At 36.7% G+C, this 144,179-nt stretch overlaps 1 protein-coding gene across 1 annotated transcript; it reads left to right on the top strand.

Annotated features, from left to right (window-relative positions):
• The first annotated feature begins 70,855 nt into the window (after positions 1–70,855).
• LOC148170678 (uncharacterized) lies at positions 70,856–123,330 on the top strand. Its single transcript, XM_088042222.1, has 2 exons — positions 70,856–70,860; positions 122,751–123,330. The coding sequence occupies exons 1-2, from the start codon at positions 70,856–70,858 to the stop codon at positions 123,328–123,330; spliced, it is 585 nt and encodes a 194-aa protein (XP_087898348.1).
• The last annotated feature ends 20,849 nt before the right edge of the window (positions 123,331–144,179 follow it).

The following is a 144,179-nucleotide window of genomic DNA, read 5'->3' as shown; positions in this document are numbered from 1 at the left end:
ATCGAAATATGCGGTTTTCTGTAAGAATTTTGATGATTTCGTGCAGAATTCTGCTGTTTTCTTGCAATTCAGCCGTCGAATCTTGGTAAAAAGTCATGATTTTGTAGATTTCGTGCTCTTCTTTGCGAATTCAAGCCAGAAAACAACGAAAATCGGCGAGAAATCATCGTTTTGCATCGAAATTTACGGTTTTCTGTAAGAATTTTGATGATTTCGTGCAGAATTCTGCTGTTTTCTTGCAATTCAGCCGTTGAATCTTGGTAAAAAGTGATGATTTTGTAGATTTCGTGCTCTTCTTTGCGAATTCAAGCCAGAAAACAACGAAAATCGGCGAGAAATCGTCGTTTTGCATCGAAATATGCGGTTTTCTCTAAGAATTTTGACGATTTCGTGCAGATTTCTGCTGTTTTCTTGCAATTCAGCCGTTGAATCTTGGTAAAATGTCATGATTTTGTAGATTTCGTGCTCTTCTTTGCGAATTCAAGATAGAAAACAACGAAAATCGGCGAGAAATCGTTGTTTTGCATCGAAATATGCGGTTTTCTCTAAGAATTTTGATGATTTCGTGCAGAATTCTGCTGTTTTCTTGCAATTCAGCCGTTGAATCTTGGTAAAAAGTGATGATTTTGTAGATTTCGTGCTCTTCTTTGCGAATTCAAGCCAGAAAACAACGAAAATCGGCGAGAAATCGTCGTTTTGCATCGAAATATGCGGTTTTCTCTAAGAATTTTGATGATTTCGTGCAGAATTCTGCTGTTTTCTTGCAATTCAGCCGTTGAATCTTGATAAAATGTCGTGATTTTGTAGATTTCGTGCTCTTCTTTGCGAATTCAAGCCAGAAAACAACGAAAATCGGCGGAAAATCGTCGTTTTGCATCGAAATATGCGGTTTTCTCTAAGAATTTTGACGATTTCGTGAAGAATTCTGCTGTTTTTTTGCAATTCAGCCGTTGAATCTTGGTAAAAAGTCATGATTTTGTAGATTTCGTGCTCTTCTTTGCGAATTCAAGCCAGAAAACAACGAAAATCGGCAAGAAATCGTCGTTTTGCATCGAAATATGCGGTTTTCTCTAAGAATTTTGACGATATCGTGCAGAATTCTGCTGTTTTCTTGCAATTCAACCGTTGAATCTTGGTAAAAAGTCATGATTTTGTAGATTTCGTGCTCTTCTTTGCGAATTCAAGAGAGAAAACAACGAAAATCAGCGAGAAATCGTCGTTTTGCATCGAAATATGCGGTTTTCTCTAAGAATTTTGATGATTTCGTGCAGAATTCTGCTGTTTTCTTGCAATTCAGCCGTTGAATCTTGGTAAAATGTCATGATTTTGTAGATTTCGTGCTCTTCTTTGGGAATTCAAGCCAGAAAACAACGAAAATCGGCGAGAAATCGTCGTTTTGCATCGAAATATGCGGTTTTCTGTAAAAATTTTGATGATTTCGTGCAGAATTCTGCTGTTTTCTTGCAATTCAGCCGTTGAATCTTGGTAAAAAGTCATGATTTTGTTGATTTCGTGCTCTTCTTGGCGAATTCAAGATAGAAAACAACGAAAATCGGCGAGAAATCGTTGTTTTGCATCGAAATATGCGGTTTTCTCTAAGATTTTTGACGATTTCGTGCAGAACTCTGCTGTTTTCTTGCAATTCAGCCGTTGAATCTTGGTAAAAAGTGATGATTTAGTAGATTTCGTGCTCTTCTTTGCGAATTCAAGCCAGAAAACAACGAAAATCAGCGAAAAATCGTCGTTAGGCATCGAAATATGCGGTTTTCTCTAAGAATTTTGACGATTTCGTGCAGAATTCTGCTGTTTTCTTGCAATTCAGCCGTTGAATCTTGGTTAAAAGTGATTATTTAGTAGATGTTGTGCTCTATTTTGCGAATTCAAGCCAGAAAACAACGAAAATCGGCGAGAAATCGTTGTTTTGCATCGAAATATGCGGTTTTCTGTAAGAGTTTTGATGGTTTCGTGCAGAATTCTGCTGTTTTCTTGAAATTCAGCCGTTGAATCTTGGTAAAAAGTCATGATTTTGTAGATTTCGTGCTCTTCTTTGCGAATTCAAGCCAGAAAACAACGAAAATCGGCGAGAAATCATCGTTTTGCATCGAAATTTGCGGTTTTCTGTAAGAATTTTGATGATTTCGTGCAGAATTCTGCTGTTTTCTTGCAATTCAGCCGTTGAATCTTGGTAAAAAGTCATGATTTTGTAGATTTCGTGCTCTTCTTGGCGAATTCATGCCAGAAAACAACGAAAATCGGCGAGAAATCGTGGTTTCGCATCGAAAAATGCGGTTTTCTGTAAGAATTTTGATGATTTCGTGCAGAATCCTGGTGTTTTCTTGCAATTCAGCCGTTGAATCTTGGTAAAAAGTTATGATTTTGTAGATTTCGTGCTCTTCTTTGCGAATTCAAGCCAGAAAACAACGAAAATCGGCGAGAAATCGTCGTTTTGCATCGAAAAATGCGGTTTTCTGTAAGAATTTTGATGATTTCGTGCAGAATTCTGCTGTTTTCTTGCAATTCAGCCGTTGAATCTTAGTAAAAAGTCATGATTTTGTAGATTTCGTGCTCTTCTTTGCGAATTCAAGCCAGAAAACAACGAAAATCGGCGATAAATCATCGTTTTGCATCGAAATTTACGGTTTTCTGTAAGAATCTTGATGATTTCGTGCAGAATTCTGCTGTTTTCTTGCAATTCAGCCGTTGAATCTTGGTAAAAAGTGATGATTTTGTAGATTTCGTGCTCTTCTTTGCGAATTAAAGCCAGAAAACAACGAAAATCGGCGAGAAATCGTCGTTTTGCATCGAAATATGCGGTTTTCTCTAAGAATTTTGACGATTTCGTGCAGATTTCTGCTGTTTTCTTGCAATTCAGCCGTTGAATCTTGGTAAAATGTCATGATTTTGTAGATTTCGTGCTCTTCTTTGCGAATTCAAGATAGAAAACAACGAAAAACAGCGAGAAATCGTCGTTTTGCATCGAAATATGCGGTTTTCTCTAAGAATTTTGATGATTTCGTGCAGAATTCTGCTGTTTTCTTGCAATTCAGCCGTTGAATCTTGGTAAAAAGTCATGATTTTGTAGATTTCGTGCTCTTCTTGGCGAATTCAAGATAGAAAACAAGGAAAATCGGCGAGAAATCGTCGTTTTGCATCGAAATATGCGGTTTTCTCTAAGAATTTTGACGATTTCGTGCAGATTTCTGCTGTTTTCTTGCAATTCAGCCGTTGAATCTTGGTAAATTGTCATGATTTTGTAGATTTCGTGCTCTTCTTTGCGAATTCAAGATAGAAAACAACGAAAAACAGCGAGAAATCGTCGTTTTGCATCGAAATATGCGGTTTTCTCTAAGAATTTTTGACGATTTCGTGCAGAACTCTGCTGTTTTCTTGCAATTCAGCCGTTGAATCTTGGTAAAAAGTGATGATTTAGTAGATTTCGTGCTCTTCTTTGCGAATTCAAGCCAGAAAACAACGAAAATCGGCGAGAAATCGTTGTTTTGCATCGAAATATGCGGTATTCTGTAAGAGTTTTGATGGTTTCGTGCAGAATTCTGCTGTTTTCTTGAAATTCAGCCGTTGAATCTTGGTAAAAAGTCATGATTTTGTAGATTTCGTGCTCTTCTTTGCAAATTCAAGCCAGAAAACAACGAAAATCGGCGAGAAATCATCGTTTTGCATCGAAATTTGCGGTTTTCTGTAAGAATTTTGATGATTTCGTGCTGAATTCTGCTGTTTTCTTGCAATTCAGCCGTTGAATCTTGGTAAAAAGTCATGATTTTGTAGATTTCGTGCTCTTCTTGGCGAATTCAAGCCAGAAAACAACGAAAATCGGCGAGAAATCGTGGTTTCGCATCGAAAAATGCGGTTTTCTGTAAGAATTTTGATGATTTCGTGCAGAATCCTGCTGTTTTCTTGCAATTCAGCCGTTGAATCTTGGTAAAAAGTCATGATTTTGTTGATTTCGTGCTCTTCTTTGCAAACTCAAGCCAGAAAACAACGAAAATCGGCGAGAAATCGTCGTTTTGCATCGAAATATGCGGTTTTCTGTAAGAATTTTGATGATTTCGTGCAGAATTCTGCTGTTTTCTTGCAATTCAGCTGTTGAATCTTGGTAAAAAGTCATGATTTTGTAGATTTCGTGCTCTTCTTTGCGAATTCAAGCCAGAAAACAACGAAAATCGGCGAGAAATCATCGTTTTGCATCGAAATTTACGGTTTTCTGTAAGAATTTTGATGATTTCGTGCAGAATTCTGCTGTTTTCTTGCAATTCAGCCGTTGAATCTTGGTAAAAAGTGATGATTTTGTAGATTTCGTGCTTTTCTTTGCGAATTCAAGCCAGAAAACAACGAAAATCGGCGAGAAATCATCGTTTTGCATCGAAATTTACGGTTTTCTGTGAGAATTTTGATGATTTCGTGCAGAATTCTGCTGTTTTCTTGCAATTCAGCCGTTGAATCTTGGTATAATGTCATGATTTTGTAGATTTCGTGCTCTTCTTTGCGAATTCAAGATAGAAAACAACGAAAATCGGCGAGAAATCGTTGTTTTGCATCGAAATATGCGGTTTTCTCTAAGAATTTTGATGATTTCGTGCAGAATTCTGCTGTTTTCTTGCAATTCAGCCGTTGAATCTTGGTAAAAAGTGATGATTTTGTAGATTTCGTGCTCTTCTTTTTCGAATTCAAGCCAGAAAACAACGAAAATCGGCGAGAAATCGTCGTTTTGCATCGAAATATGCGGTTTTCTCTAAGAATTTTGATGATTTCGTGCAGAATTCTGCTGTTTTCTTGCAATTCAGCCGTTGAATCTTGGTAAAAAGTGATGATTTTGAAGATTTCGTGCTCTTCTTTGCGAATTCAAGCCAGAAAACAACGAAAATCGACGAGAAATCGTCGTTTTGCATCGAAATATGCGGTTTTCTCTAAGAATTTTGATGATTTCGTGCAGAATTCTGCTGTTTTCTTGCAATTCAGCCGTTGAATCTTGGTAAAAAGTCATGATTTTGTAGATTTCGTGCTCTTCTTTGCGAATTCAAGCCAGAAAACAACGAAAATCGGCAAGAAATCGTCGTTTTGCATCGAAATATGCGGTTTTCTCTAAGAATTTTGACGATATCGTGCAGAATTCTGCTGTTTTCTTGCAATTCAACCGTTGAATCTTGGTAAAAAGTCATGATTTTGTAGATTTCGTGCTCTTCTTTGCGAATTCAAGAGAGAAAACAACGAAAATCAGCGAGAAATCGTCGTTTTGCATCGAAATATGCGGTTTTCTCTAAGAATTTTGATGATTTCATGCAGAATTCTGCTGTTTTCTTGCAATTCAGCCGTTGAATCTTGGTAAAATGTCATGATTTTGTAGATTTCGTGCTCTTCTTTGCGAATTCAAGCCAGAAAACAACGAAAATCGGCGAGAAATCGTCGTTTTGCATCGAAATATGCGGTTTTCTGTAAGAGTTTTGATGATTTCATGCAGAATTCTGCTGTTTTCTTGCAATTCAGCCGTTGAATCTTGGTAAAATGTCATGATTTTGTAGATTTCGTGCTCTTCTTTGCGAATTCAAGCCAGAAAACAACGAAAATCGGCGAGAAATCGTCGTTTTGCATCGAAATATGCGGTTTTCTGTAAGAGTTTTGATGATTTCGTGCAGAATTCTGCTGTTTTCTTGCAATTCAGCTGTTGAATCTTGGTAAAAAGTCATGATTTTGTAGATTTCGTGCTCTTTTTTGCGAATTCAAGCCAGAAAACAACGAAAATCGGCGAGAAATCATCGTTTTGCATCGAAATTTGCGGTTTTCTGTAAGAATTTTGATGATTTCGTGCAGAATTCGACTGTTTTCTTGCAATTCAGCCGTTGGATCTTGGTAAAAAGTTATGATTTTGTGGATTTCGTGCTCTTCTTTGCGAATTCAAGCCAGAAAACAACGAAAATCAGCGAAAAATCGTCGTTTTGCATCGAAATATGCGGTTTTCTCTAAGAATTTTGATGATTTCGTGCAGAATTCTGCTGTTTTCTTGCAATGCAGCCGTTGAATCTTAGTAAAAGGTTATGATTTTGTAGATTTTGTGCTCTTCTTTGCGAATTTAAGCCAGAAAACCACGAAAATCGGCGAGAAACCGTCGTTTTGCATCGAAATATGCGGTTTTCTCTAAGAATTTTGACGATTTCGTGCAGAATTCTGCTGTTTTCTTGCAATTCAGCCGTTGAATCTTGGTAAAAAGTCATGATTTTGTAGATTTCGTGCTCTTCTTTGCGAATTCAATATAGAAAACAACGAAAATCAGCGAGAAATCGTCGTTTTGCATCGAAATATGCGGTTTTCTCTAAGAATTTTGATGATTTCGTGCAGATTTCTGCTGTTTTCTTGCAATTCAGCCGTCGAATCTTGGTAAAAAGTGATGATTTTGTAGATTTCGTGCTCTTCTTTGCGAATTCAACCCCGAAAACAACGAAAATCGGCGAGAAATCGTCGTTTTGCATCGAAATATGCGGTTTTCTGTAAGAATTTTGATGATTTTGTGCAGAATTCTGCTGTTTTCTTGCAATTCAGCCGTTGAATCTTGGTAAAAAGTCATGATTTTGTAGATTTCGTGCTCTTCTTTGCGAATTCAAGATAGAAAACAACGAAAATCAGCGAGAAATCGTCGTTTTGCATCGAAATATGCGGTTTTCTCTAAGAATTTTGATGATTTCGTGCAGAATTCTGCTGTTTTCTTGCAATTCAGCCGTTGAATCTTGGTAAAAAGTCATGATTTTGTGGTTTTCGTGCTCTTCTTTGCGAATTGATGCCAGAAAACAACGAAAATCGGCGGAAATCGTCGTTTTGTATCGAAATATGCGGTTTTCTGTAAGAATTTTGATGATTTCGTGCAGAATTCTGCTGTTTTCTTGCAACTCAGCCGTTGAATCTTGGTAAAAAGTCATGATTTTGTAGATTTCGTGCTCTTCTTTGCGAATTCAAGCCAGAAAACAACGAAAATCGGCGAGAAATCGTCGTTTTACATCGAAATATGCGGTTTTCTGTAAGAATTTTGATGATTTCGTGCAGAATTCTGCTGTTTTCTTGCAATTCAGCCGTCGAATCTTGGTAAAAAGTCATGATTTTGTAGATTTCGTGCTCTTCTTTGCGAATTCAAGCCAGAAAACAACGAAAATCGGCGAGAAATCGTCGTTTTACATCGAAATATGCGGTTTTCTGTAAGAATTTTGATGATTTCGTGCAGAATTCTGCTGTTTTCTTGCAATTCAGCCGTTGAATCTTGGTAAAAAGTGATGATTTTGTAGATTTCGTGCTCTTCTTTGCGAATTCAAGAGAGAAAACAACGAAAATCAGCGAGAAATCGTCGTTTTGCATCGAAATATGCGGTTTTCTCTAAGAATTTTGATGATTTCATGCAGAATTCTGCTGTTTTCTTGCAATTCAGCCGTTGAATCTTGGTAAAATGTCATGATTTTGTAGATTTCGTGCTCTTCTTTGCGAATTCAAGCCAGAAAACAACGAAAATCGGCGAGAAATCGTCGTTTGACATCGAAATATGCGGTTTTCTGTAAGAATTTTGACGATTTCGTGCAGATTTCTGCTGTTTTCTTGCAATTCAGCCGTTGAATCTTGGTAAAATGTCATGATTTTGTAGATTTCGTGCTCTTCTTTGCGAATTCAAGATAGAAAACAACGAAAATCAGCGAGAAATCGTCGTTTTGCATCGAAATATGCGGTTTTCTCTAAGAATTTTGACGATTTCGTGCAGATTTCTGCTGTTTTCTTGCAATTCAGCCGTTGAATCTTGGTAAAATGTCATGATTTTGTACATTTCGTGCTCTTCTTTGCGAATTCAAGATAGAAAACAACGAAAATCGGCGAGAAATCGTTGTTTTGCATCGAAATATGCGGTTTTCTCTAAGAATTTTGATGATTTCGTGCAGAATTCTGCTGTTTTCTTGCAATTCAGCCGTTGAATCTTGGTAAAAAGTGATGATTTTGTAGATTTCGTGCTCTTCTTTGCGAATTCAAGCCAGAAAACAACGAAAATCGGCGAGAAATCGTCGTTTTGCATCGAAATATGCGGTTTTCTCTAAGAATTTTGATGATTTCGTGCAGAATTCTGCTGTTTTCTTGCAATTCAGCCGTTGAATCTTGATAAAATGTTGTGATTTTGTAGATTTCGTGCTCTTCTTTGCGAATTCAAGCCAGAAAACAACGAAAATCGGCGGAAAATCGTCGTTTTGCATCGAAATATGCGGTTTTCTCTAAGAATTTTGACGATTTCGTGAAGAATTCTGCTGTTTTTTTGCAATTCAGCCGTTGAATCTTGGTAAAAAGTCATGATTTTGTAGATTTCGTGCTCTTCTTTGCGAATTCAAGCCAGAAAACAACGAAAATCGGCAAGAAATCGTCGTTTTGCATCGAAATATGCGGTTTTCTCTAAGAATTTTGACGATATCGTGCAGAATTCTGCTGTTTTCTTGCAATTCAACCGTTGAATCTTGGTAAAAAGTCATGATTTTGTAGATTTCGTGCTCTTCTTTGCGAATTCAAGAGAGAAAACAACGAAAATCAGCGAGAAATCGTCGTTTTGCATCGAAATATGCGGTTTTCTCTAAGAATTTTGATGATTTCGTGCAGAATTCTGCTGTTTTCTTGCAATTCAGCCGTTGAATCTTGGTAAAATGTCATGATTTTGTAGATTTCGTGCTCTTCTTTGGGAATTCAAGCCAGAAAACAACGAAAATCGGCGAGAAATCGTCGTTTTGCATCGAAATATGCGGTTTTCTGTAAGAATTTTGATGATTTCGTGCAGAATTCTGCTGTTTTCTTGCAATTCAGCCGTTGAATCTTGGTAAAAAGTCATGATTTTGTTGATTTCGTGCTCTTCTTGGCGAATTCAAGATGGAAAACAACGAAAATCGGCGAGAAATCGTTGTTTTGCATCGAAATATGCGGTTTTCTCTAAGATTTTTGACGATTTCGTGCAGAACTCTGCTGTTTTCTTGCAATTCAGCCGTTGAATCTTGGTAAAAAGTGATGATTTAGTAGATTTCGTGCTCTTCTTTGCGAATTCAAGCCAGAAAACAACGAAAATCAGCGAAAAATCGTCGTTAGGCATCGAAATATGCGCTTTTCTCTAAGAATTTTGACGATTTCGTGCAGAATTCTGCTGTTTTCTTGCAATTCAGCCGTTGAATCTTGGTTAAAAGTGATTATTTAGTAGATGTTGTGCTCTATTTTGCGAATTCAAGCCAGAAAACAACGAAAATCGGCGAGAAATCGTTGTTTTGCATCGAAATATGCGGTTTTCTGTAAGAGTTTTGATGGTTTCGTGCAGAATTCTGCTGTTTTCTTGAAATTCAGCCGTTGAATCTTGGTAAAAAGTCATGATTTTGTAGATTTCGTGCTCTTCTTTGCGAATTCAAGCCAGAAAACAACGAAAATCGGCGAGAAATCATCGTTTTGCATCGATATTTGCGGTTTTCTGTAAGAATTTTGATGATTTCGTGCAGAATTCTGCTGTTTTCTTGCAATTCAGCCGTTGAATCTTGGTAAAAAGTCATGATTTTGTAGATTTCGTGCTCTTCTTGGCGAATTCATGCCAGAAAACAACGAAAATCGGCGAGAAATCGTGGTTTCGCATCGAAAAATGCGGTTTTCTGTAAGAATTTTGATGATTTCGTGCAGAATCCTGGTGTTTTCTTGCAATTCAGCCGTTGAATCTTGGTAAAAAGTTATGATTTTGTAGATTTCGTGCTCTTCTTTGCGAATTCAAGCCAGAAAACAACGAAAATCGGCGAGAAATCGTCGTTTTGCATCGAAAAATGCGGTTTTCTGTAAGAATTTTGATGATTTCGTGCAGAATTCTGCTGTTTTCTTGCAATTCAGCCGTTGAATCTTAGTAAAAAGTCATGATTTTGTAGATTTCGTGCTCTTCTTTGCGAATTCAAGCCAGAAAACAACGAAAATCGGCGAGAAATCGTCGTTTTGCATCGAAATATGCGGTTTTCTCTAAGAATTTTGACGATTTCGTGCAGATTTCTGCTGTTTTCTTGCAATTCAGCCGTTGAATCTTGGTAAAATGTCATGATTTTGTAGATTTCGTGCTCTTCTTTGCGAATTCAAGATAGAAAACAACGAAAAACAGCGAGAAATCGTCGTTTTGCATCGAAATATGCGGTTTTCTCTAAGAATTTTGATGATTTCGTGCAGAATTCTGCTGTTTTCTTGCAATTCAGCCGTTGAATCTTGGTAAAAAGTCATGATTTTGTAGATTTCGTGCTCTTCTTGGCGAATTCAAGATAGAAAACAAGGAAAATCGGCGAGAAATCGTCGTTTTGCATCGAAATATGCGGTTTTCTCTAAGAATTTTGACGATTTCGTGCAGATTTCTGCTGTTTTCTTGCAATTCAGCCGTTGAATCTTGGTAAATTGTCATGATTTTGTAGATTTCGTGCTCTTCTTTGCGAATTCAAGATAGAAAACAACGAAAAACAGCGAGAAATCGTCGTTTTGCATCGAAATATGCGGTTTTCTCTAAGAATTTTTGACGATTTCGTGCAGAACTCTGCTGTTTTCTTGCAATTCACCCGTTGAATCTTGGTAAAAAGTGATGATTTAGTAGATTTCGTGCTCTTCTTTGCGAATTCAAGCCAGAAAACAACGAAAATCAGCGAAAAATCGTCGTTAGGCATCGAAATATGCGGTTTTCTCTAAGAATTTTGACGATTTCGTGCAGAATTCTGCTCTTTTCTTGCAATTCAGCCGTTGAATCTTGGTTAAAAGTGATTATTTAGTAGATGTCGTGCTCTTTTTTGCGAATTCAAGCCAGAAAACAACGAAAATCGGCGAGAAATCGTTGTTTTGCATCGAAATATGCGGTATTCTGTAAGAGTTTTGATGGTTTCGTGCAGAATTCTGCTGTTTTCTTGAAATTCAGCCGTTGAATCTTGGTAAAAAGTCATGATTTTGTAGATTTCGTGCTCTTCTTTGCAAATTCAAGCCAGAAAACAACGAAAATCGGCGAGAAATCATCGTTTTGCATCGAAATTTGCGGTTTTCTGTAAGAATTTTGATGATTTCGTGCTGAATTCTGCTGTTTTCTTGCAATTCAGCCGTTGAATCTTGGTAAAAAGTCATGATTTTGTAGATTTCGTGCTCTTCTTGGCGAATTCAAGCCAGAAAACAACGAAAATCGGCGAGAAATCGTGGTTTCGCATCGAAAAATGCGGTTTTCTGTAAGAATTTTGATGATTTCGTGCAGAATCCTGCTGTTTTCTTGCAATTCAGCCGTTGAATCTTGGTAAAAAGTCATGATTTTGTAGATTTCGTGCTCTTCTTTGCAAACTCAAGCCAGAAAACAACGAAAATCGGCGAGAAATCGTCGTTTTGCATCGAAATATGCGGTTTTCTGTAAGAATTTTGATGATTTCGTGCAGAATTCTGCTGTTTTCTTGCAATTCAGCTGTTGAATCTTGGTAAAAAGTCATGATTTTGTAGATTTCGTGCTCTTCTTTGCGAATTCAAGCCAGAAAACAACGAAAATCGGCGAGAAATCATCGTTTTGCATCGAAATTTACGGTTTTCTGTAAGAATTTTGATGATTTCGTGCAGAATTCTGCTGTTTTCTTGCAATTCAGCCGTTGAATCTTGGTAAAAAGTGATGATTTTGTAGATTTCGTGCTTTTCTTTGCGAATTCAAGCCAGAAAACAACGAAAATCGGCGAGAAATCATCGTTTTGCATCGAAATTTACGGTTTTCTGTAAGAATTTTGATGATTTCGTGCAGAATTCTGCTGTTTTCTTGCAATTCAGCCGTTGAATCTTGGTATAATGTCATGATTTTGTAGATTTCGTGCTCTTCTTTGCGAATTCAAGATAGAAAACAACGAAAATCGGCGAGAAATCGTTGTTTTGCATCGAAATATGCGGTTTTCTCTAAGAATTTTGATGATTTCGTGCAGAATTCTGCTGTTTTCTTGCAATTCAGCCGTTGAATCTTGGTAAAAAGTGATGATTTTGTAGATTTCGTGCTCTTCTTTTTCGAATTCAAGCCAGAAAACAACGAAAATCGGCGAGAAATCGTCGTTTTGCATCGAAATATGCGGTTTTCTCTAAGAATTTTGATGATTTCGTGCAGAATTCTGCTGTTTTCTTGCAATTCAGCCGTTGAATCTTGGTAAAAAGTGATGATTTTGAAGATTTCGTGCTCTTCTTTGCGAATTCAAGCCAGAAAACAACGAAAATCGACGAGAAATCGTCGTTTTGCATCGAAATATGCGGTTTTCTCTAAGAATTTTGATGATTTCGTGCAGAATTCTGCTGTTTTCTTGCAATTCAGCCGTTGAATCTTGGTAAAAAGTCATGATTTTGTAGATTTCGTGCTCTTCTTTGCGAATTCAAGCCAGAAAACAACGAAAATCGGCAAGAAATCGTCGTTTTGCATCGAAATATGCGGTTTTCTCTAAGAATTTTGACGATATCGTGCAGAATTCTGCTGTTTTCTTGCAATTCAACCGTTGAATCTTGGTAAAAAGTCATGATTTTGTAGATTTCGTGCTCTTCTTTGCGAATTCAAGAGAGAAAACAACGAAAATCAGCGAGAAATCGTCGTTTTGCATCGAAATATGCGGTTTTCTCTAAGAATTTTGATGATTTCATGCAGAATTCTGCTGTTTTCTTGCAATTCAGCCGTTGAATCTTGGTAAAATGTCATGATTTTGTAGATTTCGTGCTCTTCTTTGCGAATTCAAGCCAGAAAACAACGAAAATCGGCGAGAAATCGTCGTTTTGCATCGAAATATGCGGTTTTCTGTAAGAATTTTGATGATTTCGTGCAGAATTCTGCTGTTTTCTTGCAATTCAGCCGTCGAACCTTGGTAAAAAGTCATGATTTTGTAGATTTCGTGCTCTTCTTTGCGAATTCAAGCCAGAAAACAACGAAAATCGGCGAGAAATCATCGTTTTGCATCGAAATTTACGGTTTTCTGTAAGAATTTTGATGATTTCGTGCAGAATTCTGCTGTTTTCTTGCAATTCAGCCGTTGAATCTTGGTAAAAAGTGATGATTTTGTAGATTTCGTGCTCTTCTTTGCGAATTCAAGCCAGAAAACAACGAAAATCGGCGAGAAATCGTCGTTTTGCATCGAAATATGCGGTTTTCTCTAAGAATTTTGACGATTTCGTGCAGATTTCTGCTGTTTTCTTGCAATTCAGCCGTTGAATCTTGGTAAAATGTCATGATTTTGTAGATTTCGTGCTCTTCTTTGCGAATTCAAGATAGAAAACAACGAAAATCAGCGAGAAATCGTCGTTTTGCATCGAAATATGCGGTTTTCTCTAAGAATTTTGACGATTTCGTGCAGATTTCTGCTGTTTTCTTGCAATTCAGCCGTTGAATCTTGGTAAAATGTCATGATTTTGTAGATTTCGTGCTCTTCTTTGCGAATTCAAGATAGAAAACAACGAAAATCGGCGAGAAATCGTTGTTTTGCATCGAAATATGCAGTTTTCTCTAAGAATTTTGATGATTTCGTGCAGAATTCTGCTGTTTTCTTGCAATTCAGCCGTTGAATCTTGGTAAAAAGTGATGATTTTGTAGATTTCGTGCTCTTCTTTGCGAATTCAAGCCAGAAAACAACGAAAATCGGCGAGAAATCGTCGTTTTGCATCGAAATATGCGGTTTTCTCTAAGAATTTTGATGATTTCGTGCAGAATTCTGCTGTTTTCTTGCAATTCAGCCGTTGAATCTTGATAAAAAGTCATGATTTTGTAGATTTCGTGCTCTTCTTTGCGAATTCAAGCCAGAAAACAACGAAAATCGGCGGAAAATCGTCGTTTTGCATCGAAATATGCGGTTTTCTCTAAGAATTTTGACGATTTCGTGAAGAATTCTGCTGTTTTCTTGCAATTCAGCCGTTGAATCTTGGTAAAAAGTCATGATTTTGTAGATTTCGTGCTCTTCTTTGCGAATTCAAGCCAGAAAACAACGAAAATCGGCAAGAAATCGTCGTTTTGCATCGAAATATGCGGTTCTCTCTAAGAATTTTGACGATATCGTGCAGAATTCTGCTGTTTTCTTGCAATTCAACCGTTGAATCTTGGTAAAAAGTCATGATTTTGTAGATTTCGTGCTCTTCTTTGCGAATTCAAGAGAGAAAACAACGAAAATCAGCGAGAAATCGTCGTTTTGTATCGAAATATGCGGTTTTCTCTAAGAATTTTGATGATTTCGTGCAGAATTCTGCTGTTTTCTTGCAATTCAGCCGTTGAATCTTGGTAAAATGTCATGATTTTGTAGATTTCGTGCTCTTCTTTGCGAAATCAAGCCAGAAAACAACGAAAATCGGCGAGAAATCGTCGTTTTCATCGAAATATGCGGTTTTCTGTAAGAATTTTGATGATTTCGTGCAGAATTCTGCTGTTTTCTTGCAATTCAGCCGTCGAATCTTGGTAAAAAGTCATGATTTTGTAGATTTCGTGCTCTTCTTTGCGAATTCAAGCCAGAAAACAACGAAAATCGGCGAGAAATCGTGGTTTCGCATCGAAAAATGCGGTTTTCTGTAAGAATTTTGATGATTTCGTGCAGAATCCTGCTGTTTTCTTGCAATTCAGCCGTTGAATCTTGGTAAAAAGTCATGATTTTGTAGATTTCGTGCTCTTCTTTGCAAACTCAAGCCAGAAAACAACGAAAATCGGCGAGAAATCGTCGTTTTGCATCGAAATATGCGGTTTTCTGTAAGAATTTTGATGATTTCGTGCAGAATTCTGCTGTTTTCTTGCAATTCAGCTGTTGAATCTTGGTAAAAAGTCATGATTTTGTAGATTTCGTGCTCTTCTTTGCGAATTCAAGCCAGAAAACAACGAAAATCGGCGAGAAATCATCGTTTTGCATCGAAATTTACGGTTTTCTGTGAGAATTTTGATGATTTCGTGCAGAATTCTGCTGTTTTCTTGCAATTCAGCCGTTGAATCTTGGTAAAAAGTGATGATTTTGTAGATTTCGTGCTTTTCTTTGCGAATTCAAGCCAGAAAACAACGAAAATCGGCGAGAAATCATCGTTTTGCATCGAAATTTACGGTTTTCTGTAAGAATATTGATGATTTCGTGCAGAATTCTGCTGTTTTCTTGCAATTCAGCCGTTGAATCTTGGTATAATGTCATGATTTTGTAGATTTCGTGCTCTTCTTTGCGAATTCACGATAGAAAACAACGAAAATCGGCGAGAAATCGTTGTTTTGCATCGAAATATGCGGTTTTCTCTAAGAATTTTGATGATTTCGTGCAGAATTCTGCTGTTTTCTTGCAATTCAGCCGTTGAATCTTGGTAAAAAGTGATGATTTTGTAGATTTCGTGCTCTTCTTTTTCGAATTCAAGCCAGAAAACAACGAAAATCGGCGAGAAATCGTCGTTTTGCATCGAAATATGCGGTTTTCTCTAAGAATTTTGATGATTTCGTGCAGAATTCTGCTGTTTTCTTGCAATTCAGCCGTTGAATCTTGGTAAAAAGTGATGATTTTGTAGATTTCGTGCTCTTCTTTTTCGAATTCAAGCCAGAAAACAACGAAAATCGGCGAGAAATCGTCGTTTTGCATCGAAATATGCGGTTTTCTCTAAGAATTTTGACGATATCGTGCAGAATTCTGCTGTTTTCTTGCAATTCAACCGTTGAATCTTGGTAAAAAGTCATGATTTTGTAGATTTCGTGCTCTTCTTTGCGAATTCAAGAGAGAAAACAACGAAAATCAGCGAGAAATCGTCGTTTTGCATCGAAATATGCGGTTTTCTCTAAGAATTTTGATGATTTCATGCAGAATTCTGCTGTTTTCTTGCAATTCAGCCGTTGAATCTTGGTAAAATGTCATGATTTTGTAGATTTCGTGCTCTTCTTTGCGAATTCAAGCCAGAAAACAACGAAAATCGGCGAGAAATCGTCGTTTTGCATCGAAATATGCGGTTTTCTGTAAGAATTTTGATGATTTCGTGCAGAATTCTGCTGTTTTCTTGCAATTCAGCCGTCGAATCTTGGTAAAAAGTCATGATTTTGTAGATTTCGTGCTCTTCTTTGCGAATTCAAGCCAGAAAACAACGAAAATCGGCGAGAAATCATCGTTTTGCATCGAAATTTACGGTTTTCTGTAAGAATTTTGATGATTTCGTGCAGAATTCTGCTGTTTTCTTGCAATTCAGCCGTTGAATCTTGGTAAAAAGTGATGATTTTGTAGATTTCGTGCTCTTCTTTGCGAATTCAAGCCAGAAAACAACGAAAATTGGCGAGAAATCGTCGTTTTGCATCGAAATATGCGGTTTTCTCTAAGAATTTTGACGATTTCGTGCAGATTTCTGCTGTTTTCTTGCAATTCAGCCGTTGAATCTTGGTAAAATGTCATGATTTTGTAGATTTCGTGCTCTTCTTTGCGAATTCAAGATAGAAAACAACGAAAATCAGCGAGAAATCGTCGTTTTGCATCGAAATATGCGGTTTTCTCTAAGAATTTTGACGATTTCGTGCAGATTTCTGCTGTTTTCTTGCAATTCAGCCGTTGAATCTTGGTAAAATGTCATGATTTTGTAGATTTCGTGCTCTTCTTTGCGAATTCAAGATAGAAAACAACGAAAATCGGCGAGAAATCGTTGTTTTGCATCGAAATATGCAGTTTTCTCTAAGAATTTTGATGATTTCGTGCAGAATTCTGCTGTTTTCTTGCAATTCAGCCGTTGAATCTTGGTAAAAAGTGATGATTTTGTAGATTTCGTACTCTTCTTTGCGAATTCAAGCCAGAAAACAACGAAAATCGGCGAGAAATCGTCGTTTTGCATCGAAATATGCGGTTTTCTCTAAGAATTTTGATGATTTCGTGCAGAATTCTGCTGTTTTCTTGCAATTCAGCCGTTGAATCTTGATAAAAAGTCGTGATTTTGTAGATTTCGTGCTCTTCTTTGCGAATTCAAGCCAGAAAACAACGAAAATCGGCGGAAAATCGTCGTTTTGCATCGAAATATGCGGTTTTCTCTAAGAATTTTGACGATTTCGTGAAGAATTCTGCTGTTTTCTTGCAATTCAGCCGTTGAATCTTGGTAAAAAGTCATGATTTTGTAGATTTCGTGCTCTTCTTTGCGAATTCAAGCCAGAAAACAACGAAAATCGGCAAGAAATCGTCGTTTTGCATCGAAATATGCGGTTCTCTCTAAGAATTTTGACGATATCGTGCAGAATTCTGCTGTTTTCTTGCAATTCAACCGTTGAATCTTGGTAAAAAGTCATGATTTTGTAGATTTCGTGCTCTTCTTTGCGAATTCAAGAGAGAAAACAACGAAAATCAGCGAGAAATCGTCGTTTTGCATCGAAATATGCGGTTTTCTCTAAGAATTTTGATGATTTCGTGCAGAATTCTGCTGTTTTCTTGCAATTCAGCCGTTGAATCTTGGTAAAATGTCATGATTTTGTAGATTTCGTGCTCTTCTTTGCGAAATCAAGCCAGAAAACAACGAAAATCGGCGAGAAATCGTCGTTTTCATCGAAATATGCGGTTTTCTGTAAGAATTTTGATGATTTCGTGCAGAATTCTGCTGTTTTCTTGCAATTCAGCCGTCGAATCTTGGTAAAAAGTCATGATTTTGTAGATTTCGTGCTCTTCTTTGCGAATTCAAGCCAGAAAACAACGAAAATCGGCGAGAAATCATCGTTTTGCATCGAAATTTACGGTTTTCTGTAAGAATTTTGATGATTTCGTGCAGAATTCTGCTGTTTTCTTGCAATTCAGCCGTTGAATCTTGGTAAAAAGTGATGATTTTGTAGATTTCGTGCTCTTCTTTGCGAATTCAAGCCAGAAAACAACGAAAATCGGCGAGAAATCGTCGTTTTGCATCGAAATATGCGGTTTTCTGTAAGAATTTTGATGATTTCGTGCAGAATTCTGCTGTTTTCTTGCAATTCAGCCGTCGAATCTTGGTAAAAAGTCATGATTTTGTAGATTTCGTGCTCTTCTTTGCGAATTCGAGCCAGAAAACAACGAAAATCGGCGAGAAATCATCGTTTTGCATCGAAATTTACGGTTTTCTGTAAGAATTTTGATGATTTCGTGCAGAATTCTGCTGTTTTCTTGCAATTCAGCCGTTGAATCTTGGTAAAAAGTGATGATTTTGTAGATTTCGTGCTCTTCTTTGCGAATTCAAGCCAGAAAACAACGAAAATCGGCGAGAAATCGTCGTTTTGCATCGAAATATGCGGTTTTCTCTAAGAATTTTGACGATTTCGTGCAGATTTCTGCTGTTTTCTTGCAATTAAGCCGTTGAATCTTGGTAAAATGTCATGATTTTGTAGATTTCGTGCTCTTCTTTGCGAATTCAAGATAGAAAACAACGAAAATCAGCGAGAAATCGTCGTTTTGCATCGAAATATGCGGTTTTCTCTAAGAATTTTGACGATTTCGTGCAGATTTCTGCTGTTTTCTTGCAATTCAGCCGTTGAATCTTGGTAAAATGTCATGATTTTGTAGATTTCGTGCTCTTCTTTGCGAATTCAAGATAGAAAACAACGAAAATCGGCGAGAAATCGTTGTTTTGCATCGAAATATGCGGTTTTCTCTAAGAATTTTGATGATTTCGTGCAGAATTCTGCTGTTTTCTTGCAATTCAGCCGTTGAATCTTGGTAAAAAGTGATGATTTTGTAGATTTTGTGCTCTTCTTTGCGAATTCAAGCCAGAAAACAACGAAAATCGGCGAGAAATCGTCGTTTTGCATCGAAATATGCGGTTTTCTCTAAGAATTTTGACGATTTCGTGCAGATTTCTGCTGTTTTCTTGCAATTCAGCCGTTGAATCTTGGTAAAATGTCATGATTTTGTAGATTTCGTGCTCTTCTTTGCAAATTCAAGATAGAAAACAACGAAAATCAGCGAGAAATCGTCGTTTTGCATCGAAATATGCGGTTTTCTCTAAGAATTTTGACGATTTCGTGCAGATTTCTGCTGTTTTCTTGCAATTCAGCCGTTGAATCTTGGTAAAATGTCATGATTTTGTAGATTTCGTGCTCTTCTTTGCGAATTCAAGATAGAAAACAACGAAAATCGGCGAGAAATCGTTGTTTTGCATCGAAATATGCGGTTTCCTCTAAGAATTTTGATGATTTCGTGCAGAATTCTGCTGTTTTCTTGCAATTCAGCCGTTGAATCTTGGTAAAAAGTCGTGATTTTGTAGATTTCGTGCTCTTCTTTGCGAATTCAAGCCAGAAAACAACGAAAATCGGCGGAAAATCGTCGTTTTGCATCGAAATATGCGGTTTTCTCTAAGAATTTTGACGATTTCGTGAAGAATTCTGCTGTTTTCTTGCAATTCAGCCGTTGAATCTTGGTAAAAAGTCATGATTTTGTAGATTTCGTGCCCTTCTTTGCGAATTCAAGAGAGAAAACAACGAAAATCAGCGAGAAATCGTCGTTTTGCATCGAAATATGCGGTTTTCTCTAAGAATTTTGATGATTTCGTGCAGAATTCTGCTGTTTTCTTGCTATTCAGCCGTTGAATCTTGGTAAAAAGTGATGATTTTGTAGATTTCGTGCTCTTCTTTGCGAATTCAAGCCAGAAAACAACGAAAATCGGCGAGAAATCGTCGTTTTGCATCGAAATATGCGGTTTTCTCTAAGAATTTTGATGATTTCGTGCAGAATTCTGCTGTTTTCTTGCAATTCAGCCGTTGAATCTTGGTAAAAAGTGATGATTTTGAAGATTTCGTGCTCTTCTTTGCGAATTCAAGCCAGAAAACAACGAAAATCGACGAGAAATCGTCGTTTTGCATCGAAATATGCGGTTTTCTCTAAGAATTTTGATGATTTCGTGCAGAATTCTGCTGTTTTCTTGCAATTCAGCTGTTGAATCTTGGTAAAAAGTCATGATTTTGTAGATTTCGTGCTCTTCTTTGCGAATTCAAGCCAGAAAACAACGAAAATCGGCAAGAAATCGTCGTTTTGCATCGAAATATGCGGTTTTCTCTAAGAATTTTGACGATTTCGTGCAGAATTCTGCTGTTTTCTTGCAATTCAGCCGTTGAATCTTGGTAAAAAGTCATCATTTTGTAGATTTCGTGCTCTTCTTTGCAAATTCAAGATAGAAAACAACGAAAATCAGCGAGAAATCGTCGTTTTGCATCGAAATATGCGGTTTTCTCTAAGAATTTTGATGATTTCGTGCAGAATTCTGCTGCTTTCTTGCAATTCAGCCGTTGAATCTTGCTAAAAAGTCATGATTTTGTAGATTTCGTGCTCTTCTATGCAAATTCATGCCAGAAAACAACGAAAATCGGCGAGAAATCGTCGTTTTGCATCGAAATATGCGGTTTTCTGTAAGAATTTTGATGATTTCGTGCAGAATTCTGCTGTTTTCTTGCAATTCAGCCGTCGAATCTTGGTAAAAAGTCATGATTTTGTAGATTTCGTGCTCTTCTTCGCGAATTCAAGCCAGAAAACAACGAAAATCGCCGAGAAATCATCGTTTTGCATCGAAATTTACGGTTTTCTGTAAGAATTTTGATGATTTCGTGCAGAATTCTGCTGTTTTCTTGCAATTCAGCCGTTGAATCTTGGTAAAAAGTGATGATTTTGTAGATTTCGTGCTCTTCTTTGCGAATTCAAGCCAGAAAACAACGAAAATCGGCGAGAAATCGTCGTTTTGCATCGAAATATGCGGTTTTCTCTAAGAATTTTGACGATTTCGTGCAGATTTCTGCTGTTTTCTTGCAATTCAGCCGTTGAATCTTGGTAAAATGTCATGATTTTGTAGATTTCGTGCTCTTCTTTGCGAATTCAAGATAGAAAACAACGAAAATCAGCGAGAAATCGTCGTTTTGCATCGAAATATGCGGTTTTCTCTTAGAATTTTGACGATTTCGTGCAGATTTCTGCTGTTTTCTTGCAATTCAGCCGTTGAATCTTGGTAAAATGTCATGATTTTGTAGATTTCGTGCTCTTCTTTGCTAATTCAAGATAGAAAACAACGAAAATCGGCGAGAAATCGTTGTTTTGCATCGAAATATGCGGTTTTCTCTAAGAATTTTGATGATTTCGTGCAGAATTCTGCTGTTTTCTTGCAATTCAGCCGTTGAATCTTGGTAAAAAGTCGTGATTTTGTAGATTTCGTGCTCTTCTTTGCGAATTCAAGCCAGAAAACAACGAAAATCGGCGGAAAATCGTCGTTTTGCATCGAAATATGCGGTTTTCTCTAAGAATTTTGACGATTTCGTGAAGAATTCTGCTGTTTTCTTGCAATTCAGCCGTTGAATCTTGGTAAAAAGTCATGATTTTGTAGATTTCGTGCTCTTCTTTGCGAATTCAAGAGAGAAAACAACGAAAATCAGCGAGAAATCGTCGTTTTGCATCGAAATATGCGGTTTTCTCTAAGAATTTTGATGATTTCGTGCAGAATTCTGCTGTTTTCTTGCAATTCAGCTGTTGAATCTTGGTAAAAAGTGATGATTTTGTAGATTTCGTGCTCTTCTTTGCGAATTCAAGCCAGAAAACAACGAAAATCGGCGAGAAATCGTCGTTTTGCATCGAAATATGCGGTTTTCTCTAAGAATTTTGACGATTTCGTGCAGATTTCTGCTGTTTTCTTGCAATTCAGCCGTTGAATCTTGGTAAAATGTCGTGATTTTGTAGATTTCGTGCTCTTCTCTGCGAATTCAAGATAGAAAACAACGAAAATCGGCGAGAAATCGTTGTTTTGCATCGAAATATGCGGTTTTCTCTAAGAATTTTGACGATTTCGTGAAGAATTCTGCTGTTTTCTTGCAATTCAGCCGTTGAATCTTGGTAAAAAGTCATGATTTTGTAGATTTCGTGCTCTTTTTTGCGAATTCAAGAGAGAAAACAACGAAAATCAGCGAGAAATCGTCGTTTTGCATCGAAATATGCGGTTTTCTCTAAGAATTTTGATGATTTCGTGCAGAATTCTGCTGTTTTCTTGCAATTCAGCCGTTGAATCTTGGTAAAAAGTGATGATTTTGTAGATTTCGTGCTCTTCTTTGCGAATTCAAGCCAGAAAACAACGAAAATCGGCGAGAAATCGTCGTTTTGCATCGAAATATGCGGTTTTCTCTAAGAATTTTGATGATTTCGTGCAGAATTCTGCTGTTTTCTTGCAATTCAGCCGTTGAATCTTGGTAAAAAGTGATGATTTTGAAGATTTCGTGCTCTTCTTTGCGAATTCAAGCCAGAAAGCAACGAAAATGGGCGAGAAATCGTCGTTTTGCATCGAAATATGCGGTTTTCTCTAAGAATTTTGATGATTTCGTGCAGAATTCTGCTGTTTTCTTGCAATTCAGCCGTTGAATCTTGGTAAAAAGTCATGATTTTGTAGATTTCGTGCTTTTCTTTGCGAATTCAAGCCAGAAAACAACGAAAATCGGCAAGAAATCGTCGTTTTGCATCGAAATATGCGGTTTTCTATAAGAATTTTGACGATTTCGTGCAGAATTCTGCTGTTTTCTTGCAATTCAGCCGTTGAATCTTGGTAAAAGGTCATGATTTTGTAGATTTCGTGCTCTTCTTTGCGAATTCAAGATAGAAAACAACGAAAATCAGCGAGAAATCGTCGTTTTGCATCGAAATGTGCGGCTTTCTCTAAGAATTTTGATGATTTCGTGCAGATTTCTGCCTTTTTCTTGCAATTCAGCCGTTGAATCTTGGTAAAATGTCATGATTTTGTAGATTTCGTGCTCTTCTTTGCGAATTCAAGATAGAAAACAACGAAAATCAGCGAGAAATCGTCGTTTTGCATCGAAATATGCGGTTATCTCTAAGAATTTTGATGATTTCGTGCAGAATTCTGCTGTTTTCTTGCAATTCAGCCGTTGAATCTTGGTAAAAAGTCATGATTTTGTAGATTTCGTGCTTTTCTTGGCGAAGTCAAGATAGAAAACAACGAAAATCGGCGAGAAATCGTTGTTTTGCATCGAAATATGCGGTTTTCTCTAAGAATTTTGACGATTTCGTGCAGAATTCTGCTGTTTTCTTGCAACTCAGCCGTTGAATCTTGGTAAAAAGTCATGATTTTGTAGATTTCGTGCTCTTCTTTGCGAATTCAAGCCAGAAAACAACGAAAATCGGCGAGAAATCGTCGTTTTGCATCGAAATATGCGGTTTTCTCTAAGAATTTTGATGATTTCGTGCAGAATTCTGCTGTTTTCTTGCAATTCAGCTGTTGAATCTTGGTAAAAAGTGATGATTTTGTAAATTTCGTACTCTTCTTTGCGAATTCAAGCCAGAAAACAACGAAAATCGGCGAGATATCGTCGTTTTGCATCGAAATATGCGGTTTTCTCTAAGAATTTTGACGATTTCGTGCAGAATTCTGCTGTTTTCTTCCAATTCAGCCATTGAATCTTGGTAAAAAGTCATGATTTTGTAGATTTCGTGCTCTTCTTTGCGAATTCAAGCCAGAAAACAACGAAAATCGGCGAGAAATCGTCGTTTTGCATCGAAATATGCGGTTTTCTGTAAGAATTTTGATGATTTCGTGCAGAATTCTGCTGTTTTCTTGAAATTCAGCCGTTGAATCTTGGTAAAAAGTCATGATTTTGTAGATTTCGTGCTCTTCTTTGCGAATTCAAGATAGAAAACAACGAAAATCAGCAAGAAATCGTCGTTTTGCATCGAAATATGCGGTTTTCTCTAAGAATTTTGATGATTTCGTGCAGAATTCTGCTGTTTTCTTGCAATTCAGCCGTTGAATCTTTGTAAAAAGTGATGATTTTGTAGATTTCGTGCTCTTCTTTGCGAATTCAAGCCAGAAAACAACGACAATCGGCGAGAAATCGTCGTTTTGCATCGAAATATGCGGTTTTCTGTAAGAATTTTGATGATTTCGTGCAGGATTCTGCTGTTTTCTTGCAATTCAGCCGTTGAATCTTGGTAAAAAGTGATGATTTTGTAGATTTCGTGCTCTTCTTTGCAAATTCAAGCCAGAAAACAACGAAAATCGGCGAGAAATCGTCGTTTTGCATCGAAATATGCGGTTTTCTGGAAGAATTTTGATGATTTCGTGCAGAATTCTGCTGTTTTCTTGCAATTCAGCCGTTGAATCTTGGTAAAAAGTCATGATTTTGTAGATTTCGTGCTCTTCTTTGCGAATTCATGCCAGAAAACAAAGAAAATCGGCGAGAAATCGTCGTTTTGCATCGAAATATGCGGTTTCCTGTAAGAATTTTGATGATTTCGTGCAGAATTCTGCTGTTTTCTTGCAATTCAGCCGTTTAATCTTGGTAAAAATTATGATTTTGTAGATTTCGTGCTCTTCTTTGCGAATTCAAGCCAGAAAACAACGAAAATCGGCGAGAGATCGTCGTTTTGCATCGAAATATGCGGTTTTCTGTAAGAATTTTGATGATTTCGTGCAGAATTCTGCTGTCTTCTTGCAATGCAGCCGTTGAATCTTGGTAAAAAGTCATGATTTTGTAGATTTCGTGCTCTTCTTTGCGAATTCAAGCCAGAAAACAACGAAAATCGGCGAAAAATCGTCATTTTGCATCGAAATATGCGGTTTTCTCAGAGAATTTTGACTATTTCGTGAAGAATTCTGCTGTTTTCTTGCAATTCCGCCGTTGAATCTTGGTAAAAAGTCATGATTTTGTAGATTTCGTGCTCTTCTTTGCGAATTCAAGATAGAAAACAACGAAAATCAGCGAGAAATCGTCGTTTTGCATCGAAATATGCGGTTTTCTCTAAGAATTTCGATGATTTCGTGCAGAATTCTGCTGTTTTCTTGCAATTCAGCCGTTGAATCTTGGTAAAAAGTCATCATTTTGTAGATTTTGTGCTCTTCTTTGCGAATTCATGAAAGAAAACAACGAAAATCGGCGAGAAATCGTCGTTTTGCATCGAAATATGCGGTTTTCAGTAAGAATTTTGATGATTTCGTGCAGAATTTGCTGTTTTCTTGCAATTCAGCTGTTGAATCTTGGTAAAAAATAATGATTTTGTAGATTTCGTGCTCTTCTATGCGAATTCAAGCCAGAAAACAACGAAAATCGGCGAGAAATCGTCGTTTTGCATCGAAATATGCGGTTTTCTCTAAGAATTTTGACGATTTAGTGCAGAATTCTGCTGTTTTCTTGCAATTCAGCCGTTGAACCTTGGTAAAAAGTCATGATTTTGTAGATTTCGTGCTCATTTTTGCGAATTCAAGATAGAAAACAACGAAAATCAGCGAGAAATCGTCGTTTTGCATCGAAATATGCGGTTTTCTCTAAGAATTTTGACGATTTCGTGCAGAATTCTGCTGTTTTCTTGCAATTCAGCCGTTGAATCTTGTAAAAAGTCATGATTTTGTAGATTTCGTGCTCTTCTTTGCGAATTCAAGATAGAAAACAACGAAAATCAGCGAGAAATCGTCGTTTTGCATCGAAATATGCGGTTTTCTCTAAGAATTTTGATGATTTCGTGCAGAATTCTGCTGTTTTCTTGCAATTCAGCCGTTGAATCTTGGTAAAAAGTCATGATTTTGTTGATTTCGTGCTCTTCTTAGCGAATTCAAGATAGAAAACAACGAAAATCAGCGAGAAATCGTCGTTTTGCATCGAAATATGCGGTTTTCTCTAAGAATTTTGATGATTTCGTGCAGAATTCTGCTGTTTTCTTGCAATTCAGCTGTTGAATCTTGGTAAAAAGTGATGATTTTGTAAATTTCGTACTCTTCTTTGCGAATTCAAGCCAGAAAACAACGAAAATCGGCGAGAAATCGTCGTTTTGCATCGAAATATGCGGTTTTCTCTAAGAATTTTGATGATTTCGTGCAGAATTCTGCTGTTTTCTTGCAATTCAGCTGTTGAATCTTGGTAAAAAGTGATGATTTTGTAAATTTCGTACTCTTCTTTGCGAATTCAAGCCAGAAAACAACGAAAATCGGCGAGATATCGTCGTTTTGCATCGAAATATGCGGTTTTCTCTAAGAATTTTGACGATTTCGTGCAGAATTCTGCTGTTTTCTTGCAACTCAGCCGTTGAATCTTGGTAAAAAGTCATGATTTTGTAGATTTCGTGCTCTTCTTTGCGAATTCAAGCCAGAAAACAACGAAAATCGGCGAGAAATCGTCGTTTTGCATCGAAATATGCGGTTTTCTCTAAGAATTTTGATGATTTCGTGCAGAATTCTGCTGTTTTCTTGCAATTCAGCTGTTGAATCTTGGTAAAAAGTGATGATTTTGTAAATTTCGTACTCTTCTTTGCGAATTCAAGCCAGAAAACAACGAAAATCGGCGAGATATCGTCGTTTTGCATCGAAATATGCGGTTTTCTCTAAGAATTTTGACGATTTCGTGCAGAATTCTGCTGTTTTCTTCCAATTCAGCCATTGAATCTTGGTAAAAAGTCATGATTTTGTAGATTTCGTGCTCTTCTTTGCGAATTCAAGCCAGAAAACAACGAAAATCGGCGAGAAATCGTCGTTTTGCATCGAAATATGCGGTTTTCTGTAAGAATTTTGATGATTTCGTGCAGAATTCTGCTGTTTTCTTGAAATTCAGCCGTTGAATCTTGGTAAAAAGTCATGATTTTGTAGATTTCGTGCTCTTCTTTGCGAATTCAAGATAGAAAACAACGAAAATCAGCAAGAAATCGTCGTTTTGCATCGAAATATGCGGTTTTCTCTAAGAATTTTGATGATTTCGTGCAGAATTCTGCTGTTTTCTTGCAATTCAGCCGTTGAATCTTTGTAAAAAGTGATGATTTTGTAGATTTCGTGCTCTTCTTTGCGAATTCAAGCCAGAAAACAACGACAATCGGCGAGAAATCGTCGTTTTGCATCGAAATATGCGGTTTTCTGTAAGAATTTTGATGATTTCGTGCAGGATTCTGCTGTTTTCTTGCAATTCAGCCGTTGAATCTTGGTAAAAAGTGATGATTTTGTAGATTTCGTGCTCTTCTTTGCAAATTCAAGCCAGAAAACAACGAAAATCGGCGAGAAATCGTCGTTTTGCATCGAAATATGCGGTTTTCTGGAAGAATTTTGATGATTTCGTGCAGAATTCTGCTGTTTTCTTGCAATTCAGCCGTTGAATCTTGGTAAAAAGTCATGATTTTGTAGATTTCGTGCTCTTCTTTGCGAATTCATGCCAGAAAACAAAGAAAATCGGCGAGAAATCGTCGTTTTGCATCGAAATATGCGGTTTCCTGTAAGAATTTTGATGATTTCGTGCAGAATTCTGCTGTTTTCTTGCAATTCAGCCGTTTAATCTTGGTAAAAATTATGATTTTGTAGATTTCGTGCTCTTCTTTGCGAATTCAAGCCAGAAAACAACGAAAATCGGCGAGAGATCGTCGTTTTGCATCGAAATATGCGGTTTTCTGTAAGAATTTTGATGATTTCGTGCAGAATTCTGCTGTCTTCTTGCAATGCAGCCGTTGAATCTTGGTAAAAAGTCATGATTTTGTAGATTTCGTGCTCTTCTTTGCGAATTCAAGCCAGAAAACAACGAAAATCGGCGAAAAATCGTCATTTTGCATCGAAATATGCGGTTTTCTCAGAGAATTTTGACTATTTCGTGAAGAATTCTGCTGTTTTCTTGCAATTCCGCCGTTGAATCTTGGTAAAAAGTCATGATTTTGTAGATTTCGTGCTCTTCTTTGCGAATTCAAGATAGAAAACAACGAAAATCAGCGAGAAATCGTCGTTTTGCATCGAAATATGCGGTTTTCTCTAAGAATTTCGATGATTTCGTGCAGAATTCTGCTGTTTTCTTGCAATTCAGCCGTTGAATCTTGGTAAAAAGTCATCATTTTGTAGATTTTGTGCTCTTCTTTGCGAATTCATGAAAGAAAACAACGAAAATCGGCGAGAAATCGTCGTTTTGCATCGAAATATGCGGTTTTCAGTAAGAATTTTGATGATTTCGTGCAGAATTTGCTGTTTTCTTGCAATTCAGCTGTTGAATCTTGGTAAAAAATAATGATTTTGTAGATTTCGTGCTCTTCTATGCGAATTCAAGCCAGAAAACAACGAAAATCGGCGAGAAATCGTCGTTTTGCATCGAAATATGCGGTTTTCTCTAAGAATTTTGACGATTTAGTGCAGAATTCTGCTGTTTTCTTGCAATTCAGCCGTTGAACCTTGGTAAAAAGTCATGATTTTGTAGATTTCGTGCTCATTTTTGCGAATTCAAGATAGAAAACAACGAAAATCAGCGAGAAATCGTCGTTTTGCATCGAAATATGCGGTTTTCTCTAAGAATTTTGACGATTTCGTGCAGAATTCTGCTGTTTTCTTGCAATTCAGCCGTTGAATCTTGTAAAAAGTCATGATTTTGTAGATTTCGTGCTCTTCTTTGCGAATTCAAGATAGAAAACAACGAAAATCAGCGAGAAATCGTCGTTTTGCATCGAAATATGCGGTTTTCTCTAAGAATTTTGATGATTTCGTGCAGAATTCTGCTGTTTTCTTGCAATTCAGCCGTTGAATCTTGGTAAAAAGTCATGATTTTGTTGATTTCGTGCTCTTCTTAGCGAATTCAAGATAGAAAACAACGAAAATCAGCGAGAAATCGTCGTTTTGCATCGAAATATGCGGTTTTCTCTAAGAATTTTGATGATTTCGTGCAGAATTCTGCTGTTTTCTTGCAATTCAGTTGAATCTTGGTAAAAAGACATGATTTTGTAGATTTCGTGCTCTTCTTTGCGAATTCATGCCAGAAAACAACGAAAATCGGCGAGAAATCGTCGTTTTGCATCGAAATATGCGGTTTTCTGTAAGAATTTTGATGATTTCGTGCACAATTCTGCTGTTTTCTTGCAATTCAGCCGTTGAATCTTGGTAAAAAGTCATGATTTTGTAGATTTCGTGCTCTTCTTTGCGAATTCAAGCCAGAAAATAACGAAAATCGGCGAGTAATCGTCGTTATCCATCGAAATATGCGGTTTACTCTAAGAATTTTGACGATTTCGTGCAGAATTCTGCTGTTTTCTTGCAATTCAGCCGTTGAATCTTGGTAAAAAGTCATGATTTTGTAAATTTCGTGCTCTTCTTTGCGAATTCAAGATAGAAAACAACGAAAATCAGCGAGAAATCGTCGTTTTGCATCGAAATATGCGGTTTTCTCTAAAAATTTTGATGATTTCGTGCAGAATTCTGCTGTTTTCTTGCAATTCAGCCGTTGAATCTTGATAAAAAGTCATGATTTTGTAGATTTCGTGCTCTTCTTTGCGAATTCAAGCCAGAAAACAACGAAAATCGGCGAGAAATCGTCGTTTTGCATCGAAATATGCGGTTTTCTCTAAGAATTTTGACGATTTCGTGCAGAATTCTGCTGTTTTCTTGCAATTCAGCCGTTGAATCTTGGTAAAAAGTCATGATTTTTTAGATTTTGTGCTCTTCTTTGCGAATTCAAAATAGAAAACAACAAAAATCAGCAAGAAATCGTCGTTTTGCATCGAAATATGCGGTTTTCTCTAAGAATTTTGATGATTTTGTGCAGAATTCTGCTGTTTTCTTGCAATTCAGCCGTTGAATCTTGGTAAAAAGTGATGATTTTGTAGATTTCGTGCTCTTCTTTGCGAATTCAAGCCAGAAAACAACGAAAATCGGCGAGAAATCGTCGTTTTGCATCGAAATATGCGGTTTTCTCTAAGAATTTTGACGACTTCGTGCAGAATTCTGCTGTTTTCTTGCAATTCAGCCGTTGAATCTTGGTAAAAAGTCATGATTTTGTAGATTTCGTGCTCTTCTTTGCGAATTTAAGATAGAAAACAACGAAAATCGGCGAGAAATCATCGTTTTGCATCGAAATATGCGGTTTTCTGTAAAAATTTTGATGATTTCGTGCAGAATTCTGCTGTTTTCTTGCAATTCAGCCGTTGAATCTTGGTAAAAAGTCATGATTTTGTAGATTTCGTGCTCTTCTTGGCGAATTCAAGATAGAAAACAACGAAAATCGGCGAGAAATCGTTGTTTTGCATCGAAATATGCGGTTTTCTCTAAGAATTTTGATGATTTCGTGCAGAATTCTGCTGTTTTCTTGCAATTCAGCCGTTGAATCTTGGTAAAAAGTCATGATTTTGTAGATTTCGTGCTCTTCTTTGCAAATTCAAGCCAGAAAACATCGAAAATCGGCGAGAAATCGTCGTTTTGCATCGAAATATGCGGTTTTCTGTGTGAACTTTGATGATTTCATGCAGAATTCTGCTGTTTTCTTGCAATTCAGCCGTTGAATATTGGTAAAAAGTCATGATTTTGTAGATTTCGTGCTCTTCTTCGCGAATTCAAGATAGAAAACAACGAAAATCAGAGAACAATCGTCGTTTTGCATCGAATTATGCGGTTTTCTGTAAGAATTTTGATGATTTCGTGCAAAATTCTGCTGTTTTCTTGCAATTCAGCCGTTGAATCTTGGTAAAAAGTCATGATTTTGTAGATTTCGTGCTCTTCTTTGCGAATTTAAGATAGAAAACAACGAAAATCGGCGAGAAATCATCGTTTTGCATCGAAATATGCGGTTTTCTGTAAAAATTTTGATGATTTCGTGCAGAATTCTGCTGTTTTCTTGCAATTCAGCCGTTGAATCTTGGTAAAAAGTCATGATTTTGTAGATTTCGTGCTCTTCTTGGCGAATTCAAGATAGAAAACAACGAAAATCGGCGAGAAATCGTTGTTTTGCATCGAAATATGCGGTTTTCTCTAAGAATTTTGATGATTTCGTGCAGAATTCTGCTGTTTTCTTGCAATTCAGCCGTTGAATCTTGGTAAAAAGTCATGATTTTGTAGATTTCGTGCTCTTCTTTGCAAATTCAAGCCAGAAAACATCGAAAATCGGCGAGAAATCGTCGTTTTGCATCGAAATATGCGGTTTTCTGTGTGAACTTTGATGATTTCATGCAGAATTCTGCTGTTTTCTTGCAATTCAGCCGTTGAATATTGGTAAAAAGTCATGATTTTGTAGATTTCGTGCTCTTCTTCGCGAATTCAAGATAGAAAACAACGAAAATCAGAGAACAATCGTCGTTTTGCATCGAATTATGCGGTTTTCTGTAAGAATTTTGATGATTTCGTGCAAAATTCTGCTGTTTTCTTGTAATTCAGCCGTTGAATCTTGGTAAAAAGTCATGATTTTGTAGATTTCGTGCTCTTCTTTGCGAATTCAAGCCAGAAAACAACGAAAATCGGCGAGAAATCGTCGTTTTGCATCGAAATATGCGGTTTTCTGTAAGAATTTTGATGATTTCGTGCAGAATTCTGCTGTTTTCTTGCAATTCAGCCGTTGAATCTTGGTAAAAAGTCATGATTTTGTAGATTTCGTGCTCTTCTTTGCGAATTCAAGATAGAAAACAACGAAAATCAGCGAGAAATCGTCGTTTTGCATCGAAATATGCGGTTTTCTCTAAGAATTTTGATGATTTCGTGCAGAATTCTGCTGTTTTCTTGCAATTCAGCCGTTGAATCTTGGTAAAAAGTCATGATTTTGTAGATTTCGTGCTCTTCTTTGCGAATTCAAGATAGAAAACAACGAAAATCAGCGCGAAATCGTCGTTTTGCATCGAAATATGCGGTTTTCTCTAAGAATTTTGACGATTTCGTGCAGAAGTCTGCTGTTTTCTTGCAATTCAGCTGTTGAATCTTGGTAAAAAGTCATGATTTTGTAGATTTCGTGCTCTTCTTTGCGAATTCAAGATAGAAAACAACGAAAATCAGCGAGAAATCGTCGTTTTGCATCGAAATATGCGGTTTTTTTTAAGAATTTTGATGATTTCGTGCAGAATTCTGCTGTTTTCTTGCAATTCAGCTGTTGAATTTTGGTAAAAAGTCATGATTTTGTAGATTTCGTGCTCTTCTTTGCGAATTCAAGATAGAAAACAACGAAAATCAGCGCGAAATCGTCGTTTTGCATCGAAATATGCGGTTTTCTCTAAGAATTTTGACGATTTCGTGCAGAATTCTGCTGTTTTCTTGCAATTCAGCCGTTGAATCTTGGTAAAAAGTCATGATTTTGTAGATTTCGTGCTCTTCTTTGCGAATTCAAGATAGAAAACAACGAGAATCAGCGAGAAATCGTCGTTTTGCATCGAAATATGCGGTTTTCTCTGAGAATTTTGATGATTTCGTGCAGAATTCTGCTGTTTTCTTGCAATTCAGCCGTTGAATCTTGGTAAAAAGTCATGATTTTGTAGATTTCGTGCTCTTCTTTGCGAATTCATGCCAGAAAACAACGAAAATCGGCGAGAAATCGTCGTTTTGCATCGAAATATGCGGTTTTCTGTAAGAATTTTGATGATTTCGTGCAGAATTCTGCTGTTTTCTTGCAATTCAGCCGTTGAATCTTGGTAAAAAGTCATGATTTTGTAGATTTCGTGCTCTTCTTTGCGAATTCAAGCCAGAAAACAACGAAAATCGGCGAGAAATCGTCGTTTTGCATCGAAATATGCGGTTTTCTCTAAGAATTTTGACGATTTCGTGCAGAATTCTGCTGTTTTCTTGCAATTCAGCCGTTGAATCTTGGTAAAAAGTCATGATTTTGTAGATTTCGTGCTCTTCTTTGCGAATTCAAGATAGAAAACAACGAAAATCAGCGAGAAATCGTCGTTTTGCATCGAAATATGCGGTTTTCTCTAAGAATTTTGATGATTTCGTGCAGAATTCTGCTGTTTTCTTGCAATTCAGCCGTTGAATCTTGGTAAAAAGTCATGATTTTGTAGATTTCGTGCTCTTCTTTGCGAATTCAAGCCAGAAAACAACGAAAATCGGCGAGAAATCGTCGTTTTGCATCGAAATATGCGGTTTTCGCTAAGAATTTTGACGATTTCGTGCAGAATTCTGCTGTTTTCTTGCAATTCAGCCGTTGAATCTTGGTAAAAAGTCATGAGTTTGTAGATTTCGTGCTCTTCTTTGCGAATTCAAGATAGAAAACAACGAAAATCAGCGCGAAATCGTCGTTTTGCATCGAAATATGCGGTTTTCTCTAAGAATTTTGACGATTTCGTGCAGAATTCTGCTGTTTTCTTGCAATTCAGCCGTTGAATCTTAGTAAAAAGTCATGATTTTGTAGATTTCGTGCTCTTCTTTGCGAATTCAAGATAGAAAACAACGAAAATCAGCGAGAAATCGTCGTTTTGCATCGAAATATGCGGTTTTCTCTAAGAATTTTGATGATTTCGTGCAGAATTCTGCTGTTTTCTTGCAATTCAGCTGTTGAATTTTGGTAAAAAGTCATGATTTTGTAGATTTCGTGCTCTTCTTTGCGAATTCAAGATAGAAAACAACGAAAATCAGCGCGAAATCGTCGTTTTGCATCGAAATATGCGGTTTTCTCTAAGAATTTTGACGATTTCGTGCAGAATTCTGCTGTTTTCTTGCAATTCAGCTGTTGAATCTTGGTAAAAAGTCATGATTTTGTAGATTTCGTGCTCTTCTTTGCGAATTCAAGATAGAAAACAACGAAAATCAGCGAGAAATCGTCGTTTTGCATCGAAATATGCGGTTTTCTCTAAGAATTTTGATGATTTCGTGCAGAATTCTGCTGTTTTCTTGCAATTCAGCCGTTGAATCTTGGTAAAAAGTCATGATTTTGTAGATTTCGTGCTCTTCTTTGCGAATTCAAGCCAGAAAACAACGAAAATCGGCGAGAAATCGTCGTTTTGCATCGAAATATGCGGTTTTTGCTAAGAATTTTGACGATTTCGTGCAGAATTCTGCTGTTTTCTTGCAATTCAGCCGTTGAATCTTGGTAAAAAGTCATGATTTTGTAGATTTCGTGCTCTTCTTTGCGAATTCAAGATAGAAAACAACGAAAATCAGCGCGAAATCGTCGTTTTGCATCGAAATATGCGGTTTTCTGTAAGAATTTTGATGATTTCGTGCAGAATTCTGCTGTTTTCTTGCAATTCAGCCGTTAAATCTTGGTAAAAAGTCATGATTTTGTAGATTTCGTGCTCTTCTTGGCGAATTCAAGATAGAAAGCAACGAAAATCGGCGAGAAATCGTCGTTTTGCATCGAAATATGCGGTTTTCTGTAAGAATTTTGATGATTTCGTGCAGAATTCTGCTGTTTTCTTGCAATTCAGCTGTTGAATCTTGGTAAAAAGTCATGATTTTGTAGATTTCGTGCACTTCTTTGCGAATTCAAGCCAGAAAACAACGAAAATCGGCGAGAAATCGTCGTTTTGCATCGAAATATGCGGTTTTCTCTAAGAATTTTGACGATTTAGTGCAGAATTCTGCTGTTTTCTTGCAATTCAGCCGTTGAATCTTGGTAAAAAGTCATGATTTTGTAGATTTCGTGCTCATCTTTGCGAATTCAAGATAGAAAACAACGAAAATCAGCGAGAAATCGTCGTTTTGTATCGAAATATGCGGTTTTCTCTAAGAATTTTGACGATTTCGTGCAGAATTCTGCTGTTTTCTTGCAATTCAGCCGTTGAATCTTGGTAAAAAGTCATGATTTTGTAGATTTCGTGCTCTTCTTTGCGAATTCAAGATAGAAAACAACGAAAATCAGCGAGAAATCGTCGTTTTGCATCGAAATATGCGGTTTTCTCTAAGAATTTTGATGATTTCGTGCAGAATTCTGCTGTTTTCTTGCAATTCAGCCGTTGAATCTTGGTAAAAAGTCATGATTTTGTTGATTTCGTGCTCTTCTTAGCGAATTCAAGATAGAAAACAACGAAAATCAGCGAGAAATCGTCGTTTTGCATCGAAATATGCGGTTTTCTCTAAGAATTTTGATGATTTCGTGCAGAATTCTGCTGTTTTCTTGCAATTCAGTTGAATCTTGGCAAAAAGTCATGATTTTGTAGATTTCGTGCTCTTCTTTGCGAATTCATGCCAGAAAACAACGAAAATCGGCGAGAAATCGTCGTTTTGCATCGAAATATGCGGTTTTCTCTAAGAATTTTGATGAATTCGTGCAGAATTCTGCTGTTTTCTTGCAATTCAGCCGTTGAATCTTGGTAAAAAGTCATGATTTTGTAGATTTCGTGCTCTTCTTTGCGAATTCAAGCCAGAAAACAACGAAAATCGGCGAGAAATCGTCGTTTTGCATCGAAATATGCGGTTTTCTCTAAGAATTTTGATGAATTCGTGCAGAATTCTGCTGTTTTCTTGCAATTCAGCCGTTGAATCTTGGTAAAAAGTGATGATTTTGTAGATTTCGTGCTCTTCTTTGCGAATTCAAGCCAGAAAACAACGAAAATCGGCGAGAAATCGTCGTTTTGCATCGAAATATGCGGTTTTCTGTATGAATTTTGATGATTTCGTGCAGAATTCTGCTGTTTTCTTGCAATTCAGCCGTTGAATCTTGGTAAAAAGTCATGATTTTGTAGATTTCGTGCTCTTCTTTGCGAATTCAAGATAGAAAACAACGAAAATCAGCAAGAAATCGTCGTTTTGCATCGAAATATGCGGTTTTCTGTAAGAATTTTGACGATTTCGTGCAGAATTCTGCTGTTTTCTTGCAATTCAGCCGTTAAATCTTGGTAAAAAGTCATGATTTTGTAGATTTCGTGCTCTTCTTGGCGAATTCAAGATAGAAAACAACGAAAATCGGCGAGAAATCGTCGTTTTGCATCGAAATATGCGGTTTTCTGTAAGAATTTTGATGATTTCGTGCAGAATTCTGCTGTTTTCTTGCAATTCAGCTGTTGAATCTTGGTAAAAAGTCATGATTTTGTAGATCTCGTGCTCTTCTTTGCAAATTCAAGCCAGAAAACAACGACAATCGGCGAGAAATCGTCGTTTTGCATCGAAATATGCGGTTTTCTGTAAGAATTTTGATGATTTCGTGCAGAATTCTGCTGTTTTCTTGCAATTCAGCCGTTGAATCTTGGTAAAAAGTCATGATTTTGTTGATTTCGTGCTCTTCTTAGCGAATTCAAGATAGAAAACAACGAAAATCAGCGAGAAATCGTCGTTTTGCATCGAAATATGCGGTTTTTTCTAAGAATTTTGATGATTTCGTGCAGAATTCTGCTGTTTTCTTGCAATTCAGTTGAATCTTGGCAAAAAGTCATGATTTTGTAGATTTCGTTCTCTTCTTTGCGAATTCATGCCAGAAAACAACGAAAATCGGCGAGAAATCGTCGTTTTGCATCGAAATATGCGGTTTTCTCTAAGAATTTTGATGAATTCGTGCAGAATTCTGCTGTTTTCTTGCAATTCAGCCGTTGAATCTTGGTAAAAAGTGATGATTTTGTAGATTTCGTGCTCATCTTTGCGAATTCAAGATAGAAAACAACGAAAATCAGCGAGAAATCGTCGTTTTGCATCGAAATATGCGGTTTTCTCTAAGAATTTTGACGATTTCGTGCAGAATTCTGCTGTTTTCTTGCAATTCAGCCGTTCAATCTTGGTAAAAAGTCATGATTTTGTAGATTTCGTGCTCTTCTTTGCGAATTCAAGATAGAAAACAACGAAAATCAGCGAGAAATCGTCGTTTTGCATCGAAATATGCGGTTTTCTCTAAGAATTTTGATGATTTCGTGCAGAATTCTGCTGTTTTCTTGCAATTCAGCCGTTGAATCTTGGTAAAAAGTCATGATTTTGTTGATTTCGTGCTCTTCTTAGCGAATTCAAGATAGAAAACAACGAAAATCAGCGAGAAATCGTCGTTTTGCATCGAAATATGCGGTTTTTTCTAAGAATTTTGATGATTTCGTGCAGAATTCTGCTGTTTTCTTGCAATTCAGTTGAATCTTGGCAAAAAGTCATGATTTTGTAGATTTCGTGCTCTTCTTTGCGAATTCATGCCAGAAAACAACGAAAATCGGCGAGAAATCGTCGTTTTGCATCGAAATATGGGTTTTCTCTAAGAATTTTGATGAATTCGTGCAGAATTCTGCTGTTTTCTTGCAATTCAGCCGTTGAATCTTGGTAAAAAGTCATGATTTTGTAGATTTCGTGCTCTTCTTTGCGAATTCAAGCCAGAAAACAACGAAAATCGGCGAGAAATCGTCGTTTTGCATCGAAATATGCGGTTTTCTCTAAGAATTTTGATGAATTCGTGCAGAATTCTGCTGTTTTCTTGCAATTCAGCCGTTGAATCTTGTTAAAAAGTGATGATTTTGTAGATTTCGTGCTCTTCTTTGCGAATTCAAGCCAGAAAACAACGAAAATCGGCGAGAAATCGTCGTTTTGCATCGAAATATGCGGTTTTCTGTAAGAATTTTGATGATTTCGTGCAGAATTCTGCTGTTTTCTTGCAATTCAGCCGTTGAATCTTGGTAAAAAGTCATGATTTTGTAGATTTCGTGCTCTTCTTTGCGAATTCAAGATAGAAAACAACGAAAATCAGCAAGAAATTGTCGTTTTGCATCGAAATATGCGGTTTTCTCTAAGAATTTTGATGATTTTGTGCAGAATTCTGCTGTTTTCTTGCAATTCAGCCGTTGAATCTTGGTAAAAAGTGATGATTTTGTAGATTTCGTGCTCTTCTTTGCGAATTCAAGACAGAAAACAACGAAAATCGGCGAAAAATCGTCGTTTTGCATCGAAATATGCGGTTTTCTCTAAGAATTTTGACGATTTCGTGCAGAATTCTGCTGTTTTCTTGCAATTCAGCCGTTGAATCTTGGTAAAAAGTCATGATTTTGTAGATTTCGTGCTCTTCTTTGCGAATTTAAGATAGAAAACATCGAAAATCGGCGAGAAATCATCGTTTTGCATCGAAATATGCGGTTTTCTGTAAGAATTTTGATGATTTCGTGCAGAATTCTGCTGTTTTATTGCAATTCAGCCGTTGAATCTTGGTAAAAAGTCATGATTTTGTAGATTTCGTGCTCTTCTTGGCGAATTCAAGATAGAAAACAACGAAAATCGGCGAGAAATCGTTGTTTTGCATCGAAATATGCGGTTTTCTCTAAGAATTTTGATGATTTCGTGCAGAATTCTGCTGTTTTCTTGCAATTCAGCCGTTGAATCTTGGTAAAAAGTCATGATTTTGTAGATTTCGTGCTCTTCTTTGCAAATTCAAGCCAGAAAACAACGAAAATCGGCGAGAAATCGTCGTTTTGCATCGAAATATGCGGTTTTCTGTGAGAACTTTGATGATTTCATGCAGAATTCTGCTGTTTTCTTGCAATTCAGCCGTTGAATCTTGGTAAAAAGTCATGATTTTGTAGATTTCGTGCTCTTCTTCGCGAATTCAAGATAGAAAACAACGAAAATCAGAGAACAATCGTCGTTTTGCATCGAAATATGCGGTTTTCTGTAAGAATTTTGATGATTTCGTGCAAAATTCTGCTGTTTTCTTGCAATTCAGCCGTTGAATCTTGGTAAAAAGTCATGATTTTGTAGATTTCGTGCTCTTCTTTGCGAATTCAAGCCAGAAAACAACGAAAATCGGCGAGAAATCGTCGTTTTGCATCGAAATATGCGGTTTTCTCTAAGAATTTTGACGATTTCGTGCAGAATTCTGCTGTTTTCTTGCAATTCAGCCGTTGAATCTTGGTAAAAAGTCATGATTTTGTAGATTTCGTGCTCTTCTTTGCGAATTCAAGATAGAAAACAACGAAAATCAGCGAGAAATCGTCGTTTTGCATCGAAAGATGCGGTTTTCTCTAAGAATTTTGATGATTTCGTGCAGAATTCTGCTGTTTTCTAGCAATTCAGCCGTTGAATCTTGGTAAAAAGTCATGATTTTGTAGATTTCGAGCTCTTCTTTGCGAATTCAAGATAGAAAACAACGAAAATCAGCGCGAAATCGTCGTTTTGCATCGAAATATGCGGTTTTCTCTAAGAATTTTGACGATTTCGTGCAGAATTCTGCTGTTTTCTTGCAATTCAGCCTTGAATCTTGGTAAAAAGTCATGATTTTGTAGATTTCGTGCTCTTCATTGCGAATTCAAGATAGAAAACAACGAAAATCAGCGAGAAATCGTCGTTTTGCATCGAAATATTCGGTTTTCTCTAAGAATTTTGATGATTTCGTGCAGAATTCTGCTGTTTTCTTGCAATTCAGCCGTTGAATCTTGGTAAAAAGTCATGATTTTGTAGATTTCGTGCTCTTCTTTGCAAATTCATGCCAGAAAACAACGAAAATCGGCGAGAAATCGTCGTTTTGCATCGAAATATGCGGTTTTCTGTAAGAATATTGATGATTTCGTGCAGAATTCTGCTGTTTTCTTGCAATTCAGCCGTTGAATCTTGGTAAAAAGTCATGATTTTGTAGATTTCGTGCTCTTCTTTGCGAATTCAAGATAGAAAACAACGAAAATCAGCGAGAAATCGTCGTTTTGCATCGAAATATGCGGTTTTCTTTAAGAATTTTGATGATTTCGTGCAGAATTCTGCTGTTTTCTTGCAATTCAGCCGTTGAATCTTGGTAAAAAGTCATGATTTTGTAGATTTCGTGCTCTTCTTTGCAAATTCATGCCAGAAAACAACGAAAATCGGCGAGAAATCGTCGTTTTGCATCGAAATATGCGGTTTTCTGTAAGAATTTTGATGATTTCGTGCAGAATTCTGCTGTTTTCTTGCAATTCAGCTGTTGAATCTTGGTAAAAAGTCATGATTTTGTAGATTTCGTGCTCTTCTTTGCGAATTCAAGATAGAAAACAACGAAAATCAGCGAGAAATCGTCGTTTTGCATCGAAATATGCGGTTTTCTTTAAGAATTTTGATGATTTCGTGCAGAATTCTGCTGTTTTCTTGCAATTCAGCCGTTGAATCTTGGTAAAAAGTCATGATTTTGTAGATTTCGTGCTCTTCTTTGCAAATTCATGCCAGAAAACAACGAAAATCGGCGAGAAATCGTCCTTTTGCATCGAAATATGCGGTTTTCTGTAAGAATTTTGATGATTTCGTGCAGAATTCTGCTGTTTTCTTGCAATTCAGCCGTTGAATCTTGGTAAAAAGTCATGGTTTTGTAGATTTCGTGCTCTTCTTTGCGAATTCAAGCCAGAAAACAACGAAAATCGGCGAGAAATCGTCGTTTTGCATCGAAATATGCGGTTTTCTCTAAGAATTTTGACGATTTCGTGCAGAATTCTGCTGTTTTCTTGCAATTCAGCCGTTGAATCTTGGTAAAAAGTCATTATTTTGTAAATTTCGTGCTCTTCTTTGCGAATTCAAGATAGAAAACAACGAAAATCAGCGAGAAATCGTCGTTTTGCACCGAAATATGCGGTTTTCTCTAAGAATTTTGATGATTTCGTGCAGAATTCTGCTGTTTTCATGCAATTCAGCCGTTGAATCTTGGTAAAAAGTCATGATTTTGTAGATTTCGTGCTCTTCTTTGCGAATTCAAGCCAGAAAGCAACGAAAATCGGCGAGAAATCGTCGTTTTGCATCGAAATATGCGGTTTTCTCTAAGAATTTTGACGATTTCGTGCAGAATTCTGCTGTTTTCTTGCAATTCAGCCGTTGAATCTTGGTAAAAAGTCATGATTTTGTAGATTTCGTGCTCTTCTTTGCGAATTTAAGATAGAAAACAACGAAAATCGGCGAGAAATCGTTGTTTTGCATCGAAATATGCGGTTATCTCTAAGAATTTTGATGATTTCGTGCAGAATTCTGCTGTTTTCTTGCAATTCAGCCGTTGAATCTAGGTAAAAAGTCATGATTTTGTAGATTTCGTGCTCTTCTTTGCGAAATCAAGCCAGAAAACAACGAAAATCGGCGAGAAATCGTCGTTTTGCTTCGAAATATGCGGTTTTCTGCAAGAATTTTGATGATTTCGTGCAGAATTCTGCTGTTTTCTTGCAATTCAGCTGTTGAATCTTGGTAAAAAGTCATGATTTTGTAGATTTCGTGCTCTTCTTTGCGAATTCAAGATAGAAAACAACGAAAATCAGCGAGAAATCAAAATTCTTACAGAAAACCGCATATTTCGATGCAAAACGACGATTTTTCGCCGATTTTCGTTGTTTTCTGGCTTGAATTCGCAAAGAAGAGCACGAAATCTACAAAATCATGACTTTTTACCAAGATTCAACGGCTGAATTGCAAGAAAACAGCAGAATTCTGCACGAAATCATCAAAATTCTTACAGAAAACCGCATATTTCGATGCAAAACGACGATTTCTCGCCGATTTTCGTTGTTTTCTGGCTTGAATTCGCAAAGAAGAGCACGAAATCTACAAAATCATGACTTTTTACTAAGATTCAACGGCTGAATTGCAAGAAAACAGCAGAATTCTGCACGAAATCATCAAAATTCTTAGAGAAAACCGCATATTTCGATGTAAAACGACGATTGTTCGCTGATTTTCGTTGTTTTCTATCTTGAATTCGCCAAGAAGAGCACGAAATCTACAAAATCATGACTTTTTACCAAGATTCAACGGCTGAATTGCAAGAAAACAGCAGAATTCTGCACGAAATCATCAAAATTCTTAGAGAAAACCGCATATTTCGATGCAAAACAACGATTTCTCGCCGATTTTCGTTGTTTTCTATCTTAAATTCGCAAAGAAGAGCACGAAATCTACAAAATCATGACTTTTTACCAAGTTTCAACGGCTGAATTGCAAGAAAACAGCAGAATTCTGCACGAAATCGTCAAAATTCTTAGAGAAAACCGCATATTTCGATGCAAAACGACGATTTCTCACCGATTTTCGTTGTTTTCTGGCTTGAATTCGCAAAGAAGGGCACGAAATCTACAAAATCATGACTTTTTACCAAGATTCAACGGCTGAATTGCAAGAAAACAGCAGAATTCTGCACGAAATCATCAAAATTCTTAGAGAAAACCGCATGTTTCGATGCAAAACGACGATTTCTCGCTGATTTTCGTTGTTTTCTATCTTGAATTCGCAAAGAAGAGCACGAAATCTACAAAATCATGACTTTTTACCAAGATTCAACGGCTGAATTGCAAGAAAACAGCAGAATTCTGCACGAAATCATCAAAATTCTTACAGAAAACCGCATATTTCGATGCAAAACGACGATTTCTCGCTGATTTTCGTTGTTTTCTATCTTGAATTTGCAAAGAAGAACACGAAATCTACAAAATCATGACTTTTTACCAAGATTCAACAGCTGAATTGCAAGAAAACAGCAGAATTCTGCACGAAATCATCAAAATTCTTACAGAAAACCGCATATTTCGATGCAAAACGACGATTTCTCGCCGATTTTCGTTGTTTTCTGGCTTGAATTCGCAAAGAAGAGCACGAAATCTACAAAATCATGACTTTTTACCAACATTCAACGGCTGAATTGCAAGAAAACAGCAGAATTCTGCACGAAATCATCAAAATTCTTAGAGAAAACCGCATATTTCGATGCAAAACGACGATTTCTCGCCGATCTTCGTGGTTTTCTGGCTTGAATTCGCAAAGAAGAGCACGAAACCTACAAAATCATGACTTTTTACCAAGATTCAACGGCTGAATTGCAAGAAAACAGCAGTATTCTGCACGAAATCATCAAAATTCTTACAGAAAACCGCATATTTCGATGCACAACGACGATTTCTCGTCGATTTTCGTTGTTTTCTGGCTTGAATTCGCAAAGAAGAGCACGAAATCTACAAAATCATCACTTTTTACCAAGATTCAACAGCTGAATTGCAAGAAAACAGCAGAATTCTGCACGAAATCATCAAAATTCTTACAGAAAACCGCATATTTCGATGCAAAGCGACGATTTCTCGCCGATTTTCGTTGTTTTCTGGCTTGAATTCGCAAAGAAGAGCACGAAATCTACAAAATTATGACTTTTTACCAAGATTCAACGGCTGAATTGCAAGAAAACAGCAGAATTCTGCACGAAATCATCAAAATTCTTAGAGAAAACTGCATATTTCGATGGAAAACGACGATGTCTCACTGATTTTCGTTGTTTTCTATCTTGAATTCGCAAAGAAGAGCACGAAATCTACAAAATCATGACTTTTTACCAAGATTCAACGGCTGAATTGCAAGAAAACAGCAGAATTCTGCACGAAATCATCAAAATTCTTACAGAAAACCGCATATTTCGATGCAAAACGACGATTTTTCGCCGATTTTCGTTGTTTTCTGGCTTGAATTCGCAAAGAAGAGCACGAAATCTACAAAATTATGACTTTTTACCAAGATTCAACAGCTGAATTGCAAGAAAACAGCAGAATTCTGCACGAAATCATCAAAATTCTTAGAGAAAACTGCATATTACGATGCAAAACAACGATTTCTCGCTGATTATCGTTGTTTTCTATCTTGAATTTGCCAAGAAAAGCACGAAATCTACAAAATCATGACTTCTTACTAAGATTCAACGGCTGAATTGCAAGAAAACAGCAGAATTCTGCACGAAATCATCAAAATTCTTACAGAAAACCGCATATTTCGATGCAAAACGACGATTTCTCGCCGATTTTCGTTGTTTTTTGGCTTGAATTTGCAAAGAAGAGCACGAAATCTACAAAATCATGACTTTTTACCAAGATTCAACGGCTGAATTGCAAGAAAACAGCAGAATTCTGCACGAAATCATCAAAATTCTTACAGAAAACCGCATTTTTCGATGCAAAACAACGATTTATCGCCGATTTTCGTTGTTTTCTGGCTTGAATTCGCAAATAAAAGCACGAAATTTACAAAATCATGAATTTTTACCAAGATTCAACGGCTGAATTGCAAGAAAACAGCAGAATTTTGCACGAAAACATCAAAATTCTTACAGAAAACCGCATATTTCGATGCAAAACAACGATTTCTCGCCGATTTTCGTTGTTTTCTGGCTTCAATTCGCAAAGAAGAGCACGAAATCTACAAAATCATCACTTTTTACCAAGATTCAACGGCTGAATTGCAAGAAAACAGCAGAATTCTGCACGAAATCATCAAAATTCTTACAGAAAACCGCATTTTTCGATGCAAAACAACGATTTATCGCCGATTTTCGTTGTTTTCTGGCTTGAATTCGCAAATAAGAGCACGAAATTTACAAAATCATGATTTTTTACCAAGATTCAACGGCTGAATTGCAAGAAAACAGCAGAATTCTGCACGAAATCATCAAAATTCTTAGAGAAAACTGCATATTTCGATGCAAAACAACGATTTCTCGCTGATTATCGTTGTTTTCTATCTTGAATTTGCCAAGAAAAGCACGAAATCTACAAAATCATGACTTCTTACCAAGATTCAACGGCTGAATTGCAAGAAAACAGCAGAATTCTGCACGAAATCATCAAAATTCTTACAGAAAACCGCATATTTCGATGGAAAACGACGATTTCTCGCTGATTTTCGTTGTTCTTTATCTTGAATTCGCAAAGAAGGGCACGAAATCTACAAAATCATGACTTTTTACCAAGATTCAACGGCTGAATTGCAAGAAAACAGCAGACTTCTGCACGAAATCATCAAAATTCTTACAGAAAACCGCATATTTCGATGCAAAACGACGATTTCTCGCCGATTTTCGTTGTTTTCTGGCTTGAATTCGCAAAGAAAAGCACGAAATCTACAAAATCATCACTTTTTACCAAGATTCAACAGCTGAATTGCAAGAAAACAGCAGAATTCTGCACGAAATCATCAAAATTCTTACAGAAAACCGCATATTTCGATGCAAAACGACAATTTCTCGCCGAATTTCGTTGTTTTCTGGCTTGAATTCGCAAAGAAGAGCACGAAATCTACAAAATCATGACTTTTTACCAAGATTCAACGGCTGAATTGCAAGAAAACAGCAGAATTCTGCACGAAATCATCAAAATTCTTACAGAAAACCGCATATTTCGATGCAAAACGACGATTTCTCGCCGATTTTCGTTGTTTTCTGGCTTGAATTCGCAAAGAAGAGCACGAAATCTACAAAATCAGGACTTTTTACTAAGATTCAACGGCTGAATTGCAAGAAAACAGCAGAATTCTGCACGAAATCATCAAAATTCTTAGAGAAAACCGCATATTTCGATGTAAAACGACGATTGTTCGCAGATTTTCGTTGTTTTCTATCTTGAATTCGCCAAGAAGAGCACGAAATCTACAAAATCATGACTTTTTACCAAGATTCAACGGCTGAATTGCAAGAAAACAGCAGAATTCTGCACGAAATCATCAAAATTCTTAGAGAAAACCGCATATTTCGATGCAAAACAACGATTTCTCGCCGATTTTCGTTGTTTTCTATCTTAAATTCGCAAAGAAGAGCACGAAATCTACAAAATCATGACTTTTTACCAAGTTTCAACGGCTGAATTGCAAGAAAACAGCAGAATTCTGCACGAAATCGTCAAAATTCTTAGAGAAAACCGCATATTTCGATGCAAAACGACGATTTCTCACCGATTTTCGTTGTTTTCTGGCTTGAATTCGCAAAGAAGGGCACGAAATCTACAAAATCATGACTTTTTACCAAGATTCAACGGCTGAATTGCAAGAAAACAGCAGAATTCTGCACGAAATCATCAAAATTCTTACAGAAAACCGCATATTTCGATGCAAAACGACGATTTCTCGCTGATTTTCGTTGTTTTCTATCTTGAATTTGCAAAGAAGAACACGAAATCTACAAAATCATGACTTTTTACCAAGATTCAACAGCTGAATTGCAAGAAAACAGCAGAATTCTGCACGAAATCATCAAAATTCTTACAGAAAACCGCATATTTCGATGCAAAACGACGATTTCTCGCCGATTTTCGTTGTTTTCTGGCTTGAATTCGCAAAGAAGAGCACGAAATCTACAAAATCATGACTTTTTACCAACATTCAACGGCTGAATTGCAAGAAAACAGCAGAATTCTGCACGAAATCATCAAAATTCTTACAGAAAACCGCATATTTCGATGCAAAACGACGATTTCTCGCCGATTTTCGTTGTTTTCTGGCTTGAATTCGCAAAGAAGAGCACGAAATCTACAAAATCATGACTTTTTACCAACATTCAACGGCTGAATTGCAAGAAAACAGCAGAATTCTGCACGAAATCATCAAAATTCTTAGAGAAAACCGCATATTTCGATGCAAAACGACGATTTCTCGCCGATCTTCGTGGTTTTCTGGCTTGAATTCGCAAAGAAGAGCACGAAATCTACAAAATCATGACTTTTTACCAAGATTCAACGGCTGAATTGCAAGAAAACAGCAGTATTCTGCACGAAATCATCAAAATTCTTACAGAAAACCGCATATTTCGATGCAAAACGACGATTTCTCGTCGGTTTTCGTTGTTTTCTGGCTTGAATTCGCAAAGAAGAGCACGAAATCTACAAAATCATCACTTTTTACCAAGATTCAACAGCTGAATTGCAAGAAAACAGCAGAATTCTGCACGAAATCATCAAAATTCTTACAGAAAACCGCATATTTCGATGCAAAACGACGATTTCTCGCCGATTTTCGTTGTTTTCTGGCTTGAATTCGCAAAGAAGAGCACGAAATCTACAAAATTATGACTTTTTACCAAGATTCAACGGCTGAATTGCAAGAAAACAGCAGAATTCTGCACGAAATCATCAAAATTCTTAGAGAAAACTGCATATTTCGATGGAAAACGACGATTTCTCACTGATTTTCGTTGTTTTCTATCTTGAATTCGCAAAGAAGAGCACGAAATCTACAAAATCATGACTTTTTACCAAGATTCAACGGCTGAATTGCAAGAAAACAGCAGAATTCTGCACGAAATCATCAAAATTCTTACAGAAAACCGCATATTTCGATGCAAAACGACGATTTTTCGCCGATCTTCGTTGTTTTCTGGCTTGAATTCGCAAAGAAGAGCACGAAATCTACAAAATTATGACTTTTTACCAAGATTCAACAGCTGAATTGCAAGAAAACAGCAGAATTCTGCACGAAATCATCAAAATTCTTAGAGAAAACTGCATATTACGATGCAAAACAACGATTTCTCGCTGATTATCGTTGTTTTCTATCTTGAATTTGCCAAGAAAAGCACGAAATCTACAAAATCATGACTTCTTACCAAGATTCAACGGCTGAATTGCAAGAAAACAGCAGAATTCTGCACGAAATCATCAAAATTCTTACAGAAAACCGCATATTTCGATGCAAAACGACGATTTCTCGCCGATTTTCGTTGTTTTTTGGCTTGAATTTGCAAAGAAGAGCACGAAATCTACAAAATCATGACTTTTAACCAAGATTCAACGGCTGAATTGCAAGAAAACAGCAGAATTCTGCACGAAATCATCAGAATTCTTACAGAAAACCGCATTTTTCGATGCAAAACAACGATTTATCGCCGATTTTCGTTGTTTTCTGGCTTGAGTTCGCAAATAAGAGCACGAAATTTACAAAATCATGATTTTTTACCAAGATTCAACGGCTGAATTGCAAGAAAACAGCAGAATTCTGCACGAAATCATCAAAATTCTTACAGAAAACGGCATATTTCGATGCAAAACAACGATTTCTCGCCGATTTTCGTTGCTTTCTGGCTTCAATTCGCAAAGAAGAGCACGAAATCTACAAAATCATCACTTTTTACCAAGATTCAACGGCTGAATTGCAAGAAAACAGCAGAATTCTGCACGAAATCATCAAAATTCTTACAGAAAACCGCATATTTCGATGCAAAACCACGATTTCTCGCCGATTTTCGTTGTTTTCTGGCTTGAATTCGCAAAGAAGAGCACGAAATCTACAAAATTATGACTTTTTACCAAGATTCAACGGCTGAATTGCAAGAAAACAGCAGAATTCTGCACGAAATCATAAAAATTCTTAGAGAAAACTGCATATTTCGATGGAAAACGACGATTTCTCACTGATTTTCGTTGTTTTCTATCTTGAATTCGCAAAGAAGAGCACGAAATCTACAAAATCATGACTTTTTACCAAGATTCAACGGCTGAATTGCAAGAAAACAGCAGAATTCTGCACGAAATCATCAAAATTCTTACAGAAAACCGCATATTTCGATGCAAAACGACGATTTCTCGCCGATTTTCGTTGTTTTTTGGCTTGAATTTGCAAAGAAGAGCACGAAATCTACAAAATCATGACTTTTAACCAAGATTCAACGGCTGAATTGCAAGAAAACAGCAGAATTCTGCACGAAATCATCAGAATTCTTACAGAAAACCGCATTTTTCGATGCAAAACAACGATTTATCGCCGATTTTCGTTGTTTTCTGGCTTGAGTTCGCAAATAAGAGCACGAAATTTACAAAATCATGATTTTTTACCAAGATTCAACGGCTGAATTGCAAGAAAACAGCAGAATTCTGCACGAAATCATCAAAATTCTTACAGAAAACCGCATATTTCGATGCAAAACGACGATTTCTCGCCGATTTTCGTTGTTTTCTGGCTTGAATTCGCAAAGAAGAGCACGAAATCTACAAAATTATGACTTTTTACCAAGATTCAACGGCTGAATTGCAAGAAAACAGCAGAATTCTGCACGAAATCATAAAAATTCTTAGAGAAAACTGCATATTTCGATGGAAAACGACGATTTCTCACTGATTTTCGTTGTTTTCTATCTTGAATTCGCAAAGAAGAGCACGAAATCTACAAAATCATGACTTTTTACCAAGATTCAACGGCTGAATTGCAAGAAAACAGCAGAATTCTGCACGAAATCATCAAAATTCTTACAGAAAACCGCATATTTCGATGCAAAACGACGATTTTTCGCCGATCTTCGTTGTTTTCTGGCTTGAATTCGCAAAGAAGAGCACGAAATCTACAAAATTATGACTTTTTACCAAGATTCAACAGCTGAATTGCAAGAAAACAGCAGAATTCTGCACGAAATCATCAAAATTCTTAGAGAAAACTGCATATTACGATGCAAAACAACGATTTCTCGCTGATTATCGTTGTTTTCTATCTTGAATTTGCCAAGAAAAGCACGAAATCTACAAAATCATGACTTCTTACCAAGAGTCAACGGCTGAATTGCAAGAAAACAGCAGAATTCTGCACGAAATCATCAAAATTCTTACAGAAAACCGCATATTTCGATGCAAAACGACGATTTCTCGCCGATTTTCGTTGTTTTTTGGCTTGAATTTGCAAAGAAGAGCACGAAATTTACAAAATCATGACTTTTAACCAAGATTCAACGGCTGAATTGCAAGAAAACAGCAGAATTCTGCACGAAATCATCAAAATTCTTACAGAAAACCGCATTTTTCGATGCAAAACAACGATTTATCGCCGATTTTCGTTGTTTTCTGGCTTGAATTCGCAAATAAAAGCACGAAATTTACAAAATCATGATTTTTTACCAAGATACAACGGCTGAATTGCAAGAAAACAGCAGAATTTTGCACGAAAACATCAAAATTCTTACAGAAAACCGCATATTTCGATGCAAAACAACGATTTCTCGCCGATTTTCGTTGTTTTCTGACTTCAATTCGCAAAGAAGAGCACGAAATCTACAAAATCATCACTTTTTACCAAGATTCAACGGCTGAATTGCAAGAAAACAGCAGAATTCTGCACGAAATCATCAAAATTCTCACAGAAAACCGCATTTTTCGATGCAAAACAACGATTTATCGCCGATTTTCGTTGTTTTCTGGCTTGAATTCGCAAATAAGAGGACGAAATTTACAAAATCATGATTTTTTACCAAGATTCAACGGCTGAATTGCAAGAAAACAGCAGAATTCTGCACGAAATCATCAAAATTCTTAGAGAAAACTGCATATTTCGATGCAAAACAACGATTTCTCGCTGATTATCGTTGTTTTCTATCTTGAATTTGCCAAGAAAAGCACGAAATCTACAAAATCATGACTTCTTACCAAGATTCAACGGCTGAATTGCAAGAAAACAGCAGAATTCTGCACGAAATCATCAAAATTTTTACAGAAAACCGCATATTTCGATGGAAAACGACGATTTCTCGCTGATTTTCGTTGTTTTTTATCTTGAATTCGCAAAGAAGAGCACGAAATCTACAAAATCATGACTTTTTACCAAGATTCAACGGCTGAATTGCAAGAAAACAGCAGAATTCTGCACGAACTCATCAAAATTCTTACAGAAAACCGCATATTTCGATGTAAAACGACGATTGTTCGCTGATTTTCGTTGTTTTCTATCTTGAATTAGCCAAGAAGAGCACGAAATCTACAAAATCATGACTTTTTACCAACATTCATCGGCTGAATTGCAAGAAAACAGCAAAATTCTGCACGAAATCATCAAAATTCTTACAGAAAACCGCATATTTCGATGCAAAACGACGATTTCTCGCCGATTTTCGTTGTTTTTTGGCTTGAATTTGCAAAGAAGAGCACGAAATCTACAAAATCATGACTTTTAACCAAGATTCAACGGCTGAATTGCAAGAAAACAGCAGAATTCTGCACGAAATCATCAAAATTCTTACAGAAAACCGCATATTTCGATGCAAAACCACGATTTCTCGCCGATTTTCGTTGTTTTCTGGCTTGAATTCGCAAAGAAGAGCACGAAATCTACAAAATTATGACTTTTTACCAAGATTCAACGGCTGAATTGCAAGAAAACAGCAGAATTCTGCACGAAATCATAAAAATTCTTAGAGAAAACTGCATATTTCGATGGAAAACGACGATTTCTCACTGATTTTCGTTGTTTTCTATCTTGAATTCGCAAAGAAGAGCACGAAATCTACAAAATCATGACTTTTTACCAAGATTCAACGGCTGAATTGCAAGAAAACAGCAGAATTCTGCACGAAATCATCAAAATTCTTACAGAAAACCGCATATTTCGATGCAAAACGACGATTTCTCGCCGATTTTCGTTGTTTTCTGGCTTGAATTCGCAAAGAAGAGCACGAAATCTACAAAATTATGACTTTTTACCAAGATTCAACGGCTGAATTGCAAGAAAACAGCAGAATTCTGCACGAAATCATCAAAATTCTTAGAGAAAACTGCATATTTCGATGGAAAACGACGATTTCTCACTGATTTTCGTTGTTTTCTATCTTGAATTCGCAAAGAAGAGCACGAAATCTACAAAATCATGACTTTTTACCAAGATTCAACGGCTGAATTGCAAGAAAACAGCAGAATTCTGCACGAAATCATCAAAATTCTTACAGAAAACCGCATATTTCGATGCAAAACGACGATTTTTCGCCGATCTTCGTTGTTTTCTGGCTTGAATTCGCAAAGAAGAGCACGAAATCTACAAAATTATGACTTTTTACCAAGATTCAACAGCTGAATTGCAAGAAAACAGCAGAATTCTGCACGAAATCATCAAAATTCTTAGAGAAAACTGCATATTACGATGTAAAACAACGATTTCTCGCTGATTATCGTTGTTTTCTATCTTGAATTTGCCAAGAAAAGCACGAAATCTACAAAATCATGACTTCTTACCAAGATTCAACGGCTGAATTGCAAGAAAACAGCAGAATTCTGCACGAAATCATCAAAATTCTTACAGAAAACCGCATATTTCGATGCAAAACGACGATTTCTCGCCGATTTTCGTTGTTTTTTGGCTTGAATTTGCAAAGAAGAGCACGAAATCTACAAAATCATGACTTTTAACCAAGATTCAACGGCTGAATTGCAAGAAAACAGCAGAATTCTGCACGAAATCATCAGAATTCTTACAGAAAACCGCATTTTTCGATGCAAAACAACGATTTATCGCCGATTTTCGTTGTTTTCTGGCTTGAGTTCGCAAATAAGAGCACGAAATTTACAAAATCATGATTTTTTACCAAGATTCAACGGCTGAATTGCAAGAAAACAGCAGAATTCTGCACGAAATCATCAAAATTCTTACAGAAAACGGCATATTTCGATGCAAAACAACGATTTCTCGCCGATTTTCGTTGCTTTCTGGCTTCAATTCGCAAAGAAGAGCACGAAATCTACAAAATAGTCACTTTTTACCAAGATTCAACGGCTGAATTGCAAGAAAACAGCAGAATTCTGCACGAAATCATCAAAATTCTTACAGAAAACCGCATATTTCGATGCAAAACCACGATTTCTCGCCGATTTTCGTTGTTTTCTGGCTTGAATTCGCAAAGAAGAGCACGAAATCTACAAAATTATGACTTTTTACCAAGATTCAACGGCTGAATTGCAAGAAAACAGCAGAATTCTGCACGAAATCATAAAAATTCTTAGAGAAAACTGCATATTTCGATGGAAAACGACGATTTCTCACTGATTTTCGTTGTTTTCTATCTTGAATTCGCAAAGAAGAGCACGAAATCTACAAAATCATGACTTTTTACCAAGATTCAACGGCTGAATTGCAAGAAAACAGCAGAATTCTGCACGAAATCATCAAAATTCTTACAGAAAACCGCATATTTCGATGCAAAACGACGATTTCTCGCCGATTTTCGTTGTTTTTTGGCTTGAATTTGCAAAGAAGAGCACGAAATCTACAAAATCATGACTTTTAACCAAGATTCAACGGCTGAATTGCAAGAAAACAGCAGAATTCTGCACGAAATCATCAGAATTCTTACAGAAAACCGCATTTTTCGATGCAAAACAACGATTTATCGCCGATTTTCGTTGTTTTCTGGCTTGAGTTCGCAAATAAGAGCACGAAATTTACAAAATCATGATTTTTTACCAAGATTCAACGGCTGAATTGCAAGAAAACAGCAGAATTCTGCACGAAATCATCAAAATTCTTACAGAAAACCGCATATTTCGATGCAAAACGACGATTTCTCGCCGATTTTCGTTGTTTTCTGGCTTGAATTCGCAAAGAAGAGCACGAAATCTACAAAATTATGACTTTTTACCAAGATTCAACGGCTGAATTGCAAGAAAACAGCAGAATTCTGCACGAAATCATAAAAATTCTTAGAGAAAACTGCATATTTCGATGGAAAACGACGATTTCTCACTGATTTTCGTTGTTTTCTATCTTGAATTCGCAAAGAAGAGCACGAAATCTACAAAATCATGACTTTTTACCAAGATTCAACGGCTGAATTGCAAGAAAACAGCAGAATTCTGCACGAAATCATCAAAATTCTTACAGAAAACCGCATATTTCGATGCAAAACGACGATTTTTCGCCGATCTTCGTTGTTTTCTGGCTTGAATTCGCAAAGAAGAGCACGAAATCTACAAAATTATGACTTTTTACCAAGATTCAACAGCTGAATTGCAAGAAAACAGCAGAATTCTGCACGAAATCATCAAAATTCTTAGAGAAAACTGCATATTACGATGCAAAACAACGATTTCTCGCTGATTATCGTTGTTTTCTATCTTGAATTTGCCAAGAAAAGCACGAAATCTACAAAATCATGACTTCTTACCAAGAGTCAACGGCTGAATTGCAAGAAAACAGCAGAATTCTGCACGAAATCATCAAAATTCTTACAGAAAACCGCATATTTCGATGCAAAACGACGATTTCTCGCCGATTTTCGTTGTTTTTTGGCTTGAATTTGCAAAGAAGAGCACGAAATTTACAAAATCATGACTTTTAACCAAGATTCAACGGCTGAATTGCAAGAAAACAGCAGAATTCTGCACGAAATCATCAAAATTCTTACAGAAAACCGCATTTTTCGATGCAAAACAACGATTTATCGCCGATTTTCGTTGTTTTCTGGCTTGAATTCGCAAATAAAAGCACGAAATTTACAAAATCATGATTTTTTACCAAGATACAACGGCTGAATTGCAAGAAAACAGCAGAATTTTGCACGAAAACATCAAAATTCTTACAGAAAACCGCATATTTCGATGCAAAACAACGATTTCTCGCCGATTTTCGTTGTTTTCTGACTTCAATTCGCAAAGAAGAGCACGAAATCTACAAAATCATCACTTTTTACCAAGATTCAACGGCTGAATTGCAAGAAAACAGCAGAATTCTGCACGAAATCATCAAAATTCTCACAGAAAACCGCATTTTTCGATGCAAAACAACGATTTATCGCCGATTTTCGTTGTTTTCTGGCTTGAATTCGCAAATAAGAGGACGAAATTTACAAAATCATGATTTTTTACCAAGATTCAACGGCTGAATTGCAAGAAAACAGCAGAATTCTGCACGAAATCATCAAAATTCTTAGAGAAAACTGCATATTTCGATGCAAAACAACGATTTCTCGCTGATTATCGTTGTTTTCTATCTTGAATTTGCCAAGAAAAGCACGAAATCTACAAAATCATGACTTCTTACCAAGATTCAACGGCTGAATTGCAAGAAAACAGCAGAATTCTGCACGAAATCATCAAAATTTTTACAGAAAACCGCATATTTCGATGGAAAACGACGATTTCTCGCTGATTTTCGTTGTTTTTTATCTTGAATTCGCAAAGAAGAGCACGAAATCTACAAAATCATGACTTTTTACCAAGATTCAACGGCTGAATTGCAAGAAAACAGCAGAATTCTGCACGAACTCATCAAAATTCTTACAGAAAACCGCATATTTCGATGTAAAACGACGATTGTTCGCTGATTTTCGTTGTTTTCTATCTTGAATTAGCCAAGAAGAGCACGAAATCTACAAAATCATGACTTTTTACCAACATTCATCGGCTGAATTGCAAGAAAACAGCAGAATTCTGCACGAAATCATCAAAATTCTTACAGAAAACCGCATATTTCGATGCAAAACGACGATTTCTCGCCGATTTTCGTTGTTTTCTGGCTTGAATTCGCAATGAAGAGCACGAAATCTACAAAATCATCACTTTTTACCAAGATTCAACAGCTGAATTGCAAGAAAACAGCAGACTTCTGCACGAAATCATCAAAATTCTTACAGAAAACCGCATATTTCGATGCAAAACGACGATTTCTCGCCGATTTTCGTTGTTTTCTGGCTTGAATTCGCAAAGAAAAGCACGAAATCTACAAAATCATCACTTTTTACCAAGATTCAACAGCTGAATTGCAAGAAAACAGCAGAATTCTGCACGAAATCATCAAAATTCTTACAGAAAACCGCATATTTCGATGCAAAACGACGATTTCTCGCCGATTTTCGTTGTTTTCTGGCTTGAATTCGCAAAGAAGAGCACGAAATCTACAAAATCATGACTTTTTACCAAGATTCAACGGCTGAATTGCAAGAAAACAGCAGAATTCTGCACGAAATCATCAAAATTCTTACAGAAAACCGCATATTTCGAGGCAAAACAACGATTTCTCGCTGATTGTTTTGCATCGAAAAATGCGGTTTTCTGTAAGAATTTTGATGATTTCGTGCAGAATTCTGCTGTTTTCTTGCAATTCAGCCGTTGAATCTTGGTAAAAAGTCATGATTTTGTAGATTTCGTGCTCTTCTTTGCGAATTCAAGCCAGAAAACAACGAAAATCGGCGAGAAATCGTCGTTTTGCATCGAAATATGCGGTTTTCTGTAAGAATTTTGATGATTTCGTGCAGAATTCTGCTGTTTTCTTGCAACTCAGCTGTTGAATCTTGGTAAAAAGTGATGATTTTTTAGATTTCGTGCTCTTCTTTGCGAATTCAAGCCAGAAAACAACGAAAATCATCGAGAAATCGTCGTTTTGCATCGAAATATGCGGTTTTCTGTAAGAATTTTGATGATTTCGTGCAGAAGTCTGCTGTTTTCTTGCAATTCAGCCGTTGAATCTTGGTAAAAAGTCATGATTTTGTAGATTTCGTGCTCTTCTTTGCAAATTCAAGCCAGAAAACAACGAAAATCGGCGAGAAATCGTCGTTTGGCATCGAAATATGGGGTTTTCTGTAAGAATTTTGATGATTTCGTGCAGAATTCTGCTGTTTTCATGCAATTCAGCTGTTGAATCTTGGGAAAAAGTGATGATTTTGTAGATTTCGTGCTCTTCTTTGCGAATTCAAGCCAGAAAACAACGAAAATCGGCGAGAAATCGTCGTTTTGCATCGAAATATGCGGTTTTCTGTAAGAATTTTGAAGATTTCGTGCAGAATTCTGCTGTTTTCTTGCAATTCAGCCGTTAAATCTTGGTAAAAAGTCATGATTTTGTAGATTTCGTGCTCTTCTTTGCGAATTCAAGCCAGAAAACCACGAAGATCGGCGAGAAATCGTCGTTTTGCATCGAAATATGCGGTTTTCTCTAAGAATTTTGATGATTTCGTGCAGAATTCTGCTGTTTTCTTGCAATTCAGCCGATGAATGTTGGTAAAAAGTCATGATTTTGTAGATTTCGTGCTCTTCTTTGCGAATTCAAGCCAGAAAACAACGAAAATCGGCGAGAAATCGTCGTTTTGCATCGAAATATCCAGTTTTCTCTAAGAATTTTGATGATTTCGTGCAGAATTCTGCTGTTTTCTTGCAATTCAGCCGTTGAATCTTGGTAAAAAGTCATAATTTTGTAGATTTCGTGCTCTTCTTTGCGCATTCAAGCCAGAAAACAACGAAAATCGGCGAGAAATCGTCGTTTTGCATCGAAATATGCGGTTTTCTGTAAGAATTTTGACGATTTCGTGCTGAATTCTGCTGTTTTCTTGCAATTCGGCCGTTGAATCTTGGTAAAAAGTCATGATTTTGTAGATTCCGTGCTCTTCTTTGCGAATTCATGCCAGAAAACAACGAAAATCGGCGAGAAATCGTCGTTTTGCATCGAAAAATGCGGTTTTCTGTAAGAATTTTGATGATTTCGTGCAGAGTTCTGCTGTTTTCTTGCAATTCAGCCGTTGAATCTTGGTAAAAAGTCATGATTTTGTAGATTTCGTGCTCTTCTTTGCGAATTCAAGCCAAAAAACAACGAAAATCGGCGAGAAATCGTCGTTTTGCATCGAAATATGCGGTTTTCTGTAAGAATTTTGATGATTTCGTGCAGAATTCTGCTGTTTTCTTGCAATTCAGCCGTTGAATCTTGGTAAAAAGTCATGATTTTGTAGATTTCGTGCTCTTCTTTGCGAATTCAAGCCAGGAAACCACGAAAATCGGCGAGAAATCGTCGTTTTGTATCGAAATATGCGGTTTTCTCTAAAAATTTTGATGATTTCGTGCAGAATTCTGCTGTTTTCTTGCAATTCAGCCGTTGAATCTTGGTAAAAAGTCATGATTTTGTAGATTTCGTGCTCTTCTTTGCGAATTCAAGCCAGAAAACAACTAAAATCGGCGAGAAATCGTCGTTTTGCATCGAAATATGCGGTTTTCTGTAAGAATTTTGATGATTTCGTGCAGAATTCTGCTGTTTTCTTGCAATTCAGCCGTTGAATCTTGGTAAAAAGTGATGATTTTGTAGATTTCGTGCTCTTCTTTGCAAATTCAAGCCAGAAAACAACGAAAATCGGCGATAAATCGTCGTTTTGCATCGAAATATGCGGTTTTCTCTAAGAATTTTGACGATTTCGTGCAGAATTCTGCTGTTTTCTTGCAATTCAGCCGTTGAATCTTGGTAAAAAGTCATGATTTTGTAGATTTCGTGCTCTTCTTTGCGAATTCAAGATAGAAAACAACGAAAATCAGCGAGAAATCGTCGTTTTGCATCGAAATATGCGGTTATCTCTAAGAATTTTGATGATTTCGTGCAGAGTTCTGCTGTTTTCTTGCAATTCAGCCGTTGAATCTTGGTAAAAAGTCATGATTTTGTAGATTTCGTGCTCTTCTTTGCGAATTCATGCCAGAAAACAACGAAAATCGGCGAGAAATCGTCGTTTTGCATCGAAATATGCGGTTTTCTGTAAGAATTTTGATGATTTCGAGCAGAATTCTGCTGTTTTCTTGCAATTCAGCCGTTGAATCTTGGTAAAAAGTCATGATTTTGTAGATTTCGTGCTCTTCTTTGTGAATTCAAGCCAGAAAACAACGAAAATCGGCGAGAAATCGTCGTTTTGCATCGAAATATGCGGTTATCTGTAAGAATTTTGATGATTTCGTGCAGAACTCTGCTGTTTTCTTGCAATTCAGCCGTTGAATCTAGGTAAAAAGTCATGATTTTGTAGATTTCGTGTTCTTCTTGGCGAATTCAAGATAGAAAACATCGAAAATCGGCGAGAAATCGTTGTTTTGCATCGAAATATGCAGTTTTCTCTAAGAATTTTGATGATTTCGTGCAGGATTCTGCTGTTTTCTTGCAATTCAGCCGTTGAATCTTGGTAAAAAGTCATGATTTTGTAGATTTCGTGCTCTTCTTTGCGAATTCAAGCCAGAAAACAACGAAAATCGGCGAGAAATCGTCGTTTTGCATCGAAATATGCGGTTTTCTGCAAGAAGTTTGATAATTTCGTGCAGAATTCTGCTGTTTTCTTGCAATTCAGCCGTAGAATCTTGGTAAAAAGTGATGATTTTGTAGATTTCGTGCTCTTCTTTGCGAATTCAAGCCAGAAAACAACAAAAATCGGCGAGAAATCGTTGTTTTGCATCGAAATATGCGGTTTTCTGTAAGAATTTTGATGATTTCGTGCAGAATTCTGCTGTTTTCTTGCAATTCAGCCGTTGAATCTTGGTAAAAAGTCATGATTTTGTAGATTTCGTGCTATTCTTTGCGAATTCAAGCCAGAAAACAACGAAAATCGGCGAGAAATCGTCGTTTTGCATCGAAATATGCGGTTTTCTGTAAGAATTTTGATGATTTCGTGCAGAATTCTGCTGTTTTCTTGCAATTCAGCCGTTGAATCTTGGTAAAAAGTCATGATTTTGTGGATTTCGTGCTCTTCTTTGCGAATTCAAGCCAGAAAACCACGAAAATCGGCGAGAAATCGTCGTTTTGTATCGAAATATGCGGTTTTCTCTAAAAATTTTGATGATTTCGTGCAGAATTCTGCTGTTTTCTTGCAATTCAGCCGTTGAATCTTGGTAAAAGGTTATGATTTTGTAGATTTCGTGCTCTTCTTTGCGAATTCAAGCCAGAAAACAACGAAAATCGGCGAGAATTCGTCGTCTTGCATCGAAAAATGCGGCTTTCTGTAAGAATTTTGATGATTTCGTGCAGAATTCTGCTGTTTTCTTGCAATTCAGCCGTTGAATCTTGGTAAAAAGTCATGATTTTGTAGATTTCGTGCTCTTCTTTGCGAATTCAAGCCAGAAAACAACGAAAATCGGCGAGAAATCGTCGTTTTGCATCGAAATATGCGGTTCTCTGTAAGAATTTTGATGATTTCGTGCAGAATTCTACGGCTGAATGCAGAATTCTGCAGAAAACAGCAGAATTCTGCACGAAATCATCAAAGTTCTTACAGAAAACCGCATATTTCGATGCAAAATGACGATTTCTCGCCGATTTTCGTTGATTTCTGGCTTGAATTCGCAAAGAAGAGCACGAAATCTACAAAATCATGACTTTTTACCAAGATTCAACGGCTGAATTGCAAGAAAACAGCAGAATTCTGCACGAAATCATCAAAATTCTTAGAGAAAACTGCATATTTCGATGCAAAACAACGATTTCTCGCCGATTTTCGTTGTTTTCTATCTTGAATTCGTCAAGAAGAACACGAAATCTACAAAATCATGACTTTTTGCCTAGATTCAACGGCTGAATTGCAAGAAAACAGCAGAATTCTGCACGAAATCATCAAAATTCTTACAGAAAACCGCATATTTCGATGCCAAACGACGATTTCTCGCCGATTTTCGTTGTTTTCTGGCTTGAATTCGCAAAGAAGAGCACGAAGTCTACAAAATCATGACTTTTTACCAAGATTCAACGGCTGAATTGCAAGAAAACAGCAGAATTCTGCACGAAATCATCAAAATTCTTAGAGAAATCTGCATATTTCGATGCAAAACAACGATTTCTCGCCGATTTTCGTTGTTTTCTATCTTGAATTCGCACAAGAAGAACACGAAATCTACAAAATCATGACTTTTTACCAAGAATCAACAGCTGAATTGCAAGAAAACAGCAGAATTCTGCACGAAATCATCAAAATTCTTAGAGAAAACTGCATATTTCGATGCAAAACAACGATTTCTCGCCGATTTTCGTTGTTTTCTATCTTGAATTTGCCAAGAAGAACACGAAATCTACAAAATCATGACTTTTTACCTAGATTCAACTGCTGAATTGCAAGAAAACAGCAGAATTCTGCACGAAATCATCAAAATTCTTACAGAAAACCGCATATTTCGATGCAAAACGACGATTTCTCGCCGATTTTCGTTGTTTTCTGGGATGAATTCGCAAAGAAGAACACGAAATCTACAAAATCATGACTTTTTACCAAGATTCAACGGCTGAATTGCAAGATAACAGCAGAATTCTGCACGAAATCATCAAAATTCTTAGAGAAAACCGCATATTTCGATGCAAAACGACGATTTCTCGCTGGTTTTCGTTGTTTTCTATCTTGAATTCGCAAAGAAGAGCACGAAATCTACAAAATCATGACTTTTTACCAAGATTCAACGGCTGAATTGCAAGAAAACAGCAGAATTCTGCACGAAATCATCAAAATTCTTAGAGAAAACCGCATATTTCGATGCAAAACGACGATTTCTCGCCGATTTTCGTTGTTTTCTGGCTTGAATTTGCAAAGAAGAGCACGAAATCTACAAAATCATCACTTTTTACCAAGATTCAACGGCTGAATTGCAAGAAAACAGCAGAATTCTGCACGAAATCATCAAAATTCTTACAGAAAACCGCATATTTCGATGCAAAACGACGATTTCTCGCCGATTTTCGTTGTTTTCTGGCTTGAATTCGCAAAGAAGAGCACGAAATTTACAAAATCATGACTTTTTACCAAGATTCAACGCTTGAATTGCAAGAAAACAGCAGAATTCTGCACGAAATCATCAAAATTCTTACAGAAAACCGCATATTTCGATGCAAAACGACGATTTCTCGCCGATTTTCGTTGTTTTCTGGCATGAATTCGCAAAGAAGAGCACGAAATCTACAAAATCATGATTTTTTACCAAGATTCAACGGCTGAATTGCAAGAAAACAGCAGAATTCTGCACGAAATCATCAAAATTCTTAGAGAAAACCGCATATTTCGATGCAAAACGACGATTTCTCGCTGATTTTCGTTGTTTTCTATCTTGAATTCGCAAAGAAGAGCACAAAATCTACAAAATCATGACTTTTTACCAAGATTCAACGGCTGAATTGCAAGAAAACAGCAGAATTCTGCACGAAATCATCAAAATTCTTAGAGTAAACCGCATATTTCGATGCAAAACGACGATTTCTCGCCGATTTTCGTAGTTTTCTGGCTTGAATTCGCAAAGAAGAGCACGAAATCTACAAAATCATGACTTTTTACCAAGATTCAACGGCTGAATTGCAAGAAAACAGCAGAATTCTGCACGAACTCATCAAAATTCTTACAGAAAACCGCATATTTCGATGCAAAACGACGATTTCTCGCCGATTTTCGTTGTTTTCTGGCTTGAATTTGCAAAGAAAAGCACGAAATCTACAAAATCATGACTTTTTACCAAGATTCAACGCTTGAATTGCAAGAAAACAGCAGAATTCTGCACGAAATCATCAAAATTCTTAGAGAAAACCGCATATTTCGATACAAAACGACAATTTCTCGCCGATTTTTGTTGTTTTCTGGCTTGAATTTGCAAAGAAGAGCACGAAATCTAGAAAATCATCACTTTTTACCAAGATTCTACGGCTGAATTGCAAGAAAACAGCAGAATTCTGCACGAAATCATCAAAATTCTTACAGAAAACCGCATACTTCGATGCAAAACGACGATTTCTCGCCGATTTTCGTTGTTTTCTGGCTTGAATTCGCAAAGAAGAGCACGAAATCTACAAAATTATGACTTTTACCAAGATTCAACGGCTGAATTGCAAGAAAACAGCAGAATTCTGCACGAACTCATCGAAATTCTTACAGAAAACCGCATATTTCGATGCAAAACGACGATTTCTCGCCGATTTTCGTTGTTTTCTGGCTTGAACTCGAAAAAAAGAGCACGAAATCTACAAAATCATGACTTTTTACCAAGATTCAACAGCTGAATTGCAAGAAAACAGCAGAATTCTGCACGAAATCATCAAAATTCTTAGAGAAAACCGCATATTTCGATGCAAAACGACGATTTCTCGCTGATTTTTGTTGTTTTCTATCTTGAATTCGCAAAGAAGAGCACGAAATCTACAAAATCATTACTTTTTACCAAGATTCAACGGCTGAATTGCAAGAAAACAGCAGAATTCTGCACGAAATCATCAAAATTCTTAGAGAAAACCGCATATTTCGATTCAAAACGACGATTTCTCGCCGATTTTCGTTGTTTTATGGCTTGAATTTGCAAAGAAGAGCACGAAATCTACAAAATTATGACTTTTTACCAAGATTCAACAGCTGAATTGCAAGAAAAGAGCAGAATTCTGCACGAAATCATCAAAATTTTTAGAGAAAACCGCATATTTCGATGTAAAACGACGATTGTTCGCTGATTTTCGTTGTTTTCTATCTTGAATTCGCCAAGGAAAACGACGATTTCTCGCCGATTTTCGTTGTTTTCTGGCTTGAATTCGCAAAGAAGAGCACGAAATCTACAAAATCATGACTTTTTACCAAGATTCAACGCTTGAATTGCAAGAAAACAGCAGAATTCTGCACGAAATCATCAAAATTCTTTCAGAAAACCGCATATTTCGATGCTAAACGACGACTTCTCGCCGATTTTCGTTGTTTTCTGGCATGAATTCGCAAAGATGAGCACGAAATCTACAAAATCATGACTTTTTACCAAGATTCAACAGCTGAATTGCAAGAAAACAGCAGAATTCTGCACGAAATCATCAAAATTCTTACAGAAAACCGCATATTTCGATGCAAAACGACGATTTCTCGCTGATTTTGGTTGTTTTCTATCTTGAATTCGCAAAGAAGAGCACGAAATCTACAAAATCATGACTTTTTACCAAGATTCAACGGCTGAATTACAAGAAAACAGCAGAATTCTGCACGAAATCATCAAAATTCTTAGAGAAAACCGCATATTTCGATGCAAAACGACGATTTCTCGCCGATTTTCGTGGTTTTCTGGCTTGAATTCGCAAAGAAGAGCACGAAATCTACAAAATCATGACTTTTTACCAAGATTCAACGGCTGAATTGCAAGAAAACAGCAGAATTCTGCACGAAATCATCAAAATTCTTACAGAAAACCGCATATTTCGATGCAAAACGACGATTTCTCTCCGATTTTCGTTGTTTTCTGGCTTGAATTCGCAAAGAAGAGCACGAAATCTACAAAATCATGACTTTTTACTAAGATTCAACGGCTGAATTGCAAGAAAACAGCAGAATTCTGCACGAAATCATCAAAATTCTTAGAGAAAACCGCATATTTCGATGTAAAACGACGATTGTTCGCTGATTTTCGTTGTTTTCTATCTTGAATTAGCCAAGAAGAGCACGAAATCTACAAAATCATGACTTTTTACCAAGATTCAACGGCTGAATTGCAAGAAAACAGCAGAATTCTGCACGAACTCATCAAAATTCTTACAGAAAACCGCATATTTCGATGCAAAACGACGATTTCTCGCCGATTTTCGTTGTTTTCTGGCTTGAATTCGCAAAGAAGAGCACGAAATCTACAAAATCATGACTTTTTACTAAGATTCAGCGGCTGAATTGCAAGAAAACAGCAGAATTCTGCACGAAATCATCAAAATTCTTAGAGAAAACCGCATATTTCGATGTAAAACGACGATTGTTCGCTGATTTTCGTTGTTTTCTATCTTGAATTCGCCAAGGAAAACGACGATTTCTCGCCGATTTTCGTTGTTTTCTGGCTTGAATTCGCAAAGAAAAGCACGAAATCTACAAAATCATGACTTTTTACCAAGATTCAACGCTTGAATTGCAAGAAAACAGCAGAATTCTGCACGAAATCATCAAAATTCTTACAGAAAACCGCATATTTCGATGCAAAACGACGATTTCTCGCCGATTTTCGTTGTTTTCTGGCTTGAATTCGCAAAGGAGAGCACGAAATCTACAAAATCATGACTTTTTACCAAGATTCAACGGCTGAATTGCAAGAAAACAGCAGAATTCTGCACGAAATCATCAAAACTCTTACAGAAAACCGCATTTTTCAATGCAAAACGACGATTTCTCGCCGATTTTCGTTGTTTTCTGGCTTGAATTCGCAAAGAAGAGCACGAAATCTACAAAATCATGACTTTTTACCAAGATTCAACGGCTGAATTGCAAGAAAGCAGCAGAATTCTGCACGAAATCATCAAAATTCTTACAGAAAACCGCATTTTTCGATGCAAAACGACGATTTCTCGCCGATTTTCGTTGTTTTCTGGCTTGAATTCGCAAAGAAGAGCACGAAATCTACAAAATCATGACTTTTTACCAAGATTCAACGGCTGAATTGCAACAAAAGAGCAGAATTCTGCACGAAATCATCAAAATTCTTAGAGAAAACCGCATATTTCGATACAAAACGACGATTTCTCGCCGATTTTCGTGGTTTTCTGGCTTGAATTCGCAAAGAAGAGCACAAAATCCACAAAATCATGACTTTTTACCAAGATTCAACGGCTGAATTGCAAGAAAACAGCAGAATTCTGCACGAAATCATCAAAATTCTTAGAGAAAACCGCATATTTCGATACAAAACGACAATTTCTCGCCGATTTTTGTGGTTTTCTGGCTTGAATTCGCAAAGAAGAGCACGAAATCCACAAAATCATGACTTTTTACCAAGATTCAACGGCTGAATTGCAAGAAAACAGCAGAATTCTGCACGAAATCATCAAAATTCTTACAGAAAACCGCATATTTCGATGCAAAACGACGATTTCTCGCCGATTTTCGTTGTTTTCTGGCTTGAATTTGCAAAGAAGAGCACGAAATCTACAAAATCATGACTTTTAACCAAGATTCAACGCTTGAATTGCAAGAAAACAGCAGAATTCTGCACGAAATCATCAAAATTCTTTCAGAAAACCGCATATTTCGATGCAAAACGACGACTTCTCGCCGATTTTCGTTGTTTTCTGGCATGAATTCGCAAAGAAGAGCACGAAATCTACAAAATCATGACTTTTTACCAAGATTCAACAGCTGAATTGCAAGAAAACAGCAGAATTCTGCACGAAATCATCAAAATTCTTAGAGAAAACCGCATATTTCGATGCAAAACGACGATTTCTCGCTGATTTTGGTTGTTTTCTATCTTGAATTCGCAAAGAAGAGCACGAAATCTACAAAATCATGACTTTTTACCAAGATTCAACGGCTGAATTGCAAGAAAACAGCAGAATTCTGCACGAAATCATCAAAATTCTTAGAGAAAACCGCATATTTCGATGCAAAACGACGATTTCTCGCCGATTTTCGTGGTTTTCTGGCTTGAATTCGCAAAGAAGAGCACGAAATCTACAAAATCATGACTTTTTACCAAGATTCAACGGCTGAATTGCAAGAAAACAGCAGAATTCTGCACGAAATCATCAAAATTCTTACAGAAAACCGCATATTTCGATGCAAAACGACGATTTCTCGCCGATTTTCGTTGTTTTTTGGCTTGAATTTGCAAAGAAGAGCACGAAATCTACAAAATCATGACTTTTAACCAAGATTCAACGGCTGAATTGCAAGAAAACAGCAGAATTCTGCACGAAATCATCAGAATTCTTACAGAAAACCGCATTTTTCGATGCAAAACAACGATTTATCGCCGATTTTCGTTGTTTTCTGGCTTGAGTTCGCAAATAAGAGCACGAAATTTACAAAATCATGATTTTTTACCAAGATTCAACGGCTGAATTGCAAGAAAACAGCAGAATTCTGCACGAAATCATCAAAATTCTTACAGAAAACCGCATATTTCGATGCAAAACGACGATTTCTCGCCGATTTTCGTTGTTTTCTGGCTTGAATTCGCAAAGAAGAGCACGAAATCTACAAAATTATGACTTTTTACCAAGATTCAACGGCTGAATTGCAAGAAAACAGCAGAATTCTGCACGAAATCATAAAAATTCTTAGAGAAAACTGCATATTTCGATGGAAAACGACGATTTCTCACTGATTTTCGTTGTTTTCTATCTTGAATTCGCAAAGAAGAGCACGAAATCTACAAAATCATGACTTTTTACCAAGATTCAACGGCTGAATTGCAAGAAAACAGCAGAATTCTGCACGAAATCATCAAAATTCTTACAGAAAACCGCATATTTCGATGCAAAACGACGATTTTTCGCCGATCTTCGTTGTTTTCTGGCTTGAATTCGCAAAGAAGAGCACGAAATCTACAAAATTATGACTTTTTACCAAGATTCAACAGCTGAATTGCAAGAAAACAGCAGAATTCTGCACGAAATCATCAAAATTCTTAGAGAAAACTGCATATTACGATGCAAAACAACGATTTCTCGCTGATTATCGTTGTTTTCTATCTTGAATTTGCCAAGAAAAGCACGAAATCTACAAAATCATGACTTCTTACCAAGAGTCAACGGCTGAATTGCAAGAAAACAGCAGAATTCTGCACGAAATCATCAAAATTCTTACAGAAAACCGCATATTTCGATGCAAAACGACGATTTCTCGCCGATTTTCGTTGTTTTTTGGCTTGAATTTGCAAAGAAGAGCACGAAATTTACAAAATCATGACTTTTAACCAAGATTCAACGGCTGAATTGCAAGAAAACAGCAGAATTCTGCACGAAATCATCAAAATTCTTACAGAAAACCGCATTTTTCGATGCAAAACAACGATTTATCGCCGATTTTCGTTGTTTTCTGGCTTGAATTCGCAAATAAAAGCACGAAATTTACAAAATCATGATTTTTTACCAAGATACAACGGCTGAATTGCAAGAAAACAGCAGAATTTTGCACGAAAACATCAAAATTCTTACAGAAAACCGCATATTTCGATGCAAAACAACGATTTCTCGCCGATTTTCGTTGTTTTCTGACTTCAATTCGCAAAGAAGAGCACGAAATCTACAAAATCATCACTTTTTACCAAGATTCAACGGCTGAATTGCAAGAAAACAGCAGAATTCTGCACGAAATCATCAAAATTCTCACAGAAAACCGCATTTTTCGATGCAAAACAACGATTTATCGCCGATTTTCGTTGTTTTCTGGCTTGAATTCGCAAATAAGAGGACGAAATTTACAAAATCATGATTTTTTACCAAGATTCAACGGCTGAATTGCAAGAAAACAGCAGAATTCTGCACGAAATCATCAAAATTCTTAGAGAAAACTGCATATTTCGATGCAAAACAACGATTTCTCGCTGATTATCGTTGTTTTCTATCTTGAATTTGCCAAGAAAAGCACGAAATCTACAAAATCATGACTTCTTACCAAGATTCAACGGCTGAATTGCAAGAAAACAGCAGAATTCTGCACGAAATCATCAAAATTTTTACAGAAAACCGCATATTTCGATGGAAAACGACGATTTCTCGCTGATTTTCGTTGTTTTTTATCTTGAATTCGCAAAGAAGAGCACGAAATCTACAAAATCATGACTTTTTACCAAGATTCAACGGCTGAATTGCAAGAAAACAGCAGAATTCTGCACGAACTCATCAAAATTCTTACAGAAAACCGCATATTTCGATGTAAAACGACGATTGTTCGCTGATTTTCGTTGTTTTCTATCTTGAATTAGCCAAGAAGAGCACGAAATCTACAAAATCATGACTTTTTACCAACATTCATCGGCTGAATTGCAAGAAAACAGCAGAATTCTGCACGAAATCATCAAAATTCTTACAGAAAACCGCATATTTCGATGCAAAACGACGATTTCTCGCCGATTTTCGTTGTTTTTTGGCTTGAATTTGCAAAGAAGAGCACGAAATCTACAAAATCATGACTTTTAACCAAGATTCAACGGCTGAATTGCAAGAAAACAGCAGAATTCTGCACGAAATCATCAAAATTCTTACAGAAAACCGCATATTTCGATGCAAAACCACGATTTCTCGCCGATTTTCGTTGTTTTCTGGCTTGAATTCGCAAAGAAGAGCACGAAATCTACAAAATTATGACTTTTTACCAAGATTCAACGGCTGAATTGCAAGAAAACAGCAGAATTCTGCACGAAATCATAAAAATTCTTAGAGAAAACTGCATATTTCGATGGAAAACGACGATTTCTCACTGATTTTCGTTGTTTTCTATCTTGAATTCGCAAAGAAGAGCACGAAATCTACAAAATCATGACTTTTTACCAAGATTCAACGGCTGAATTGCAAGAAAACAGCAGAATTCTGCACGAAATCATCAAAATTCTTACAGAAAACCGCATATTTCGATGCAAAACGACGATTTCTCGCCGATTTTCGTTGTTTTCTGGCTTGAATTCGCAAAGAAGAGCACGAAATCTACAAAATTATGACTTTTTACCAAGATTCAACGGCTGAATTGCAAGAAAACAGCAGAATTCTGCACGAAATCATCAAAATTCTTAGAGAAAACTGCATATTTCGATGGAAAACGACGATTTCTCACTGATTTTCGTTGTTTTCTATCTTGAATTCGCAAAGAAGAGCACGAAATCTACAAAATCATGACTTTTTACCAAGATTCAACGGCTGAATTGCAAGAAAACAGCAGAATTCTGCACGAAATCATCAAAATTCTTACAGAAAACCGCATATTTCGATGCAAAACGACGATTTTTCGCCGATCTTCGTTGTTTTCTGGCTTGAATTCGCAAAGAAGAGCACGAAATCTACAAAATTATGACTTTTTACCAAGATTCAACAGCTGAATTGCAAGAAAACAGCAGAATTCTGCACGAAATCATCAAAATTCTTAGAGAAAACTGCATATTACGATGCAAAACAACGATTTCTCGCTGATTATCGTTGTTTTCTATCTTGAATTTGCCAAGAAAAGCACGAAATCTACAAAATCATGACTTCTTACCAAGATTCAACGGCTGAATTGCAAGAAAACAGCAGAATTCTGCACGAAATCATCAAAATTCTTACAGAAAACCGCATATTTCGATGCAAAACGACGATTTCTCGCCGATTTTCGTTGTTTTTTGGCTTGAATTTGCAAAGAAGAGCACGAAATCTACAAAATCATGACTTTTAACCAAGATTCAACGGCTGAATTGCAAGAAAACAGCAGAATTCTGCACGAAATCATCAGAATTCTTACAGAAAACCGCATTTTTCGATGCAAAACAACGATTTATCGCCGATTTTCGTTGTTTTCTGGCTTGAGTTCGCAAATAAGAGCACGAAATTTACAAAATCATGATTTTTTACCAAGATTCAACGGCTGAATTGCAAGAAAACAGCAGAATTCTGCACGAAATCATCAAAATTCTTACAGAAAACGGCATATTTCGATGCAAAACAACGATTTCTCGCCGATTTTCGTTGCTTTCTGGCTTCAATTCGCAAAGAAGAGCACGAAATCTACAAAATCATCACTTTTTACCAAGATTCAACGGCTGAATTGCAAGAAAACAGCAGAATTCTGCACGAAATCATCAAAATTCTTACAGAAAACCGCATATTTCGATGCAAAACCACGATTTCTCGCCGATTTTCGTTGTTTTCTGGCTTGAATTCGCAAAGAAGAGCACGAAATCTACAAAATTATGACTTTTTACCAAGATTCAACGGCTGAATTGCAAGAAAACAGCAGAATTCTGCACGAAATCATAAAAATTCTTAGAGAAAACTGCATATTTCGATGGAAAACGACGATTTCTCACTGATTTTCGTTGTTTTCTATCTTGAATTCGCAAAGAAGAGCACGAAATCTACAAAATCATGACTTTTTACCAAGATTCAACGGCTGAATTGCAAGAAAACAGCAGAATTCTGCACGAAATCATCAAAATTCTTACAGAAAACCGCATATTTCGATGCAAAACGACGATTTCTCGCCGATTTTCGTTGTTTTTTGGCTTGAATTTGCAAAGAAGAGCACGAAATCTACAAAATCATGACTTTTAACCAAGATTCAACGGCTGAATTGCAAGAAAACAGCAGAATTCTGCACGAAATCATCAGAATTCTTACAGAAAACCGCATTTTTCGATGCAAAACAACGATTTATCGCCGATTTTCGTTGTTTTCTGGCTTGAGTTCGCAAATAAGAGCACGAAATTTACAAAATCATGATTTTTTACCAAGATTCAACGGCTGAATTATTATTATTATTATTATTATTATTATTAAAATTGGATTAGATTGCTGAGGCAAGCCTATTTTGCAATCTTACAACACACTTTATGCAGAGTTCGATTTAATTACATTAATATGTAGAATATATGGAAAGTTAAGAGCTAGTACCAATCAACACTTTTTTTTTTTTTGAGTTGTGATAATAATTAAAATTGTTATTGTTGGATATTATGCATATAATTATCCAGACGTCTTTTGAACTGAGAAATGTTAGCTGCACAAACGATATCATTACTTAGGCTGTTCCAAATCTCAAAACTCCGATTTGTTAGAAAATATTGTCTTGCAGATGTTTTAAAATTTTCTTTTTTTATTTTAAATTCATGACCCCTAAGTCTTGTGTCAGTGTTTATTGTAACAAAATTTGTTTTATCTTCGGGAAAAAGATTATGGGTAATCCTAAACATTTGAATCAAATCCATTCTATTTTGTCTTTCAGCAAGTTCAGAAATATTAAGATGTTGCAGTCTGGTTTTGTAAGGCAATAAGTTATGCTGCTTGGGCCATCTAGAAACAGCATGCTGAACCCTTTCGAGAATATTTCGGTCTTTTACTAAATGAGGTCTCCATACAGCTATTGCGAACTCCATGTGTGGACGAATGTAAGTTGTGTAAAGTCTAGAGCATAAGTCAAGTGAGGGATTTCTAAATATATTTTTTAAAACATATAAAACCGAGAACGCTTTTCTTGCTGAGGTATTACATTGTTCAGTCCAATTTAGTTTGTTGTCAACTATCACACCTAGATCTCTTTGAGAACTAACTTCTTTTATAAAAAAATTGCTGATGGCATAAGGAAATTTTAAATTGTTTTTGCCTAAGTACATGACAGTGCATTTTTCTAAATTTAACGGTAAGAACCACATCTCACACCACTTCTGAACTATATCTAAAGATTCTTGAATGTTGGAGTTACTATCAGAAGAGACACCAAAAAACTTTAAGTCATCTGCGTATGCAGTATGTTTGCATTTTATCTGTTGAAGAAGATCCGACGTGTAAAGCACGAATAAAATAGGACCTAAAACTGAGCCTTGGGGCACACCGCTAACCACTGCATGTTCCTTAGATAGAGCATCGTGTACTTTTACAACAAAAGTTCGATTAGACAAAAATGCTTTGATCCAATTCAATAACTGGCCAGTTATTCCATAAAGAGACAATTTATGTAAAAGTAAATTGAATTGCAAGAAAACAGCAGAATTCTGCACGAAATCATCAAAATTCTTACAGAAAACCGCATATTTCGATGCAAAACGACGATTTCTCGCCGATTTTCGTTGTTTTCTGGCTTGAATTCGCAAAGAAGAGCACGAAATCTACAAAATTATGACTTTTTACCAAGATTCAACGGCTGAATTGCAAGAAAACAGCAGAATTCTGCACGAAATCATAAAAATTCTTAGAGAAAACTGCATATTTCGATGGAAAACGACGATTTCTCACTGATTTTCGTTGTTTTCTATCTTGAATTCGCAAAGAAGAGCACGAAATCTACAAAATCATGACTTTTTACCAAGATTCAACGGCTGAATTGCAAGAAAACAGCAGAATTCTGCACGAAATCATCAAAATTCTTACAGAAAACCGCATATTTCGATGCAAAACGACGATTTTTCGCCGATCTTCGTTGTTTTCTGGCTTGAATTCGCAAAGAAGAGCACGAAATCTACAAAATTATGACTTTTTACCAAGATTCAACAGCTGAATTGCAAGAAAACAGCAGAATTCTGCACGAAATCATCAAAATTCTTAGAGAAAACTGCATATTACGATGCAAAACAACGATTTCTCGCTGATTATCGTTGTTTTCTATCTTGAATTTGCCAAGAAAAGCACGAAATCTACAAAATCATGACTTCTTACCAAGAGTCAACGGCTGAATTGCAAGAAAACAGCAGAATTCTGCACGAAATCATCAAAATTCTTACAGAAAACCGCATATTTCGATGCAAAACGACGATTTCTCGCCGATTTTCGTTGTTTTTTGGCTTGAATTTGCAAAGAAGAGCACGAAATTTACAAAATCATGACTTTTAACCAAGATTCAACGGCTGAATTGCAAGAAAACAGCAGAATTCTGCACGAAATCATCAAAATTCTTACAGAAAACCGCATTTTTCGATGCAAAACAACGATTTATCGCCGATTTTCGTTGTTTTCTGGCTTGAATTCGCAAATAAAAGCACGAAATTTACAAAATCATGATTTTTTACCAAGATACAACGGCTGAATTGCAAGAAAACAGCAGAATTTTGCACGAAAACATCAAAATTCTTACAGAAAACCGCATATTTCGATGCAAAACAACGATTTCTCGCCGATTTTCGTTGTTTTCTGACTTCAATTCGCAAAGAAGAGCACGAAATCTACAAAATCATCACTTTTTACCAAGATTCAACGGCTGAATTGCAAGAAAACAGCAGAATTCTGCACGAAATCATCAAAATTCTCACAGAAAACCGCATTTTTCGATGCAAAACAACGATTTATCGCCGATTTTCGTTGTTTTCTGGCTTGAATTCGCAAATAAGAGGACGAAATTTACAAAATCATGATTTTTTACCAAGATTCAACGGCTGAATTGCAAGAAAACAGCAGAATTCTGCACGAAATCATCAAAATTCTTAGAGAAAACTGCATATTTCGATGCAAAACAACGATTTCTCGCTGATTATCGTTGTTTTCTATCTTGAATTTGCCAAGAAAAGCACGAAATCTACAAAATCATGACTTCTTACCAAGATTCAACGGCTGAATTGCAAGAAAACAGCAGAATTCTGCACGAAATCATCAAAATTTTTACAGAAAACCGCATATTTCGATGGAAAACGACGATTTCTCGCTGATTTTCGTTGTTTTTTATCTTGAATTCGCAAAGAAGAGCACGAAATCTACAAAATCATGACTTTTTACCAAGATTCAACGGCTGAATTGCAAGAAAACAGCAGAATTCTGCACGAACTCATCAAAATTCTTACAGAAAACCGCATATTTCGATGTAAAACGACGATTGTTCGCTGATTTTCGTTGTTTTCTATCTTGAATTAGCCAAGAAGAGCACGAAATCTACAAAATCATGACTTTTTACCAACATTCATCGGCTGAATTGCAAGAAAACAGCAGAATTCTGCACGAAATCATCAAAATTCTTACAGAAAACCGCATATTTCGATGCAAAACGACGATTTCTCGCCGATTTTCGTTGTTTTCTGGCTTGAATTCGCAATGAAGAGCACGAAATCTACAAAATCATCACTTTTTACCAAGATTCAACAGCTGAATTGCAAGAAAACAGCAGACTTCTGCACGAAATCATCAAAATTCTTACAGAAAACCGCATATTTCGATGCAAAACGACGATTTCTCGCCGATTTTCGTTGTTTTCTGGCTTGAATTCGCAAAGAAAAGCACGAAATCTACAAAATCATCACTTTTTACCAAGATTCAACAGCTGAATTGCAAGAAAACAGCAGAATTCTGCACGAAATCATCAAAATTCTTACAGAAAACCGCATATTTCGATGCAAAACGACGATTTCTCGCCGATTTTCGTTGTTTTCTGGCTTGAATTCGCAAAGAAGAGCACGAAATCTACAAAATCATGACTTTTTACCAAGATTCAACGGCTGAATTGCAAGAAAACAGCAGAATTCTGCACGAAATCATCAAAATTCTTACAGAAAACCGCATATTTCGAGGCAAAACAACGATTTCTCGCTGATTGTTTTGCATCGAAAAATGCGGTTTTCTGTAAGAATTTTGATGATTTCGTGCAGAATTCTGCTGTTTTCTTGCAATTCAGCCGTTGAATCTTGGTAAAAAGTCATGATTTTGTAGATTTCGTGCTCTTCTTTGCGAATTCAAGCCAGAAAACAACGAAAATCGGCGAGAAATCGTCGTTTTGCATCGAAATATGCGGTTTTCTGTAAGAATTTTGATGATTTCGTGCAGAATTCTGCTGTTTTCTTGCAACTCAGCTGTTGAATCTTGGTAAAAAGTGATGATTTTTTAGATTTCGTGCTCTTCTTTGCGAATTCAAGCCAGAAAACAACGAAAATCATCGAGAAATCGTCGTTTTGCATCGAAATATGCGGTTTTCTGTAAGAATTTTGATGATTTCGTGCAGAAGTCTGCTGTTTTCTTGCAATTCAGCCGTTGAATCTTGGTAAAAAGTCATGATTTTGTAGATTTCGTGCTCTTCTTTGCAAATTCAAGCCAGAAAACAACGAAAATCGGCGAGAAATCGTCGTTTGGCATCGAAATATGGGGTTTTCTGTAAGAATTTTGATGATTTCGTGCAGAATTCTGCTGTTTTCATGCAATTCAGCTGTTGAATCTTGGGAAAAAGTGATGATTTTGTAGATTTCGTGCTCTTCTTTGCGAATTCAAGCCAGAAAACAACGAAAATCGGCGAGAAATCGTCGTTTTGCATCGAAATATGCGGTTTTCTGTAAGAATTTTGAAGATTTCGTGCAGAATTCTGCTGTTTTCTTGCAATTCAGCCGTTAAATCTTGGTAAAAAGTCATGATTTTGTAGATTTCGTGCTCTTCTTTGCGAATTCAAGCCAGAAAACCACGAAGATCGGCGAGAAATCGTCGTTTTGCATCGAAATATGCGGTTTTCTCTAAGAATTTTGATGATTTCGTGCAGAATTCTGCTGTTTTCTTGCAATTCAGCCGATGAATGTTGGTAAAAAGTCATGATTTTGTAGATTTCGTGCTCTTCTTTGCGAATTCAAGCCAGAAAACAACGAAAATCGGCGAGAAATCGTCGTTTTGCATCGAAATATCCAGTTTTCTCTAAGAATTTTGATGATTTCGTGCAGAATTCTGCTGTTTTCTTGCAATTCAGCCGTTGAATCTTGGTAAAAAGTCATAATTTTGTAGATTTCGTGCTCTTCTTTGCGCATTCATGCCAGAAAACAACGAAAATCGGCGAGAAATCGTCGTTTTGCATCGAAATATGCGGTTTTCTGTAAGAATTTTGATGATTTCGTGCTGAATTCTGCTGTTTTCTTGCAATTCGGCCGTTGAATCTTGGTAAAAAGTCATGATTTTGTAGATTCCGTGCTCTTCTTTGCGAATTCATGCCAGAAAACAACGAAAATCGGCGAGAAATCGTCGTTTTGCATCGAAAAATGCGGTTTTCTGTAAGAATTTTGATGATTTCGTGCAGAGTTCTGCTGTTTTCTTGCAATTCAGCCGTTGAATCTTGGTAAAAAGTCATGATTTTGTAGATTTCGTGCTCTTCTTTGCGAATTCAAGCCAAAAAAACAACGAAAATCGGCGAGAAATCGTCGTTTTGCATCGAAATATGCGGTTTTCTGTAAGAATTTTGATGATTTCGTGCAGAATTCTGCTGTTTTCTTGCAATTCAGCCGTTGAATCTTGGTAAAAAGTCATGATTTTGTAGATTTCGTGCTCTTCTTTGCGAATTCAAGCCAGGAAACCACGAAAATCGGCGAGAAATCGTCGTTTTGTATCGAAATATGCGGTTTTCTCTAAAAATTTTGATGATTTCGTGCAGAATTCTGCTGTTTTCTTGCAATTCAGCCGTTGAATCTTGGTAAAAAGTCATGATTTTGTAGATTTCGTGCTCTTCTTTGCGAATTCAAGCCAGAAAACAACTAAAATCGGCGAGAAATCGTCGTTTTGCATCGAAATATGCGGTTTTCTATAAGAATTTTGATGATTTCGTGCAGAATTCTGCTGTTTTCTTGCAATTCAGCCGTTGAATCTTGGTAAAAAGTGATGATTTTGTAGATTTCGTGCTCTTCTTTGCAAATTCAAGCCAGAAAACAACGAAAATCGGCGATAAATCGTCGTTTTGCATCGAAATATGCGGTTTTCTCTAAGAATTTTGACGATTTCGTGCAGAATTCTGCTGTTTTCTTGCAATTCAGCCGTTGAATCTTGGTAAAAAGTCATGATTTTGTAGATTTCGTGCTCTTCTTTGCGAATTCAAGATAGAAAACAACGAAAATCAGCGAGAAATCGTCGTTTTGCATCGAAATATGCGGTTATCTCTAAGAATTTTGATGATTTCGTGCAGAGTTCTGCTGTTTTCTTGCAATTCAGCCGTTGAATCTTGGTAAAAAGTCATGATTTTGTAGATTTCGTGCTCTTCTTTGCGAATTCATGCCAGAAAACAACGAAAATCGGCGAGAAATCGTCGTTTTGCATCGAAATATGCGGTTTTCTGTAAGAATTTTGATGATTTCGAGCAGAATTCTGCTGTTTTCTTGCAATTCAGCCGTTGAATCTTGGTAAAAAGTCATGATTTTGTAGATTTCGTGCTCTTCTTTGTGAATTCAAGCCAGAAAACAACGAAAATCGGCGAGAAATCGTCGTTTTGCATCGAAATATGCGGTTATCTGTAAGAATTTTGATGATTTCGTGCAGAACTCTGCTGTTTTCTTGCAATTCAGCCGTTGAATCTAGGTAAAAAGTCATGATTTTGTAGATTTCGTGTTCTTCTTGGCGAATTCAAGATAGAAAACATCGAAAATCGGCGAGAAATCGTTGTTTTGCATCGAAATATGCAGTTTTCTCTAAGAATTTTGATGATTTCGTGCAGGATTCTGCTGTTTTCTTGCAATTCAGCCGTTGAATCTTGGTAAAAAGTCATGATTTTGTAGATTTCGTGCTCTTCTTTGCGAATTCAAGCCAGAAAACAACGAAAATCGGCGAGAAATCGTCGTTTTGCATCGAAATATGCGGTTTTCTGCAAGAAGTTTGATAATTTCGTGCAGAATTCTGCTGTTTTCTTGCAATTCAGCCGTAGAATCTTGGTAAAAAGTGATGATTTTGTAGATTTCGTGCTCTTCTTTGCGAATTCAAGCCAGAAAACAACAAAAATCGGCGAGAAATCGTTGTTTTGCATCGAAATATGCGGTTTTCTGTAAGAATTTTGATGATTTCGTGCAGAATTCTGCTGTTTTCTTGCAATTCAGCCGTTGAATCTTGGTAAAAAGTCATGATTTTGTAGATTTCGTGCTATTCTTTGCGAATTCAAGCCAGAAAACAACGAAAATCGGCGAGAAATCGTCGTTTTGCATCGAAATATGCGGTTTTCTGTAAGAATTTTGATGATTTCGTGCAGAATTCTGCTGTTTTCTTGCAATTCAGCCGTTGAATCTTGGTAAAAAGTCATGATTTTGTGGATTTCGTGCTCTTCTTTGCGAATTCAAGCCAGAAAACCACGAAAATCGGCGAGAAATCGTCGTTTTGTATCGAAATATGCGGTTTTCTCTAAAAATTTTGATGATTTCGTGCAGAATTCTGCTGTTTTCTTGCAATTCAGCCGTTGAATCTTGGTAAAAGGTTATGATTTTGTAGATTTCGTGCTCTTCTTTGCGAATTCAAGCCAGAAAACAACGAAAATCGGCGAGAATTCGTCGTCTTGCATCGAAAAATGCGGCTTTCTGTAAGAATTTTGATGATTTCGTGCAGAATTCTGCTGTTTTCTTGCAATTCAGCCGTTGAATCTTGGTAAAAAGTCATGATTTTGTAGATTTCGTGCTCTTCTTTGCGAATTCAAGCCAGAAAACAACGAAAATCGGCGAGAAATCGTCGTTTTGCATCGAAATATGCGGTTCTCTGTAAGAATTTTGATGATTTCGTGCAGAATTCTACGGCTGAATGCAGAATTCTGCAGAAAACAGCAGAATTCTGCACGAAATCATCAAAGTTCTTACAGAAAACCGCATATTTCGATGCAAAATGACGATTTCTCGCCGATTTTCGTTGATTTCTGGCTTGAATTCGCAAAGAAGAGCACGAAATCTACAAAATCATGACTTTTTACCAAGATTCAACGGCTGAATTGCAAGAAAACAGCAGAATTCTGCACGAAATCATCAAAATTCTTAGAGAAAACTGCATATTTCGATGCAAAACAACGATTTCTCGCCGATTTTCGTTGTTTTCTATCTTGAATTCGTCAAGAAGAACACGAAATCTACAAAATCATGACTTTTTGCCTAGATTCAACGGCTGAATTGCAAGAAAACAGCAGAATTCTGCACGAAATCATCAAAATTCTTACAGAAAACCGCATATTTCGATGCCAAACGACGATTTCTCGCCGATTTTCGTTGTTTTCTGGCTTGAATTCGCAAAGAAGAGCACGAAGTCTACAAAATCATGACTTTTTACCAAGATTCAACGGCTGAATTGCAAGAAAACAGCAGAATTCTGCACGAAATCATCAAAATTCTTAGAGAAATCTGCATATTTCGATGCAAAACAACGATTTCTCGCCGATTTTCGTTGTTTTCTATCTTGAATTCGCCAAGAAGAACACGAAATCTACAAAATCATGACTTTTTACCAAGAATCAACAGCTGAATTGCAAGAAAACAGCAGAATTCTGCACGAAATCATCAAAATTCTTAGAGAAAACTGCATATTTCGATGCAAAACAACGATTTCTCGCCGATTTTCGTTGTTTTCTATCTTGAATTTGCCAAGAAGAACACGAAATCTACAAAATCATGACTTTTTACCTAGATTCAACTGCTGAATTGCAAGAAAACAGCAGAATTCTGCACGAAATCATCAAAATTCTTACAGAAAACCGCATATTTCGATGCAAAACGACGATTTCTCGCCGATTTTCGTTGTTTTCTGGGATGAATTCGCAAAGAAGAACACGAAATCTACAAAATCATGACTTTTTACCAAGATTCAACGGCTGAATTGCAAGATAACAGCAGAATTCTGCACGAAATCATCAAAATTCTTAGAGAAAACCGCATATTTCGATGCAAAACGACGATTTCTCGCTGGTTTTCGTTGTTTTCTATCTTGAATTCGCAAAGAAGAGCACGAAATCTACAAAATCATGACTTTTTACCAAGATTCAACGGCTGAATTGCAAGAAAACAGCAGAATTCTGCACGAAATCATCAAAATTCTTAGAGAAAACCGCATATTTCGATGCAAAACGACGATTTCTCGCCGATTTTCGTTGTTTTCTGGCTTGAATTTGCAAAGAAGAGCACGAAATCTACAAAATCATCACTTTTTACCAAGATTCAACGGCTGAATTGCAAGAAAACAGCAGAATTCTGCACGAAATCATCAAAATTCTTACAGAAAACCGCATATTTCGATGCAAAACGACGATTTCTCGCCGATTTTCGTTGTTTTCTGGCTTGAATTCGCAAAGAAGAGCACGAAATTTACAAAATCATGACTTTTTACCAAGATTCAACGCTTGAATTGCAAGAAAACAGCAGAATTCTGCACGAAATCATCAAAATTCTTACAGAAAACCGCATATTTCGATGCAAAACGACGATTTCTCGCCGATTTTCGTTGTTTTCTGGCATGAATTCGCAAAGAAGAGCACGAAATCTACAAAATCATGATTTTTTACCAAGATTCAACGGCTGAATTGCAAGAAAACAGCAGAATTCTGCACGAAATCATCAAAATTCTTAGAGAAAACCGCATATTTCGATGCAAAACGACGATTTCTCGCTGATTTTCGTTGTTTTCTATCTTGAATTCGCAAAGAAGAGCACAAAATCTACAAAATCATGACTTTTTACCAAGATTCAACGGCTGAATTGCAAGAAAACAGCAGAATTCTGCACGAAATCATCAAAATTCTTAGAGTAAACCGCATATTTCGATGCAAAACGACGATTTTTCGCCGATTTTCGTAGTTTTCTGGCTTGAATTCGCAAAGAAGAGCACGAAATCTACAAAATCATGACTTTTTACCAAGATTCAACGGCTGAATTGCAAGAAAACAGCAGAATTCTGCACGAACTCATCAAAATTCTTACAGAAAACCGCATATTTCGATGCAAAACGACGATTTCTCGCCGATTTTCGTTGTTTTCTGGCTTGAATTTGCAAAGAAAAGCACGAAATCTACAAAATCATGACTTTTTACCAAGATTCAACGCTTGAATTGCAAGAAAACAGCAGAATTCTGCACGAAATCATCAAAATTCTTAGAGAAAACCGCATATTTCGATACAAAACGACAATTTCTCGCCGATTTTTGTTGTTTTCTGGCTTGAATTTGCAAAGAAGAGCACGAAATCTAGAAAATCATCACTTTTTACCAAGATTCTACGGCTGAATTGCAAGAAAACAGCAGAATTCTGCACGAAATCATCAAAATTCTTACAGAAAACCGCATACTTCGATGCAAAACGACGATTTCTCGCCGATTTTCGTTGTTTTCTGGCTTGAATTCGCAAAGAAGAGCACGAAATCTACAAAATTATGACTTTTACCAAGATTCAACGGCTGAATTGCAAGAAAACAGCAGAATTCTGCACGAACTCATCGAAATTCTTACAGAAAACCGCATATTTCGATGCAAAACGACGATTTCTCGCCGATTTTCGTTGTTTTCTGGCTTGAACTCGAAAAAAAGAGCACGAAATCTACAAAATCATGACTTTTTACCAAGATTCAACAGCTGAATTGCAAGAAAACAGCAGAATTCTGCACGAAATCATCAAAATTCTTAGAGAAAACCGCATATTTCGATGCAAAACGACGATTTCTCGCTGATTTTTGTTGTTTTCTATCTTGAATTCGCAAAGAAGAGCACGAAATCTACAAAATCATTACTTTTTACCAAGATTCAACGGCTGAATTGCAAGAAAACAGCAGAATTCTGCACGAAATCATCAAAATTCTTAGAGAAAACCGCATATTTCGATTCAAAACGACGATTTCTCGCCGATTTTCGTTGTTTTATGGCTTGAATTTGCAAAGAAGAGCACGAAATCTACAAAATTATGACTTTTTACCAAGATTCAACAGCTGAATTGCAAGAAAAGAGCAGAATTCTGCACGAAATCATCAAAATTTTTAGAGAAAACCGCATATTTCGATGTAAAACGACGATTGTTCGCTGATTTTCGTTGTTTTCTATCTTGAATTCGCCAAGGAAAACGACGATTTCTCGCCGATTTTCGTTGTTTTCTGGCTTGAATTCGCAAAGAAGAGCACGAAATCTACAAAATCATGACTTTTTACCAAGATTCAACGCTTGAATTGCAAGAAAACAGCAGAATTCTGCACGAAATCATCAAAATTCTTTCAGAAAACCGCATATTTCGATGCTAAACGACGACTTCTCGCCGATTTTCGTTGTTTTCTGGCATGAATTCGCAAAGATGAGCACGAAATCTACAAAATCATGACTTTTTACCAAGATTCAACAGCTGAATTGCAAGAAAACAGCAGAATTCTGCACGAAATCATCAAAATTCTTACAGAAAACCGCATATTTCGATGCAAAACGACGATTTCTCGCTGATTTTGGTTGTTTTCTATCTTGAATTCGCAAAGAAGAGCACGAAATCTACAAAATCATGACTTTTTACCAAGATTCAACGGCTGAATTACAAGAAAACAGCAGAATTCTGCACGAAATCATCAAAATTCTTAGAGAAAACCGCATATTTCGATGCAAAACGACGATTTCTCGCCGATTTTCGTGGTTTTCTGGCTTGAATTCGCAAAGAAGAGCACGAAATCTACAAAATCATGACTTTTTACCAAGATTCAACGGCTGAATTGCAAGAAAACAGCAGAATTCTGCACGAAATCATCAAAATTCTTACAGAAAACCGCATATTTCGATGCAAAACGACGATTTCTCTCCGATTTTCGTTGTTTTCTGGCTTGAATTCGCAAAGAAGAGCACGAAATCTACAAAATCATGACTTTTTACTAAGATTCAACGGCTGAATTGCAAGAAAACAGCAGAATTCTGCACGAAATCATCAAAATTCTTAGAGAAAACCGCATATTTCGATGTAAAACGACGATTGTTCGCTGATTTTCGTTGTTTTCTATCTTGAATTAGCCAAGAAGAGCACGAAATCTACAAAATCATGACTTTTTACCAAGATTCAACGGCTGAATTGCAAGAAAACAGCAGAATTCTGCACGAACTCATCAAAATTCTTACAGAAAACCGCATATTTCGATGCAAAACGACGATTTCTCGCCGATTTTCGTTGTTTTCTGGCTTGAATTCGCAAAGAAGAGCACGAAATCTACAAAATCATGACTTTTTACTAAGATTCAGCGGCTGAATTGCAAGAAAACAGCAGAATTCTGCACGAAATCATCAAAATTCTTAGAGAAAACCGCATATTTCGATGTAAAACGACGATTGTTCGCTGATTTTCGTTGTTTTCTATCTTGAATTCGCCAAGGAAAACGACGATTTCTCGCCGATTTTCGTTGTTTTCTGGCTTGAATTCGCAAAGAAAAGCACGAAATCTACAAAATCATGACTTTTTACCAAGATTCAACGCTTGAATTGCAAGAAAACAGCAGAATTCTGCACGAAATCATCAAAATTCTTACAGAAAACCGCATATTTCGATGCAAAACGACGATTTCTCGCCGATTTTCGTTGTTTTCTGGCTTGAATTCGCAAAGGAGAGCACGAAATCTACAAAATCATGACTTTTTACCAAGATTCAACGGCTGAATTGCAAGAAAACAGCAGAATTCTGCACGAAATCATCAAAACTCTTACAGAAAACCGCATTTTTCAATGCAAAACGACGATTTCTCGCCGATTTTCGTTGTTTTCTGGCTTGAATTCGCAAAGAAGAGCACGAAATCTACAAAATCATGACTTTTTACCAAGATTCAACGGCTGAATTGCAAGAAAGCAGCAGAATTCTGCACGAAATCATCAAAATTCTTACAGAAAACCGCATTTTTCGATGCAAAACGACGATTTCTCGCCGATTTTCGTTGTTTTCTGGCTTGAATTCGCAAAGAAGAGCACGAAATCTACAAAATCATGACTTTTTACCAAGATTCAACGGCTGAATTGCAACAAAAGAGCAGAATTCTGCACGAAATCATCAAAATTCTTAGAGAAAACCGCATATTTCGATACAAAACGACGATTTCTCGCCGATTTTCGTGGTTTTCTGGCTTGAATTCGCAAAGAAGAGCACAAAATCCACAAAATCATGACTTTTTACCAAGATTCAACGGCTGAATTGCAAGAAAACAGCAGAATTCTGCACGAAATCATCAAAATTCTTAGAGAAAACCGCATATTTCGATACAAAACGACAATTTCTCGCCGATTTTTGTGGTTTTCTGGCTTGAATTCGCAAAGAAGAGCACGAAATCCACAAAATCATGACTTTTTACCAAGATTCAACGGCTGAATTGCAAGAAAACAGCAGAATTCTGCACGAAATCATCAAAATTCTTACAGAAAACCGCATATTTCGATGCAAAACGACGATTTCTCGCCGATTTTCGTTGTTTTCTGGCTTGAATTTGCAAAGAAGAGCACGAAATCTACAAAATCATGACTTTTAACCAAGATTCAACGCTTGAATTGCAAGAAAACAGCAGAATTCTGCACGAAATCATCAAAATTCTTTCAGAAAACCGCATATTTCGATGCAAAACGACGACTTCTCGCCGATTTTCGTTGTTTTCTGGCATGAATTCGCAAAGAAGAGCACGAAATCTACAAAATCATGACTTTTTACCAAGATTCAACAGCTGAATTGCAAGAAAACAGCAGAATTCTGCACGAAATCATCAAAATTCTTAGAGAAAACCGCATATTTCGATGCAAAACGACGATTTCTCGCTGATTTTGGTTGTTTTCTATCTTGAATTCGCAAAGAAGAGCACGAAATCTACAAAATCATGACTTTTTACCAAGATTCAACGGCTGAATTGCAAGAAAACAGCAGAATTCTGCACGAAATCATCAAAATTCTTAGAGAAAACCGCATATTTCGATGCAAAACGACGATTTCTCGCCGATTTTCGTGGTTTTCTGGCTTGAATTCGCAAAGAAGAGCACGAAATCTACAAAATCATGACTTTTTACCAAGATTCAACGGCTGAATTGCAAGAAAACAGCAGAATTCTGCACGAAATCATCAAAATTCTTACAGAAAACCGCATATTTCGATGCAAAACGACGATTTCTCGCCGATTTTCGTTGTTTTCTGGCTTGAATTCGCAAAGAAGAGCACGAAATCTACAAAATCATGACTTTTTACTAAGATTCAACGGCTGAATTGCAAGAAAACAGCAGAATTCTGCACGAAATCATCAAAATTCTTAGAGAAAACCGCATATTTCGATGTAAAACGACGATTGTTCGCTGATTTTCGTTGTTTTTTATCTTGAATTAGCCAAGAAGAGCACGAAATCTACAAAATCATGACTTTTTACCAAGATTCAACGGCTGAATTGCAAGAAAACAGCAGAATTCTGCACGAAATCATCAAAATTCTTAGAGAAAACCGCATATTTCGATACAAAACGACGATTTCTCGCCGATTTTCGTGGTTTTCTGGCTTGAATTCGCAAAGAAGAGCACAAAATCCACAAAATCATGACTTTTTACCAAGATTCAACGGCTGAATTGCAAGAAAACAACAGAATTCTGCACGAAATCATCAAAATTCTTAGAGAAAACCGCATATTTCGATACAAAACGACGATTTCTCGCCGATTTTCGTGGTTTTCTGGCTTGAATTCGCAAAGAAGAGCACGAAATCCACAAAATCATGACTTTTTACCAAGATTCAACGGCTGAATTGCAAGAAAACAGCAGAATTCTGCACGAAATCATCAAAATTCTTACAGAAAACCGCATATTTCGATGCAAAACGACGATTTCTCGCCGATTTTCGTTGTTTTCTGGCTTGAATTCGCAAAGAAGAGCACGAAATCTACAAAATCATGACTTTTTACCAAGATTCAACGCTTGAATTGCAAGAAAACAGCAGAATTCTGCACGAAATCATCAAAATTCTTTCAGAAAACCGCATATTTCGATGCAAAACGACGACTTCTCGCCGATTTTCGTTGTTTTCTGGCATGAATTCGCAAAGAAGAGCACGTAATCTACAAAATCATGACTTTTTACCAAGATTCAACAGCTGAATTGCAAGAAAACAGCAGAATTCTGCACGAAATCATCAAAATTCTTAGAGAAAACCGCATATTTCGATGCAAAACGACGATTTCTCGCTGATTTTGGTTGTTTTCTATCTTGAATTCGCAAAGAAGAGCACGAAATCTACAAAATCATGACTTTATACCAAGATTCAACGGCTGAATTGCAAGAAAACAGCAGAATTCTGCACGAAATCATCAAAATTCTTAGAGAAAACCGCATATTTCGATGCAAAACGACGATTTCTCGCCGATTTTCGTGGTTTTCTGGCTTGAATTCGCAAAGAAGAGCACGAAATCTACAAAATCATGACTTTTTACCAAGATTCAACGGCTGAATTGCAAGAAAACAGCAGAATTCTGCACGAAATCATCAAAATTCTTACAGAAAACCGCATATTTCGATGCAAAACGACGATTTCTCGCCGATTTTCGTTGTTTTCTGGCTTGAATTCGCAAAGAAGAGCACGAAGTCTACAAAATCATGACTTTTTACTAAGATTCAACGGCTGAATTGCAAGAAAACAGCAGAATTCTGCACGAAATCATCAAAATTCTTAGAGAAAACCGCATATTTCGATGTAAAACGACGATTGTTCGCTGATTTTCGTTGTTTTCTATCTTGAATTAGCCAAGAAGAGCACGAAATCTACAAAATCATGACTTTTTACCAAGATTCAACGGCTGAATTGCAAGAAAACAGCAGAATTCTGCACGAACTCATCAAAATTCTTACAGAAAACCGCATATTTCGATGCAAAACGACGATTTCTCGCCGATTTTCGTTGTTTTCTGGCTTGAATTCGCAAAGAAGAGCACGAAATCTACAAAATCATGACTTTTTACTAAGATTCAACGGCTGAATTGCAAGAAAACAGCAGAATTCTGCACGAAATCATCAAAATTCTTAGAGAAAACCGCATATTTCGATGTAAAACGACGATTGTTCGCTGATTTTCGTTGTTTTCTATCTTGAATTCGCCAAGAAGAGCACGAAATCTACAAAATCATGACTTTTTACCAAGATTCAACGGCTGAATTGCAAGAAAACAGCAGAATTCTGCACGAACTCATCAAAATTCTTACAGAAAACCGCATATTTCGATGCAAAACGACGATTTCTCGCCGATTTTCGTTGTTTTCTGGCTTGAATTCGCAAAGAAGAGCACGAAATTTACAAAATCATGACTTTTTACTAAGATTCAACGGCTGAATTGCAAGAAAACAGCAGAATTCTGCACGAAATCATCAAAATTCTTAGAGAAAACCGCATATTTCGATGTAAAACGACGATTGTTCGCTGATTTTCGTTGTTTTCTATCTTGAATTAGCCAAGAAGAGCACGAAATCTACAAAATCATGACTTTTTACCAAGATTCAACGGCTGAATTGCAAGAAAACAGCAGAATTCTGCACGAACTCATCAAAATTCTTACAGAAAACCGCATATTTCGATGCAAAACGACGATTTCTCGCCGATTTTTGTTGTTTTCTGGCTTAAATTCGCAAAGAAAAGCACGAAATCTACAAAATCATGACTTTTTACCAAGATTCAACGCTTGAATTGCAAGAAAACAGCAGAATTCTGCACGAAATCATCAAAATTCTTAGAGAAAACCGCATAATTCGATGCAAAACAACGATTTCTCGCCGATTTTCGTTGTTTTCTATCTTGAATTCGCAAAGAAGAGCACGAAATCTACAAAATCATGACTTTTTACTAAGATTCAACGGCTGAATTGCAAGAAAACGACAGAATTCTGCACGAAATCGTCAAAATTCTTGGAGAAAACCGCATATTTCGATGCAAAACGACGATTTCTCGCCGATTTTCGTTGTTTTCTGGCTTGAATTCGCAAAGAAGAGCACGAAATCTACAAAATCATCACTTTTTACCATGATTCAACGGCTGAATTGCAAAAAAACAGCAGAATTCTGCACGAAATCATCAAAATTCTTACAGAAAACCGCATATTTCGATGCAAAACGACGATTTCTCGCTGATTTTCGTTGTTTTCTATCTTGAATTCGCAAAGAAGAGCACGAAATCTACAAAATCATGACTTTTTACCAAGATTCAACGGCTGAATTGCAAGAAAACAGCAGAATTCTGCACGAAATCATCAAAATTCTTGCAGAAAACCGCATATTTCGATGCAAAACAACGATTTCTCGCCGATTTTCGTTGATTTCTATCTTGAATTCGCCAAGAAGAGCACGAAATCTACAAAATTATAACTTTTTACTAAGATTCAACGGCTGAATTGCAAGAAAACAGCAGAATTCTGCACGAAATCATCAAAATTCTTAGAGAAAACCGCATATTTCGATGCAAAACGATGATTTCTCGCCGATTTTCGTTGTTTTCTATCTTGAATTCGCAAAGAAGAGCACGAAATCTACAAAATCATGACTTTTTACCAAGATTCAACGGCTGAATTGCAAGAAAACAGCAGAATTCTTACAGAAAACCGCATATTTCGATGCAAAACGACGATTTCTCGATGATTTTCGTTGTTTTCTGGCATGAATTCGCCAAGAAGAGCACGAAATCTACAAAATCATGACTTTTTACCAAGATTCAACGGCTGAATTGCAAGAAAACAGCAGAATTCTGCACGAAATCATCAAAATTCTCACAGGAAACCGCATATTTCGATGCAAAATGACGATTTCTCGCCGATTTTCGTTGTTTTCTGGCTTAAATTTGCAAAGAAGAGCACGAAATCTACAAAATCATGACTTTTTACCAAGATTCAACGGCTGAATTGCAAGAAAACAGCAGAATTCTGCACGAAATCATCAAAATTCTCACAGGAAACCGCATATTTCGATGCAAAATGACGATTTCTCGCCGATTTTCGTTGTTTTCTGGCTTAAATTTGCAAAGAAGAGCACGAAATCTACAAAATCATGACTTTTTACCAAGATTCAACGGCTGAATTGCAAGAAAACGGCAGAATTCTGCACGAAATCGTCAAAATTCTTGGAGAAAACCGCATATTTCGATGCAAAACGACGATTTCTCGCCGATTTTCGTTGTTTTCTGGCTTGAATTCGCAAAGAAGAGCACGAAATCTACAAAATCATCACTTTTTACCATGATTCAACGGCTGAATTGCAAAAAAACAGCAGAATTCTGCACGAAATCATCAAAATTCTTACAGAAAACCGCATATTTCGATGCAAAACGACGATTTCTCGCTGATTTTCGTTGTTTTCTATCTTGAATTCGCAAAGAAGAGCACGAAATCTACAAAATCATGACTTTTTACCAAGATTCAACGGCTGAATTGCAAGAAAACAGCAGAATTCTTACAGAAAACCGCATATTTCGATGCAAAACGACGATTTCTCGATGATTTTCGTTGTTTTCTGGCATGAATTCGCCAAGAAGAGCACGAAATCTACAAAATCATGACTTTTTACCAAGATTCAACGGCTGAATTGCAAGAAAACAGCAGAATTCTGCACGAAATCATCAAAATTCTCACAGAAAACCGCATATTTCGATGCAAAACGACGATTTCTCGCCGATTTTCGTTGTTTTCTGGCTTGAATTTGCAAAGAAGAGCACGAAATCTACAAAATCATGACTTTTTACCAAGATTCAACGGCTGAATTGCAAGAAAACAGCAGAATTCTGCACGAAATCAAAATTCTTAGAGAAAACCGCATATTTCGATGCAAAACGACGATTTCTCGCCGATTTTCGTTGTTTTCTGGCTTGAATTTGCAAAGAAGAGCACGAAATCTACAAAATCATGACTTTTTACCAAGATTCAACGGCTGAATTGCAAGAAAACAGCAGAATTCTGCACGAAATCATCAAAATTCTTAGAGAAAACCGCATATTTCGATGCAAAACAACGATTTCTCGCCGATTTTCGTTGTTTTCTATCTTGAATTCGCAAAGAAGAGCACGAAATCTACAAAATCATGACTTTTTACTAAGATTCAACGGCTGAATTGCAAGAAAACGACAGAATTCTGCACGAAATCGTCAAAATTCTTGGAGAAAACCGCATATTTCGATGCAAAACGACGATTTCTCGCCGATTTTCGTTGTTTTCTGGCTTGAATTCGCAAAGAAGAGCACGAAATCTACAAAATCATCACTTTTTACCATGATTCAACGGCTGAATTGCAAAAAAACAGCAGAATTCTGCACGAAATCATCAAAATTCTTACAGAAAACCGCATATTTCGATGCAAAACGACGATTTCTCGCTGATTTTCGTTGTTTTCTATCTTGAATTCGCAAAGAAGAGCACGAAATCTACAAAATCATGACTTTTTACCAAGATTCAACGGCTGAATTGCAAGAAAACAGCAGAATTCTGCACGAAATCATCAAAATTCTTGCAGAAAACCGCATATTTCGATGCAAAACAACGATTTCTCGCCGATTTTCGTTGTTTTCTATCTTGAATTCGCCAAGAAGAGCACGAAATCTACAAAATTATAACTTTTTACTAAGATTCAACGGCTGAATTGCAAGAAAACAGCAGAATTCTGCACGAAATCATCAAAATTCTTAGAGAAAACCGCATATTTCGATGCAAAACGATGATTTCTCGCCGATTTTCGTTGTTTTCTATCTTGAATTCGCAAAGAAGAGCACGAAATCGAAATCTACAAAATCATGACTTTTTACCAAGATTCAACGGCTGAATTGCAAGAAAACAGCAGAATTCTTACAGAAAACCGCATATTTCGATGCAAAACGACGATTTCTCGATGATTTTCGTTGTTTTCTGGCATGAATTCGCCAAGAAGAGCACGAAATCTACAAAATCATGACTTTTTACCAAGATTCAACGGCTGAATTGCAAGAAAACAGCAGAATTCTGCACGAAATCATCAAAATTCTCACAGGAAACCGCATATTTCGATGCAAAATGACGATTTCTCGCCGATTTTCGTTGTTTTCTGGCTTAAATTTGCAAAGAAGAGCACGAAATCTACAAAATCATGACTTTTTACCAAGATTCAACGGCTGAATTGCAAGAAAACAGCAGAATTCTGCACGAAATCATCAAAATTCTTAGAGAAAACCGCATATTTCGATGCAAAACAACGATTTCTCGCCGATTTTCGTTGTTTTCTATCTTGAATTCGCAAAGAAGAGCACGAAATCTACAAAATCATGACTTTTTACTAAGATTCAACGGCTGAATTGCAAGAAAACGGCAGAATTCTGCACGAAATCGTCAAAATTCTTGGAGAAAACCGCATATTTCGATGCAAAACGACGATTTCTCGCCGATTTTCGTTGTTTTCTGGCTTGAATTCGCAAAGAAGAGCACGAAATCTACAAAATCATCACTTTTTACCATGATTCAACGGCTGAATTGCAAAAAAACAGCAGAATTCTGCACGAAATCATCAAAATTCTTACAGAAAACCGCATATTTCGATGCAAAACGACGATTTCTCGCTGATTTTCGTTGTTTTCTATCTTGAATTCGCAAAGAAGAGCACGAAATCTACAAAATCATGACTTTTTACCAAGATTCAACGGCTGAATTGCAAGAAAACAGCAGAATTCTTACAGAAAACCGCATATTTCGATGCAAAACGACGATTTCTCGATGATTTTCGTTGTTTTCTGGCATGAATTCGCCAAGAAGAGCACGAAATCTACAAAATCATGACTTTTTACCAAGATTCAACGGCTGAATTGCAAGAAAACAGCAGAATTCTGCACGAAATCATCAAAATTCTCACAGAAAACCGCATATTTCGATGCAAAACGACGATTTCTCGCCGATTTTCGTTGTTTTCTGGCTTGAATTTGCAAAGAAGAGCACGAAATCTACAAAATCATGACTTTTTACCAAGATTCAACGGCTGAATTGCAAGAAAACAGCAGAATTCTGCACGAAATCAAAATTCTTAGAGAAAACCGCATATTTCGATGCAAAACGACGATTTCTCGCTGATTTTCGTTGTTTTCTATCTTGAATTCGCCAAGAAGAGCACGAAATCTACAAAATCATGACTTTTTACTAAGATTCAACGGCTGAATTGCAAGAAAACAGCAGAATTCTGCACGAAATCGTCAAAATTCTTAGAGAAAACCGCATATTTCGATGCAAAACGACGATTTTTCGCCGATTTTCGTTGTTTTCTGTCTTGAATTCGCAAAGAAGAGCACGAAATCTACAAAATCATCACTTTTTACCAAGATTCAACGGCTGAATTGCAAGAAAACAGCAGAATTCTGCACGAAATCATCAAAATTCTTACAGAAAACCGCATATTTCGATGCAAAACGACGATTTCTCGCTGATTTTCGTTGTTTTCTGGCTTGAATTTGCAAAGAAGAGCACGAAATCTACAAAATCATCACTTTTTACCAAGATTCAACGGCTGAATTGCAAGAAAACAGCAGAATTCTGCACGAAATCATCAAAATTCTTAGAGAAAACTGCATATTTCGATGCAAAACAACGATTTCTCGCCGATTTTCGTTGTTTTCTGGCTTGAATTTGCAAAGAAGAGCACGAAATCTACAAAATCATCACTTTTTACCAAGATTCAACGGCTGAATTGCAAGAAAACAGCAGAATTCTGCACGAAATCATCAAAATTCTTACAGAAAACCGCATATTTCGATGCAAAACGACGATTTCTCGCCGATTTTCGTTGTTTTCTGGCTTGAATTCGCAAAGAAGAGCACGAAATCTACAAAATCATGACTTTTTACCAAGATTCAACGGCTGAATTGCAAGAAAACAGCAGAATTCTGCACGAAATCATCAAAATTCTTACAGAAAACCGCATTTTTCGATGCAAGACGACGAATTCTCGCCGATTTTCGTTGTTTTCTGGCTTGAATTCGCAAAGAATATCACGAAATCTACAAAATCATGACTTTTTACCAAGATTCAACAGCTGAATTGCAAGAAAACAGCAGAATTCTGCACGAAATCATCAAAATTCTTACAGAAAACCGCATATTTCGATGCAAAAAAACGATTTCTCGCCGATTTTTGTTGTTTTCTGGCTTGAATTCGCAAAGAAGAGCACGAAATCTACAAAATCACCACTTTTTACCAAGATTCAACGGCTGAATTGCAAGAAAACAGCAGAACTCTGCACGAAATCATCAAAATTCTTAGAGATAACCGCATATTTCGATGCAAAACGACGATTTCTCGCTGATTTTCGTTGTTTTCTATCTTGAATTCGCAAAGAAGAGCACGAAATCTACAAAATCATGACTTTTTACCAAGATTCAACGGCTGAATTGCAAGAAAACACCAGAATTCTGCACGAAATCGTCAAAATTCTTAGAGAAAACCGCATATTTCGTTGCAAAACGACGATTTCTCGCCGATTTTCGTGGTTTTCTGGCTTGAATTTGCAAAGAAGAGCACGAAATCTACAAAATCATCACTTTTTACCAAGATTCAACTTCTGAATTGCAAGAAAACAGCAGAATTCTGCACGAAATCATCAAAATTCTTACAGAAAACCGCATATTTCGATGCAAAACGACGATTTCTCGCCGATTTTCGTTGTTTTCTGGCTTGAATTCGCAAAGAAGAGCACGAAATCTACAAAATCATGACTTTTTACCAAGATTCAACGGCTGAATTGCAAGAAAACAGCAGAACTCTGCACGAAATCATCAAAATTCTTACAGAAAACCGCATTTTTCGATGCAAAACGACGATTTCTCGCCGATTTTCGTTGTTTTCTGGCATGAATTCGCAAAGAAGAGCACGGAATCTACAAAATCATGACTTTTTACCAAGATTCAACGGCTGAATTGCGAGAAAACAGCAGAATTTAGCACGAAATCATCAAAATTCTTACAGAAAACCGCATATTTCGATGCAAAACAACGATTTCTCGTTGATTTTCGTTGTTTTCTGGCTTGAATTCGCAAAGAAGAGCACAAAATCTACAAAATCATGACTTTTTACCAAGATTCAACGGCTGAATTGCAAGAAAATAGCAGAATTCTGCACGAAATCGTCAAAATTCTTAGAGAAAAACGCATAATTCGATGCAAAACAACGATTTCTCGCCGATTTTTGTTGTTTTCTGGCTTGAATTTGTAAAGAAGAGCACGAAATCGAGAAAATCATCACTTTTTACCAAGATTCTACGGCTGAATTGCAAGAAAACAGCAGAATTCTGCACGAACTCATCAAAATTCTTACAGAAAACCGCATATTTCGATGCAAAACGACGATTTCTCGCCGATTTTCGTTGTTTTCTGGCTTGAATTCGCAAAGAAGAGCACGAAATCTACAAAATCATGACTTTTTACCAAGATTCAACGCTTGAATTGCAAGAAAACAGCAGAATTCTGCACGAAATCATCAAAATTCTTACAGAAAACCGCATATTTCGATGCAAAACGACGATTTCTCGCCGATTTTCGTTGTTTTCTGGCTTGAATTCGCAAAGAAGAGCACGAAATCTACAAAATCATGACTTTTTACCAAGATTCAACGGCTGAATAGCAAGAAAACAGCAGAATTCTGCACGAAATCATCAAAATTCTTACAGAAAACCGCATTTTTCGATGCAAAACGACGATTTCTCGCCGATTTTCGTTGTTTTCTGGCTTGAATTCGCAAAGAAGAGCACGAAATCTACAAAATCATGACTTTTTACCAAGATTCAACGGCTGAATAGCAAGAAAACAGCAGAATTCTGCACGAAATCATCAAAATTCTTAGAGAAACCGCATATTTCGATACAAAACGACGATTTCTCGCCGATTTTCGTGGTTTCTGGCTTGAATTCGCGAAGAAGAGCACGAAATCCACAAAATCATGACTTTTTACCAAGATTCAAAGGCTGAATTGCAAGAAAACAGCACAATTCTGTAAGAAATCATCAAAATTCTAACAGAAAACCGCATATTTCGATGCAAAACGACGATGTCTCGCCGATTTTCGTTGTTTTCTGGCTTGAATTCGCAAAGAAGAGCACGAAATCTACAAAATCATGACTTTTTACCAAGATTCAACGGCTGAATTGCAAGAAAATAGCAGAATTCTGCACGAAATCGTCAAAATTCTTTGAGAAAAACGCATAATTCGATGCAAAACAACGATTTCTCGCCGATTTTTGTTGTTTTCTGGCTTGAATTTGCAAAGAAGAGCACGAAATCGAGAAAATCATCACTTTTTACCTAGATCCAACGGCTGAATTGCAAGAAAACAGCAGAATTCTGCACGAAATCATCAAAATTCTTAGAGAAAACCGCATATTTCGATGCAAAACGACGATTTCTCGCTGATTTTCGTTGTTTTCTATCTTGAATTTGCAAAGAAGAGCACGAAATCGTCAAAATCATCACTTTTTACCAAGATTCAACGGCTGAATTGCAAGAAAACAGCAGAATTCTGCACGAAATCATCAAAATTCTTAGAGAAAACCGCATATTTCGATGCAAAACGACGATTTCTCGCCGATTTTCGTTGTTTTCTGGCTTGAATTCGCAAAGAAGAGCACGAAATCCACAAAATCATGACTTTTTACCAAGATTCAAAGGCTGAATTGCAAGAAAACAGCACAATTCTGTAAGAAATCATCAAAATTCTTACAGAAAACCGCATATTTCGATGCAAAACGACGATGTCTCGCCGATTTTCGTTGTTTTCTGGCTTGAATTCGCAAAGAAGAGCACGAAATCTACAAAATCATGACTTTTTACCAAGATTCAACGGCTGAATTGCAAGAAAATAGCAGAATTCTGCACGAAATCGTCAAAATTCTTTGAGAAAAACGCATAATTCGATGCAAAACAACGATTTCTCGCCGATTTTTGTTGTTTTCTGGCTTGAATTTGCAAAGAAGAGCACGAAATCGAGAAAATCATCACTTTTTACCTAGATCCAACGGCTGAATTGCAAGAAAACAGCAGAATTCTGCACGAAATCATCAAAATTCTTAGAGAAAACCGCATATTTCGATGCAAAACGACGATTTCTCGCTGATTTTCGTTGTTTTCTATCTTGAATTTGCAAAGAAGAGCACGAAATCGTCAAAATCATCACTTTTTACCAAGATTCAACGGCTGAATTGCAAGAAAACAGCAGAATTCTGCACGAAATCATCAAAATTCTTAGAGAAAACCGCATATTTCGATGCAAAACGACGATTTCTCGCCGATTTTCGTTGTTTTCTGGCTTGAATTCGCAAAGAAGAGCACGAAATCTACAAAATCATGACTTTTTACCAAGATTCAACTGCTGAATTGCAAGAAAACAGCAGAATTCTGCACGAAATCATCAAAATTCTTACAGAAAACCGCATATTTCGATGCAAAACGACGATTTCTCGCCGATTTTTGTTGTTTTCTGGCTTGAATTCGCAAAGAAGAGCACGAAATCCACAAAATCATGACTTTTTACCAAGATTCAACCGCTGAATTGCAAGAAAACAGCAGAATTCTGCACGAAATCATCAAAATTCTTAGAGAAAACCGCATATTTCGATACAAAACGACGATTTCTCGCCGATTTTCGTTGTTTTCTATCTTGAATTTGCCAAGAAAAGCACGAAATCTACAAAATCATGACTTCTTACCAAGATTCAACGGCTGAATTGCAAGAAAACAGCAGAATTCTGCACGAAATCATCAAAATTCTTACAGAAAACCGCATATTTCGATGCAAAACGACGATTTCTCGCCGATTTTCGTTGTTTTCTGGCTTGAATTCGCAAAGAAGAGCACGAAATTTACAAAATCATGACTTTTTACCAAGATTCAACGCTTGAATTGCAAGAAAACAGCAGAATTCTGCACGAAATCATCAAAATTCTTACAGAAAACCGCATATTTCGATGCAAAACGACGATTTCTCGCCGATTTTCGTTGTTTTCTGGCATGAATTCGCAAAGAAGAGCACGAAATCTACAAAATCATGATTTTTTACCAAGATTCAACGGCTGAATTGCAAGAAAACAGCAGAATTCTGCACGAAATCATCAAAATTCTTAGAGAAAACCGCATATTTCGATGCAAAACGACGATTTCTCGCTGATTTTCGTTGTTTTCTATCTTGAATTCGCAAAGAAGAGCACAAAATCTACAAAATCATGACTTTTTACCAAGATTCAACAGCTGAATTGCAAGAAAACAGCAGAATTCTGCACGAAATCATCAAAATTCTTAGAGAAAACCGCATATTTCGATGCAAAACGACGATTTCTCGCCGATTTTCGTAGTTTTCTGGCTTGAATTCGCAAAGAAGAGCACGAAATCTACAAAATCATGACTTTTTACCAAGATTCAACAGCTGAATTGCAAGAAAACAGCAGAATTCTGCACGAAATCATCAAAATTCTTACAGAAAACCGCATATTTCGATGCAAAACGACGATTTCTCGCCGATTTTCGTTGTTTTCTGGCATGAATTCGCAAAGAAGAGCACGAAATCTACAAAATCATGATTTTTTACCAAGATTCAACGGCTGAATTGCAAGAAAACAGCAGAATTCTGCACGAAATCATCAAAATTCTTAGAGAAAACCGCATATTTCGATGCAAAACGACGATTTCTCGCTGATTTTCGTTGTTTTCTATCTTGAATTCGCAAAGAAGAGCACAAAATCTACAAAATCATGACTTTTTACCAAGATTCAACGCTTGAATTGCAAGAAAACAGCAGAATTCTGCACGAAATCATCAAAATTCTTACAGAAAACCGCATATTTCGATGCAAAACGACGATTTCTCGCCGATTTTCGTTGTTTTCTGGCTTGAATTCGCAAAGAAGAGCACGAAATCTACAAAATCATGACTTTTTACCAAGATTCAACGGCTGAATAGCAAGAAAACAGCAGAATTCTGCACGAAATCATCAAAATTCTTACAGAAAACCGCATTTTTCGATGCAAAACGACGATTTCTCGCCGATTTTCGTTGTTTTCTGGCTTGAATTCGCAAAGAAGAGCACGAAATCTACAAAATCATGACTTTTTACCAAGATTCAACGGCTGAATAGCAAGAAAACAGCAGAATTCTGCACGAAATCATCAAAATTCTTAGAGAAACCGCATATTTCGATACAAAACGACGATTTCTCGCCGATTTTCGTGGTTTCTGGCTTGAATTCGCGAAGAAGAGCACGAAATCCACAAAATCATGACTTTTTACCAAGATTCAAAGGCTGAATTGCAAGAAAACAGCACAATTCTGTAAGAAATCATCAAAATTCTAACAGAAAACCGCATATTTCGATGCAAAACGACGATGTCTCGCCGATTTTCGTTGTTTTCTGGCTTGAATTCGCAAAGAAGAGCACGAAATCTACAAAATCATGACTTTTTACCAAGATTCAACGGCTGAATTGCAAGAAAATAGCAGAATTCTGCACGAAATCGTCAAAATTCTTTGAGAAAAACGCATAATTCGATGCATAACAACGATTTCTCGCCGATTTTTGTTGTTTTCTGGCTTGAATTTGCAAAGAAGAGCACGAAATCGAGAAAATCATCACTTTTTACCTAGATCCAACGGCTGAATTGCAAGAAAACAGCAGAATTCTGCACGAAATCATCAAAATTCTTAGAGAAAACCGCATATTTCGATGCAAAACGACGATTTCTCGCTGATTTTCGTTGTTTTCTATCTTGAATTTGCAAAGAAGAGCACGAAATCGTCAAAATCATCACTTTTTACCAAGATTCAACGGCTGAATTGCAAGAAAACAGCAGAATTCTGCACGAAATCATCAAAATTCTTAGAGAAAACCGCATATTTCGATGCAAAACGACGATTTCTCGCCGATTTTCGTTGTTTTCTGGCTTGAATTCGCAAAGAAGAGCACGAAATCCACAAAATCATGACTTTTTACCAAGATTCAAAGGCTGAATTGCAAGAAAACAGCACAATTCTGTAAGAAATCATCAAAATTCTTACAGAAAACCGCATATTTCGATGCAAAACGACGATGTCTCGCCGATTTTCGTTGTTTTCTGGCTTGAATTCGCAAAGAAGAGCACGAAATCTACAAAATCATGACTTTTTACCAAGATTCAACGGCTGAATTGCAAGAAAATAGCAGAATTCTGCACGAAATCGTCAAAATTCTTTGAGAAAAACGCATAATTCGATGCAAAACAACGATTTCTCGCCGATTTTTGTTGTTTTCTGGCTTGAATTTGCAAAGAAGAGCACGAAATCGAGAAAATCATCACTTTTTACCTAGATCCAACGGCTGAATTGCAAGAAAACAGCAGAATTCTGCACGAAATCATCAAAATTCTTAGAGAAAACCGCATATTTCGATGCAAAACGACGATTTCTCGCTGATTTTCGTTGTTTTCTATCTTGAATTTGCAAAGAAGAGCACGAAATCGTCAAAATCATCACTTTTTACCAAGATTCAACGGCTGAATTGCAAGAAAACAGCAGAATTCTGCACGAAATCATCAAAATTCTTAGAGAAAACCGCATATTTCGATGCAAAACGACGATTTCTCGCCGATTTTCGTTGTTTTCTGGCTTGAATTCGCAAAGAAGAGCACGAAATCTACAAAATCATGACTTTTTACCAAGATTCAACTGCTGAATTGCAAGAAAACAGCAGAATTCTGCACGAAATCATCAAAATTCTTACAGAAAACCGCATATTTCGATGCAAAACGACGATTTCTCGCCGATTTTTGTTGTTTTCTGGCTTGAATTCGCAAAGAAGAGCACGAAATCCACAAAATCATGACTTTTTACCAAGATTCAACCGCTGAATTGCAAGAAAACAGCAGAATTCTGCACGAAATCATCAAAATTCTTAGAGAAAACCGCATATTTCGATACAAAACGACGATTTCTCGCCGATTTTCGTTGTTTTCTATCTTGAATTTGCCAAGAAAAGCACGAAATCTACAAAATCATGACTTCTTACCAAGATTCAACGGCTGAATTGCAAGAAAACAGCAGAATTCTGCACGAAATCATCAAAATTCTTACAGAAAACCGCATATTTCGATGCAAAACGACGATTTCTCGCCGATTTTCGTTGTTTTCTGGCTTGAATTCGCAAAGAAGAGCACGAAATTTACAAAATCATGACTTTTTACCAAGATTCAACGCTTGAATTGCAAGAAAACAGCAGAATTCTGCACGAAATCATCAAAATTCTTACAGAAAACCGCATATTTCGATGCAAAACGACGATTTCTCGCCGATTTTCGTTGTTTTCTGGCATGAATTCGCAAAGAAGAGCACGAAATCTACAAAATCATGATTTTTTACCAAGATTCAACGGCTGAATTGCAAGAAAACAGCAGAATTCTGCACGAAATCATCAAAATTCTTAGAGAAAACCGCATATTTCGATGCAAAACGACGATTTCTCGCTGATTTTCGTTGTTTTCTATCTTGAATTCGCAAAGAAGAGCACAAAATCTACAAAATCATGACTTTTTACCAAGATTCAACAGCTGAATTGCAAGAAAACAGCAGAATTCTGCACGAAATCATCAAAATTCTTAGAGAAAACCGCATATTTCGATGCAAAACGACGATTTCTCGCCGATTTTCGTAGTTTTCTGGCTTGAATTCGCAAAGAAGAGCACGAAATCTACAAAATCATGACTTTTTACCAAGATTCAACAGCTGAATTGCAAGAAAACAGCAGAATTCTGCACGAACTCATCAAAATTCTTACAGAAAACCGCATATTTCGATGCAAAACGACGATTTCTCGCCGATTTTCGTTGTTTTCTGGCTTGAATTTGCAAAGAAAAGCACGAAATCTACAAAATCATGACTTTTTACCAAGATTCAACGCTTGAATTGCAAGAAAACAGCAGAATTCTGCACGAAATCATCAAAATTCTTAGAGAAAACCGCATATTTCGATACAAAACGACAATTTCTCGCCGATTTTTGTTGTTTTCTGGCTTGAATTTGCAAAGAAGAGCACGAAATCTAGAAAATCATCACTTTTTACCAAGATTCTACGGCTGAATTGCAAGAAAACAGCAGAATTCTGCACGAAATCATCAAAATTCTTACAGAAAACCGCATACTTCGATGCAAAACGACGATTTCTCGCCGATTTTCGTTGTTTTCTGGCTTGAATTCGCAAAGAAGAGCACGAAATCTACAAAATTATGACTTTTACCAAGATTCAACGGCTGAATTGCAAGAAAACAGCAGAATTCTGCACGAACTCATCGAAATTCTTACAGAAAACCGCATATTTCGATGCAAAACGACGATTTCTCGCCGATTTTCGTTGTTTTCTGGCTGAACTCGAAAAAAAGAGCACGAAATCTACAAAATCATGACTTTTTACCAAGATTCAACAGCTGAATTGCAAGAAAACAGCAGAATTCTGCACAAAATCATCAAAATTCTTAGAGAAAACCGCATATTTCGATGCAAAACGACGATTTCTCGCTGATTTTTGTTGTTTTCTATCTTGAATTCGCAAAGAAGAGCACGAAATCTACAAAATCATTACTTTTTACCAAGATTCAACGGCTGAATTGCAAGAAAACAGCAGAATTCTGCACGAAATCATCAAAATTCTTAGAGAAAACCGCATATTTCGATTCAAAACGACGATTTCTCGCCGATTTTCGTTGTTTTCTGGCTTGAATTTGCAAAGAAGAGCACGAAATCTACAAAATTATGACTTTTTACCAAGATTCAACAGCTGAATTGCAAGAAAACAGCAGAATTCTGCACGAAATCATCAAAATTTTTAGAGAAAACCGCATATTTCGATGTAAAACGACGATTGTTCGCTGATTTTCGTTGTTTTCTATCTTGAATTCGCCAAGGAAAACGACGATTTCTCGCCGATTTTCGCTGTTTTCTGGCTTGAATTCGCAAAGAAGAGCACGAAATCTACAAAATCATGACTTTTTACCAAGATTCAACGCTTGAATTGCAAGAAAACAGCAGAATTCTGCACGAAATCATCAAAATTCTTTCAGAAAACCGCATATTTCGATGCAAAACGACGACTTCTCGCCGATTTTCGTTGTTTTCTGGCATGAATTCGCAAAGAAGAGCACGAAATCTACAAAATCATGACTTTTTACCAAGATTCAACAGCTGAATTGCAAGAAAACAGCAGAATTCTGCACGAAATCATCAAAATTCTTACAGAAAACCGCATATTTCGATGCAAAACGACGATTTCTCGCTGATTTTGGTTGTTTTTTATCTTGAATTCGCAAAGAAGAGCACGAAATCTACAAAATCATGACTTTTTACCAAGATTCAACGGCTGAATTACAAGAAAACAGCAGAATTCTGCACGAAATCATCAAAATTCTTACAGAAAACCGCATATTTCGATGCAAAACGACGATTTCTCTCCGATTTTCGTTGTTTTCTGGCTTGAATTCGCAAAGAAGAGCACGAAATCTACAAAATCATGACTTTTTACTAAGATTCAACGGCTGAATTGCAAGAAAACAGCAGAATTCTGCACGAAATCATCAAAATTCTTAGAGAAAACCGCATATTTCGATGTAAAACGACGATTGTTCGCTGATTTTCGTTGTTTTCTATCTTGAATTAGCCAAGAAGAGCACGAAATCTACAAAATCATGACTTTTTACCAAGATTCAACGGCTGAATTGCAAGAAAACAGCAGAATTCTGCACGAACTCATCAAAATTCTTACAGAAAACCGCATATTTCGATGCAAAACGACGATTTCTCGCCGATTTTCGTTGTTTTCTGGCTTGAATTCGCAAAGAAGAGCACGAAATCTACAAAATCATGACTTTTTACTAAGATTCAGCGGCTGAATTGCAAGAAAACAGCAGAATTCTGCACGAAATCATCAAAATTCTTAGAGAAAACCGCATATTTCGATGTAAAACGACGATTGTTCGCTGATTTTCGTTGTTTTCTATCTTGAATTCGCCAAGGAAAACGACGATTTCTCGCCGATTTTCGTTGTTTTCTGGCTTGAATTCGCAAAGAAGAGCACGAAATCTACAAAATCATGACTTTTTACCAAGATTCAACAGCTGAATTGCAAGAAAACAGCAGAATTCTGCACGAAATCATCAAAATTCTTACAGAAAACCGCATATTTCGATGCAAAACGACGATTTCTCGCTGATTTTGGTTGTTTTTTATCTTGAATTCGCAAAGAAGAGCACGAAATCTACAAAATCATGACTTTTTACCAAGATTCAACGGCTGAATTACAAGAAAACAGCAGAATTCTGCACGAAATCATCAAAATTCTTACAGAAAACCGCATATTTCGATGCAAAACGACGATTTCTCTCCGATTTTCGTTGTTTTCTGGCATGAATTCGCAAAGAAGAGCACGAAATCTACAAAATCATGACTTTTTACCAAGATTCAACAGCTGAATTGCAAGAAAACAGCAGAATTCTGCACGAAATCATCAAAATTCTTACAGAAAACCGCATATTTCGATGCAAAACGACGATTTCTCGCTGATTTTGGTTGTTTTTTATCTTGAATTCGCAAAGAAGAGCACGAAATCTACAAAATCATGACTTCTTACCAAGATTCAACGGCTGAATTGCAAGAAAACAGCAGAATTCTGCACGAAATCATCAAAATTCTTACAGAAAACCGCATATTTCGATGCAAAACGACGATTTCTCGCCGATTTTCGTTGTTTTCTGGCTTGAATTCGCAAAGAAGAGCACGAAATTTACAAAATCATGACTTTTTACCAAGATTCAACGCTTGAATTGCAAGAAAACAGCAGAATTCTGCACGAAATCATCAAAATTCTTACAGAAAACCGCATATTTCGATGCAAAACGACGATTTCTCGCCGATTTTCGTTGTTTTCTGGCATGAATTCGCAAAGAAGAGCACGAAATCTACAAAATCATGATTTTTTACCAAGATTCAACGGCTGAATTGCAAGAAAACAGCAGAATTCTGCACGAAATCATCAAAATTCTTAGAGAAAACCGCATATTTCGATGCAAAACGACGATTTCTCGCTGATTTTCGTTGTTTTCTATCTTGAATTCGCAAAGAAGAGCACAAAATCTACAAAATCATGACTTTTTACCAAGATTCAACAGCTGAATTGCAAGAAAACAGCAGAATTCTGCACGAAATCATCAAAATTCTTAGAGAAAACCGCATATTTCGATGCAAAACGACGATTTCTCGCCGATTTTCGTAGTTTTCTGGCTTGAATTCGCAAAGAAGAGCACGAAATCTACAAAATCATGACTTTTTACCAAGATTCAACAGCTGAATTGCAAGAAAACAGCAGAATTCTGCACGAACTCATCAAAATTCTTACAGAAAACCGCATATTTCGATGCAAAACGACGATTTCTCGCCGATTTTCGTTGTTTTCTGGCTTGAATTTGCAAAGAAAAGCACGAAATCTACAAAATCATGACTTTTTACCAAGATTCAACGCTTGAATTGCAAGAAAACAGCAGAATTCTGCACGAAATCATCAAAATTCTTAGAGAAAACCGCATATTTCGATACAAAACGACAATTTCTCGCCGATTTTTGTTGTTTTCTGGCTTGAATTTGCAAAGAAGAGCACGAAATCTAGAAAATCATCACTTTTTACCAAGATTCTACGGCTGAATTGCAAGAAAACAGCAGAATTCTGCACGAAATCATCAAAATTCTTACAGAAAACCGCATACTTCGATGCAAAACGACGATTTCTCGCCGATTTTCGTTGTTTTCTGGCTTGAATTCGCAAAGAAGAGCACGAAATCTACAAAATTATGACTTTTACCAAGATTCAACGGCTGAATTGCAAGAAAACAGCAGAATTCTGCACGAACTCATCGAAATTCTTACAGAAAACCGCATATTTCGATGCAAAACGACGATTTCTCGCCGATTTTCGTTGTTTTCTGGCTGAACTCGAAAAAAAGAGCACGAAATCTACAAAATCATGACTTTTTACCAAGATTCAACAGCTGAATTGCAAGAAAACAGCAGAATTCTGCACAAAATCATCAAAATTCTTAGAGAAAACCGCATATTTCGATGCAAAACGACGATTTCTCGCTGATTTTTGTTGTTTTCTATCTTGAATTCGCAAAGAAGAGCACGAAATCTACAAAATCATTACTTTTTACCAAGATTCAACGGCTGAATTGCAAGAAAACAGCAGAATTCTGCACGAAATCATCAAAATTCTTAGAGAAAACCGCATATTTCGATTCAAAACGACGATTTCTCGCCGATTTTCGTTGTTTTCTGGCTTGAATTTGCAAAGAAGAGCACGAAATCTACAAGATTATGACTTTTTACCAAGATTCAACAGCTGAATTGCAAGAAAACAGCAGAATTCTGCACGAAATCATCAAAATTTTTAGAGAAAACCGCATATTTCGATGTAAAACGACGATTGTTCGCTGATTTTCGTTGTTTTCTATCTTGAATTCGCCAAGGAAAACGACGATTTCTCGCCGATTTTCGCTGTTTTCTGGCTTGAATTCGCAAAGAAGAGCACGAAATCTACAAAATCATGACTTTTTACCAAGATTCAACGCTTGAATTGCAAGAAAACAGCAGAATTCTGCACGAAATCATCAAAATTCTTTCAGAAAACCGCATATTTCGATGCAAAACGACGACTTCTCGCCGATTTTCGTTGTTTTCTGGCATGAATTCGCAAAGAAGAGCACGAAATCTACAAAATCATGACTTTTTACCAAGATTCAACAGCTGAATTGCAAGAAAACAGCAGAATTCTGCACGAAATCATCAAAATTCTTACAGAAAACCGCATATTTCGATGCAAAACGACGATTTCTCGCTGATTTTGGTTGTTTTTTATCTTGAATTCGCAAAGAAGAGCACGAAATCTACAAAATCATGACTTTTTACCAAGATTCAACGGCTGAATTACAAGAAAACAGCAGAATTCTGCACGAAATCATCAAAATTCTTACAGAAAACCGCATATTTCGATGCAAAACGACGATTTCTCTCCGATTTTCGTTGTTTTCTGGCTTGAATTCGCAAAGAAGAGCACGAAATCTACAAAATCATGACTTTTTACTAAGATTCAACGGCTGAATTGCAAGAAAACAGCAGAATTCTGCACGAAATCATCAAAATTCTTAGAGAAAACCGCATATTTCGATGTAAAACGACGATTGTTCGCTGATTTTCGTTGTTTTCTATCTTGAATTAGCCAAGAAGAGCACGAAATCTACAAAATCATGACTTTTTACCAAGATTCAACGGCTGAATTGCAAGAAAACAGCAGAATTCTGCACGAACTCATCAAAATTCTTACAGAAAACCGCATATTTCGATGCAAAACGACGATTTCTCGCCGATTTTCGTTGTTTTCTGGCTTGAATTCGCAAAGAAGAGCACGAAATCTACAAAATCATGACTTTTTACTAAGATTCAGCGGCTGAATTGCAAGAAAACAGCAGAATTCTGCACGAAATCATCAAAATTCTTAGAGAAAACCGCATATTTCGATGTAAAACGACGATTGTTCGCTGATTTTCGTTGTTTTCTATCTTGAATTCGCCAAGGAAAACGACGATTTCTCGCCGATTTTCGTTGTTTTCTGGCTTGAATTCGCAAAGAAGAGCACGAAATCTACAAAATCATGACTTTTTACCAAGATTCAACAGCTGAATTGCAAGAAAACAGCAGAATTCTGCACGAAATCATCAAAATTCTTACAGAAAACCGCATATTTCGATGCAAAACGACGATTTCTCGCTGATTTTGGTTGTTTTTTATCTTGAATTCGCAAAGAAGAGCACGAAATCTACAAAATCATGACTTTTTACCAAGATTCAACGGCTGAATTACAAGAAAACAGCAGAATTCTGCACGAAATCATCAAAATTCTTACAGAAAACCGCATATTTCGATGCAAAACGACGATTTCTCTCCGATTTTCGTTGTTTTCTGGCATGAATTCGCAAAGAAGAGCACGAAATCTACAAAATCATGACTTTTTACCAAGATTCAACAGCTGAATTGCAAGAAAACAGCAGAATTCTGCACGAAATCATCAAAATTCTTACAGAAAACCGCATATTTCGATGCAAAACGACGATTTCTCGCTGATTTTGGTTGTTTTTTATCTTGAATTCGCAAAGAAGAGCACGAAATCTACAAAATCATGACTTTTTACCAAGATTCAACGGCTGAATTACAAGAAAACAGCAGAATTCTGCACGAAATCATCAAAATTCTTACAGAAAACCGCATATTTCGATGCAAAACGACGATTTCTCTCCGATTTTCGTTGTTTTCTGGCTTGAATTCGCAAAGAAGAGCACGAAATCTACAAAATCATGACTTTTTACTAAGATTCAACGGCTGAATTGCAAGAAAACAGCAGAATTCTGCACGAAATCATCAAAATTCTTAGAGAAAACCGCATATTTCGATGTAAAACGACGATTGTTCGCTGATTTTCGTTGTTTTCTATCTTGAATTAGCCAAGAAGAGCACGAAATCTACAAAATCATGACTTTTTACCAAGATTCAACGGCTGAATTGCAAGAAAACAGCAGAATTCTGCACGAACTCATCAAAATTCTTACAGAAAACCGCATATTTCGATGCAAAACGACGATTTCTCGCCGATTTTCGTTGTTTTCTGGCATGAATTCGCAAAGAAGAGCACGGAATCTACAAAATCATGACTTTTTACCAAGATTCAACGGCTGAATTGCGAGAAAACAGCAGAATTTAGCACGAAATCATCAAAATTCTTACAGAAAACCGCATATTTCGATGCAAAACAACGATTTCTCGTTGATTTTCGTTGTTTTCTGGCTTGAATTCGCAAAGAAGAGCACAAAATCTACAAAATCATGACTTTTTACCAAGATTCAACGGCTGAATTGCAAGAAAATAGCAGAATTCTGCACGAAATCGTCAAAATTCTTAGAGAAAAACGCATAATTCGATGCAAAACAACGATTTCTCGCCGATTTTTGTTGTTTTCTGGCTTGAATTTGTAAAGAAGAGCACGAAATCGAGAAAATCATCACTTTTTTCCAAGATTCGACGGCTGAATTGCAAGAAAACAGCAGAATTCTGCACGAACTCATCAAAATTCTTACAGAAAACCGCATATTTCGATGCAAAACGACGATTTCTCGCCGATTTTCGTTGTTTTCTGGCTTGAATTCGCAAAGAAGAGCACGAACTCTACAAAATCATGACTTTTTACCAAGATTCAACGCTTGAATTGCAAGAAAACAGCAGAATTCTGCACGAAATCATCAAAATTCTTACAGAAAACCGCATATTTCGATGCAAAACGACGATTTCTCGCCGATTTTCGTTGTTTTCTGGCTTGAATTCGCAAAGAAGAGCACGAAATCTACAAAATCATGACTTTTTACCAAGATTCAACGGCTGAATAGCAAGAAAACAGCAGAATTCTGCACGAAATCATCAAAATTCTTACAGAAAACCGCATTTTTCGATGCAAAACGACGATTTCTCGCCGATTTTCGTTGTTTTCTGGCTTGAATTCGCAAAGAAGAGCACGAAATCTACAAAATCATGACTTTTTACCAAGATTCAACGGCTGAATAGCAAGAAAACAGCAGAATTCTGCACGAAATCATCAAAATTCTTAGAGAAACCGCATATTTCGATACAAAACGACGATTTCTTGCCGATTTTCGTGGTTTCTGGCTTGAATTCGCGAAGAAGAGCACGAAATCCACAAAATCATGACTTTTTACCAAGATTCAAAGGCTGAATTGCAAGAAAACAGCACAATTCTGTAAGAAATCATCAAAATTCTTACAGAAAACCGCATATTTCGATGCAAAACGACGATGTCTCGCCGATTTTCGTTGTTTTCTGGCTTGAATTCGCAAAGAAGAGCACGAAATCTACAAAATCATGACTTTTTACCAAGATTCAACGGCTGAATTGCAAGAAAATAGCAGAATTCTGCACGAAATCGTCAAAATTCTTTGAGAAAAACGCATAATTCGATGCAAAACAACGATTTCTCGCCGATTTTTGTTGTTTTCTGGCTTGAATTTGCAAAGAAGAGCACGAAATCGAGAAAATCATCACTTTTTACCTAGATCCAACGGCTGAATTGCAAGAAAACAGCAGAATTCTGCACGAAATCATCAAAATTCTTAGAGAAAACCGCATATTTCGATGCAAAACGACGATTTCTCGCTGATTTTCGTTGTTTTCTATCTTGAATTTGCAAAGAAGAGCACGAAATCGTCAAAATCATCACTTTTTACCAAGATTCAACGGCTGAATTGCAAGAAAACAGCAGAATTCTGCACGAAATCATCAAAATTCTTAGAGAAAACCGCATATTTCGATGCAAAACGACGATTTCTCGCCGATTTTCGTTGTTTTCTGGCTTGAATTCGCAAAGAAGAGCACGAAATCTACAAAATCATGACTTTTTACCAAGATTCAACTGCTGAATTGCAAGAAAACAGCAGAATTCTGCACGAAATCATCAAAATTCTTACTGAAAACCGCATATTTCGATGCAAAACGACGATTTCTCGCCGATTTTCGTTGTTTTCTGGCTTGAATTCGCAAAGAAGAGCACGAAATCCACAAAATCATGACTTTTTACCAAGATTCAACCGCTGAATTGCAAGAAAACAGCAGAATTCTGCACGAAATCATCAAGATTCTTAGAGAAAACCGCATATTTCGATACAAAACGACGATTTCTCGCCGATTTTCGTTGTTTTCTATCTTGAATTTGCCAAGAAAAGCACGAAATCTACAAAATCATGACTTCTTACCAAGATTCAACGGCTGAATTGCAAGAAAACAGCAGAATTCTGCACGAAATCATCAAAATTCTTACAGAAAACCGCATATTTCGATGCAAAACGACGATTTCTCGCGGATTTTCGTTGTTTTCTGGCATGAATTCGCAAAGAAGAGCACGAAATCTACAAAATCATGATTTTTTACCAAGATTCAACGGCTGAATTGCAAGAAAACAGCAGAATTCTGCACGAAATCATCAAAATTCTTAGAGAAAACCGCATATTTCGATGCAAAACGACGATTTCTCGCTGATTTTCGTTGTTTTCTATCTTGAATTCGCAAAGAAGAGCACAAAATCTACAAAATCATGACTTTTTACCAAGATTCAACAGCTGAACTGCAAGAAAACAGCAGAATTCTGCACGAAATCATCAAAATTCTTAGAGAAAACCGCATATTTCGATGCAAAACGACGATTTCTCGCCGATTTTCGTAGTTTTCTGGCTTGAATTCGCAAAGAAGAGCACGAAATCTACAAAATCATGACTTTTTACCAAGATTCAACGGCTGAATTGCAAGAAAACAGCAGAATTCTGCACGAACTCATCAAAATTCTTACAGAAAACCGCATATTTCGATGCAAAACGACGATTTCTCGCCGATTTTCGTTGTTTTCTGGCTTGAATTTGCAAAGAAAAGCACGAAATCTACAAAATCATGACTTTTTACCAAGATTCAACGCTTGAATTGCAAGAAAACAGCAGAATTCTGCACGAAATCATCAAAATTCTTAGAGAAAACCGCATATTTCGATACAAAACGACAATTTCTCGCCGATTTTTGTTGTTTTCTGGCTTGAATTTGCAAAGAAGAGCACGAAATCTAGAAAATCATCACTTTTTACCAAGATTCTACGGCTGAATTGCAAGAAAACAGCAGAATTCTGCACGAAATCATCAAAATTCTTACAGAAAACCGCATACTTCGATGCAAAACGACGATTTCTCGCCGATTTTCGTTGTTTTCTGGCTTGAATTCGCAAAGAAGAGCACGAAATCTACAAAATTATGACTTTTACCAAGATTCAACGGCTGAATTGCAAGAAAACAGCAGAATTCTGCACGAACTCATCGAAATTCTTACAGAAAACCGCATATTTCGATGCAAAACGACGATTTCTCGCCGATTTTCGTTGTTTTCTGGCTGAACTCGAAAAAAAGAGCACGAAATCTACAAAATCATGACTTTTTACCAAGATTCAACAGCTGAATTGCAAGAAAACAGCAGAATTCTGCACGAAATCATCAAAATTCTTAGAGAAAACCGCATATTTCGATGCAAAACGACGATTTCTCGCTGATTTTTGTTGTTTTCTATCTTGAATTCGCAAAGAAGAGCACGAAATCTACAAAATCATTACTTTTTACCAAGATTCAACGGCTGAATTGCAAGAAAACAGCAGAATTCTGCACGAAATCATCAAAATTCTTAGAGAAAACCGCATATTTCGATTCAAAACGACGATTTCTCGCCGATTTTCGTTGTTTTCTGGCTTGAATTTGCAAAGAAGAGCACGAAATCTACAAAATTATGACTTTATACCAAGATTCAACAGCTGAATTGCAAGAAAACAGCAGAATTCTGCACGAAATCATCAAAATTTTTAGAGAAAACCGCATATTTTGATGTAAAACGACGATTGTTCGCTGATTTTCGTTGTTTTCTATCTTGAATTCGCCAAGGAAAACGACGATTTCTCGCCGATTTTCGCTGTTTTCTGGCTTGAATTCGCAAAGAAGAGCACGAAATCTACAAAATCATGACTTTTTACCAAGATTCAACGCTTGAATTGCAAGAAAACAGCAGAATTCTGCACGAAATCATCAAAATTCTTTCAGAAAACCGCATATTTCGATGCAAAACGACGACTTCTCGCCGATTTTCGTTGTTTTCTGGCATGAATTCGCAAAGAAGAGCACGAAATCTACAAAATCATGACTTTTTACCAAGATTCAACAGCTGAATTGCAAGAAAACAGCAGAATTCTGCACGAAATCATCAAAATTCTTACAGAAAACCGCATATTTCGATGCAAAACGACGATTTCTCGCTGATTTTGGTTGTTTTTTATCTTGAATTCGCAAAGAAGAGCACGAAATCTACAAAATCATGACTTTTTACCAAGATTCAACGGCTGAATTACAAGAAAACAGCAGAATTCTGCACGAAATCATCAAAATTCTTACAGAAAACCGCATATTTCGATGCAAAACGACGATTTCTCTCCGATTTTCGTTGTTTTCTGGCTTGAATTCGCAAAGAAGAGCACGAAATCTACAAAATCATGACTTTTTACTAAGATTCAACGGCTGAATTGCAAGAAAACAGCAGAATTCTGCACGAAATCATCAAAATTCTTAGAGAAAACCGCATATTTCGATGTAAAACGACGATTGTTCGCTGATTTTCGTTGTTTTCTATCTTGAATTAGCCAAGAAGAGCACGAAATCTACAAAATCATGACTTTTTACCAAGATTCAACGGCTGAATTGCAAGAAAACAGCAGAATTCTGCACGAACTCATCAAAATTCTTACAGAAAACCGCATATTTCGATGCAAAACGACGATTTCTCGCCGATTTTCGTTGTTTTCTGGCTTGAATTCGCAAAGAAGAGCACGAAATCTACAAAATCATGACTTTTTACTAAGATTCAGCGGCTGAATTGCAAGAAAACAGCAGAATTCTGCACGAAATCATCAAAATTCTTAGAGAAAACCGCATATTTCGATGTAAAACGACGATTGTTCGCTGATTTTCGTTGTTTTCTATCTTGAATTCGCCAAGGAAAACGACGATTTCTCGTCGATTTTCGTTGTTTTCTGGCTTGAATTCGCAAAGAAAAGCACGAAATCTACAAAATCATGACTTTTTACCAAGATTCAACGCTTGAATTGCAAGAAAACAGCAGAATTCTGCACGAAATCATCAAAATTCTTACAGAAAACCGCATATTTCGATGCAAAACGACGATTTCTCGCCGATTTTCGTTGTTTTCTGGCTTGAATTCGCAAAGGAGAGCACGAAATCTACAAAATCATGACTTTTACCAAGATTCAACGGCTGAATTGCAAGAAAACAGCAGAATTCTGCACGAAATCATCAAAACTCTTACAGAAAACCGCATTTTTCAATGCAAAACGACGATTTCTCGCCGATTTTCGTTGTTTTCTGGCTTGAATTCGCATAGAAGAGCATGAAATCTACAAAATCATGACTTTTTACCAAGATTCAACGGCTGAATTGCAAGAAAGCAGCAGAATTCTGCACGAAATCATCAAAATTCTTACAGAAAACCGCATTTTTCGATGCAAAACGACGATTTCTCGCCGATTTTCGTTGTTTTCTGGCTTGAATTCGCAAAGAAGAGCACGAAATCTACAAAATCATGACTTTTTACCAAGATTCAACGGCTGAATTGCAAGAAAAGAGCAGAATTCTGCACGAAATCATCAAAATTCTTTGAGAAAACCGCATATTTCGATACAAAACGACGATTTCTCGCCGATTTTCGTGGTTTTCTGGCTTGAATTCGCAAAGAAGAGCACAAAATCCACAAAATCATGACTTTTTACCAAGATTCAACGGCTGAATTGCAAGAAAACAGCAGAATTCTGCACGAAATCATCAAAATTCTTAGAGAAAACCGCATATTTCGATACAAAACGACGATTTCTCGCCGATTTTCGTGGTTTTCTGGCTTGAATTCGCAAAGAAGAGCACGAAATCCACAAAATCATGACTTTTTACCAAGATTCAACGGCTGAATTGCAAGAAAACAGCAGAATTCTGCACGAAATCATCAAAATTCTTACAGAAAACCGCATATTTCGATGCAAAACGACGATTTCTCGCCGATTTTCGTTGTTTTCTGGCTTGAATTCGCAAAGAAGAGCACGAAATCTACAAAATCATGACTTTTTACCAAGATTCAACGCTTGAATTGCAAGAAAACAGCAGAATTCTGCACGAAATCATCAAAATTCTTTCAGAAAACCGCATATTTCGATGCAAAACGACGACTTCTCGCCGATTTTCGTTGTTTTCTGGCATGAATTCGCAAAGAAGAGCACGAAATCTACAAAATCATGACTTTTTACAAAGATTCAACAGCTGAATTGCAAGAAAACAGCAGAATTCTGCACGAAATCATCAAAATTCTTAGAGAAAACCGCATATTTCGATGCAAAACGACGATTTCTCGCTGATTTTGGTTGTTTTCTATCTTGAATTCGCAAAGAAGAGCACGAAATCTACAAAATCATGACTTTTTACCAAGATTCAACGGCTGAATTGCAAGAAAACAGCAGAATTCTGCACGAAATCATCAAAATTCTTACAGAAAACCGCATATTTCGATGCAAAACGACGATTTCTCGCCGATTTTCGTTGTTTTCTGGCTTGAATTCGCAAAGAAGAGCACGAAATCTACAAAATCATGACTTTTTACTAAGATTCAACGGCTGAATTGCAAGAAAACAGCAGAATTCTGCACGAAATCATCAAAATTCTTAGAGAAAACCGCATATTTCGATGTAAAACGACGATTGTTCGCTGATTTTCGTTGTTTTCTATCTTGAATTAGCCAAGAAGAGCACAAAATCCACAAAATCATGACTTTTTACCAAGATTCAACGGCTGAATTGCAAGAAAACAACAGAATTCTGCACGAAATCATCAAAATTCTTAGAGAAAACCGCATATTTCGATACAAAACGACGATTTCTCGCCGATTTTCGTGGTTTTCTGGCTTGAATTCGCAAAGAAGAGCACGAAATCCACAAAATCATGACTTTTTACCAAGATTCAACGGCTGAATTGCAAGAAAACAGCAGAATTCTGCACGAAATCATCAAAATTCTTACAGAAAACCGCATATTTCGATGCAAAACGACGATTTCTCGCTGATTTTGGTTGTTTTCTATCTTGAATTCGCAAAGAAGAGCACGAAATCTACAAAATCATGACTTTTTACCAAGATTCAACGCTTGAATTGCAAGAAAACAGCAGAATTCTGCACGAAATCATCAAAATTCTTTCAGAAAACCGCATATTTCGATGCAAAACGACGACTTCTCGCCGATTTTCGTTGTTTTCTGGCATGAATTCGCAAAGAAGAGCACGTAATCTACAAAATCATGACTTTTTACCAAGATTCAACAGCTGAATTGCAAGAAAACAGCAGAATTCTGCACGAAATCATCAAAATTCTTAGAGAAAACCGCATATTTCGATGCAAAACGACGATTTCTCGCTGATTTTGGTTGTTTTCTATCTTGAATTCGCAAAGAAGAGCACGAAATCTACAAAATCATGACTTTATACCAAGATTCAACGGCTGAATTGCAAGAAAACAGCAGAATTCTGCACGAAATCATCAAAATTCTTAGAGAAAACCGCATATTTCGATGCAAAACGACGATTTCTCGCCGATTTTCGTGGTTTTCTGGCTTGAATTCGCAAAGAAGAGCACGAAATCTACAAAATCATGACTTTTTAGCAAGATTCAACGGCTGAATTGCAAGAAAACAGCAGAATTCTGCACGAAATCATCAAAATTCTTACAGAAAACCGCATATTTCGATGCAAAACGACGATTTCTCGCCGATTTTCGTTGTTTTCTGGCTTGAATTCGCAAAGAAGAGCACGAAGTCTACAAAATCATGACTTTTTAATAAGATTCAACGGCTGAATTGCAAGAAAACAGCAGAATTCTGCACGAAATCATCAAAATTCTTAGAGAAAACCGCATATTTCGATGTAAAACGACGATTGTTCGCTGATTTTCGTTGTTTTCTATCTTGAATTAGCCAAGAAGAGCACGAAATCTACAAAATCATGACTTTTTACCAAGATTCAACGGCTGAATTGCAAGAAAACAGCAGAATTCTGCACGAACTCATCAAAATTCTTACAGAAAACCGCATATTTCGATGCAAAACGACGATTTCTCGCCGATTTTCGTTGTTTTCTGGCTTGAATTCGCAAAGAAGAGCACGAAATCTACAAAATCATGACTTTTTACTAAGATTCAACGGCTGAATTGCAAGAAAACAGCAGAATTCTGCACGAAATCATCAAAATTCTTAGAGAAAACCGCATATTTCGATGTAAAACGACGATTGTTCGCTGATTTTCGTTGTTTTCTATCTTGAATTCGCCAAGAAGAGCACGAAATCTACAAAATCATGACTTTTTACCAAGATTCAACGGCTGAATTGCAAGAAAACAGCAGAATTCTGCACGAACTCATCAAAATTCTTACAGAAAACCGCATATTTCGATGCAAAACGACGATTTCTCGCCGATTTTCGTTGTTTTCTGGCTTGAATTCGCAAAGAAGAGCACGAAATTTACAAAATCATGACTTTTTACTAAGATTCAACGGCTGAATTGCAAGAAAACAGCAGAATTCTGCACGAAATCATCAAAATTCTTAGAGAAAACCGCATATTTCGATGTAAAACGACGATTGTTCGCTGATTTTCGTTGTTTTCTATCTTGAATTCGCCAAGAAGAGCACGAAATCTACAAAATCATGACTTTTTACCAAGATTCAACGGCTGAATTGCAAGAAAACAGCAGAATTCTGCACGAACTCATCAAAATTCTTACAGAAATCCGCATATTTCGATGCAAAACGACGATTTCTCGCCGATTTTTGTTGTTTTCTGGCTTGAATTCGCAAAGAAAAGCACGAAATCTACAAAATCATGACTTTTTACCAAGATTCAACACTTGAATTGCAAGAAAACAGCAGAATTCTGCACGAAATCATCAAAATTCTTAGAGAAAACCGCATATTTCGATGCAAAACAACGATTTCTCGCCGATTTTCGTTGTTTTCTATCTTGAATTCGCAAAGAAGAGCACGAAATCTACAAAATCATGACTTTTTACTAAGATTCAACGGCTGAATTGCAAGAAAACAGCAGAATTCTGCACGAAATCATCAAAATTCTTACAGAAAACCGCATATTTCGATGCAAAACGACGATTTCTCGCCGATTTTCGTTGTTTTCTGGCTTGAATTCGCAAAGAAGAGCACGAAATCTACAAAATCATGACTTTTTACTAAGATTCAACGGCTGAATTGCAAGAAAACAGCAGAATTCTGCACGAAATCATCAAAATTCTTAGAGAAAACCGCATATTTCGATGTAAAACGACGATTGTTCGCTGATTTTCGTTGTTTTCTATCTTGAATTAGCCAAGAAGAGCACGAAATCTACAAAATCATGACTTTTTACCAAGATTCAACGGCTGAATTGCAAGAAAACAGCAGAATTCTGCACGAAATCATCAAAATTCTTAGAGAAAACCGCATATTTCGATACAAAACGACGATTTCTCGCCGATTTTCGTGGTTTTCTGGCTTGAATTCGCAAAGAAGAGCACAAAATCCACAAAATCATGACTTTTTACCAAGATTCAACGGCTGAATTGCAAGAAAACAACAGAATTCTGCACGAAATCATCAAAATTCTTAGAGAAAACCGCATATTTCGATACAAAACGACGATTTCTCGCCGATTTTCGTGGTTTTCTGGCTTGAATTCGCAAAGAAGAGCACGAAATCCACAAAATCATGACTTTTTACCAAGATTCAACGGCTGAATTGCAAGAAAACAGCAGAATTCTGCACGAAATCATCAAAATTCTTACAGAAAACCGCATATTTCGATGCAAAACGACGATTTCTCGCCGATTTTCGTTGTTTTCTGGCTTGAATTCGCAAAGAAGAGCACGAAATCTACAAAATCATGACTTTTCACCAAGATTCAACGCTTGAATTGCAAGAAAACAGCAGAATTCTGCACGAAATCATCAAAATTCTTTCAGAAAACCGCATATTTCGATGCAAAACGACGACTTCTCGCCGATTTTCGTTGTTTTCTGGCATGAATTCGCAAAGAAGAGCACGTAATCTACAAAATCATGACTTTTTACCAAGATTCAACAGCTGAATTGCAAGAAAACAGCAGAATTCTGCACGAAATCATCAAAATTCTTAGAGAAAACCGCATATTTCGATGCAAAACGACGATTTCTCGCTGATTTTGGTTGTTTTCTATCTTGAATTCGCAAAGAAGAGCACGAAATCTACAAAATCATGACTTTATACCAAGATTCAACGGCTGAATTGCAAGAAAACAGCAGAATTCTGCACGAAATCATCAAAATTCTTAGAGAAAACCGCATATTTCGATGCAAAACGACGATTTCTCGCCGATTTTCGTGGTTTTCTGGCTTGAATTCGCAAAGAAGAGCACGAAATCTACAAAATCATGACTTTTTACCAAGATTCAACGGCTGAATTGCAAGAAAACAGCAGAATTCTGCACGAAATCATCAAAATTCTTACAGAAAACCGCATATTTCGATGCAAAACGACGATTTCTCGCCGATTTTCGTTGTTTTCTGGCTTGAATTCGCAAAGAAGAGCACGAAGTCTACAAAATCATGACTTTTTACTAAGATTCAACGGCTGAATTGCAAGAAAACAGCAGAATTCTGCACGAAATCATCAAAATTCTTAGAGAAAACCGCATATTTCGATGTAAAACGACGATTGTTCGCTGATTTTCGTTGTTTTCTATCTTGAATTAGCCAAGAAGAGCACGAAATCTACAAAATCATGACTTTTTACCAAGATTCAACGGCTGAATTGCAAGAAAACAGCAGAATTCTGCACGAACTCATCAAAATTCTTACAGAAAACCGCATATTTCGATGCAAAACGACGATTTCTCGCCGATTTTCGATGTTTTCTGGCTTGAATTCGCAAAGAAGAGCACGAAATCTACAAAATCATGACTTTTTACTAAGATTCAACGGCTGAATTGCAAGAAAACAGCAGAATTCTGCACGAAATCATCAAAATTCTTAGAGAAAACCGCATATTTCGATGTAAAACGACGATTGTTCGCTGATTTTCGTTGTTTTCTATCTTGAATTCGCCCAGAAGAGCACGAAATCTACAAAATCATGACTTTTTACCAAGATTCAACGCTTGAATTGCAAGAAAACAGCAGAATTCTGCACGAAATCATCAAAATTCTTAGAGAAAACCGCATATTTCGATGCAAAACAACGATTTCTCGCCGATTTTCGTTGTTTTCTATCTTGAATTCGCAAAGAAGAGCACGAAATCTACAAAATCATGACTTTTTACTAAGATTCAACGGCTGAATTGCAAGAAAACGGCAGAATTCTGCACGAAATCGTCAAAATTCTTAGAGAAAACCGCATATTTCGATGCAAAACGACGATTTCTCGCCGATTTTCGTTGTTTTCTGGCTTGAATTCGCACAGAAGAGCACGAAATCTACAAAATCATCACTTTTTACCAAGATTCAACGGCTGAATTGCAAGAAAACAGCAGAATTCTGCACGAACTCATCAAAATTCTTACAGAAAACCGCATATTTCGATGCAAAACGACGATTTCTCGCCGATTTTCGTTGTTTTCTGGCTTGAATTCGCAAAGAAGAGCACGAAATCTACAAAATCATGACTTTTTACCAAGATTCAACGGCTGAATTGCAAGAAAACAGCAGAATTCTGCACGAAATCATCAAAATTCTTAGAGAAAACCGCATATTTCGATGTAAAACGACGATTGTTCGCTGATTTTCGTTGTTTTCTATCTTGAATTCGCCAAGAAGAGCACGAAAGCTACAAAATCATAACTTTTTACCAAGATTCAACGGCTGAATTGCAAGAAAACAGCAGAATTCTGCACGAAATCATCAAAATTCTCACAGAAAACCGCATATTTCGATGCAAAACGACGATTTCTCGCCGATTTTCGTTGTTTTCTGGCTTGAATTTGCAAAGAAGAGCACGAAATCTACAAAATCATGACTTTTTACCAAGATTCAACGGCTGAATTGCAAGAAAACAGCAGAATTCTGCACGAATTCATCAAAATTCTTAGAGAAAACCGCATATTTCGATGCAAAACAACGATTTCTCGCCGATTTTCGTTGTTTTCTATCTTGAATTCGCAAAGAAGAGCACGAAATCTACAAAATCATGACTTTTTACTAAGATTCAACGGCTGAATTGCAAGAAAACGGCAGAATTCTGCACGAAATCGTCAAAATTCTTGGAGAAAACCGCATATTTCGATGCAAAACGACGATTTCTCGCCGATTTTCGTTGTTTTCTGGCTTGAATTCGCAAAGAAGAGCACGAAATCTACAAAATCATCACTTTTTACCATGATTCAACGGCTGAATTGCAAAAAAACAGCAGAATTCTGCACGAAATCATCAAAATTCTTACAGTAAACCGCATATTTCGATGCAAAACGACGATTTCTCGCTGATTTTCGTTGTTTTCTATCTTGAATTCGCAAAGAAGAGCACGAAATCTACAAAATCATGACTTTTTACCAAGATTCAACGGCTGAATTGCAAGAAAACAGCAGAATTCTGCACGAAATCATCAAAATTCTTGCAGAAAACCGCATATTTCGATGCAAAACAACGATTTCTCGCCGATTTTCGTTGTTTTCTATCTTGAATTCGCCAAGAAGAGCACGAAATCTACAAAATTATAACTTTTTACTAAGATTCAACGGCTGAATTGCAAGAAAACAGCAGAATTCTGCACGAAATCATCAAAATTCTTAGAGAAAACCGCATATTTCGATGCAAAACGACGATTTCTCGCCGATTTTCGTTGTTTTCTGGCTTGAATTCGCAAAGAAGAGCACGAAATCTACAAAATCATCACTTTTTACCATGATTCAACGGCTGAATTGCAAAAAAACAGCAGAATTCTGCACGAAATCATCAAAATTCTTACAGTAAACCGCATATTTCGATGCAAAACGACGATTTCTCGCTGATTTTCGTTGTTTTCTATCTTGAATTCGCAAAGAAGAGCACGAAATCTACAAAATCATGACTTTTTACCAAGATTCAACGGCTGAATTGCAAGAAAACAGCAGAATTCTGCACGAAATCATCAAAATTCTTGCAGAAAACCGCATATTTCGATGCAAAACAACGATTTCTCGCCGATTTTCGTTGTTTTCTATCTTGAATTCGCCAAGAAGAGCACGAAATCTACAAAATTATAACTTTTTACTAAGATTCAACGGCTGAATTGCAAGAAAACAGCAGAATTCTGCACGAAATCATCAAAATTCTTAGAGAAAACCGCATATTTCGATGCAAAACGACGATTTCTCGCCGATTTTCGTTGTTTTCTATCTTGAATTCGCAAAGAAGAGCACGAAATCTACAAAATCATGACTTTTTACCAAGATTCAACGGCTGAATTGCAAGAAAACAGCAGAATTCTTACAGAAAACCGCATATTTCGATGCAAAACGACGATTTCTCGATGATTTTCGTTGTTTTCTGGCATGAATTCGCCAAGAAGAGCACGAAATCTACAAAATCATGACTTTTTACCAAGATTCAACGGCTGAATTGCAAGAAAACAGCAGAATTCTGCACGAAATCATCAAAATTCTCACAGGAAACCGCATATTTCGATGCAAAACGACGATTTCTCGCCGATTTTCGTTGTTTCCTGGCTTGAATTTGCAAAGAAGAGCACGAAATCTACAAAATCAAGACTTTTTACCAAGATTCAACGGCTGAATTGCAAGAAAACAGCAGAATTCTGCACGAAATCATCAAAATTCTTAGAGAAAACCGCATATTTCGATGCAAAACAACGATTTCTCGCCGATTTTCGTTGTTTTCTATCTTGAATTCGCAAAGAAGAGCACGAAATCTACAAAATCATGACTTTTTACTAAGATTCAACGGCTGAATTGCAAGAAAACGGCAGAATTCTGCACGAAATCGTCAAAATTCTTGGAGAAAACCGCATATTTCGATGCAAAACGACGATTTCTCACCGATTTTCGTTGTTTTCTGGCTTGAATTCGCAAAGAAGAGCACGAAATCTACAAAATCATCACTTTTTACCATGATTCAACGGCTGAATTGCAAAAAAACAGCAGAATTCTGCACGAAATCATCAAAATTCTTACAGAAAACCGCATATTTCGATGCAAAACGACGATTTCTCGCTGATTTTCGTTGTTTTCTATCTTGAATTCGCAAAGAAGAGCACGAAATCTACAAAATCATGACTTTTTACCAAGATTCAACGGCTGAATTGCAAGAAAACAGCAGAATTCTGCACGAAATCATCAAAATTCTTGCAGAAAACCGCATATTTCGATGCAAAACAACGATTTCTCGCCGATTTTCGTTGTTTTCTATCTTGAATTCGCCAAGAAGAGCACGAAATCTACAAAATTATAACTTTTTACTAAGATTCAACGGCTGAATTGCAAGAAAACAGCAGAATTCTGCACGAAATTATCAAAATTCTTAGAGAAAACCGCATATTTCGATGCAAAACGACGATTTCTCGCCGATTTTCGTTGTTTTCTATCTTGAATTCGCAAAGAAGAGCACGAAATCTACAAAATCATGACTTTTTACCAAGATTCAACGGCTGAATTGCAAGAAAACAGCAGAATTCTTACAGAAAACCGCATATTTCGATGCAAAACGACGATTTCTCGATGATTTTCGTTGTTTTCTGGCATGAATTCGCCAAGAAGAGCACGAAATCTACAAAATCATGACTTTTTACCAAGATTCAACGGCTGAATTGCAAGAAAACAGCAGAATTCTGCACGAAATCATCAAAATTCTCACAGGAAACCGCATATTTCGATGCAAAACGACGATTTCTCGCCGATTTTCGTTGTTTTCTGGCTTGAATTTGCAAAGAAGAGCACGAAATCTACAAAATCATGACTTTTTACCAAGATTCAACGGCTGAATTGCAAGAAAACAGCAGAATTCTGCACGAAATCAAAATTCTTAGAGAAAACCGCATATTTCGATGCAAAACGACGATTTTTCGCTGATTTTCGTTGTTTTCTATCTTGAATTCGCCAAGAAGAGCACGAAATCTACAAAATCATGACTTTTTACTAAGATTCAACGGCTGAATTGCAAGAAAACAGCAGAATTCTGCACGAAATCGTCAAAATTCTTAGAGAAAACCGCATATTTCGATGCAAAACGACGATTTTTCGCCGATTTTCGTTGTTTTCTGACTTGAATTCGCAAAGAAGAGCACGAAATCTACAAAATCATCACTTTTTACCAAGATTCAACGGCTGAATTGCAAGAAAACAGCAGAATTCTGCACGAAATCATCAAAATTCTTACAGAAAACCGCATATTTCGATGCAAAACGACGATTTCTCGCTGATTTTCGTTGTTTTCTGGCTTGAATTTGCAAAGAAGAGCACGAAATCTACAAAATCATCACTTTTTACCAAGATTCAACGGCTGAATTGCAAGAAAACAGCAGAATTCTGCACGAAATCATCAAAATTCTTACAGAAAACCGCATGTTTCGATGCAAAACGACGATTTCTCGCTGATTTTCGTTGTTTTCTATCTTGAATTCGCAAAGAAGAGCACGAAATCTACAAAATCATGACTTTTTACCAAGATTCAACGGCTGAATTGCAAGAAAACAGCAGAATTCTGCACGAAATCATCAAAATTCTTAGAGAAAACCGCATATTTCGATGTAAAACGACGATTGTTCGCTGGTTTTCGTTGTTTTCTATCTTGAATTCGCCAAGAAGAGCACGAAATCTACAAAATCATAACTTTTTACCAAGATTCAACCGCTGAATTGCAAGAAAACAGCAGAATTCTGCACGAAATCATCAAAATTCTCACAGAAAACCGCATATTTCGATGCAAAACGACGATTTCTCGCCGATTTTCGTTGTTTTCTGGCTTGAATTTGCAAAGAAGAGCACGAAATCTACAAAATCATGACTTTTCACCAAGATTCAACGGCTGAATTGCAAGAAAACAGCAGAATTCTGCACGAAATCATCAAAATTCTTAGAGAAAACCGCATATTTCGATGCAAAACAACGATTTCTCGCCGATTTTCGCTATCTTGAATTCGCAAAGAAGAGCACGAAATCTACAAAATCATGACTTTTTACTAAGATTCAACGGCTGAATTGCAAGAAAACAGCAGAATTCTGCACGAAATCGTCAAAATTCTTAGAGAAATTTTTGTCTTGAAAGGAAAACTAGTTTTCAAGACTTGGGTGTGTTATTCAACAGTAAATTTAGCTTCGTGGAGCACATCAATTCCATTACTACGGGTGCGATGAGATCCTTAGGATGTGTGATTCGGTACTGTCGAGAAATTGATGATCTAACGGCTATTAAAACACTCTATTGCGCTTTAGTGAGATCTAAATTAGAATATGCTTCGGTGATTTGGAGTCCTATCTATGCTTCGCACGTGGTCAATGTAGAAAGAATCCAAAGACGTTTTATCAAATACATAGCGTTTAGAAGTGATGGTGTATATCCTCGACAAGGCTATCCTCAAAAGCTTCTCTTGGAAAGATTCCAACTTAACACACTTTGTTGTAGAAGAATGATTGGTCTTATCCTCTTCTTGTTTAAGCTCCTGCAATTCAGACTTGATTGTCCAGACTTACTATGCAAATTGAAATTTCGAACAACGGTTTCGCATTTGAGACAGCCTAACTTATTCGAAATTCCTGTATCACGGACTAACTTAATGAAAATTGCTCCTATCTACCAAGCTATTACTATGTATGCCACCATTTGCGAAAGCATTGACTTATTTAACACTAATGTCAAGGCAATACATAATTATTTTAGAGATATTTATGATTAGTGTATTCTAATGAACGGTTTAGATGTAGCTCTGTGTTTGGGCTGTAAGCCTGTTGAGCTACAAGTTTATTTATTATTATTATTATTATTATTATTAAAACCGCATATTTCGATGCAAAACGACGATTTCTCGCCGATTTTCGTTGTTTTCTGGCTTGAATTCGCAGAGAAGAGCACGAAATCTACAAAATCATCACTTTTTACCAAGATTCAACGGCTGAATTGCAAAAAAACAGCAGAATTCTGTACGAAATCATCAAAATTCTGACAGAAAACCGCATATTTCGATGCAAAACAACGATTTCTCGCCGATTTTCGTTGTTTTCTATCTTGAATTCGCCAAGAAGAGCACGAAATCTACAAAATTATGACTTTTTACTAAGATTCAACGACTGAATTGCAAGAAAACAGCAGAATTCTGCACGAAATTATCAAAATTCTTAGAGAAAACCGCATATTTCGAGGCAAAACAACGATTTCTCGCCGATTTTCGTTGTTTTCTATCTTGAATTTGCCAAGAAGAGCACGAAATCTACAAAATTATAACTTTTTACTAAGATTCAACGGATGAATTGCAAGAAAACAGTAGAATTCTGCACGAAATCATCAAAATTCTTAGAGAAAACCGCATATTTCGATGCAAAACGACGATTTCTCGCCGATTTTCGTTGTTTTCTGGCTTGAATTCGCAAAGAAGAGCACGAAATCTACAAAATCATGACTTTTTACCAAGTTTCAACGGCTGAATTGCAAGAAAACAGCAGAATTTTGCACGAAATCGTCAAAATTCTTAGAGAAAACCGCATATTTCGATGCAAAACGACGATTTCTCGCTGATTTTCGTTGTTTTCTATCTTGAATTCGCAAAGAAGAGCACGAAATCTACAAAATCATGACTTTTTACCAAGATTCAACGGCTGAATTGCAAGAAAACAGCAGAATTCTGCACGAAATCGTCAAAATTCTTAGAGAAAACCGCATATTTCGATGCAAAACGACGATTTCTCGCCGATTTTCGTTGTTTTCTGGCTTGAATTCGCAAAGAAGAGCACAAAATCTACAAAATCATCACTTTTTTCCAAGATTCAACGGCTGAATTGCAAGAAAACAGCAGAATTCTGCACGAAATCATCAAAATTCTTAGAGAAAACCGCATATCTCGATGGAAAACGACGATTTCTCGCTGATTTTCGTCGTTTTCTATCTAGAATTCGCAAAGAAGAACACGAAATCTACAAAATCATGACTTTTTACCAAGATTCAACGGCTGAATTGCAAGAAAACAGCAGAATTCTGCACGAAATCATCAAAATTCTTACAGAAAACCGCATATTTCGATGCAAAACGACGATTTCTCGCCGATTTTCGTTGTTTTCTGGCTTGAATTCGCAAAGAAGGGCACGAAATCTACAAAGTCATGATTTTTTACCTAGATTCAACAGCTGAATTGCAAGAAAACAGCAGAATTCTGCACGAAATCATCAAAATTTTTACAGAAAACCGCATATTTCGATGCAAAACGACGATTTCTCGCCGATTTTCGTTGTTTTCTGGCTTGAATTCGCAAAGAAGAGCACGAAATCTACAAAATCAAGACTTTTTACCAAGATTCAACGGCTGAATTGCAAGAAAACAGCAGAATTTTGCACGAAATCGTCAAAATTCTTAGAGAAAACCGCATATTTCGATGCAAAACGACGATTTCTCGCTGATTTTCGTTGTTTTCTATCTTGAATTCGCAAAGAAGAGCACGAAATCTACAAAATCATGACTTTTTACCAAGATTCAACAGCTGAATTGCAAGAAAACAGCAGAATTCTGCACGAAATCATCAAAATTTTTACAGAAAACCGCATATTTCGACGCAAAACGACGAGTTCTCGCCGATTTTCGTTGTTTTCTGGCTTGAATTCGCAATGGAGAGCACGAAATCTACAAAATTATGACTTTTTACTAAGATTCAACGGCTGAATTGCAAGAAAACAGCAGAATTCTGCACGAAATCATCAAAATTCTTAGAGAAAACCGCATATTTCGAGGCAAAACAACGATTTCTCGCCGATTTTCGTTGTTTTCTATCTTGAATTCGCCAAGAAGAGCACGAAATCTACAAAATTATAACTTTTTACTAAGATTCAACGGCTGAATTGCAAGAAAACAGCAGAATTCTGCACGAAATCATCAAAATTCTTAGACAAAACCGCATATTTCGATGCAAAACGACGATTTCTCGCCGATTTTCGTTGTTTTCTGGCTTGAATTCGCAAAGAAGAGCACGAAATCTACAAAATCATGACTTTTTACCAAGTTTCAACGGCTGAATTGCAAGAAAACAGCAGAATTCTGCACGAAATCGTCAAAATTCTTAGAGAAAACCGCATATTTCGATGCAAAACGACGATTTCTCGCTGATTTTCGTTGTTTTCTATCTTGAATTCGCAAAGAAGAGCACGAAATCTACAAAATCATGACTTTTTACCAAGATTCAACGGCTGAATTGCAAGAAAACAGCAGAATTCTGCACGAAATCGTCAAAATTCTTAGAGAAAACCGCATATTGATGCAAAACGACGATTTCTCGCCGATTTTCGTTGTTTTCTGGCTTGAATTCGCAAAGAAGAGCACGAAATCTACAAAGTCATGACTTTTTACCTAGATTCAACGGCTGAATTGCAAGAAAACAGCAGAATTCTGCACGAAATCATCAAAATTCTTAGAGAAAACCGCATATTTCGATGCAAAACGACGATTTCTCGCTGATTTTCGTTGTATTCTATCTTGAATTCGCCAAGAAGAGCACGAAATCTACAAAATCATGACTTTTTACCAAGATTCAACGGCTGAATTGCAAGAAAACAGCAGAATTCTGCACGAAATCATCAAAATTCTCACAGAAAACCGCATATTTCGATGCAAAACGACGATTTCTCGCCGATTTTCGTTGTTTTCTGGCTTGAATTTGCAAAGAAGAGCACGAAATCTACAAAATCATGACTTTTTACCAAGATTCAACCGCTGAATTGCAAGAAAACAGCAGAATTCTGCACGAAATCATCAAAATTCTTAGAGAAAACCGCATATTTCGATGCAAAACGACGATTTCTCGCCGATTTTCGTTGTTTTCTGGCTTGAATTCGCAAAGAAGAGCACGAAACCTACAAAATCATGACTTTTTACCAAGTTTCAACGGCTGAATTGCAAGAAAACAGCAGAATTTTGCACGAAATCGTCAAAATTCTTAGAGAAAACCGCATATTTCGATGCAAAACGACGATTTCTCGCTGATTTTCGTTGTTTTCTATCTTGAATTCGCAAAGAAGAGCACGAAATCTACAAAATCATGACTTTTTACCAAGATTCAACGGCTGAATTGCAAGAAAACAGCAGAATTCTGCACGAAATCGTCAAAATTCTTAGAGAAAACCGCATATTTCGATGCAAAACGACGATTTCTCGCCGATTTTCGTTGTTTTCTGGCTTGAATTCGCAAAGAAGAGCACAAAATCTACAAAATCATCACTTTTTACCAAGATTCAACGGCTGAATTGCAAGAAAACAGCAGAATTCTGCACGAAATCATCAAAATTCTTAGAGAAAACCGCATATCTCGATGGAAAACGACGATTTCTCGCTGATTTTCGTCGTTTTCTATCTAGAATTCGCAAAGAAGAACACGAAATCTACAAAATCATGACTATTTACCAAGATTCAACGGCTGAATTGCAAGAAAACAGCAGAATTCTGCACGAAATCATCAAAATTCTTACAGAAAACCGCATATTTCGATGCAAAACGACGATTTCTCGCCGATTTTCGTTGTTTTCTGGCTTGAATTCGCAAAGAAGGGCACGAAATCTACAAAGTCATGATTTTTTACCTAGATTCAACGGCTGAATTGCAAGAAAACAGCAGAATTCTGCACGAAATCATCAAAATTTTTACAGAAAACCGCATATTTCGATGCAAAACGACGATTTCTCGCCGATTTTCGTTGTTTTCTATCTTGAATTCGCAAAGAAGAGCACGAAATCTACAAAATCATGACTTTTTACCAAGATTCAACGGCTGAATTGCAAGAAAACAGCAGAATTCTGCACGAAATCGTCAAAATTCTTAGAGAAAACCGCATATTGATGCAAAACGACGATTTCTCGCCGATTTTCGTTGTTTTCTGGCTTGAATTCGCAAAGAAGAGCACGAAATCTACAAAGTCATGACTTTTTACCTAGATTCAACGGCAGAATTGCAAGAAAACAGCAGAATTCTGCACGAAATCATCAAAATTCTTAGAGAAAACCGCATATTTCGATGCAAAACGACGATTTCTCGCTGATTTTCGTTGTATTCTATCTTGAATTCGCCAAGAAGAGCACGAAATCTACAAAATCATGATTTTAACCAAGATTCAACGGCTGAATTGCAAGAAAACAGCAGAATTCTGCACGAAATCATCAAAATTCTCACAGAAAACCGCATATTTCGATGCAAAACGACGATTTCTCGCCGATTTTCGTTGTTTTCTGGCTTGAATTTGCAAAGAAGAGCACGAAATCTACAAAATCATGACTTTTTACCAAGATTCAACCGCTGAATTGCAAGAAAACAGCAGAATTCTGCACGAAATCATCAAAATTCTTAGAGAAAACCGCATATTTCGATGCAAAACAACGATTTCTCGCCGATTTTCGTTGTTTTCTATCTTGAATTTGCAAAGAAGAGCACGAAATCTACAAAATCATGACTTTTTACTAAGATTCAACGGCTGAATTGCAAGAAAACAGCAGAATTCTGCACGAAATCGTCAAAATTCTTAGAGAAAACCGCATATTTCGATGCAAATCGACGATTTCTCGCTGATTTTCGTTGTTTTCTATCTTGAATTCGCAAAGAAGAGCACGAAATCTACAAAATCATGACTTTTTACCAAGATTCAACGGCTGAATTGCAAGAAAACAGCAGAATTCTGCACGAAATCGTCAAAATTCTTAGAGAAAACCGCATATTTCGATGCAAACCGACGATTTCTCGCCGATTTTCGTTGTTTTCTGGCTTGAATTCGCAAAGAAGAGCACGAAATCTACAAAGTCATGACTTTTTACCTAGATTCAACGGCTGAATTGCAAGAAAACAGCAGAATTCTGCACGAAATCATCAAAATTCTTAGAGAAAACCGCATATTTCGATGCAAAACGACGATTTCTCGCTGATTTTCGTTGTATTCTATCTTGAATTCGCCAAGAAGAGCACGAAATCTACAAAATCATGATTTTAACCAAGATTCAACGGCTGAATTGCAAGAAAACAGCAGAATTCTGCACGAAATCATCAAAATTCTCACAGAAAACCGCATATTTCGATGCAAAACGACGATTTCTCGCCGATTTTCGTTGTTTTCTGGCTTGAATTTGCAAAGAAGAGCACGAAATCTACAAAATCATGACTTTTTACCAAGATTCAACCGCTGAATTGCAAGAAAACAGCAGAATTCTGCACGAAATCATCAAAATTCTTAGAGAAAACCGCATATTTCGATGCAAAACAACGATTTCTCGCCGATTTTCGTTGTTTTCTATCTTGAATTTGCAAAGAAGAGCACGAAATCTACAAAATCATGACTTTTTACCAAGATTCAACGGCTGAATTGCAAGAAAACAGCAGAATTCTGCACGAAATCATCAAAATTCTTAGACAAAACCGCATATTTCGATGCAAAACGACGATTTCTCGCCGATTTTCGTTGTTTTCTGGCTTGAATTCGCAAAGAAGAGCACGAAATCTACAAAATCATGACTTTTTACCAAGTTTCAACGGCTGAATTGCAAGAAAACAGCAGAATTCTGCACGAAATCGTCAAAATTCTTAGAGAAAACCGCATATTTCGATGCAAAACAACGATTTCTCGCCGATTTTCGTTGTTTTCTATCTTGAATTCGCCAAGAAGAGCACGAAATCTACAAAATCATGACTTTTTACCAAGATTCAACGGCTGAATTGCAAGAAAACAGCAGAATTCTGCACGAAATCATATAAATTCTTACAGAAAACCGCATATTTCGATGCAAAACGACGATTTCTCGCCGATTTTCGTTGTTTTCTGGCTTGAATTCGCAAAGAAGAACACGAAATCTACAAAATCATGACTTTTTACCAAGATTCAACGGCTGAATTGCAAGAAAACAGCAGAATTCTGCACGAAATCATCAAAATTCTTACAGAAAACCGCATATTTCGATGCAAAACGACGATTTCTCGCCGATTTTCGTTGTTTTCTGGCTTGAATTCGCAAAGAAGGGCACGAAATCTACAAAGTCATGATTTTTTACCTAGATTCAACGGCTGAATTGCAAGAAAACAGCAGAATTCTGCACGAAATCATCAAAATTTTTACAGAAAACCGCATATTTCGATGCAAAACGACGATTTCTCGCCGATTTTCGTTGTTTTCTGGCTTGAATTCGCAAAGAAGAGCACGAAATCTACAAAATCATCACTTTTTACCAAGATTCAACGGCTGAATTGCAAGAAAACAGCAGAATTCTGCACGAAATCATCAAAATTCTTAGAGAAAACCGCATATTTCGATGCAAAACAACGATTTCTCGCCGACTTTCGTTGTTTTCTATCTTGAATTCGCCAAGAAGAGCACGAAATCTACAAAATCATGACTTTTTACCAAGATTCAACGGCTGAATTGCAAGAAAACAGCAGAATTCTGCACGAAATCATCAAAATTCTTACAGAAAACCGCATATTTCGATGCAAAACGACGATTTCTCGCCGATTTTCGTTGTTTTCTGGCTTGAATTCGCAAAGAAGAGCACGAAATCTACAAAATCAAGACTTTTTACCAAGTTTCAACGGCTGAATTGCAAGAAAACAGCAGAATTTTGCACGAAATCGTCAAAATTCTTAGAGAAAACCGCATATTTCGATGCAAAACGACGATTTCTCGCTGATTTTCGTTGTTTTCTATCTTGAATTCGCAAAGAAGAGCACGAAATCTACAAAATCATGACTTTTTACCAAGATTCAACAGCTGAATTGCAAGAAAACAGCAGAATTCTGCACGAAATCATCAAAATTTTTACAGAAAACCGCATATTTCGACGCAAAACGACGAGTTCTCGCCGATTTTCGTTGTTTTCTGGCTTGAATTCGCAAAGGAGAGCACGAAATCTACAAAATTATGACTTTTTACTAAGATTCAACGGCTGAATTGCAAGAAAACAGCAGAATTCTGCACGAAATCATCAAAATTCTTAGAGAAAACCGCATATTTCGAGGCAAAACAACGATTTCTCGCCGATTTTCGTTGTTTTCTATCTTGAATTCGCCAAGAAGAGCACGAAATCTACAAAATTATAACTTTTTACTAAGATTCAACGGCTGAATTGCAAGAAAACAGCAGAATTCTGCACGAAATCATCAAAATTCTTAGACAAAACCGCATATTTCGATGCAAAACGACGATTTCTCGCCGATTTTCGTTGTTTTCTGGCTTGAATTCGCAAAGAAGAGCACGAAATCTACAAAATCATGACTTTTTACCAAGTTTCAACGGCTGAATTGCAAGAAAACAGCAGAATTCTGCACGAAATCGTCAAAATTCTTAGAGAAAACCGCATATTTCGATGCAAAACGACGATTTCTCGCTGATTTTCGTTGTTTTCTATCTTGAATTCGCAAAGAAGAGCACGAAATCTACAAAATCATGACTTTTTACCAAGATTCAACGGCTGAATTGCAAGAAAACAGCAGAATTCTGCACGAAATCGTCAAAATTCTTAGAGAAAACCGCATATTGATGCAAAACGACGATTTCTCGCCGATTTTCGTTGTTTTCTGGCTTGAATTCGCAAAGAAGAGCACGAAATCTACAAAGTCATGACTTTTTACCTAGATTCAACGGCTGAATTGCAAGAAAACAGCAGAATTCTGCACGAAATCATCAAAATTCTTAGAGAAAACCGCATATTTCGATGCAAAACGACGATTTCTCGCTGATTTTCGTTGTATTCTATCTTGAATTCGCCAAGAAGAGCACGAAATCTACAAAATCATGACTTTTTACCAAGATTCAACGGCTGAATTGCAAGAAAACAGCAGAATTCTGCACGAAATCATCAAAATTCTCACAGAAAACCGCATATTTCGATGCAAAACGACGATTTCTCGCCGATTTTCGTTGTTTTCTGGCTTGAATTTGCAAAGAAGAGCACGAAATCTACAAAATCATGACTTTTTACCAAGATTCAACCGCTGAATTGCAAGAAAACAGCAGAATTCTGCACGAAATCATCAAAATTCTTAGAGAAAACCGCATATTTCGATGCAAAACAACGATTTCTCGCCGATTTTCGTTGTTTTCTATCTTGAATTTGCAAAGAAGAGCACGAAATCTACAAAATCATGACTTTTTACTAAGATTCAACGGCTGAATTGCAAGAAAACAGCAGAATTCTGCACGAAATCGTCAAAATTCTTAGAGAAAACCGCATATTTCGATGCAAATCGACGATTTCTCGCTGATTTTCGTTGTTTTCTATCTTGAATTCGCAAAGAAGAGCACGAAATCTACAAAATCATGACTTTTTACCAAGATTCAACGGCTGAATTGCAAGAAAACAGCAGAATTCTGCACGAAATCGTCAAAATTCTTAGAGAAAACCGCATATTTCGATGCAAAACGACGATTTCTCGCCGATTTTCGTTGTTTTCTGGCTTGAATTCGCAAAGAAGAGCACGAAATCTACAAAGTCATGACTTTTTACCTAGATTCAACGGCTGAATTGCAAGAAAACAGCAGAATTCTGCACGAAATCATCAAAATTCTTAGAGAAAACCGCATATTTCGATGTAAAACGACGATTTCTCGCTGATTTTCGTTGTTTTCTATCTTGAATTCGCCAAGAAGAGCACGAAATCTACAAAATAATGACTTTTTACCAAGATTCAACGGCTGAATTGCAAGAAAACAGCAGAATTCTGCACGAAATCATCAAAATTCTCACAGAAAACCGCATATTTCGATGCAAAACGACGATTTCTCGCCGATTTTCGTTGTTTTCTGGCTTGAATTTGCAAAGAAGAGCACGAAATCTACAAAATCATGACTTTTTACCAAGATTCAACCGCTGAATTGCAAGAAAACAGCAGAATTCTGCACGAAATCATCAAAATTCTTAGAGAAAACCGCATATTTCGATGCAAAACAAAGATTTCTCGCCGATTTTCGTTGTTTTCTATCTTGAATTTGCAAAGAAGAGCACGAAATCTACAAAATCATGACTTTTTACCAAGATTCAACAGCTGAATTGCAAGAAAACAGCAGAATTCTGCACGAAATCATCAAAATTTTTACAGAAAACCGCATATTTCGACGCAAAACGACGAGTTCTCGCCGATTTTCGTTGTTTTCTGGCTTGAATTCGCAAAGGAGAGCACGAAATCTACAAAATTATGACTTTTTACTAAGATTCAACGGCTGAATTGCAAGAAAACAGCAGAATTCTGCACGAAATCATCAAAATTCTTAGACAAAACCGCATATTTCGATGCAAAACGACGATTTCTCGCCGATTTTCGTTGTTTTCTGGCTTGAATTCGCAAAGAAGAGCACGAAATCTACAAAATCATGACTTTTTACCAAGTTTCAACGGCTGAATTGCAAGAAAACAGCAGAATTCTGCACGAAATCGTCAAAATTCTTAGAGAAAACCGCATATTTCGATGCAAAACAACGATTTCTCGCCGATTTTCGTTGTTTTCTATCTTGAATTCGCCAAGAAGAGCACGAAATCTACAAAATTATAACTTTTTACTAAGATTCAACGGCTGAATTGCAAGAAAACAGCAGAATTCTGCACGAAATCATCAAAATTCTTAGACAAAACCGCATATTTCGATGCAAAACGACGATTTCTCGCCGATTTTCGTTGTTTTCTGGCTTGAATTCGCAAAGAAGAGCACGAAATCTACAAAATCATGACTTTTTACCAAGTTTCAACGGCTGAATTGCAAGAAAACAGCAGAATTCTGCACGAAATCGTCAAAATTCTTAGAGAAAACCGCATATTTCGATGCAAAACGACGATTTCTCGCTGATTTTCGTTGTTTTCTATCTTGAATTCGCAAAGAAGAGCACGAAATCTACAAAATCATGACTTTTTACCAAGATTCAACGGCTGAATTGCAAGAAAACAGCAGAATTCTGCACGAAATCGTCAAAATTCTTAGAGAAAACCGCATATTTCGATGCAAAACAACGATTTCTCGCCGATTTTCGTTGTTTTCTATCTTGAATTCGCAAAGAAGAGCACGAAATCTACAAAATCATGACTTTTTACCAAGATTCAACGGCTGAATTGCAAGAAAACAGCAGAATTCTGCACGAAATCATCAAAATTCCTAGACAAAACCGCATATTTCGATGCAAAACGACGATTTCTCGCCGATTTTCGTTGTTTTCTGGCTTGAATTCGCAAAGAAGAGCACGAAATCTACAAAATCATGACTTTTTACCAAGTTTCAGCGGCTGAATTGCAAGAAAACAGCAGAATTCTGCACGAAATCGTCAAAATTCTTAGAGAAAACCGCATATTTCGATGCAAAACGACGATTTCTCGCTGATTTTCGTTGTTTTCTATCTTGAATTCGCAAAGAAGAGCACGAAATCTACAAAATCATGACTTTTTACCAAGATTCAACGGCTGAATTGCAAGAAAACAGCAGAATTCTGCACGAAATCGTCAAAATTCTTAGAGAAAACCGCATATTGATGCAAAACGACGATTTCTCGCCGATTTTCGTTGTTTTCTGGCTTGAATTCGCAAAGAAGAGCACGAAATCTACAAAGTCATGACTTTTTACCTAGATTCAACGGCTGAATTGCAAGAAAACAGCAGAATTCTGCACGAAATCATCAAAATTCTTAGAGAAAACCGCATATTTCGATGCAAAACGACGATTTCTCGCTGATTTTCGTTGTATTCTATCTTGAATTCGCCAAGAAGAGCACGAAATCTACAAAATCATGACTTTTTACCAAGATTCAACGGCTGAATTGCAAGAAAACAGCAGAATTCTGCACGAAATCATCAAAATTCTCACAGAAAACCGCATATTTCGATGCAAAACGACGATTTCTCGCCGATTTTCGTTGTTTTCTGGCTTGAATTTGCAAAGAAGAGCACGAAATCTACAAAATCATGACTTTTTACCAAGATTCAACCGCTGAATTGCAAGAAAACAGCAGAATTCTGCACGAAATCATCAAAATTCTTAGAGAAAACCGCATATTTCGATGCAAAACAACGATTTCTCGCCGATTTTCGTTGTTTTCTATCTTGAATTTGCAAAGAAGAGCACGAAATCTACAAAATCATGACTTTTTACTAAGATTCAACGGCTGAATTGCAAGAAAACAGCAGAATTCTGCACGAAATCGTCAAAATTCTTAGAGAAAACCGCATATTTCGATGCAAAACGACGATTTCTCGCTGATTTTCGTTGTTTTCTATCTTGAATTCGCAAAGAAGAGCACGAAATCTACAAAATCATGACTATTTACCAAGATTCAACGGCTGAATTGCAAGAAAACAGCAGAATTCTGCACGAAATCGTCAAAATTCTTAGAGAAAACCGCATATTTCGATGCAAAACGACGATTTCTCGCCGATTTTCGTTGTTTTCTGGCTTGAATTCGCAAAGAAGAGCACGAAATCTACAAAGTCATGACTTTTTACCTAGATTCAACGGCTGAATTGCAAGAAAACAGCAGAATTCTGCACGAAATCATCAAAATTCTTAGAGAAAACCGCATATTTCGATGCAAAACGATGATTTCTCGCTGATTTTCGTTGTTTTCTATCTTGAATTCGCCAAGAAGAGCACGAAATCTACAAAATAATGACTTTTTACCAAGATTCAACGGCTGAATTGCAAGAAAACAGCAGAATTCTGCACGAAATCATCAAAATTCTCACAGAAAACCGCATATTTCGATGCAAAACGACGATTTCTCGCCGATTTTCGTTGTTTTCTGGCTTGAATTTGCAAAGAAGAGCACGAAATCTACAAAATCATGACTTTTTACCAAGATTCAACCGCTGAATTGCAAGAAAACAGCAGAATTCTGCACGAAATCATCAAAATTCTTAGAGAAAACCGCATATTTCGATGCAAAACAACGATTTCTCGCCGATTTTCGTTGTTTTCTATCTTGAATTTGCAAAGAAGAGCACGAAATCTACAAAATCATGACTTTTTACCAAGATTCAACGGCTGAATTGCAAGAAAACAGCAGAATTCTGCACGAAATCGTCAAAATTCTTAGAGAAAACCGCATATTTCGATGCAAAACGATGATTTCTCGCCGATTTTCGTTGTTTTCTGGCTTGAATTCGCAAATAAGAGCACGAAATCTACAAAATCATGATTTTTTACCAAGATTCAACGGCTGAATTGCAAGAAAACAGCAGAATTCTGCACAAAATCATCAAAATTCTTACAGAAAACCGCATATTTCGATGCAAAACGACGATTTCTCGCCGATTTTCGTTGTTTTTTGGCTTGAATTCGCCAAGAAGAGCACGAAATCTACAAAATCATGACTTTTTACCAAGATTCAACGGCTGAATTGCAAGAAAACAGCAGAATTCTGCACGAAATCATCAAAATTCTCACAGAAAACCGCATATTTCGATGCAAAACGACGATTTCTCGCCGATTTTCGTTGTTTTCTGGCTTGAATTTGCAAAGAAGAGCACGAAATCTACAAAATCATGACTTTTTACCAAGATTCAACCGCTGAATTGCAAGAAAACAGCAGAATTCTGCACGAAATCATCAAAATTCTTAGAGAAAACCGCATATTTCGATGCAAAACAACGATTTCTCGCCGATTTTCGTTGTTTTCTATCTTGAATTTGCAAAGAAGAGCACGAAATCTACAAAATCATGACTTTTTACTAAGATTCAACGGCTGAATTGCAAGAAAACAGCAGAATTCTGCACGAAATCGTCAAAATTCTTAGAGAAAACCGCATATTTCGATGCAAAACGACGATTTCTCGCTGATTTTCGTTGTTTTCTATCTTGAATTCGCAAAGAAGAGCACGAAATCTACAAAATCATGACTTTTTACCAAGATTCAACGGCTGAATTGCAAGAAAACAGCAGAATTCTGCACGAAATCGTCAAAATTCTTAGAGAAAACCGCATATTTCGATGCAAAACGACGATTTCTCGCCGATTTTCGTTGTTTTCTGGCTTGAATTCGCAAAGAAGAGCACGAAATCTACAAAGTCATGACTTTTTACCTAGATTCAACGGCTGAATTGCAAGAAAACAGCAGAATTCTGCACGAAATCATCAAAATTCTTAGAGAAAACCGCATATTTCGATGCAAAACGACGATTTCTCGCTGATTTTCGTTGTTTTCTATCTTGAATTCGCCAAGAAGAGCACGAAATCTACAAAATCATGACTTTTTACCAAGATTCAACGGCTGAATTGCAAGAAAACAGCAGAATTCTGCACGATATCATCAAAATTCTCACAGAAAACCGCATATTTCGATGCAAAACGACGATTTCTCGCCGATTTTCGTTGTTTTCTGGCTTGAATTTGCAAAGAAGAGCACGAAATCTACAAAATCATGACTTTTTACCAAGATTCAACCGCTGAATTGCAAGAAAACAGCAGAATTCTGCACGAAATCATCAAAATTCTTAGAGAAAACCGCATATTTCGATGCAAAACAACGATTTCTCGCCGATTTTCGTTGTTTTCTATCTTGAATTTGCAAAGAAGAGCACGAAATCTACAAAATCATGACTTTTTACTAAGATTCAACGGCTGAATTGCAAGAAAACAGCAGAATTCTGAACGAAATCGTCAAAATTCTTAGAGAAAACCGCATATTTCGATGCAAAACGACGATTTCTCGCCGATTTTCGTTGTTTTCTGGCTTGAATTCGCAAAGAAGAGCACGAAATCTACAAAATCATCACTTTTTACCAAGATTCAACGGATGAATTGCAAGAAAACAGCAGAATTCTGCACGAAATCATCAAAATTCTTATAGAAAACCGCATATTTCGATGCAAAACGACGATTTCTCGCTGATTTTCGTTGTTTTCTGGCTTGAATTAACAAAGAAGAGCACGAAATCTACAAAATCATCACTTTTTACCAAGATTCAACGGCTGAATTGCAAGAAAACAGCAGAATTCTGCACGAAATTATCAAAATTCTTACAGAAAACCGCATATTTCGATGCAAAACGACGATTTCTCGCTGATTTTCGTTGTTTTTTATCTTGAATTTGCAAAGAAGAGCACGAAATCTACAAAATCATGACTTTTTACCAAGATTCAACGGCTGAATTGCAAGAAAACAGCAGAATTCTGCACGAAATTATCAAAATTCTTACAGAAAACCGCATATTTCGATGCAAAACGACGATTTCTCGCTGATTTTCGTTGTTTTTTATCTTGAATTCGCAAAGAAGAGCACGAAATCTACAAAATCATTACTTTTTACCAAGATTCAACGGCTGAATTGCAAGAAAACAGCAGAATTCTGCACGAAATCATCAAAATTCTTAGAGAAAACCGCATATTTCGATGTAAAACGACGATTGTTCGCTGATTTTCGTTGTTTTCTGGCTTGAATTCGCCAAGAAGAGCACGAAATCTACAAAATCATGACTTTTTACTAAGATTCAACGGCTGAATTGCAAGAAAACAGCAGAATTCTGCACGAAATCGTCAAAATTCTTAGAGAAAACCGCATATTTCGATGCAAAACGACGATTTCTCGCCGATTTTCGTTGTTTTCTGGCTTGAATTCGCAAAGAAGAGCACGAAATCTAAAAAATCATCACTTTTTACCAAGATTCAACGGCTGAGTTGCAAGAAAACAGCAGAATTCTGCACGAAATCATCAAAATTCTTACAGAAAACCGCATATTTCGATGCAAAACGATGATTTCTCGCTGATTTTCGTTGTTTTCTGGCTTGAATTCGCAAAGAAGAGCACGAAATCTACAAAATCATCATTTTTACCAAGATTCAACGGCTGAATTGCAAGAAAACAGCAGAATTCTGCACGAAATCATCAAAATTCTTACAGAAAACCGCATATTTCGATGCAAAACGACGATTTCTCGCTGATTTTCGTTGTTTTCTATCTTGAGTTCGCAAAGAAGAGCACAAAATCTACAAAATCATGACTTTTTACCAAGATTCAACGGCTGAAATGCAAAACAACACAATTCTGCACGAAATCATCAAAATTCTTAGAGAAAACCGCATATTTCGATGTAAAACGACGATTGTTCGCTGATTTTCGTTGTTTTCTATCTTGAATTCGCCAAGAAGAGCACGAAATCTACAAAATCATAACTTTTTACCAAGATTCAACGGCTGAATTGCAAGAAAACAGCAGAATTCTGCACGAAATCATCAAAATTCTCACAGAAAACCGCATATTTCGATGCAAAACGACGATTTCTCGCCGATTTTCGTTGTTTTCTGGCTTGAATTTGCAAAGAAGAGCACGAAATCTACAAAATCAAGACTTTTTACCAAGATTCAACGGCTGAATTGCAAGAAAACAGCAGAATTCTGCACGAAATCATCAAAATTCTTAGAGAAAACCGCATATTTCGATGCAAAACAACGATTTCTCGCCGATTTTCGCTATCTTGAATTCGCAAAGAAGAGCACGAAATCTACAAAATCATGACTTTTTACTAAGATTCAACGGCTGAATTGCAAGAAAACAGCAGAATTCTGCACGAAATCATCAAAATTCTTAGAGAAAACCGCATATTTCGAGGCAAAACAACGATTTCTCGCCGATTTTCGTTGTTTTCTATCTTGAATTCGCCAAGAAGAGCACGAAATCTACAAAATTATAACTTTTTACTAAGATTCAACGGCTGAATTGCAAGAAAACAGCAGAATTCTGCACGAAATCATCAAAATTCTTAGAGAAAACCGCATATTTCGATGCAAAACGACGATTTCTCGCCGATTTTCGTTGTTTTCTGGCTTGAATTCGCAAAGAAGAGCACGAAATCTACAAAATCATGACTTTTTACCAAGTTTCAACGGCTGAATTGCAAGAAAACAGCAGAATTCTGCACGAAATCGTCAAAATTCTTAGAGAAAACCGCATATTTCGATGCAAAACGACGATTTCTCGCTGATTTTCGTTGTTTTCTATCTTGAATTCGCAAAGAAGAGCACGAAATCTACAAAATTATGACTTTTTACCAAGATTCAACGGCTGAATTGCAAGAAAACAGCAGAATTCTGCACGAAATCGTCAAAATTCTTAGAGAAAACCGCATATTTCGATGCAAAACGACGATTTCTCGCCGATTTTCGTTGTTTTCTGGCTTGAATTCGCAAAGAAGAGCACAAAATCTACAAAATCATCACTTTTTACCAAGATTCAACGGCTGAATTGCAAGAAAACAGCAGAATTCTGCACGAAATCATCAAAATTCTTACAGAAAACCGCATATTTCGATGCAAAACGACGATTTCTCGCCGATTTTCGTTGTTTTCTGGCTTGAATTCGCAAAGAAGGGCACGAAATCTACAAAGTCATGATTTTTTACCTAGATTCAACGGCTGAATTGCAAGAAAACAGCAGAATTCTGCACGAAATCATCAAAATTCTTAGAGAAAACCGCATATTTCGATGCAAAACAACGATTTCTCGCCGATTTTCGCTATCTTGAATTCGCAAAGAAGAGCACGAAATCTACAAAATCATGACTTTTTACTAAGATTCAACGGCTGAATTGCAAGAAAACAGCAGAATTCTGCACGAAATCGTCAACATTTTTAGAGAAAACCGCATATTTCGATGCAAAACGACGATTTCTCGCCGATTTTCGTTGTTTTCTGGCTTGAATTCGCAAAGAAGAGCACGAAATCTACAAAATCATCACTATTTACCAAGATTCAACGGCTGAATTGCAAAAAAACAGCAGAATTCTGCACGAAATCATCAAAATTCTTACAGAAAACCGCATATTTCGATGCAAAACAACGATTTCTCGCCGATTTTCGTTGTTTTCTATCTTGAATTTGCCAAGAAGAGCACGAAATCTACAAAATTATGACTTTTTACTAAGATTCAACGGCTGAATTGCAAGAAAACAGCAGAATTCTGCACGAAATCATCAAAATTCTTAGAGAAAACCGCATATTTCGAGGCAAAACAACGATTTCTCGCCGATTTTCGTTGTTTTCTATCTTGAATTCGCCAAGAAGAGCACGAAATCTACAAAATTATAACTTTTTACTAAGATTCAACGGCTGAATTGCAAGAAAACAGCAGAATTCTGCACGAAATCATCAAAATTCTTAGAGAAAACCGCATATTTCGATGCAAAACGACGATTTCTCGCCGATTTTCGTTGTTTTCTGGCTTGAATTCGCAAAGAAGAGCACGAAATCTACAAAATCATGACTTTTTACCAAGTTTCAACGGCTGAATTGCAAGAAAACAGCAGAATTCTGCACGAAATCGTCAAAATTCTAAGAGAAAACCGCATATTTCGATGCAAAACGACGATTTCTCGCTGATTTTCGTTGTTTTCTATCTTGAATTCGCAAAGAAGAGCACGAAATCTACAAAATTATGACTTTTTACCAAGATTCAACGGCTGAATTGCAAGAAAACAGCAGAATTCTGCTCGAAATCGTCAAAATTCTTAGAGAAAACCGCATATTTCGATGCAAAACGACGATTTCTCGCCGATTTTCGTTGTTTTCTGGCTTGAATTCGCAAAGAAGAGCAAAAAATCTACAAAATCATCACTTTTTACCAAGATTCAACGGCTGAATTGCAAGTAAACAGCAGAATTCTGCACGAAATCATCAAAATTCTTACAGAAAACCGCATATTTCGATGCAAAACGACGATTTCTCGCCGATTTTCGTTGTTTTCTGGCTTGAATTCGCAAAGAAGGGCACGAAATCTACAAAGTCATGATTTTTTACCTAGATTCAACGGCTGAATTGCAAGAAAACAGCAGAATTCTGCACGAAATTATCAAAATTCTTACAGAAAACCGCATATTTCGATGCAAAACGACGATTTCTCGCTGATTTTCGTTGTTTTTTATCTTGAATTCGCAAAGAAGAGCACGAAATCTACAAAATCATGACTTTTTACCAAGATTCAACGGCTGAATTGCAAGAAAACAGCAGAATTCTGCACGAAATTATCAAAATTCTTACAGAAAACCGCATATTTCGATGCAAAACGACGATTTCTCGCTGATTTTCGTTGTTTTTTATCTTGAATTCGCAAAGAAGAGCACGAAATCTACAAAATCATTACTTTTTACCAAGATTCAACGGCTGAATTGCAAGAAAACAGCAGAATTCTGCACGAAATCATCAAAATTCTTAGAGAAAACCGCATATTTCGATGTAAAACGACGATTGTTCGCTGATTTTCGTTGTTTTCTGGCTTGAATTCGCCAAGAAGAGCACGAAATCTACAAAATCATGACTTTTTACTAAGATTCAACGGCTGAATTGCAAAAAACAGCAGAATTCTGAACGAAATCGTCAAAATTCTTAGAGAAAACCGCATATTTCGATGCAAAACGACGATTTCTCGCCGATTTTCGTTGTTTTCTGGCTTGAATTCGCAAAGAAGAGCACGAAATCTACAAAATCATCACTTTTTACCAAGATTCAACGGCTGAGTTGCAAGAAAACAGCAGAATTCTGCACGAAATCATCAAAATTCTTACAGAAAACCGCATATTTCGATGCAAAACGATGATTTCTCGCTGATTTTCGTTGTTTTCTGGCTTGAATTCGCAAAGAAGAGCACGAAATCTACAAAATCATCATTTTTACCAAGATTCAACGGCTGAATTGCAAGAAAACAGCAGAATTCTGCACGAAATCATCAAAATTCTTACAGAAAACCGCATATTTCGATGCAAAACGACGATTTCTCGCTGATTTTCGTTGTTTTCTATCTTGAGTTCGCAAAGAAGAGCACAAAATCTACAAAATCATGACTTTTTACCAAGATTCAACGGCTGAATTGCAAAACAACACAATTCTGCACGAAATCATCAAAATTCTTAGAGAAAACCGCATATTTCGATGTAAAACGACGATTGTTCGCTGATTTTCGTTGTTTTCTATCTTGAATTCGCCAAGAAGAGCACGAAATCTACAAAATCATAACTTTTTACCAAGATTCAACGGCTGAATTGCAAGAAAACAGCAGAATTCTGCACGAAATCATCAAAATTCTCACAGAAAACCGCATATTTCGATGCAAAACGACGATTTCTCGCCGATTTTCGTTGTTTTCTGGCTTGAATTTGCAAAGAAGAGCACGAAATCTACAAAATCAAGACTTTTTACCAAGATTCAACGGCTGAATTGCAAGAAAACAGCAGAATTCTGCACGAAATCATCAAAATTCTTAGAGAAAACCGCATATTTCGATGCAAAACAACGATTTCTCGCCGATTTTCGCTATCTTGAATTCGCAAAGAAGAGCACGAAATCTACAAAATCATGACTTTTTACTAAGATTCAACGGCTGAATTGCAAGAAAACAGCAGAATTCTGCACGAAATCGTCAAAATTCTTAGAGAAAACCGCATATTTCGATGCAAAACGACGATTTCTCGCCGATTTTCGTTGTTTTCTGGCTTGAATTCGCAAAGAAGAGCACGAAATCTACAAAATCATCACTTTTTACCAAGATTCAACGGCTGAATTGCAAAAAAACAGCAGAATTCTGCACGAAATCATCAAAATTCTTACAGAAAACCGCATATTTCGATGCAAAACAACGATTTCTCGCCGATTTTCGTTGTTTTCTATCTTGAATTTGCCAAGAAGAGCACGAAATCTACAAAATTATGACTTTTTACTAAGATTCAACGGCTGAATTGCAAGAAAACAGCAGAATTCTGCACGAAATCATCAAAATTCTTAGAGAAAACCGCATATTTCGAGGCAAAACAACGATTTCTCGCCGATTTTCGTTGTTTTCTATCTTGAATTCGCCAAGAAGAGCACGAAATCTACAAAATTATAACTTTTTACTAAGATTCAACGGCTGAATTGCAAGAAAACAGCAGAATTCTGCACGAAATCATCAAAATTCTTAGAGAAAACCGCATATTTCGATGCAAAACGACGATTTCTCGCCGATTTTCGTTGTTTTCTGGCTTGAATTCGCAAAGAAGAGCACGAAATCTACAAAATCATGACTTTTTACCAAGTTTCAACGGCTGAATTGCAAGAAAACAGCAGAATTCTGCACGAAATCGTCAAAATTCTTAGAGAAAACCGCATATTTCGATGCAAAACGACGATTTCTCGCTGATTTTCGTTGTTTTCTATCTTGAATTCGCAAAGAAGAGCACGAAATCTACAAAATTATGACTTTTTACCAAGATTCAACGGCTGAATTGCAAGAAAACAGCAGAATTCTGCACGAAATCGTCAAAATTCTTAGAGAAAACCGCATATTTCGATGCAAAACGACGATTTCTCGCCGATTTTCGTTGTTTTCTGGCTTGAATTCGCAAAGAAGAGCAAAAAATCTACAAAATCATCACTTTTTACCAAGATTCAACGGCTGAATTGCAAGTAAACAGCAGAATTCTGCACGAAATCATCAAAATTCTTACAGAAAACCGCATATTTCGATGCAAAACGACGATTTCTCGCCGATTTTCGTTGTTTTCTGGCTTGAATTCGCAAAGAAGGGCACGAAATCTACAAAGTCATGATTTTTTACCTAGATTCAACGGCTGAATTGCAAGAAAACAGCAGA

This window comes from Gnatocerus cornutus, chromosome 7, assembly GCF_029298725.1.
Source record: "Gnatocerus cornutus isolate USDA-ARS CGAHR chromosome 7, icGnaCorn1.1, whole genome shotgun sequence".
In the NCBI taxonomy this organism is placed as follows: Eukaryota; Metazoa; Arthropoda; class Insecta; order Coleoptera; family Tenebrionidae; genus Gnatocerus; species Gnatocerus cornutus.
Note: the sequence above shows the minus strand (reverse complement) of the source record. Positions and strands in the feature narration are given on the sequence as shown.